Genomic DNA, 144179 nt, shown 5'->3' with positions numbered 1-144179 from the left:
CTGAATGGCTGTTTTAGTTACTTCTTTTAGTGTCCATCTGGAGGTAATCACAGAAAGAAAACACTGAGAAGCAAAAAAGCAGGAAAAGAGTCCTTCTAATTTGATGGCTGGGGTATTCATGGTAAAAAGGAGGCACCTCGATTCCCCTTTCAGTTCAATTCTTAATGTTAATTGTTAAATATAAATAGATTGCAAGGATAGACAGAGAGCACTTTCTATGGATACAAATGTTTATATAAGAGATGGGAGATAGACTAGTCAGCAAGGTTTGAAGACATTTTTCAAGACTAATCATGAGACAGCCTTTTTTAAACTTGCTTGTATTAACTACTCCTACATTCAAATTCAAAGTAATAATAAAAAAATCTTCCTTATTTCCAAGCTATGGAACTACTCAGAATTTTTAGTAAGTTTACTGTATTTAGTATTTCAATGTTTGCCAAAATCCCTACCGAACTTAAGCCATTTCACTAGGAGGGGAAAAAAAAAAAAAAAAAAAAAAAAAGGAATCTTGCCACTGTGAATTGATTTGTAATATTTGTTTTTCTTTCTCTGTACTTGGACACTTGGATGCTACTAAGTTTATTTTTTCTTTCTCTAAATGTTTATTATTGTATGAGTAAGCATTAACCTTAATCCTGTTGTGGTTAAATTAGGAAATTTAGAAATTTCATTCCAGGCTTTCATCTTTAACAGCTCTTACCCATGCATATCTGTTTCTTGCTCTGTTCAATCTATCCAGAAGAAATCTGGTAAATGCCACCAAGAGTTAGGAGCATGCGATTTTAGGGCTGACATCAAAAAGGTCTGCTGTAATTTTGCATCTCCTTGGATATGGTTAAGGAAGAGGAATATTTGTCATCCTAGATTATCATAGAATAAAGTCAAAATAGGATGCAGCCATGAAAAAAGGCAAATATTCCATTGCAGAATTACAGGAATGTCAAGAAGTTCAATGGCTCCAGGCCTCGAGAAGTCATTGGCAAGCGTGACAGCTCTGCTCACACATGTGCAAGAAAATAACTGCATCTAGTTCACTCCAATGCAGAAAAGGCTACGAGGGTGACGGAAGGAATGGGGAACCTGACTAATGAGAGAAGGGTGGAAGGGTGTGACGTGTTTAACTTTGCAAAAGGAAGGCTAAGAGGGGATAAGATTGCTCTCCTCGGGGATAAACATCACAAGGGAACAGAACTGTTTAAGTTAAAGAACAATGTTGGCACAAGAACAAATAGATATAAGTTGACCCTGAATAATCTTGCACTGGATATTAAAAGAAAATTGTTAATTGCTAAAAGTGTTATCCAAAGACAACCAGTGTACACCTGAAGTAAAGGGGTTGCATCTCTGAGTGAGGATAGAAACCCCAAAAGCAGAAGGCTTACCCACATTTGGGTACTTCTCTAGCCCCAGTTTTCTCATGATAAATATGATTTATGGAATGAGTGCCATACTATGTTGCCTGCATTAGCAGGTTGAGGTATAATGACTTTCTTCCAACCACATATTCCCTTTAAGTTCTTAAATTTTAACTGGCTGAATTCTTCCATCCTGATAACATTACAGGATTCATTTTTAAGTTGTATTTTCCACTGATCTGCCTGCACATTAAGTTATACTACATTATCTCAACAATTTCAACAAGTCTTAAAACACATTAATTTGTAGTGATCTGACCTTAAGTTCACTGGAATTCATGGGAATCTTCTCATGTCTTCATTGGTATTTATAGAAAATGAGCCCATTTTTAAAGAGAGAAAGTTATTTTTGCCAGCAGGGATTCTGTGAGGTGTCAGTTATAAAAGGAGCTATCAAGCACTGTTATGACATTTACGAAGACAAAATAAAGAAGCTTTGAAAATTACATCACTTACAATAGTTTATTTACTTTTGGCTGTCACTAATGAAGGATTTAGAGCTCTGTCCAAGTTACACTGCAGAAGAACATTAGGGGTTATGAAGTTTAAAGCACCTCTTTTTTATGTAGAAGCCTAATGTTAGACTCACCTGTGTTTTAGTGTTGTCCTTGTAGGTCAAGCCTCTGTTTACTGAGAAAAAATAAGTCTGGTTATTGAAGAATTGTTTGTAAGATGCTTTTGCAGGAAACTGAGACGTAGGGGTAGATATGCACTTGGCATATAAAATTACTGAGATATAGTCTATGGAGAAAAGTACAATTAGATAAAACTTTATTTTTCCTCCCTGAATTAATATACAGTAAAACCTCAGGATTTTTTTTTTTTTTTTTTTTTTTTTTTTTGTAACTCAGAGGTGAATAGCAGTCTACCAAAATTAAATTGTGTCCTTGCCCTTTATGATTTACAGTTTAGCAGACATTATGCTGGACATAAAAAAGCAGTTGAAGACACAAAGTAAATTTACTTTCTTGCCAGGATCAACATATTTTTTTAAGAGCATCAGCAAGTAATAATGCTTGATTTGTTCAGCACAAATGGACTACTTTCAAAAAGCTCATTTTCACACACACAAAAAGTACTAGATATTTTTACCGTCTTCTGAAAATATTACGGTTTCTTTAACCAAATAGATTCATGTCACAGGGACTAGTCTGTATTTTTAGAGATCAGGGCCTCACAGTTGTTTTCCTTTGGTTTCTGAAAATGACCGAACTTTTTCTATGACAGGAGTATTTTCTGAAATCTTTTTTCCCATATTAGCGTTTAATAATGTGTGAACTGACTCTACATCTTTTTCTCAAAATCTGAAAATGTGTATTGTCTCTATTTTCTCTCTGGCCGTTTATTTTCATGGAAACCATCTACATCCTTCTACCAGATTTGTTTAAAATCTGTTAAACTGTTCAAGAATTATTTTGGGAAAACCTGACAGCCAGACAAAAACATACCAACACCACAGTCATGTAAGTCCTGTTTCCATGGAACTTCATATTAAAAACTGTAAGAAATATGTTGTCCAGCTTACTTCTGGCAATTCATCAGTCATGTTGATAGCAGTTTTGATAGTCTTCTATAAATATTTTTAAAATGGAAAAGTAAACTGAACACCGAAAGAGAAGATAGCTGAAAATTTTTGAAAAGAAAAACCTTAGGACTTGAAACATACTTGTTTTGAGTTTATCAAACCTGACCAAATTGGGTTCTCACAGAGAGAAACTGAGAACTAAAATGGGAGAATTAAAAAAAAAAAAGATAAATAAAAGGAAAGGCAAAGATGGAAGGTGAAAATCCACGCCAATTGCTCAGTCCTCCTTGCATAAGCAATCGCTGAGAGATAAATTGGAAGAAGAATGTTTACCTTCTGAGGGGATCTCAAATAACTATAGCACATAGGCACAGATGTGAATTTACTGAGGGGAAGGAAGTCCTGAAGTTGTCATTTCTGCTGCTGCAGGTGTGATCACCTGGTGTGATCTCGGTTCTACATTGTGGCTTTCCTCTGATCCTTGGCCCTTCGTGAGGACAAAGGGAGCAAATATGGGATGTTGCACTTCATGTAAGTCATGTTTCTCTTTGCTGCAGACAGGCTAACATCAGGTGACATAAACCAAGCAACGCTCTGTTACCCTCCTCACTCTTCACTTTAGGGGGAAGTATTTGCAATTCAAGCTGCTTTAAAGTTACTTGTAGTGCTGTGCTTTTTAAAATTCTAATAGTTTTTAACAGAGATGCATGCCTAGAGGTGGCTTCAATTTGCTGCAGTACATTCAGCCCTAACCAGGCATCAAGAATGCATGGGAAAGTTTACTGCCTCAATGGTTTAAAGCCAAACTTGACCTTAAAGCACAACAGAGTACTCTGTGCAGAAAAGAAATCAAGTGGAACCTGAGGAAGCGGAGCCTAGAGCAGGAGGATGGAGGATCTGCTTCTGTTGGGCAGCCTTGGCTGAGCAGCTCTTCTTCCCTCACTGGCCGTTGATGAAGCAGCCAGCACATTTTGTGGTACCTGCTGGCTTACCATGACTGTGTCGTGGAGTGTGAACCGATTTCCTAGTAACTATTGTGGGGTCTCAGGAAGATTTTTTAGGTTGCATGTTGGTGATGCCTCTTGGGGAAGGCTCCTCCTGTGCCCCCACGGGTCAGTTAACGGCCATTAACGGCAGCTGCACGTGGCCGAGGCCCTGCAGGGAGCTCCTGTTGGGCAGAAGTCGTTGGGCTGGAGGGGGCTAATGGCGGTTGCCGCAGATGGAGAGGGAGCAGGGTTTGATCCCCACAGCGTTTGGGGGCTATATCTCCATTTTTCCCTCCTTGCTCTTCCCTAAGAAATGAATTAAGAGCCAATATTGTTATGGTGGAGTGTGTGGCTTTTACCGCCCCCACCCAGCATACTGTAGCTGTGACTCAGGCCCGCGTTCATCCCCGGTGCCAAAGCCACCGGCCTGATTTTGCAGGGATAACAATAAATGGCCATTCCTCTCCCAGGTGGGTAGCATGGCATAGCCGTAAGCATTTCCTTTGAAAGGAAAATTATATATATATATATATATATATATACACACAGACACACACACACACGTATCCGTAAATCCTCATCTTCCCATCAACATGCCTGATTTTAGCTCCAGATATGGGGCAAACCTGTTCTCATTTGCAATAGTTTAAGCCTGGAACATTTCCACTGGCTTCAGTAAGGAGATTACAGATTTGCACCTCTTCAAGTACAATTTGGTTTAAGATCTTATGTTTTTTTTTTTTAAAAAAATAGTGCTTACACGATTCTTACTTTTAAAATCAAAGTGGTGCAATATATTTTGAAGCAAAAGTTTGAAAAAATCTTTTTTTATTTGTAAAATACCCACTACAAGTGTCTAAAGTACTATGTAAATATTTGCAGAATAAAGTTTCATTTATCTTTAGATCTCAAAAATCTTTGTAATCAGATTTATTTATAAACTGGGAAACTGTGACTTGCCTATCAAGTAATGCCAACAGGTCACAACATTTTCTGCCTCAAGAACCCACCCAAGAGATCCTTTTAATACCCGTTTAACACATGATACAATTTGAAATGTTCTAAAGGTCAGATCTTACGTGCATTTAAGCACATACTTAAATAGATGAGCAGTTTGTATTCATTTCAAAGAAACTGCTCTTGTAGAAAATTATTTGTAGACATTTGAGCATATATTACTTATCACATGGCTTCATTACCCTATTATTTGTAGTTGTGGTGTCTCTATTATGCCTTTTTTTTATACATATATGTTGATCTGTAGTTAATCTAGCTGTATGCATAATGATGACGATGGAGATATAGAAGTATGCTCTAAGTATTTAGCAATATATATACAGTAAGGCATGAATTAATATAGAGTAAAAATATTTCTCTTCAGGGAGACAAACTTACTGGAGAATATTTTGGCATGCAGTATGAATATCAAAAAAAATGTGAAAGAGTAAGAGAAAGCTATAAACAATAACAGAATTGCTTGAAGTTAATTAATAGCAATAATATCTGTGTTTTCAGGTGTTTCCTAAAGGTGTTACTGTTTTACCTAGATACAGATATACATGTAAATATTCTCCAACCTAGCGAAATAGGCAAAGCTATATGTAATGTATTTGGAGTTAAAGTTGACTTTAAGTATACATACTCTCCTGATACATTGTAAGTAATTTACTAGGTATTTGAATGACTATAGGCCTTCCAAGAAAGATGACACAAAATTAGCAAGGACCAAGAAAATTACCAAGAAAATAGATCTTGCTTTCTGCTTACCATTTGCTGTGAACTCAAGGTTATGGAATTGACACCAGCTAAACAGAAAAACAACTAGCACACTTCATGTTAATGATCTAAAGTTACAGTTACAGACAATGTAACCTATCAAAACCATCTTTAACTTTGATTCTTTATAAGTCTTTAGAAGAAAAACATTATTCTCATACGACATAAGCAAGCTATCTCAATGTATGCCTTATTTATGGGAGAATCTATAACTAAAATGTCTGATTTCTTTTTCTTATTTTTGTAGGAAAGAAGACTCATTTGTTGTGCCCCCTTTCAGTCATGTGAAGTCAAAAAAAACCAAATAGTCTATCTTAATTTCTGTTTAGACCAGAGAAAGTGAGCAAGTGTTATATCAATGATTATGCTTATAGTTTTGGCTCTAACCAGAATGAGTAGAATCCTGGCTTGTGGTCTCTACTGCAGTTAATATGTTTTATCTGAATATTATTTATTGTAAAATATTATTTTTGTTTTCAACAAAAATGTCTTTGCTTCAGGTGCAGCGAATCGTCAATTATTTCTTCTCGGTGGAAATTTGAACCACATGAGGTATGGAGAGTTCCCTCACTTCAAAACCCCATGGGAAGATAGGTGATGTAGGTTTGTAACCCATTAGACTGAGAAAAACATAAATCACATGGGAGGGAGCTGTGGCTCTAAAGGAGGGCACCACTGTGATAGCTGTGGTTTTGCATTAAAGTAGACACAGACTGTATGTGTTATGATCTTGACAGTCTTTTAGACCCATAGATGATTCTATAATCTATGATAAGCTCTAAGCACATAGAGCTTCAGAGTGATCCCTTTCTAATGCTTTTAGCTTTCATGTAGCAGTTGATATCGTACAGATACAGGGCTGAAATGAGACTTTTCTGAGGGAGAAAAAGCAGAAAATAGAGCGTTCACATTTCAAGTGTGATATTGGGACAATTCCAATTCATACTTGCACACGAAACATGCAGCCAACAACAACCAAGATATTTGCACATGAATTGCACATTGCACATGAACTACCAAAGCTAAAGACTAAATGAGGGATAACTGTTTAAAGTGTTTCTGTTAATCACCTCACACCATAGGCCACACTAGCTTTCCTGAGCATACTTTATGGAGTCTCACTCAAGCTAGCATGGAGTTCGGTAATGGTACTTGTAAAGCACAGACCTCCGTTTCACTTCAGTGGTTAAAAACACACTGATATCTCATGCTATGATGTATTCAAAGAGTGTCACTGAAGAGGAAATATAGATGAATAAATATTATATCCTTTTATATCCTTAGTGCCTGTGAATAATATATGGAAGAGAAATAAAGCAATATGAAGGACAGTAAAATAATGGGGTCATTATTTTAAATAGCTAACATCTTTCCCACATATAATTATATAAATACAATGCAAAATTATTCTTTTAATTTGTTTTTATTTAGATGATATATTTTATTATATTTATTTGACATTTGCATCTCTCATCAGCCTTCTTAAAAACAATTCAAAAGCCTTGTTAATTCTTTAAAATAGATATACCAAGTCTCTTATGCTGAAATAGAACAATTTTGTTTGGTCTAAGACAGTGATGACAACATGAAAAAAATCAAAACACAGAATAAATATTAGTCCTCTACTTTGTCTCTTTAGATTACAGAAAGAAAATAATCTGAATTCCTATTTTAGGCATGGAAGAAGATTTATCATTGCTCTTTTTGGATTGGTATTATTTTTGTTTATTAAATAAGATCTATGTAAATGAAAAATCCAGCCAGTTATACAATTTTATCTAAGATGGAAAAATTCAACCTGTTTTAGAGAGATGGACTCGGGTAAAAAGAACTATTGCATTAAGTACTGAAGTTACAAATAATCTTTCGATGCTAGTATCCTCAAAAAGTAAAAAATTAAAGGAATAAAGTTAAAACGTCTTCTCAATTTGCTGTATAGTATTACAGGACCAATTATGATGCAGTTATGTGAAGTTCATATTGTATCAAATAAAAAGTTTTTTATTTTCAGAAAATAAGACCCAAGGCCCTGCAAACAGTGCAAATGTAGTTCAAGGGCCCATAATACATTAAATGTTCATCTTATTTACACTAACGTGCTTACACTGTTAGAGGTAATTGTAACGTGAAGGCACCAGAAATTTGTCAGTTCTCTGATGTCTGAGTGAATGGTAATCTTGTACAGGAACAGCTCCTGATGGTGATGCCAGTTTAGATCTTGGTCTTGAACCGACATTCCTGCCTTGCTGTTCACCTACATCTGCTCCTACTTGAGCTACTTTTCCTGACAGTGGCTTGTACAGATATTCTAGCCTTGCAGATGCTGAGCCAATCTCTATGTCATGTGAGAGACCTCTCCCAAATGGGAGTTTTCTGATGATTATACATGACTAATTTAAAGAGATAGAATCACAATGCATTCCCTCTGCCATTTGCCATTAAAAATATCTCAGTCAAATAATGTCCTCATCATCGAGCTTGAGCCATACTTCTGACAACCTGCTGATTATACCTGCATACGTTAGGGATTGCTAACACATAACACATTGGAGCCCTGTCTTTATCACAGGTTCAGTCTGGGTGTGAGCCTGAAATTGTCATGCTGGTCTTGATAATGTGTGACATAATCATCTAATTTCCACCGTTTGGCTGCTTCTTTTGACGTAGTACTTCGTTATACCTGTAGACATAGAGAACTGAATCAGAGTCGTGTGCATCGAGTCATTCTTCATGTCCTGCTCATGAGTAAGAGCTCAGGAAAGAAAGAAATGCTTCCCAGTGATGCACTCAGCTGTAGGAGACTTTGTGTTGTGCAGATACCCCAAAAAGACTGACTGACTTTAGCATCTTAGCAGTATTTTGGGAATTACTATTGCCCAGATCTAGAATGAGTTTGTTTCACTTCCCATGACAGCACATATTTATCCATTTAAAATTAAGTTACAGCTGTTTAGCAACTCATAGGGATCCCTGCATTGCCTTTTATATAAATTGTTCAAATTAACAGTGATAGCAAGTACTGACTTGTTTAACAGAAAATGGACTTACAGAAATGTGGAGTAGCTTTCCAAGTGTCAACTAAATATTGATCTTCAAAAAAAATTTGGTTTCAATGAGAGCTCACAATGTCTCTGATGTCTTGTAGTAAAGAAATTACTAATTTATCTTCACACGCCCAGCTGCATGATGACCAGGCCAGTGAGAGGCCAGTGAGATTACTCTATAAGTACAGAGCACATGATAAGAAAGTCAGACAATAGGAGAGATAAAGCTGTGTGTTCTGCGTTTCCTGGACAGAAAGCACTGCAGCGACTTTTGGAGTAGTGGCACAAAACAGAGCACGATTTGTAGTTGCTGCAGTGCTCCATCATGTTTCTGTGACCACTGCCAAGTTATCCTGTTACTCAACTTTTGTCTCAGTAGGGAAGTTTTCTCTTGGGTGCCCTCTGTGGTTAGCCTAATTACTCCCAGGATCCTTTGTAGAAATTTTTGTACAATAAAATCTTCATGTTTCCTGTCATCCAGCTATATTCCCTTTGTATTTGCCTCCCTTTAGCCTTCACTTTAATCAAATTAATATTGTCTGCTTGGATTTTTGCCTTCCCTTTCTTCTGTTTCTGATCATGTCCCACCTTGATTGACATTGTAATTACCATGTCCCCCTCTATTAGGTGAATGCCTGTAATAACTCCATATGTTTCATTGTTGCTTTGTTGAAACACTTTCCTAGTGGCTTTTATTCCAAAAGTTAGATATTATCTCTTTTCATAGGTGCCTCAGGAGTTCCATACTCTGCATGTCTGCTCATTTGAAAAGATTTGCCAATATTGGCTTTTTTTTTTTTTTTTCTAGAAGATGAAATCCATTTTTACAAAGAGGTCTGTACTGAACAGCTGTTAGTGGCTGAATGGAATAATGCTTAGAAATAGGTTTGCTACAATGTCAGTGATTAAAATGAGTTCCAATTTTTTAGCTAGGACTAAAAGCTTTGTGGAAATGTAAGTTTTGACTGTGATCTTCCCTTAGCAGATGCCTGGGTACAATTTGGAGTCTGTTTCTCCTGCAAAGAGATTATTTTTCTGGGCATATGTGTTAAGAGTGATTGACGGATAGATGTACTGGGCTGGGATATGTTGAGGCTGGCAAGGGCTTTTGGTAATCACACAGCCAAATTTTCTTTTGTGCTGGCTGCCTTAATACACACAAGTATTAAGCATATTGGATTTGAAGGAATTGCAGTTTCTTAATCTAATACAGTTGCTGACAAAGGGATGAGAAAGAGCAGGTGATTTGATCTTAAACAGTGTTAAAGTGACTTAGCTTGGAATTTTCATCTGTTTTAAGTGTAGCAGTGGATTAGATGGGACATGGCATCTGATTTAAAAGCTGAACTGAGAAAAACTTAACTTCAGGTCCAGTTTCAATTCTGAATATAAACAGCAGGAAAACCAAGATTTGCTTTGGCTGTTGAGCACCTTTTTCTACTCTGCACTCCTCTATTTTCAGTGCACGTTCAGTCAGATTCAAATTCATCCCCACATTCGGATATTTATCTTTTGGGTAAACTTTGTATATGCATTTCCATATGTATCTGCTCTGCAAATGTGATAGAAATGTGATTATTTCACTTTATATTTTTGCAGCATGTTTCTCTAAGGATGAGCAAACTCATCCCATTAAGCTGTAGGACACATGCACTGTTCTGCACGTGAGCTCTCGGCAGTTTTGCTCTTCTACCTTAGTAAGTAGTGTGTCCCACTGGGAAGAGACACGATGAGACAGATGTTGTGGCATGGCTTTTGCCTGAGTAATGATGAATGATTTTAGACTGGAAAAGAGATGACTGGATAGACACATGATACAGCTTTACAAATTATAAATTTCTTGGAAAGGTTGAGGAGGGGTGTTTCACATTTTTGTGTCTTACTGCAAAGAACTAGGTGCTATGAATGAAGCCTGTGTGAATCGAGCTCAAAACAATCAAAAGGAGGTGGTTCTTCATGCAGTGATCTAGCACAGCTGCGAAAGTTTTTGCTGAAGGGTGTTGTATGTGCAATATTTTAACACACACTCAGGTAGACAACTGAAGAAGTACTTAGAAATGAGGTCCAAGAACTCGAGAGAGGTTATTAAATAGACAAACTACATCAAGTTCAGGAAATCCCCTAAAGTGAAAGAAGTTGAGGCCAGGAAAATATTGAGAGAAATATAATCTGTTTTTGCACTGTACTTGTCTTTCTCTTGGCCCTTCCTTTGTGTTTTGGGATTAGAATGTTGGCACTGCTCTGAACCCTTGTTCTTATAGTATTTTGTACTTTAGTTTTGGGCTGTTCTTTACTTACATTATTTGCTTGTTATTTATTTATATTTACTCTTACTTATAAAATTGGTGACTTCATTAGTACATTTCAGTAGTCACTTACTTAAAAATCATTCATTTACTCTGGAAATTTTAACATATTTATCCATAGCTGTTTTTCTATTACAACCAGGTTCTCAACTTCTATGATTATAAGATTAACAAGTAGAAAAGGTCAAAGAAAGTTATTTGTGTGATTAATACTACATAGGAGTGGAAATAAAGAGTATTCTCTACACATATGCTGGACATTAGCAGATAAACTTTGCCATGGAACTAAGTTAATGAAACTTACACACAAAACATCCATTTAATAGTTATTGCTTATCATTTCATGTGTGTAGTTGCTTCTTTTTGGTCAGAACAAAGCTAAAGATATGAACTGGGGGAATGTTTGTTATCTGTAAGCAAAGAGAAATTAGCTTGGTTCCATGTCAGATGCTTGGAAGGGAAAAGGCAACTGATTAGTATTTAGTAAACAGTAGAGTTTCAGACTACTGATAGGAACCAGACAGGGCAGCAGATTCATGCTATTACCAGTACCACACAACACCGCTCCCCAAGACATAATTACGAATATCTTAGGCTGGCTTTTGTTATGAAGACAAGTAAGCTAATACCTCCAGGTAATTGCTACAAACAGTATGCATGCAGTGGCAAGGAACTTTAGTTTAGTAAATAAACACAAAGAAAAAGGAGATAAACCAAAGGCATAGCGCTGACCTAGCCTGTTTTACCTAAAGGCAAAACTGAGGAGTCTTGCATTTACTGAACTCAGCATCAGTCTGCAACACTAGGTGCAAAAATAAAACAAACCAAAACCACCACCATCAACAAAAATAATCTGCCAAACCACCATTTTCTAAAGTAGTAAAACAAGAAATTATCTTTACAAAAATAAATAAATAATAAATAAATAAGGGATTCTAGGAACATTGCATGTGTATGCTTCCTTTGGAAACGTGGATAAGTCACCTGAACCCTAGTATAGATTAGGTTACTGCAGTAATATAAAGTGGCAGATTCATTGCCAGGAAACATTACTTTATTTAAAAAAAAAACAACAGCAACAAACCCCTACACAATTCAGTCTAATTTGCAAAGTTTGTAAAGAATGGGCAAATACAAAGGACCAATATTTGGGAGGGACCTCCTGACCCCCCCCAGGGCCCTTGCCAGTGATTTGCATATTAACAGTTTGACATAGATCCCTCTTTTTGTAACACTTTTGTAACACGATAAAGATCACCAGACTATTCTTAATGTGATCATTAGTAGCCTTCTTTGTTTTCGGGTGAGACCTAATTTAGACTTCAAGTAAGTAGATGAGCTATCTCACACATCTTGCTTTCACAGAAGAATCAAGGTGTTCCCTGTTCAGTTTAGCTAACACATGATGGCTGAGATTACCAGAAGGAGGTAAAGCCCTCAGGAAGAGAAATCAAATTTCAGTTGGAATTTGGAGATCACTTGCTCCTGTGTCAAACTGCTAATGTGTGACAGCTGCAAATGGCCTGGCTTCATTAGGACCTTATTAGGCATTTGTTACCACCCAGGTGAAGATGTGCCCAACTTCCTTGTGAAGACACATCCCCCATAAAAATGGTTTCCGGGGGGGGGGGCGGGGTGTAGAGGCTTTACCTAGCTACACATGGATAATAAAGCAAGCAGAATCAGGCACGCAGAGTCTGCAGTCCCTTGGACATCTTGCCTGCTTTAAGCAACTGCTTAACTTAAAGTAAAGCCTTCTCTCTTAAAACCTGAGATTTGCCTTCTCCCTGCACCATCTGCTTAACAGTCAAGTCTTTTAGAAGAAGGTGCTATAAAGCTCTGTTAAATTTTTGCTCACAAAATGGTATAAGATATGTTTTTGCTTAAGGTGGCTCCTGGTTTCTTGTTTAGTGAGGGGTTGCTTGGTTTGCTTGCCCTAGGAGGGTTTTGTTTTGTTTTTGGGATAAGTACATGTTGGTGGGAAAGTTTGCAGAGCCTAAAGAGCAAATATTAATAATGCCACAGGGGAGATAAAGAACACAGCTAGCACAGTTAAGAGAAGTGATAGGAGCCAGTATCTAAGCTCAAGCTAGTGGGTTTTGTCCTTGTTTTCAAGAATGCTAACTGAAAACAAACTTAGCAGAGGGCAAGATGCCAAGTGCTGTAGCTAGAACATGTCATAATTAATCTTATAATATTTTCTGATGCGTGACAGATAAGGACTCATTTTGCAATAGCAGTTTAATAGAGCAAATAGTTTTTCTCCATTTTTTTTTTTTTTTTTTTTAATGCAAGACTGAAAACAAACCGTGTAGGGGAAACACCATTTCACTGTGAAAAGGCAGGAGAAGGATCCTACAGTTTGGGCAGGAAGAAAGGCAGGTGCCCATGGCAGAAACTGTTGCCCAAACTGCGTTTTTTTTTCTATGTCTGTTGTGTGGTGGCAACGTGGCCGTCACAACCTGTATGTTTCCCCTCAATAGGAGTAATATTTGTGATTTCTAACAAAGGTTCCCTTTAGCAAATATATGTTGTACTCTTTACATGCATGTATAAAATATATACATACCTATATATAAACAAAGTTCAAAAGATGAAACAAATATATATACCTATATATAAACAAAGATCAAAAGATATTCAAAAATATTTAGGTGATATTTAGCTATTTTTTTTTTTCACCTTCTGAATATCAATCATTCAACATTAATGCCATATATTGAAAAAGGGTGATTTAAAAAAAAGGTTCAGAATTAAGCCTTTAAGTGAATTTAACACTTAGCAATTGTTAGTTTATTTCGCATTCACTATAAGAATATTTTATAGTCTTGAGGTTGAATGAATTGATTTCTTTTATTCTCTACTCTTGCAGGCAGAGTGTTCTGAATCAGTGGCTGCATGGCAGCAGGTCAGTCTTAATTACGCATAAAATTTCATTTTATTTAGTACTCTAACCATTATATGATATTGTACTAGTACTAGTTTTGATGTTTCTATCATGAAAAATGTCTCAAATTATTGGATTATGAATCCTAGGGAATATAAGACACAATATGCTTCTCCAAGAGTCAAACCTATTTATCTTGTATTTAATTTACCTTGCTGCTAGGGCATATTTGAGTTATTTTGATTTTGTGAGTATGAGAGGGCTTTTAACTCTAAGAACAAAGACAAGAAATGCGGAATACATGGAACACTTCAAGATATCTAGCTACAGCTATAAAACATATATTTTATAAATCCAGATTGTTGTTGTCACAAGGGTTATTTATGTAAAAGTAGCAGTAATTTTCATAAGAAAGAAATAAAAATTTTGATACCACTGAGGGTGCTGTAGAAACTGAAGTGGAGGTTTCCATGTGCGCTTGAGCTATGGAGCTTCTATGCTTCACCAGGGAGAGAAGTGTGCTAAGACAGGGCTGTGAAGTTCATTTCATTCTGGTGATAATGAGATGTGGTCTAAGACCAGCTACATAACCTGCTTGAACTTGATGTATAGGATGAAACAAGTAGTTAGATCTCTACCATATCTCAGTTAATGTATCAGTGAAATCTGGGTAATATCAACCCTTCTGCTTCCCATTAGCTCTGGGAGGAGGATGCTTGTAAAACAAAGTAGGTGAACAGAATCTGATTCTTTTTTTTTTTTTTTTTTTTTGTTCACACTGCTGTTTGTTATATGGGTAAAGGGGATTATTCAAAACCTACACTGGGTTTACAAGGAGCAGAATCAAGTAGTATAATGTGTCTTGTACTGTTTAATCAAGAACTAGTTCTGAAACTATGACTTTAATTTGGGAACTGCTTCCTTCCCCCTCCCCACTACTGTGGAAATGCCAATTAAAATTCCAGTTAATATCGCTAAGGAATAAATCATTCTTAACGCCCTTTCTTATCTAAGTGTTCTTCCTACCAGGCCTAATCAAAGGCAGAGGAGAGATTTGTGAATGAAAGCTCCAGCACCGTGTGCAAGTTAGCTGCAGTGTTGCTCCAGTAAGTGCACTATGGAATATTGTGACACAGGTCCCTCGGAGGCAGATGATGGGTACATCTAGGATTGTAGTTGTGTAAATTGATCTAATGTTATCCAGTATTAATCCAGTCCAAATATTTTTACTGTGCTACACCCCTTGCTTTCATGCATGTTGTTTGATCACAAAATGTGAGCTCTGTCTATTTAAATATGAGGTTGGGTCTTTATGTGTGTTCTGTTTTTATTTTTTAAATCTGGTAACGAAACAAAGCTGTCTGTCTGAAAACTGCCCATATAAACTAATCAGTAGAGATGCCACTTAAGGAAAAAATGAAGTTAAGCTAGAACAGAACAGTTTTAAGCTATGTATTCCCATTTAGAACTGGAACATTTTAGTATTAATTTTAGTTTAGATGCTGTATTATCATGTTGATAAGGTCTAGATCATTTCTTGTAGATGAAATGAGGATATTCATGTTTCATTTTGGATTTGCCTTTCTGTGTAAAAGGTTTTATATTACAGTGGTTTCTCCTTGACTTCTTTGAAGATGTAGCACTACCAGCATTTTATACAGAAAAAAATGATAGGATTTATCTAGAATACCGAGTTCTTCCACAGTTCCTGATTAAACTTATTTTGAAATATGTCTGAACGCCTTATCTTGCATGGTTGCACTGCCTGATAAGCAGGCCTCTGCTGTGTAGGAAGCAATGTTTACGTTCACATAGTCATCCCAGGTTGAAAAATGCGGAGTAACTATCTGCCTAAGGGAGATATGTCATGTCAGTAGCAGAGCCAGTGCTATAAACTAAAACTCTTTACCCAGTCTTCACAATTCTAGCTTGTGTGATGCCTAGTGATTTAGTTTGTATATTGGCTAAATGCTAATATGAGTCTGAATTGCTGGGGAATCTCCGGAAGGAGAGAGAAGGGAATAGAAAAATAAATAACATACGGGGGGGAGCTTTGCAATCTGCCCAGTAAGTTAGATGATGACAATTTGTGTGGGGTCAGATACATTTGTAACTCTGGGCTTTTGCTTGCTAGATGAACTGTACATACTGCTGTTTGTTTTTAATGAAAGACTTGGAGAAAATTCTTGCTTTTAATGATATCTGGAATTTCAGCAAGGACCCATGAGGCTTGTTTGGCAGTTTTGTAACTGTATAAACAAACTCAAGGAGAAAAAAGTATGTGATGCTGACTTATCCATGCTCTGGAACCAGTATCTAAGACCTTATGTGACTTTCACAGATTTCTTCAGTAGCAATAACACTGTTCTGTGAAACACTGAAGAGAGGGGAGAAGATGTATGTTTTGGCAGTTTTATGGATGATAAAGTTAGAATCTGGAGCATGTCTTGTAAATTCAGATAATTGTCATCTTAGTGTCAATGGGAAGGGGCATTTTTTGGTTGTGTTCTTAAATGATTTTAATCTATATACACAGATAGGCCATATGTTTTTGTTTGAGAGGCTAACACTGGAAACCAGCCACAAAAAGCAAGAATGGAGTGTTATTAGAAACAAGTAATTTTTTTTCTTTTTTTTGCTTCCAATATTTTACTTTATTCTGCCTTATGAAACAGAGCTGCCCTTATGGACTACTGCAGTGTTGCAGCAGTCAAAGAAAAAAGGCCTATGGAAGATGTGTAAAACACTTGGAGGCAGAAAAAAGCAACATCTTCCTTAAGGGATGGAAGAACCTCTCATGTACAAAAGCAGTTTGTAATCCCAGCACCATGGTGCTGTGCAGGTACTATTTCAATTTAGCCTAACAGTAATGGTGTGCACTGAAGACATTAAAAACAGAATGCAGCAATATCAAACTTACACATGTTGGCCATCGAAATAAATGCACAGAATTCCTGCAGAATTTGTATCTTTATTACTGTATCAATCCAAAGATGATGCTGTATGTCTTTGCAGTTTTGTCCAGATTTGTCCAGTCTTGTATCCAGAACTGGTACAGGCAAATAGAAGTGAGACAATCTTCCTAAAAGTCTGATTTTTATTTTGTAGTAACTTTAATATTCTTGACTTGCAAATGTTTTTAATAAGTGACCTGACAATATTACAGAATGTTTGTTACTGTAGTTTAGTACTTTATATCTGTGAATGTTCGGCAAGAAAATAAACACCAAACACATGTTTTATCATGAAAACAATCCGTTCTAAGAAATTCTTGGTCTTACAATCAGTCATAACCCCTGAATCCTAAACAAAAGCTTTGTAATGCATAGTTAAGCCATGAGACTCCCATTACCCTAGATACTAATTTTTATCTGATCCAAGGGAAGCTTGGAAAAGCTCACAGGATAAAGCTCTAGTAAGACTTTGTAAATATATGGAAATCGCCTAAAGCTTGGAGATTTTTTTCAGACAATTGGACATCAAGAATACTCTCAAAATGTATGGAAGATGTTCTTTCCGTTCCTGCACTTTTAGTGAGCACCTGCTATGGCCCCTATCACAGACTGACCTGTGGAACACATGCCCCATCTATATCCTCCTCTGTTTTAAAAATATTTAATCTGCATTTACTAATTAATATCAACTTAATATCCAAATTGATTGGATATTATCGAATTAATATCCAAAAGCAAATACAATTTCACCTTCATACCAGAAGAGTTTTTTTAGAAACTTAACAAGTATAAGAAGTGTAGACCTGATTTCCCATCATTTTCCATGAGTTTTCTCTGTGGTTTCCAGTGAAACCTCAGAGGCAGACTTTGTACCACTTGTGTTATGCAGAAAAAAAATTTATGCAAAAGGATTATTGTGCATAGAGCTATGGGTAGCATGAAGAGCAGAATTGTTGCATACTGCCATACACAGCCATTTTCTCATGTTCATTCTTATTAGAAAAATATTCTTATTGAAAAATAATTTTTAAAATGTATATAAAAAAATCTTTCAACATGGCCTTTCTAGATCTGGGCCAGAAAGGTTTATCTATTCTCAGAGACAAATTTCAGCTTCTAAGTTTAACTTAGTGAAATTTTTTTCTGTTTCTTTAGCAGGAGAGAACTTGTCTATAGGTTTGTCTTTCATGAATATTTCTTATAGTCTTTGGTAGTGCAACTGACTGATTTTGATCAATTATTATGCTATGCCCATATTAAATTGATGAATTTATAAAATAGAAATGAAGGGTAGCAATAATACAGATTAGTTGTTATAGCTGTTATTTCAGGCTTTCTCAATCCCCGTTGAATTACAGTGTGCCGAAAGATGTCTTTAGTATGGATAAGCTCTCTGTTATGTCATTCTCTTGAGAACCTAATGCAGTTTTCATTTGTTTTACATCTCCTTGATTGCTTCTATCTATTGTGATGATGTTGCTTTTTTTTTTAAGTAGTCACGAATGAGATGTAACAGTTCGGGGAAAACTTCTCATTAATATTTTTTTCTGAAGGAAAGCAAAAGTAGGCAAACATTCTAATATCCTGCTTGTCAAGGCAATAGCTTGACAGATTTCCAAGTAAATTGGAGGAACTCTTGGCCAATTTTAGTATAAACTTAATATGCACCAATGAATTGACTACACTTTTTTCTTCATACCATAAAAAACAATATATACAACATTGTGAATCTGCAAAATCTTGTGTCTATATATGTAAGTTTATATATATAATATTCTTCCTTCATTAGTTGAATTTTCAAGGAGAGAGTGGTCCCCATCTTCTTAGACAATATGAAATGCTGGACTTGTTGGAGATGGGTGACTCTTTAGACACACCAAGAACTGCCTCTGGGGTGGTTTTGAGATCACAGGATCCATCGCTTCTCTGACAGGAAATGACAAGTAGCTCAATTGAGGAGGATCTGATTAAGGGCATAAACCAGGAGGAAAGAGTTCAGGAGAATAATGATCTGTATCTTAATAGTACTAGCCATATTCTGTTTATTTCAGTACAAACTTGAAGTGATGAAGTGGCATTCCTGTGCTCCAACAAGACACTTCTAGGCAATCTGGCAAATACCAATTCTGCACTCAGTGAGAAGGGAGCTCGCTGAGGGTTTCTTGGGGTAAAATTAATGAGTAAATAAAGCAAATAATTAAAAAGAAAACAGCAGGTCAGTAAAAGCTGCTGCTTTCTGCAAGAACATGTCCTTTTCTAGGAAATAAGTTGGAGAATTCTGAATTACCCAAAGAAGAGTTTATTTCAAAATTCAAAAAATTCTAATGATACAGGGTATTTGATCTATATGGTTGGTCTCCTTGTTTACCTTCCCCGCCCCTTACACAGTGACTGTTAGAGGTTTCCTAGAGTGCAGCAGTGGAAGCAGTCTCCTTGTCAGCACTGCATATCCTGAAGGAAAAGGACCAAATGTGTGAGAAAGCAAGGTTTAAAACACTGAAGATTGAAGGCTGTTTTCCAACCCTGCATGAGTTCTTTACTCGGACATCTTGAGAAAAGAGTCTTTCTCCTTTTTTTTTTTGTCATAAGACTCCCAAACATTTCCACTTCATCAAGATGTGAAAAAGAATGCCGTTGAAATAATAAAAATGAGATAAATTCACATTTGGGTGTTGTAGTTAGAGGAGACAGCAGCAAGCTCAGAATACAGCTAAAGGTGGGAGAGCAAGAAGTTGCCAGCTTTCCCTGTGTTGGTAGGGATGTTGAAGATACCACTTCTAAAAGTCACACATAGCTGGAAAGTTCATCACTGGCTACATATTGAAGAAGAACCAAAATGAAGCAGCTATTTTGACTGCAGATATAAAATTTACTCAAACTTGTGTTTTTCTGTGTATTTTTCTATGTCTTTTTTAAGATAAAAGATTATAGTTTTGAAGTTTAGTGTGGTTCAGTGAAGGGAGGAAGGGAATGTTTTCCATTTGTAAAGGGATGATGGAAGAATTCAGGCCACGTGTTATGAAGCCTATAAAAGGAGATATATCTGCATTTTCCATGATTTTCCGCCAGCATTCTTATGAACAAGTCATCAGTTCTGACTCCTTCCACTTCAACTCACATGAAAACACCACCCTGTTTCCTCTGTGCGCATTGAGGCTGCGTGCTTTTTACCCCATTCCTTTCGCAATGGGAAACATCTCAACAAAATAACTAGGAATTTGATGCTAGAGAACTTAGAGGAAAAGGAAATGTATGTATGGTACTCAGAAAGGTTTGATTGCAATCTATTTGCAGTCTCAAGTACAAGCAGTGACATTAAAAGGGAGGGCTAGAATGGAAAACTGATGAGCTTACCTTTGAGTAAAGGCATACAGAGGCTATATATCATTCCTGTTGTGGGAGGAATTGTTTTATCAGGAAAATGGGGAAAAAATGCAGATAAATCAAGTTTATCTTCGAATTCATTCGGATTTGATGTGTAGACAACTTCTTAAATGGCTTTTAAAGCAGCATGTTATTTTTTTCCATTTGGGAGGTTGATAAATCTCTTATGAAATGGAAATGAAAACGTGTTAGGTAGAAGAAATTTATGAAGGATTTCCAAAAGCTACTTTATAGAATGAAACATGATCTGTTGCTGGGATTGGTGCGACCTGCTAATGTCCAACTAAGACTCTGGTCCAAACTTCATTGACACTCTAGCTTACAGTGAAGAAATTTATGAAGGCTTGGGGTTGTCAAGATCTTTTAAACTATTGTCAAAACACATTTTCTCCAGAAGGTTTTTATTTTGGGTGTTTTTTGGTTTGGCTTATTTAAACAACAGTTCCTGCTTCAGCTTCTGACCGAAAATGTTGTTTTAAAAGCCAGTGTTACGCAGTGCAAGGTAACTCTCGAGCGAATCATTAGGAGGGCAATGAGAGGTTGTTTATAACTTACTGAGTTTGTTGCTGAATGTTCTGTTGGAAGTGTCCAAAAGGAAGCTGTTCTGGCTGATACCAATGAGCATTAAAAAAAACTGATGAAAGAAACTAGATAAGTTTACATGAAATCAACATTTCTTGTGTTATTCTTGCATCGCTTAACATTTAGGATAGAGCTTGATGCTGTTGTTGACTCTATATAGGATCTTGTGCTTAATCATCTTTAGTGTGTGTTTTTAGTTTTAAAATAGCTTCTGTTGGTATTTATTGATGAATTATGCATTCCTTAAACTCAACTTCTGTCACAAAGGTACTGTAACATACATGTGAAAATGTTCAATAATATCATAAGTACTGTAGAAGAGATCATGCAACCTAATAAAATACAATTAAAAATGCAGACTAGCGTGCAGAGTTGTTTAAACCCTTAGTGGTGATGGCCAGTAATTTCTCTTGTTCCTTCTTGTTGATACAGTCTCAGACTACTGAAGCACTTTTATCCAAGGCTACAACATGGATAACTTTTTATCCAAGGCTACAAATGATGTTGTAGCTTTGTCTTCTCTACTCTTGGCTTTGGATTGTTAGAATTGACTCTACCTTTCCTGCTTTTTTGATAAGACAAAGTTTTCATCTTAACTAAATCTGCTAATGGAGCAGAGGGGCCATGGAACTGATATGGTGGTGAGGGCAGGACTATGTGTCCGGGGACCTGGGGAGCAGAGTGGAAGGAAAGAGACCACACACCTCTGACAAATCAATTTAATCTGAACATGGTGCACAGGATAGTAAGCAAGCCAGTACTCATTTCAGCAATTCTGTCAACACTGTGCCTGAACTAATAATAGTGAAAGCAGTTTCTACTTGGCTTTCTTATGACTATATGACAAAGCAGGAATTTAACATACTCTCAAAAAAAGGTGCCCTAATGAGTCACCTCTGAATTACATACCAATTTTCAGGTATACTAAGGTATGCTATGTTCTAGTTAGTTCCTAGTAAAATATATTTATTCTTGCTTTGCTATTGTATTTATCTAAAATAAAAAACTTTGCATAGCAGCTTAAATCAATAAAAATACTGACTCAGGGCTCTACACCTGAAGTATATATCTTGTCCTGCAGTAGGAAGAGGTTATGATGTGAATGCCAATCTTTCACATATCTATGCTTACTGTTTACATGAATGCAGCCAGATTAAATGCAAAATGTCATAGGCAAAAATACCATATACAGTAGCAGGTATTCTCTGTATGTTAGAAGCCTCAGCTGCATATACAGGTGTGTTTGCACAACAGCAGAAACTAAGGACTTCAATGAAGTTACTTGGTCATCAAGTAAAATTCCATTCTGTTGGAGGTGTTTGCATCAGAGTCTGGTATTTCTCTTAAGGAACAATTTGTGAAGGCTTTTGTCCCCATTTGCATTCACTGAAAGTCCATTCTAACACTTCAGTGATTTTCAAGTTGGAGCTGCCTTCTATTTTTGTAGCTTGTCTTTCTTCACTTAAAGTGTTCTTTCTTTTGTTCTTGGAGTTCATTGAACTGCAAGATGCACTTCACAGAATCACAGACTGTTCAAGGTTGGAGGGGACCTCTAGAGATCATCTAGTCCAACCCCCCTGCTCCAGCAGGGACACCTAGAGCATGAGGCGGCATCCAGGTGGGTTTTGAAGACCTCTAGAGAAGGAGCCTCCACAATCCCCACTGGACAACCTGGTCCAGGGCTCTATCACCCTCACAATAAAGAAGTTCCTCCTCACATGGAGATGGCACTGCCTGTGTTGCAGCTTGCACCCATTACCCCTTGTCCTGTCACTGGCCACCACTGAGAGCATTTCTTCACCAAGATTATGAGGATGTGTTCAGTTTACAGGTATCAGTGACAAACGCTTTGCAGCCTCTGTTACCAGATTTAAAAAAAGAAAATACTTTTCATTTGAAAGAATGCTTTCCTATTCTTCCTTCAGTCTCAATAATAGTCCTCCTGTGAATCTGTGTTTTTTTTTTTTTTTCCCCTCCAACATGTTTAAAGGTGTTCTGGGGCTGTTGAATGAGACCTCCTAAAAAGTAATAAAACTGTTGCTGCTTTGTAGCATTGCATTTACCTTTTTCTCATTTGTAACACCCAGCAGTTTACCAGCATCTTATAATCAGTTTAGGTCAATTTTTTTTGGTGTTTGCAGCTGACCAACTCCCAGTTTATGACTTAGTTACTTTTCTTTCCATTTTGTACCAGTGAGTTTCTTTGCCCTTCCACTTCCTGAGTACCAAATGTGATTTGCTTTTGTCATCATTGCAAGCCAGTAGTTCTACAGGTTACTGCTTTTACTGCCATCATTAAGAAGTATCCATATGACTTTTATGTGCAGTTTCTTCTGGCAGCTCTTTTATCCTTAGTGAATGGAATTATCCTTGCCTCCCACTTCAGGTGGAAGTATATGTGATTACTTGAGTTTACTTCCAATAATTGCAATATAAAAAAAAAATCGAGATTTTTTAAAGTAGAACTCCCTTAAAATAGCTTTCACTTCTATGTCTGTATTCCTGTTATGTCTTTCCTTTCTCTTCACCATCTATTACATCAGCCCTACTGAAAACTGAGGCTAGATGGTTTTCAATTTTGGAATTTTCTGGTTCTTAATCTGTAATCTGTAGTTTGTATGTATTTATCACATGTAGAGATATATAGATATCTATATATGCATATACATAAATATACATCTGAAGAAACTTGCTGTGTCTGTAGCAAAGCATACAGCAGCTTGGTTTAGAGGAACTTCATCCTTCTTCTGAGACATGGCTTTCATGCATTCATCTCGTTTCCATTACAACTTTGTTCTCTTTGTGTTCCAGTTAAGTTTGTCCCACGTTTATTGTGGAGAGGTTTATAGAAGCTACTTTATGTATTTCCAAATAGCTGCGTCTAAAAGTTGTGAAATGAAATTTCAAGCTGCACACTAATGGAGAGAGCTGCAGAAACCGCTGTGATGTTCACTCAGCAATGCTCTGGCGCTCTGCCTTGTGCCTTTAGAAGCTGAAAGATTGACTGGGCCTCTGCAGTAAAGTGAAATTTAATCGACTGTGTCTCCTTTGAGTTTTTGTTACTAGCGTTATATATGTGTGTGATATGATAACTATAGCATCAAATGGAGCCTAAAAGAGCTTGGGGAATTTCCATGTTCAGAGTAATAGTTTTCAGATTTCACCCTTGCGTGAAAATTCAACTAGTTATGTCTCTCTAGTCTGCTGCCTTTTATTTATAGTTACTAAAAAAGAAAATGGCAAAAGGTTGCTGTGAAGTTGCAACTTGCTTTCCAGGCCTCTGAGAGGCTTGCTTAAAGCAAGATCCTCAGGTGTTTGGCTAAATGGTATATGCCAGACTAGTCCCCAGGCACAACCTGCCCTTCTCTGATAGCTTGTATGTGAGTAGTCCTTTATACAAAGCATACAGAGCAAAATTGTAGCTTCTTGGACTAGGTATGAGTAAATACATGGGTGGTATGGGTAAGATAAAAGATAAAAAAAAAAAAAAAAAAATTAAAAAAAAAGATAAAAAAAAAAAAAAGATAGTCATGGATGCTAGAATGTGTGTGTGTGGGAGACCCAGGAAGGGGAATGCTTTCTATCATTCTTTATAATGTATTTTATCTGCATTCCTTTCCCAAAGGAACAAGGTGTTTTTCTGTGCTGTAGATATAGTATTGCTCATTTCCCATAGCATCACCCAACCTGTCTCATAACTCAATATTATCTAGAAAACTTTGATAAAGCACTAAGCATAAATCACAGTATGTGCAGAAAGAGCTGTAGTTTTTTCTACAACTGATCATAAAAAGTCTTGTTAGGAAAATAAATTCAGGTGAAAAGAACCAGGGAGTTTTCTTAAGACTTCCAAATTCTGAATGTGCTGTTCATGGGCAATTACTGTGCTTCCCAGAGGATGCACAACGTGATACATAGATGCAATTTGTATGGAACGGGGAGATAAGAGGATGATTTGTCTTCAGCAGTTAATATTTGATGTCTTTTCTTTGGAAAATATTTCAGAAATACTCTGCTCCCCCAACCTGGTTCAGTGAAACTGAGGGAGCCACTGCTAAACCAGCCTCCAGCTGACACCAAACAGCTTGCACTTGGTAGATTAAACATTTAACTGCCCTACTTTTTAATTCTAAAATTAGTGTCTTATGACTTGCATGGTTTATACAACGAATAACTAAATTATACGAAGTAAGAATCAAGCCTAAAATCTTACATCTTTAATGCTGAAAGAGGACCCTTAGCACTGGGTTAATAACACTTCTCAGATGTTGGAAATTGTATCAAAGGAGGCGCCTGGATCTGCCGAGCATTTCATGGATTTTGGAAGGCTGTCTAGATTCTTCCATGTGTTGTCTGAACTAACTGTAATAATTCTTGACACGCAAAATAGTTTGGCAAGTCCAGGGAAGAATATCCTTTAAAAATAAGTATTGATTCTGGTCATGTTTTCCTTGGTAACATAAAGGAGGGAAGAAAGTGGGGGAAGGGCCTTTAGAAGTATTGTAAGTCCATCTGTAAGGATAATAAATTTTGTGCTATATTTAGTGCATTTTAGCTTACTGTAGTTATTAAACCTCGATACTTTATATTCTTCAATGTAGTGAAAGATAACTTGAGCTGTCTGTGGCCTACTGGAAGCTTCCTGAATCCAGTCTCTGTAAAGGCTTCTCTGCTCAATATGTCCAGATGAGTTTTCATAAACGTTGCTAAGTAGCGTCAAGCTAAAGCTCAGGATTCATGTCAGGAATCCTGGAAAAGTATTATACTTTCTTCTTTCATATGGACTAATGGCTGGTTTTCATTTGGAGGAAATAAGAGAGGCTGCAACAGGATGAGGTAATATTTCCCTGTCTTAGAGCAATTCTATGCACGTGGGTCTCTGACACTTTTTAAAAGGCATGGGAGGCTTGAGTATTAATTCCCCGCCTTCCCCAAGCCAAATTACCCTGGAGCACATTAATGAAAGGGTGGTGAGATGGATGCTGGGCAGTATAGGCTGAAAGACTGGTTTATATTCTGGTCATCAACCTCCCCAAAGGAATGAAAGCCATCCCAAAAATTCCTGATACGTTCACTGCCAGGTTGTGGTAGGTCTTGCGATGTAAATCAGCTTGGTTCACTTGTAGTTAATTCTCCTGTAGGTTATCAAAATACTTGCATGAAAATGAGCTAGCACATTGCTTTTTTTTTGTTAGAAATTAGTATGTTCTGTTCTTTCTGTTGAGATATGATGATATCCATATTGTCTTTATCATGTTTCTTAGCCTCCTGAAGTACTAATATTACATTTATCTCGTCACATGTTATACCATTTTGTTGCCATTTCATTAAGCCTTTTATTGCAGTAGTAAACTCTCTTGTTAGATATTTTAAGGTAGTTTTTAACCTGCTAGATGAATTGCTGACTAAGTAGACTCTGTAAGAGAACAAACTTCATTGAATTTTATAACTGCAGACTCAGAAATTCATACAATATACTTCAGAAAGTCTACATATTTTCAAGGAAAAAGCTGATATAATGATAGCTTGTACTATGGAGGGAATCCCTACCATACTAGATCAGGAAACTAGCCTTCATCAGAAGTTATCCTAATGCTGGCTATACTAATACAGGAAACTAATATATACTTGTGTCTCATTGGATCTTTGAAGATGCTCTTCAGGAATTGTTTTTTATTAATTTAGGGATGAAAAGCCAAAAGCTTTGCTGTTCAGCTAGAGAAAATTCAAAGAATATATTCAGAGAAAGGTGTGTATTCTTTTGAGCAATACATTACTCACAGTTTTTACGTAGTGTTATTTGCAAAGGTGTTGTTTCCATGAGACTAATAGATTCTGCTTTGACCCTGAGGTGCCCTTCCTGAGAAATGATGCAAGAGATTTAGCAGCAACATAGAAACTACCCAATTATTCCATAGAAATCACTGCTCCTATTAATGTTCTTGTTTCCTTACTCAGGATTCCTCATGTATTCCCTAAAAGTAATTAGCCACAAAAAACCCCCAACAACAACAGCAAAAAGATGGTTCATTTCAAACAAACCTGTAACTTTAATTTATTTGAAATTTGAATCCAACTCCTTTCAGATTAATGGAATAGGTAGTAATTTGTTTTAGTAGACTCTAATGTTATAGTTTGGTGAATCTCTGCAGCCTCTGAGATCATTCTCTGTGGTCTGCATACCTCAATCAAAATCAATATTATTACATGAGCTTCTATTGGCAGTGTTTTAAGCATTTATTACAGGTATCTTCCTTTGCTTCAAAGTGGTGATGCAGCTGAAAGGGTAGCTGAAATACTTTGGCAGCATTTTGTTTAAAATGTTCCTCCAACTTTTATCACAATGTTTTTCCTTTCAACGACAAAGTCCTCTTCTCCAGGTGCCAATGATATGCTGAAAGGTAACTTAGTAAGACAGACACCTAGAATACTGCATGCTATGTGGTAAATTAACTTGTGCTTGCAAATACACATGTATGAAAAGGGAAGGGTGGAAAAAACTTTCTGAAAGCAGAAACATGTCAAGTTAATATTTACTAGAAACGTTTGTGTTTTCTTTCTTAAAAGGACTATTATTACAACTTTAGAGTGACAGGGACAGTTCATTATTATTGAATGATGGGAACAGCTCTACTGACATTGACAATCTCAAAATACTTTGTGAAGCTGGGGAAGAAATTTTAAGCGCTCTTATTCCTGGGAGCAGATTCAAATGGCTTTGTTTTTATGTCACCTCACACTGCAAGCGAGCACAACATTTTGTTCAAGTGAGTAAAATAACAGACTAACTTGTATTTGCGCAGAAAAGGGGATCTGTGCATTAATATGGCTCACGTGCTAAACATGAATCCACAGAGGTATGCAGTTGTGAAAGGCAAATTTATAAACAGAGCTTGAATATTACAAACACGTGGAATAATTGCTTTGCCCTGCTCGGCAATAGCAGTGCTTCAGCTAGAATGCTTTGTCCAGCCCTGGGTTTTGCTCTCCAAGATATGATGGGCACTGGCTAAACGGCATGTAGAAGCAGCTAAGAGTAACATCACTCTGAAGTCTGGAAGCTGTGAGAAAAGAATAAGCAAACTGGATTTTTTTTTTTTTTTTTTAGTCATAAAGAAAAGGCTGAAGAAATAAGGCATGGTTAAAGGCATTTGGTACTTTACCTATCGCAAAGAGGGCAGGAGTTTTGTGTTTTCCTTGTTTGTTGTGGATAAATTGAAAAGTAATAGCCTGAAATTGCAACAAGATGGTGTTGTATTATGTATCTAGAAACTTCTTAGAATAATGAAACTGTGGAATAAAGCCTTGGGGTGCTGTAGAGTTGAAATCATTCAAGTTCTTTAAAAACAGGTTTAACAAGTGTCTGTCCAGACATACATAGTTGGTTCAGTCTTAAAGCAGGAGTCCCTATTTCCCCTGTGATTTTATTTTTACTTACAATGCAAATTTTAGGCATGGTGAATGAACATATAAATTTGGTTCTGGATCAGTTGAATGGTATTTCCTGCATATATATTTAGATATTGTAAGCTGACTTTTTAGAGTTTCATTCTGTTTGTTTAAAAGAATTATATTATTTGAAACAATTACTTCTGTTTCCAGTGAAACAGTTTACTTGAAAAGCAAAATCCAACCAGTAGGTACATTTTCCAAATTTTGATTTGTATAGTGATAAGGAAAAAAATTACTTGAATGGATCTATTTCATATCAAATATTACATCTCTGAATATTCCTTAGTAAACCAGATTACCAGGCCTGTTAGTGCCTCTGTGTCTGTGTGTTAAGAGCAGAATACATTTTGTAAAGTGTAAAAATGTATTTTAAGGGAATATAGGATTTGGGAGAGGGAAATGAAGGGAATTCTTTGCAGTTATCTGTAGGTGAATTGAAGGAGGAGGAATGTCTGACTATTTATTTATTTCTCATTCTTCATGAGGCACTCTGACATTTTAGCTGCGGGGATAATGAATCATTACCAGCTTTGTGCAGGAGGAATCATCAGTTTGCTAATATCATGCAAATATTCCAGTTCTTAATGTACAACAGACCAATGCCACAATTATTCACCTACAACAGTGTCACAGTATTGCTGCATGTGCTACTGCAGCAATAAAGGCAGCAGAAAAGCAGCACTGGCTCCTGCCTTTCTTTGTGTAGCCCAGTCTGGCTCATTGCAGCCCTGCTGTTTGTTGTTCCTCCCTCTATGTCTGCTTCCTCCTGCTGGTTCTTTTTCTGGGCGGTTGGGTACTGCTTTTGTGCATGGTCAGTTTGTTCCTGCAGTTGTCAAAAGAACCCTCCCTAGAAATGGAGCACTTTGGGTGGAAGAAATAAGATATGGGACAAGTGCTAGCCTCACTGAGGAGTGTGGGAAAGGAGGGTTGCTCTGAGAAAGACTCTTACCTTCAGCCTTCCCAGATAACTCCATCCTTTTTTGCCTCGAAATAGTTGTAGTTCTTGACATTGTGACATTTCTGATATGTGATATGAGTCCTGTGGAAGATTCAGTACTTCGCTCTCGCTACCATGCAACTAAAATATGTAAGGCATGTGGCTGTGGAGGGTGAACAAAAGTTGAAGCCCCATGATGTATTTGTTAGTGATCACATTGGATATGTCCCCAAGTCTGGCAAATAACAATAGAATTATTTTTGAAATCAGAAATGGCCTTAAGTTATCCTTGCTCACTCTTCTAGAATTCTAGTTATATCACAGGAGTAATCTCAAACAGGAAAGAGAATTTAGTCCATCTTTTGTGTGGGTATGTGTATGTATATAGTATGTAAAAGACTAAGTATTCATAGAGTATGAATACTTCTCAATTCTTTCCAAAGAGACTCTGATCATTGCTTTCTTACAGCTCTGTAAGTCACACTAACCTTTGCATCTTTGATTAATCTCTACATCAGATATGACTTTCATTACATAATTTCAGAATGGAGCAAAGTTCTCACTGAAAAAAACACTTCTTTTTGCTTTGATTCTGCTGCTTTCAAAACCATGGAGCCTTGCTAGCTGGGTTAGGATTCAAATTAACCATTGAAGTCTAATTACTTTCTGTGACTTGTATGGACAAAAGGATAGGAAGTGCACCTGCACATTGTTCTTCTGCCTGCTTTTTCTTCTGGATTAACAGGAGAAGCATAGCAGGAGTCTGCCTTATTTCCACTGTGTATAGGCTGCAAAACCTGCCAAATTCCTCAGTCTAAATAGATGATCTTAGGACCATCACTTTAATGCAGCCATTGCCTACAGGTCTCATATATCAGTTGGAAACAGCATGTAGAAAAACCAAGTCAAAAACAAGGTCTCAAAGATTTTGCACTTCTCCAGAAATGTGCAAGATCAGCCAAGACTGCTTTATCACTTGTGTAAGTTTATTCCTGTTTGCTGTCACAAGCTCTTTAGGGAGATGTTTTTGGACTCATTTGGACTCAACAGTAACAGTTTGCTCTCTTGCTTGGTATGTCTGTTTGTAGAAGAAATCTAGAGTCTAAAGGTGTCTTCTTCCTCTTCCCTCTCTAAAGATTTTATTAAAGATTACTATTAAGAGATAACTTTCTAGAGTTCTTTTCTTTCTGGCCTCCATAGAAAGGTATGAGCTGCTGTTCTGTGCTTGATTTAAAATGTTGATGGAGAAAATTTCAGTCTAGACCAGAAAGTAGGAAGGGAACAGAAGACGCAAGCTATTTGAAATAGCTATTTAACCTCTTTGTAGGAGAATGACTTTTTTTTTCCAGACCATTTGTGCACTCAAGACATGTAAGGCTAGAATATGCAAGTTCTGCTTTCCTTGTTCCAACTTGTATGTTAACTCTTTATTTTCTGTCCAGAAATGGCACAAACAAAAGGACAGTCCTGTTCCATGGGGTTTTATCCTCAGAGTCTTGGAAAAGCTTGGGAGATAAGTTCAGTTTAGATACTGCTGCTATGAAAGGAATTTATTTTAATATCTAATTAATTTGCAGCATGCAGCAATTAAACCCTGGAAAGGAATCATAGTCTACTTAACTCTTCGAGTTCAGAATGTTTGCTTAAAATCTGAAGCAAATAGAAATTTCATAAAATTTCTGTGACAAAGGTAGTGATTCAAATACCCTTAAAGTAATAAAATTCTATCTGCAATAAGGTGTATAACAACCTTTTATTCGAGCTAGGTGAACCTGATCCAAGGGCTTTGGACATTCTTCCATTGACTTCAGATGCATACATAGAACAAGACTGCTGGGAACAACCCAGGCAGGCTTGACAGCAAATTCTTGTTCAAACCAGATTCACAGAAACTGCAGTCACTAAAACTGTATCGGGGATATTAACTTCTGAAAGTTGCAACATCAGAACGAGCTCTGTCATTCACAGATCTGAAACTCTTGTCTAGATGATTTGGAAAACTGAGAATATCTTTTCTTCATGAGAAGTTTATATAGGTATGTGATATGTAGTGTGTAACATGCATAAAAATTTAATAACTGATTTTAATAACTGTTATTTTCCTATTGAAAGATGAGATTAGGATGGTTTACTCCCCAAAAGAGTTCTCTGAATTCTCAATTTTATCATATGCAGTGAAACTCCCAGGGCTAGAAAGCAATAATATTCAGAGTAAGAATAAGCCAAGTAAGGCCTACTGTGTTGTCCCAGACTTCCTTATCAAAAAACTGACAGAATTCAAATTATAGCAAATTATCCCTTTCTGCTCTAGTGGATTAAGCCTTAGTTAGTCTTTTTAACGCTTTTTATAGTAAGGGCTAGCAGTAAGCCTAGTAGAATTTTCAAGTGCTTAATTAAAAAACTTTGATCATATTTGTTTGAAGAGTAAATGGAAAACTTTGGACACAATTACTTTACATTCTACATGCCCTTCTGTGAGTGTGTTTTGTGAGTGGACAAGTCTGTTGGAAACGTATCCCTTTGTGGTGCAGTATCCTTCCAGGAACCTGGAGTATCAAATGAACGTCCTTTGGAGGGAGTGGGAAAAAGAGACGTTTACAGGATTTCAGTAAGGATGGTGTCTTGCAATGCATGTTTCAAAGTTTGTCGTCATTCTTATAACAAGCTGTGTTAGCTCTTGACCCTCTGCGTGGGTACATCCAAGGCACCAACACAGGTCATAAGTTGCGGATAAAGCTCTGGAGAAGAATTCCCCAGGATCATTTTTTCCTGTGGCTGAGTAAGTGTTCTCAGTGCCTTTCATAAAAGATGATAGATCATGTTTTGACAAGACAGTCTAACATAAAAATCTGTGGCAATATAATCTTTTTTCTTCCCATTTAATGTGAACATTTAAAAACAGCTTGTTTCTATATTCATTTTGTTTTGTGGGCAAAAATAGCTCTATCTGGACTTTCAAAACTGATGCATAAGTAAATTGCTACTGAAGCATCTAAAATATTTTAGAGACAAAGAGCGAGTTGCGCTTGCATGCTTACGAGGGAATGACTATTTTGGAGGCTTATATTTGGCTCTGGATTAGAAGATTTATACATGCAACAAAAACATACATACTTTCTATCATATTGGGAAAAATACTTTAAATGGTTCTGCACATGTCAGAAGACTTGTATGGGTCATGTTGCTATGGTTGTTACAAGAAAAAACATTCCATTTAAATTGGTTAAATAACCTTGTAGAAGTTCATTGTTAGCAAACTCTGTGCCTTGAAATTATTCTGTAGCCATCTTCTAAGCATTACCAAGTGTGATATGGGCTGCATGACAGCAAGCAGAAGTCCAATAGAGGTAATGAGTGGGCAGGAACAAACAATGTTCTAAGAATTTCTGTGCTTACAGAGCCTTCTGCACAGCCTTCTGACATCCAAAAGGAGCTATGCTCCTCCAGGGAAGCAAGCAGAGGAATAAATACATTTTGTGAAGTCAGGTACACTCTCAGATATACGCTTTATCCCTGGAAACTGTGACATGAAGGTGCTTATTACTGAAAGACTTTCAGGCACAGTGGAAATGCCAATATTAAAATCACTTTGAGCTTTTTCCAGGATTAGGTGCTGCAGGAAGGAGAGGAATGAGGAAGAGATTTAAATGCCTAAATTTCTGTGTAGCTGTAATCCAAAGTGATTGCTTGGGATCTCAGAGAAGAAGGTAGATGTGCATCTAAACCAAGGGGCCTGCTTTCTCTTTTCGGGATAGCCAGAGTGAGAGCCCAAGCATTAATATTATAAATAAAAGTAATATATGGGGGAATCTGTCTGAAATGCAATTTAACTGCACTACAAGCTAAGAAACTCTGAAAAGTTGATGCTAATCTCCCAAAGTTGTACACACAATTCTGTTTTGGGAATGGTGCAGTGTCCCGAATCAAAGAAGCAGTCCCAAGATGCCAGAGAGAAACAAGAACTTTATTAAAAGATACCAGTAAGGATAGGGCAGATAAGGAGCAGTCAAGAGAAGATCTGATGCCATCAAGACCTTGTCAGAACATTGAATTTTCTTTGCCACAGTAACCCTGGTGAGAGTGGAATTGTTAGTCTTTTAAGAAGGTCTCATACTACCAGATAGTCAGATTTGCTGTGAGGTGCAATGTTAGTGGAAACAAAAGATAGAAATGGAGGGAGAAGAGAGACCTGTTACCCTTTTTCAGCTCCCTCATCTAGCATTTGCTTTGCTATTACCTTGAAACTCTTCACAAACCAAGTTGGGGCTTAAGCCCAACTTGTCTTGTCTTTAAGCAAGTGTGGGATTAGTGAAAAAGGGCTACAACACCTTTGACAATGTTAAAAGGTGACTTTTTAGTTATGACCCATTTTGTCCACGCAATTCTGAAATAAAATACCTCTGTGATGTTGCTTCCTCAAAAATGTGTGGTAATACAAAATTTATATACAGTACTTCTGACTACACTTGTGTACAAATGAAAGGTTTTCCTCTTGAACTGAGATCCACTTCTTGTTTTGTTGTCGAGTTTTTATTGGCAATGCAATTAAATATGAAGAAGTTGGCTGCTATACCCTAAAAACTCAGCTGAGTCATCATTTGGGAAAGCAAGCCTGGGGAGAATATAGCAAGCACAACATGGATTGCTTTATTTAAATTGTAAAAACTGTTATGAACCTTGAGTATGAAATTCTTTATCACTTGGCAGGTAATCTATTAACAAATTTTATGTTCAAAGTTAGTAATCTTCATGATCTTAGATTAAATCAAGAGAAAAGCTAACTATCTGTTGTACTATCACAAGCAATTAGGGCTAAACAATAAATGGACATTAATGGTAGACTATATCTTCATAGGATCATGTCAAAGTTCAGTGTAATCTTAGAGCTGTTTCCGTATTTGTTCGGTGCATACACTGAAGGGTAAAGTCTGCAAGGACAGGGAGAGGGTGGTGACACAGGCAGCTATCACAAAGTAAATGCAGTTACAGACTTACATAATTTGCCAATAATTAAGTATACTTGATTACATCATCTTAGATATGATATGAGATAATATTTTTCAGTGAAAGAAAAGCTGTATGTTTTTTCTTTGCATTTGTTATAGTTTTACTAGATACACTTTGATATAAGAATTAGTTCACCTTTGACTTTAGGAGCAGAGTCTCCTTTTCTGCTTAAGAAATTCATAACTGTAGCATTATTTGACAATCAGCTGATCTTTTAAAGTAAATGATTTTTGTTTTTAAAATGGCATTTTTACTTAATAAAATGCCCAGATACACCAATCTTGACAACTTCACATATGTATTTTGTCATAATTCCCACGACTGAGATCACAATTTAAGAACTCAACTAATTTTTTTCTGATAATTGTGTCCCTTTGAAGTGTTTACATCACTTTCAAAAATGAGATATTATTCTTAGCATGAGTAGTACTTATCTATATATTTCTGACATTTATAGTGAATGTCAGTGCTTGGAGTTCGTACATGAAAAGTGCCTTTTGCTGAAGTTTATCTCAAATAAAATGCAAACATTTGCAACAACCTCCAATTCAGATGAGAGGGAGCCCTCTTGTGGTTCCATTGGCAGTTTCTTGAGAAAAGCAGATATTGGCATAATAAAGCAAAGAGCTCTGTGTCAGAGGAACATAACAAAATTCCTGTTTCAAATATAGTACTATTAAGTATGATATGGACGAATTTTCAAAATTCTTCTTCTTAAATAAGTTCAGCCTAATTCTAATACCATGCGGACTTATTCTGTAATAATATGCCTTCATGGGGTTTGCGTGCGAGGGCAAACATGTTAAAGTATCATGTGCTTTCAAAAACAGATATTTGAATGTCTATACCTACTGATTATGCTGGTTTTCAAAACAAGTCAGGTGCTATTTGACTTGAGAGAAATAAAAACATTCTATGTAAACATTGGCAAAAAGTTTAACATGACATATAGATGCTTGTTAAGGGTCTGTAAGTATTTTATTTTGAATGTTTCGGAAAACTTTAATTTACTTCCAGATTGATCTTTTTTCTCTCAGCTTCTAGTTTTGCTACTCTGGTAGATTGTTTCCCAGGGTTTTAAATTAACTGGATAGTGCTTCATTCGTGGAAAGTGGTAGCTAGTGAACATAATTCTCACCTTGCTCTTGTATAGGGAGTAGGATATGAGAAATTAAATTCATTGTATGGATGAAATGTTTATTATGAAATATGTGGAATTAAATGTTTATTACTTTTGTAATGCAATTAGGTAACTATATGCAAACGATATCCTTTTTCACAAAATGGTTGATTTTGGAAGGGGTCTTTGGAGATCTAGTCCAAGTCATATCCATGTTTTTACCTTAACATAAGCTTACTGTTTGACAAAATATCTGTATTTTTCCAGCATATTGTGTTGAAAGGGTGGCATAGTTTATGGAGCCCAGTCACGTATTGATCCATTTAAGATGTGGTGTTTTTTCCTTCTGTGGCTCTGGGGTTGCCCCACCTGGCAATTGCCACTGTGTTTAGTTGCTTATTGCCTATCTTCAAAGGGCACCTTTGTAGTTTTCATGTTCTGGGAACAATACCCCTTAGGCACGAAAACATTGCTATTGTAGTGTTATGCTTTTGTTGCTTGTGGATTTATACAACCAAGGCCAAAGGTACCAAGTTTTATTTCTTCTTGAGAAGGAACAATGACAAACACCTGATAGAGGAGCAACAACTGTCCAAAGTAGCAGGGGGCTGAGCCTGCAGTTACGTGGCAGGTGAGGACTTGGTCACAAGCCTGTGAGCATCTGCCCGCGTGCTGCTTGCTTTTGGCTGTTTGCCTAAGTTACTGCCACCTCCTAGGCTCCACCAATACGTTGTTGAAGGGAATTGCTTGTAGCTGACAGTGGAAGCCCTGCTTCTTGAAAGTGCCACGGTTCTTGTTTTTGAATCCTGTCCACTTAAAAAGCAAGTGGAAAAGGGGGGACCTGATACCTCTTTGTCACATGCAGGGGGTTGTGGAGACTTCCAGAAGCCTAAGTGACATCAGTGGTTTAGTGTGTGTGGTTTTTTCTTCCCTTTATAAAGCTAGCAGGACTATTTAGGGACACCTGTACCTCATTTACATGGGCACTTATCTGAATAAAGAGTCAGTCTTTTGCCTAGAAATGTCCTCTGTAGAGGCCTCTTTGTCTACTAACAGTAAAAGATGCCCTGGGAAACCAAACTTCTACTTGAGAGTCTACCCTTGTCCAGCAATCTCCCCTAAAACACTTCGTTGCATATTTTAATTCAGAGTATTTTGAAGCTTATTCTGATTAATGTAACAAATTAAAGCTCTCAGTTCCTTCTTTTTCAGATTTTCAATGTTGAAATATTTAAATGCCAGTATACCTTAACTATTTCCAAGGGTTTCATTCATTCTTCCCATGGGGTTGATAGTCCCTCTTCTGATTTTAAATGCACAGCACAAAATGTCATATACTGCATAGTTTCTGAAAAAAAGTTAACTTTATTTTTGAATAAAATATCTAGTTACATGACTGACACCATAAACTGCACATATTTTAACATTTCTTTTGCAGAGAATGTCAGTTTAAGTGTGATATACTGTAATACAAGAAAAAAAATCAAATCCATGCACAACACAGAATTTTACTAAAAAGTACTCTGAGATGAAATTGCCATCATATGTTGTCTAGAAGGAATTTGCAGGAGAATATGTTTAAAAATCACAGACAAGTCATTGGTACACTATCATGTGATTAGTTCTTGCTGCAGCCTTTAAACTGGGCTCACTAGCACACAAGCTACTGTACATTATGTTAAAACTTTGTCAAAAGCTTATGGCACAATTTCTTTTTATACAGTCCACAATTACACATTCATGGAACATCAGTAGTTTAGTCCACTTCATCCATTAATATCACTCTCATACAGTAAGATACAAACAGAAGAAATGTTTCTTGCATATTTCACAAGGATGAAAGTGAAGAAGTGCAGTAATGTTCAAGAATGTCAAGAATACAGGATGAGCCAACATCTTTTTCTGGCGTTTAACCCACTGTGCTAGCAATCTAACCTGCTTCCACAAGCCTTCTGAACTGATAATATTTCTGTAACTACTGTAGGTGACGTGTGTTGCCTGAAGGCACCTTTTCCACAACCACTGCAAAAGAGAACGCCCATTTTATTATTAACAAGTAGTTGAATTTGTCCTTTAGTTTTTTTCTTGATCTCAAAAAGAAAAGAAAGCCAAGATGATCTGCTATCGTTCTGCTTGGAATAACTGTATGTTTGTATAGTAAGGTGTGGATCAAATTAGTTGACTACCTTACAGGGCTCCTGTAGGAATTACTGGCTCGCTTGGCAGTTTCACAGTTTAAGGCCAAATTCTGCTCTGTTAGATTGAATTCATTTCCCTAATAGCTCAGGTGAGCAGAAGTGTGCAGAAGTTGCACCTAAGTATATATATCACCTTTTACAACCACCCACCTCAATTTGGGCTGGGTACTGTAAAAATAAACGCATTTCCATCTAATATAAAATTATTGCTTAAAAAAGAATACATTTTAATTTCTTAAATATTAAGGAAGACTTCTTGATCTTTCCCTATTCTTATAAATATAAAGTGTCTACACAGTTTATCTTCACTCTATTTTTATCTACATTACCAACCTACAGTTCTGTAATTGGTTATAGTGCAAAGTGGAAGCATTTCCTTATTCCTCAAATGTAAAGTGCACATCTGAATCACCTAAACATAAGTCTTTCTAGTGATTAAACAAATTCTATTTCACGCTTCAGAAAGGATTACTTATAAATAAACCTATAAAAAAAGAGTTAGTAAAGACATTTGTTAGAATATATTCTTTGAATTATATGTTACTGTACTAAAAATGTGAAATTCAACATTGCTCCTGCATTCCAGTAGCCTGCTTTAGTAGTAGTGAGTTTCTTCGATCAAAATTCTTTTAACCCAAAGTGGGGTCAGCAAAGAGTTACTTTTAACTTTATTTCAACAATAAGTTAATTCTAGACAGTGAAACAATTCTTCACTTCCTCCTTGTTTCACTCAAGTCTTCTCTAGTTCATTAATGTTGTAGGGAGAGAAGGCCATTTCTGACTTGACAAGGTATCTTGGTATTTGGAGATGGTTTTTAAAAGATGTATGTTATTATGTTGACTTCAGGAGTTGGTTTCTAGAGGATGTCTGTGGTAGCTAAGTGTAACTGGTGTACCTGTGAAGCACCTTTCTCATCCTGTCTGCACCTGGAGAGTACTGGCCTTGTACGGGGTGATGTGGTTTGGAGCACGCACCTGTCCTCAGCAGAGGAAGAGCAGCTGTGTGCAGGGCTGCAGGCACTGCTCAGCATCATTGCTCTCTCTGGCCCCGGCTCTTCCACCTCTCCCTGTGTCCCACTCGTTTTCCCATGCGGAAAGCAGCAGGTGTGGAAAGGGAGTCACTGCTGTGCCTTCCCTGCCACAAGCTACTGCCCTGAGGGGAGCATGCCTGGCCGCAGCTCTCTTGGGTAAAGCAGTGGCAGTTCCCATGTCTGTTGATCCCGCCTGTGCCCGGGGGGCTGGGCTGGGCTGGGCTGGCCTCGAGCTTCTGGCTTTCTCCTTGGAGGTAACCAGAAATCTGGCACCCTTTGGTACTGCTGGGGAAATCCCCCAGATTCTAGAGCCCTTGCCTCTCGTCTCACATGACTCTTCAGACATAACTCTTTTTATTCTTTGAAGCTAAAGGGCTACTCTATGGCAACCATGAAAACAAGACCTCACTAGCGCAGATCTTGCGCCTGCAGTGAATAGTCACTGAGGGCCGGACTGGGATGGCTGTTGCCTTTCCCGCAGGGATTGTGCGCACAAGAAGCTTCCATCTAGTGTGGCTTTGAGGACCTGTGCTGGAGCAGCAAGGCCAGGCCAGCCGAGGCCACTGCAGCCTAGCGAGCGGCATCGCTTCTCCGATGGTGTCATTCCCGCCTGTGCAGCGCTGTGGTGGAGGTGCCGCGGTGAAGGATGCTGCAGAGTACCCCTCTTTGACACTTCCCAATCCCATTCCCTGCTGCTTCGTTTTACAGTTATAGAAGCATCTGCTCCCACACGAACCTTCCTAGCTGCTGACAGGAGCTGTTGGTCCTGGCTTTGTGCAGAGGGCAGAAAGGTCTTTGGGCATCTGGGGGCCTTTTCCATAAATGGCTAGTGGACAGCTGGTATTGGGGCCTGGAGGTCTTCTGCATCTTAACTGTCATCTGTCTTTGACATGTGACTTTGTATAAAGTTGCATGGAACTATAAAGGCTTCTGTTAAAATGGTAAATATTATGGTTATAGTAAAAGATAAAGAAACAGGAGGTCAAGGGTTCTTTCATTCCATGGCATCAGAATAAAAAAAACTACCTTCAGGACAGCACAGTGCCATGCCAAATGCTCCGAACATTGGAAAGTATCGTCATGGAGCTATTTTTGCTTTTTCCTCTCACTGGAAATGTTTTTATTCTTAATAGAATTACTTAATACATACAAAAATACTTTAACTGTAGAGTTTTCATAATCTTTTAAATATATTTAATTATGTTAATCAATGTCCTGTTAGAGGACTGAATATTATATTTTCAGTGTAGAAGTAGGATGTGCTTACTCTCCCTGTGTGATGGTCTATACGTAACAATCTGCTAGGATTATTAGAATTTTATGCTTTTTGTGTGTGTATGGTATACTGTAGTTTTTATTCTAGATTATCACTCCATATTCTCACTCATGGAGATAGTAGATTCATACAGGTATGAAGAATATTGTCCTTGTTCAACAACTCTAGTTCCTCCTGATGCCCTATTACATTTGCTAGCCCGGTAATCCAGGTTCTCTCATCACTTTCAGGACTTCACCTGAGTACATAGATCGACTCTCACTTAAGTTGTAAGGAATGAAATTAGGGATAATTGTTTAGCTTCTTTTACTTGGATTTGTTAATGTTTTTCAAACAATATTTGACTATTGAATGATGGGGAAAGAGGCAGTGTGAACCAGGCAGTCAAATGAAGTGTTATAGAATAATGCATAATTACGTATCTGCCCAGAATTATTTTTGTGATGATCCCTTCAATGAAGAATTCCTTGCTGAGGGAAACCAGCTATCTTAAATAGCTGAGGGATAAAGGATAAACTTGAAAGTTCACGTGGTGTTTTATGGACTCCAAATAGTCCTTAACTTTAATACTTTTAATTTTAGTGAGTTAACAGCAAGTTAACAACCCTTTTTATAAAATATGGTTCATGACAAATCTGAAGGAGATAAATGTAACCCAGTTAAAATGTTAGGCATTAATTTGTAATACCTGCTCACACAAATAAGCACATGCATCCTTTAGTAATAAGGATTTTTTTTGGAACATATGTATAAAGAATCAATTAAACTATACCATATGAGCAAATGATTGCTTAAAATACATTTCACCTGGTAAATGAAGCAAAGCTGTAAAATAATACTGCTTTAAAATAAGGAAGGATTATACAGCTTTCTGAATTCAACAAAATCAGAGAACTGCTATTTTAAAAACTCTCTAACTAATCCTTGGAGGAAAACAACCATCCCAACCAAACCCAAGGTTGCTATGTTAAAATCCTCAGTGCAGGGTAATGTTGCTTCTGTGGCTTCATATGCAACATGCCTTTGGTAGTGCACCAGATGTTTGCCTCCAGCTGTATTTTGCTTTTATATACACATTCTGAGCAATAACACATCAAAAATTTAAAACATGGTCAAAATAAAAATATTTAGCAGTGAGAAGCAGCCTGAGCTTCTGGACACAAAAGTATCAAGTATTTTTTAAATGTCAGATTTCCATATCTTGGCATGTTTCTCTTTCAATCAAATAGAGTAGCAGGAATGTTTGTAGACTATACAATAAATATGATCGACTGTGTTATAATTCAAAATTACCACTTATGCCATTTTAAATGGGAAAAAAAAATCTGGACTGTTTTAATAGACATTTCCCTATTTATTACTCTGAAGTACAATTAAAATAGATTACTTAAATATTTTTTAGCAGTAAGTCACGTCAAACTTCAAAGAATGAGAACTCCGTAAACTTGTATGTTAAATTTTGATTTATGTAACATATATGAGATGTATGTAAGTACAGTTATTCTTGCCCACCCAATATTTCAGCAGAGAAGATGGCTGTTTTTAGCTTTGTGACTGAATTAAAAATGGAACATTGCAAAATTTTAATGAAGTTTGTCCATCTCCAGAGCTGTAAGAATTCTTAACAATTGGGGGAAGGGGAAAGATTTAAGAGCTTTTAAGTTTAAATTTATCAAAGTGTAACTCTAGGTCATTAAAAGAAAAAAAAAAACTTATTTTCAGGAAGCAGTACATGACAAATTTTAACATATTTTCCAAGTGATATTCAGACTATTTGGCAGCAGTACCTTGTGCTGTCTCTGAGTTTATATCAACACACATTTTCCAGTGGAACCATAATATGGAGCACTTTGAAAGCATAATATAACTTAAATGCACCATATGTGCTCATTGCCAAACCACATATATTGTTTGTAAGACAAGAAAAAGTCCTTAAATTCTAAAATGCAAATCAAATTTGTCATTATCTTGTAAAACTGAAATAAGTGTTACAAATGCTAAGTATTTTCTAATACTATAGGATTTATCTAGAGAATTCAGGACCCATTTTATAATTAAAAATACACCAGAATTAAAAAAACTTTAAGGAATATTTTTAAGTACTGTACAGTTATACCACTATGTCACATTATGTATAAACACTTGGCAGTAAAGCTTCAGTAGAGAGTGATTTACTGTGGAAAAAGTTGTTGCTGCTGAGTTTGATGTAGAAACTGCAATAGCAGATGTCTCTTCTCTGGGTGTCCTTCTTCCATTCCACTGTGACTTGGGAAAGCAAGTCATACAGGATTCTTCTTTGCTCCCCTTAATGTCTGTACTTCTCCTGGTGATTCCTGGGCATATTTCTAACAGAAAGCCTCCTGGTGATCCTGCCAGCCAGAACTGTATGTGCTAAAAGCTTTAATCTTGTTATTGGTGAATGTCCTCATGCCTAATGATTTTGTAAATTACCCAATAAAAAATGTTGAAGATGAGAAAGGCTAATGGGAAGCAAGCTCTGGAAATTGTGTCTATTTTCTTGGCCCGGTCAATAAATACCTTTCGCATCTCATCGGGGGTTTTTGGTGCAGCTTGAACAGGGTTAGGGTTGTTTGGCCCCATCTGTGTCACTCCATCTTTTGCTTGCAGACATGGCCCTACTCCGTATGCTGTAAAACTAAATCGACTTTCTCTTACATCATCATCCTGTGGCAAAAAAAAAAAAAAGAAAGAAAGGGAAGATTTTAATAGAAATCTTATTGGCTGCTATGTACCAAGTACTGCATGTCAGGGACATCTTGGGTCTGCAGTCTAACTTGTTGAAATCTGGCCCTATCAATGTCTCTGCCCAAACTACTGCAGCCACTTTGATGGCTTTATCTACTTGTTTATAGAATCTGTAATCTATTTAGAGACAAAAAGAAATCTTTGCAATGTGGTAGCACTTAGGAATGCAATTACTGATTAGTTTTGATTTCCCCCATTTACAGCTTATACCTGCAATCTTCAACAGGGCAAATTCCACACAAGTCCTGTGGACAACAGCCATTAACTTGGTGGGTGCGTTAGTAGACAAAGTGGTTTCCTGGCCCTGAGACACAACCTTTGTGCTAGTAGTAACAATGGTCACACTTAATAAACAGGCAGTGTTTAAACAGGCAGAATTCTCACTAGTATACTTAATCAGTTTTATGCCTTATTGCTACTTTTCCCAGTGCCTGCCTTAAAGGAAATAATATTTAGAGTATCAATTAAAGTGAATGAAAGCTAAGGGACAGATTTTTTTTCCTTGTTCCTCTGGTCTAGGTAAAAACTGGTAACAATGCTCTGAATTCAGGAAGCTCTAAAAAAACAATCTGGTTTTAAAATATACTGCACAAAACCAAAAATATTTGGAAGATGTACATATTCTCAAAGGATTTCAAGAATGTGGCTTGTACAAGAAGAGGGATTTTTATACTTCTCTCTGCCTGGTTAGAGATATTTTTAAGTAGTGAAAGAGGTAGAAATGCACTTGTATAAATATTATGTAGACTGAGAAGTCAGGCCCCGATCAGATTTGAATATGCTCTAGAATATTCCTGCATTATATATGCTACCCAAACATACTGCTATGATTTTGATGGCATTCACATTTTTCTAGCTAAGTTTAAATTCAAAATTTCCTTTTCTTTCATGTCTAACTTAAAGCAGTTTATTTAGTATTTTAGGCTTTTTAAGTATTATATATGCTATTTCTTAAGTATTTTGGAAAATTTTCATATATATGAGAAATTTGAAAGTAGCATGAATCAATTCTAATTATATGAAAAACTTCTATTTTAAAATTCTTCCTAGAGTCAATCAAAATCAAAGATTTTTTTTAAAATTAGTAGGGACTGTTTAAATATTAACTTCCAAATTCTTTATTTTGAAAATACTAGTGATATTCAGAAAATCTGAAAGTTTTGGATGGTTAATGAAATGGATGGTTAATTTTAAGTGAAAATTACTAGGGAAAAAGAGTATCAATTTTTATTTTTAATTCAAGAATTGAATATCAATTGAATTGGCTATCTACAAGAAAATGCAAATAAGTTTGTATTTGAACTTAACAAATTGGCAAACAGCAGGAGCATTCTGCAGTGTTTTTAAACATAATTTTTTAAATACGTAAGGTGAATAAACTTCTAGACTGAGTTGATTGAAAGCACTATACTTCAATCCTACATTAGAATAATTCTATCAAATTGAAAGTAATGGAAAATTAACATGAAAGCGAAAGAGGAAGAAAAAGTACTGACTTAAATGTGGAGATGAATAACAGAAATACAAAATGATAGCATGTATTTTTGATGACGTGATAAATCAAAGGACTAATTACTACAGTACTCTGCTTCTGTCATTTTTTAAAAAAGGGAAATAATACCTTTGGAAAGTTTCCAGTTAATAGAAGTTACACATCCATAGGTTATGATGATTATTCAGTGTTTAAACTCGTTGATATGGGCCAAGACCTGTGAACCGTGTTTTATGTGTTGCCACGTTTCTGCAGGTGGTGGTAGTGCTGGTAGCGTGGCTGGTGCAGAACCGGCTGCGTGCCAAGTGGCCTGGATAACAGCTCTTGGTTGGAGGAGCTTTCAGGGTGAGACACCACAGTGCTGTGGCTTTACTGGCCCTCTGCAGGGCTTGTCTCACTTGAGCAGGCCCATAGTGTGACGTTCAGGCCCAGCTCTGCCTGGGCAGCCATAAGCAGGATAACTTAGGATGGGACTTGCAGCCATCCTCGCTCTAGTTTGGGAGGGGGCTGCTTGAGAATCTGGAGCTTGTGAGGCAGCGATGGGAATGTTCTTCCCAGGGCCTGGCTTTTCTGCCCTGTGTCTGTGGGATGCCACGCTGGATGCCCAGGCAGGATGGTTGGCAACTGCCAAGTCCAGCCCAAGTGGCGAAGCAGAGACAGGCTCTGCCAAGAGAGGGGCAACCTGGTGGGTACTGCCCTGCCTTCCAGCTGAGCTGCCGGCTGGAGCATCCACGAGGTAATTCTGCAAGTGTTCCAGCAGAGCAGCAAGGCAGAAAAATCATCGAATTGGGCCTCAGGTTTATATTGCGCAGCTACTAGTGCTGATGAAATTAACTTCTGAGCGTGTGTTCAAAGCTGTTTATAAAGTGAGAGTGATGCCTCATTTATTTTCCTAAGATGACCTAGCTAGAGTCCTGCTTTCTGGCTAGAAATGTGTCTCAAAATACAGGTGCCTGAAATCACAGCTGTTTAGATTAGCTAATGGAAGGATCCTGTGTTTCCTGAGACTGGGTCTGCACAGCTGGATGTCTGCCTCAGAAAAGGTTATTGCGTTTGGGGTGAATTTTTTCTTTTTCTTTTCTTATTTTTTTCTATTCTTAATTTTTCTTTTCTTTTGAATACATCTTTAGTGCATCCTCACTAAGGAAAAGCAAATGTATGACATCATATCTATAACTGATAAAGATTTTAATGAAGATTTATATGAATGTAGTTTTCATATATGCTGTGTAGCAGCTAACAGTATTAATTCTATTGTAGATATAATAAAGCTTATTAATACTTTAACAAATTTCATTTAGAGAATTAGAAGTTTTTGGTAGCTTGAAGGAAATAATTTCACCTAGTTTATTTTTCATGTCAAGATATACCATAAAATATTAAGCCAAAAAAATGAGAGATTTCAATTTCTGTGGGCTTGTGAATATGCTGTTTTCTACATGTGTGCTAAATGTACACTTAATAAATAATTTATCTACAGAAATAATATGTGTAATTGCTGAAAATATCTTTTGTAGCCTTTTGACTGTAGGTTATTGAAAATGTAATTGAAGTCCTAGCATTAGCTGTTTGAATGCTAATTTTGAAGAAAAGCATTATTGAATCGTTTTGTGCTACAGATAATTTTAAATATTTATCTGGTACCAGTTGATTTCTCCTTGAAATGATGTCAGTGTTCCTTTGAGGTTGCACATGGTATCATTTTAATTTTATGTTTTAATCTAATCTTTAATGATGAATAGGGATTAAAAAGTTAAGGAGGTTTCCTTTATTAACATTTCACGTCATCACATACAAGTAGTAATGAAGGTTTATGGAGTCTACACGGGAAAACATTAGTTCAGACAAAAGGACAGGGCCTCTGTTAATGACTGGGTATCACACTATGACAATGGGACATCTTCTACGTAATTTACCCTTAAATTTGTACTGTAGATTTGAGGCAAAGTCCCGTCTATACGTCCTGCACATCTCAAGCCATTGCTATGCTGCAATGATGCATTCATTTCATTTCCATCCAGATCTCCCTCAAAATACTTTCATCAAAATGGATGGGTTGACCAAAAAGAAAACAAAAGAAAAGACGTGTGATTACCATTAAATCAATCTAGTTTGCGTGTCTATTTTCCTCACTAAAGATGCTTTGATCTTTAGATTTTTGAAAATAGAATTCTAAGATTGACTGTTCCTGAAAAGTAAATAAGTTACTCTAATGGGTAATGCAGAATCAAAGTGGTTTTGGGTATATGTGTACAATTAATGTTTCTCTTGTACGGAGGCAATGCATCCAAGAAAAACGATGTCCATAAATGTCTATATGTTTCAGTATCTCTGTAGGACTTCTACCATTTTTCTTTTCCAAGAGCCTAAGAGAATGTAAATTTAAGAAGTTGATGAGGTCTTGGGCCACATTTCTTCCCCAAGTAAAGCAAAGATTTATGGATCATCTAATGATCCATAAATATAGTTGCATTATTAAACTCTAGTATTAAAGTGGAATTTAAAAATTTGGACAAATATTCTGGGGAAAAAAAACAGGATGTTAGTCAAAAGATGCAAAAATGAGGTACTAAAGTGGGAATAATTGATTTCCCAAACAGGAGATGAAAAGCAACTGGTTCCACAGTAGTTCTGGAAAAGGACCTGGCAATTAAGGAAGATTACAAGCTTGATATGGATGAACACTATGCTGTTAAAAAAATCAAACATCCCATGGATTTAGGTAAACAGATGTTTTGCTTGTATGATATGTAATACCTCTGCTGCTCTCAGGTGTTACTAGTTAGTTAAGTTCAACCATTTGACTGTTGAAATAGTTGGTATAGGTGAAATATCTCCTGCAACAAGTATGCCTTTTCAGTTACAGGAAAAAATAAAGACTATGGGAATTCTTCAGTTGCCCTGTTGCAGCAAAAATATGTCATAACAATATACATATTATACATATATCATATACATCCTAGTAAAATATCTGAAGATGATAATCATGGGATGAAAAAGTCTACTAGTTTATTGTAACTTTATGCCCAGGTAGCATTGAAAAGTAAGTACTGGATAGGATGATAATTTTCAGTTTGAAAAGAAAGGATGTGTTGTTCAAAGAAACTCTTCAAAGTTGTTTTAAGCCCCGTCTTTCTAGCCGACTTCTTTTCATGCTTTCTACTTTTGAGATTAAATGAGTTTAATGATGTAACTTTAGAAGTTGAATAAAATCTAGTTCCTAAAAACTGGTAGCTCTTCGCAGTATTTTAGTGTGATTTGGGGACTACTTATGGATCACAAAAGCATGCTAAACTTCATAATTGTGAGCTGCAATAGCTGATTGAGAATGACAAAATGCTGCATAAATATCTTGATTTACCAACAAATATTTTCGTGTTTGAAATTGTGGTGAGCAAATAGTAACATTTGTGGTAAAGAAGGCTACCTATTAACTGCTTGCTTTGATCTATAAGACAACAGTTATTTGGTTTAGGGTTTAGGATGTGATCCAAACTTTTTGAAGAGATAAAATCACTTCAAACTGTAGTGTTTCTAGTGTCTTTGCTGGGCAGACAATGTTTTAATAAAACATAGAGGGGGGCAAAAAGGGAAACAATTAGTGGAGCTGTCTCTGGAGCCCAAGATGTAGATTCTCAAAGATTACTTCTGGTCAGGAGCTCCCTCTTTACGCAGAGCTGGAGTCAAAATTAACCCTTTTCTTAAACTTGTTTTGTCAGAAAAATGGCTATTTGTCAAGATAATAACCTGGCACAGGAACCAAACATTTTTAGGTAAACTTATGCTGTGAAAACTGTCTCATAATGAAACAGGGAGACAAGGAACTAAAAAAACCATGTATTCAGAACGCTTTCCTGGACGGTAGGAAGCTTGTGTTCATGCCATGGGTTGATTGCCTTAATTACGAAGCTATTTGCTACTGGGTGGTGAAGTGGGCTCTCACTTTCTACACAGTGTTTGGAAAACAATGTTTCCAAAACACTGGTTTCCTCCTAAGGCAGAATTGTTCCTTCAGGAAAAAGGAAAAGTAGAAAAAGAATGGAAAATTAAATAAGTTTGGGAAGTAATTTTCCATAAAGTTCTCTAAATTTTTTTCTTTTTGTAGTCTAGTCTTTTCTGGTTTTAAACTAAAGATTTCTCTAGCTCTGTAGATGCAAAGATGTAAAAAAAAAAAAAAAAAAAAAGTGAGGATGCAATAAAAAAGGATGGCAAATGATGACAAAAAGTAGGAAGAGAAAAGTTATTTGCTGAAAGTTCGTTCTTGAAAATAAACATTAATTCCATAACAAATGTTATTTGCAAAAGCAATAAATGAGAAATCTGCTCCAAGTAAATCTCTCAGAATAGAAATAAAAAAGTAAAAAAGGTAAAACTGTGACAGATCCGCTGTCTTTAAGGTAGCTGGCATTGTTGTTTTTCTCACTGTGTGCCTTGAGAAAATGAAAGCAAGTAAATAAATTCAGTTATTAATTCCAGAGATCTCAATGCAAAGAACAAGAAAAATGTAGACTAACTTTTGTGATTAGCTAATCAACAAATGGTGTCATTGTCTTGATTTCTCTATAGCTGCTATATTATATTTCTTTTTGCTCAAGCACTAAAGTGAGGTATATCTCCAGGACTGGAAGACAGCTGACCTGAGCCATGTGTCATTCCTTGCTACAGTTATACCTTGCTTCGTAGCTACATTCTAGATAGTAACCGAAGGCCAGTGAAAGGTTCTGCAGGATGTCAGTCATGGGTGCCAGGAAAAATATCTTTTCTTGGAAGAATCTGAAGTAGGAGTCATGCACAAAACCTTTCCTCAATGCTTACTTTAGCTGACTTCAGAATTTAAATTTGCAGCATCAAGTTTTGATGACTTTGTACAATATTTGCACTGTCTTATACTACCAGTAGTCTAGATGCTTTCAACTATAAGTGTTAATAACTATTCCTCTATTGAAATATCTTACTAAATGTGCAGCAATCTAGACTAAAATGAATTAACATGACAGAAAGAAAACCTTCTGTCAGCCTTCATCAGCTCTCCCTTTAAAGTAAAATATTTGCTCTTCCACCAATAAAATAATTGAAAAAGTGATTTTTACATTAAAATATTTGCATGAAACAGCTATTAAGGGTTTGAACTGAATTCTAGAAGTTAGGAAATATTATTTGTTGAATCGCAGTGCAGTACAAGATGCTGTATGTACCAGTAACATTCATGCTCTAAAGAATAATCTGACTCTTCTAACAGAGTGAAATTCATGCCTATGCAGATGGCTCCCACGTGGCCCATGCCTCATTTAAATCCCTTTTAATCCCTCTTTGGAGAATTCAGGTTGGATTTATGCAGCGCATAGTCCTTGTAGTGACCCTCTGCATAGAGTGGATTTGATTTTGTGCTGCCACGTTATTTAAATAGCCACTTTAAGCAGCACTATGTTTACCAAGGAAAGCTGATATCGTGGCATAAATCAGTTCTTCTGACTCTCTTTCAAAGCTGCTAATGCTGATGGCTTTACCTTGTTCTTCTTCCTCTTGCGGCGGAATCGCAGCAGTTCTTTGTGCTGCCTCGACACAAAGTTTACGGCTGCATATTCCAGAAGTGCAGAGAATACAAAGAGCAGACACACAGCCATCCAGATGTCAATCGCTTTGACATATGACACCTGTGGAGAAAATAGAGTAGAAGACTGAAAATGTAAAAAACACAGATGTGAAGTTTAGTGTTAAAGTGAGGAGGAAGTGCATTAACATCTCTGGATTCTAAGACTATGCTGATCAAACACTTAACTTGAAATCTAAGTAGCAAGAGGGCCTGTAGTATTCCTTTTTTTTTTTTTTTTAAGTGAGTCACAAATATTTACTTCTATCTCATTTATTTCTTAGGAATATACTGTAGATCATAAACCAAGTAATCAACAAGAAACCTATACCGTTTCTCCATTTCTCTCAATATAATATGTAAATAATGCTAGAGAACTGGAGAATGGGACCAGTGTTAATTTTACTGTTCTTCGAAGGGTGAGATTTAAAGTTCCTGACAGAGAAATTAGCTTGAAGAGGGAAGATAGAGAACTTTGATATGTTTATTCTTTGTTAGTATATGTATGACCAGTCAAATATATGGGTTCAAACTAGTCTTATGACACAGCAGAAGTACAGGAAATCATTTACTGACTAGAGGATCTAGGCCAGGACCCTGATAGTGCTGCCCTGCATTGCTGTGAGGCTGAAGAGCGGTACAAAATCCTGAGTGGGAATGTAGGACCTCTTCCCTCTCAGTGTGCAAGAACCACATGCATTACAAGGTGAAGCAACAGCTTATCATTTAATGCTACATGGCTGACATCAAGCCTTTAAATTAGGACAAAAACATTTCTAGATGCCTTTGGTAACTTGTTGATGAGTGCATGCTTTTCTAAGCTTCTATAGTGTCCTATTTTCTCATCTGCTCGTGGGATGACTTAGATGTTAACGGATCAATATGCTTGACCTGTATCTCTTTTACTTGGAAAAAAATGCTACTCTACTCCTACCTAAAAATACAGAGTTAAAGATCATATAGAAGTGGAACTTAGGTAATTTTTATCATATATATTTTATTCCCATTAAGTGCAATGATATACGAAGATGGTAAAAGAATAACCCTTAAAGTACGAAAGAAAATGTTTAAAGCAATGACAGGTAGGGGTCTCAGATATAATCATGGAAATATACCATTCTTTATACACTTGTTTAGAACCTATTTAGCTTCACCTTTCTTCTCTTTAACATGTTGATAAAGTAAAACTCTCCTTCTTGTGGTGCTAAGTTTCCTGTTGAGAGGGAGTTTATCTCACTAAGTTGAGGTGCTTGGTCACTCCAGCTGGTCTACTGCATTCTCTGCCGAGGGAGGTGACATGATTCAGCATTATATAATGGCCAACTCTGATCATTTCCACAGCTGTGATAGCAATTTGTTCATCTGAAAAATGTGTTTTTACGTATTTTAGGATTATACAGGTCTTTTGTTCCTTTGTTCTTATCAAGTGTATGTGCTATATTGTGAGCAAGTAAAATTGAGAAAATAGTCAAAATAATAGATGCAACAGTTGTTGCCTTGGAACAGCTGGCTGGATGCAAACACCTGTTCTTGAAAATAAAGCAAATTTATTTTGAGAATTAAGGGGAGAAATTACTATATTTGTAACTTAGACATTGATTACTGTGGAGAAATTCAAACTGTAGGCACTGTCTGGGCAAGGAAGACGACTGAGAATAGTCAAAATCTATGACCTTTAGAAATTCAGACATCGTATTTGCTAGCGCATTGTCAGATACCGAGATCTGTGAATGAATAAGCTAGTCAAAGCTTAATAAGTAGCATTTTTATAGTATTGAGTAACCTGAAGTTTTCATCCCATGTTGAGTTTTATGGAATTTTATAAGACCAGACATCCTATATATAGGGAGAATAAATTGCTGAGTCAAGAGAAAAACTGTGTATTTTTGATTGGTGGCTCAAATCTAAATATTTCAAAGTGATTTATCTTTAAAAAAAAAAAAAAAAAAAAAGTGTCCTAATAATCAGAGTGGCTGATGGCAGCTGTTGAGAAGGTGAGAAGTGTTTTTGTGAAATAGCATTATCCACCGTACTACCGCAGAGGAAATTCTGCCCACCTTTGGGAGCGATGCTCGTGACCCTGAGCTTTGTGTTGTCATGGTCAGCACAGTTGTTATGCCCAAAGCCACTCTGGCTGGAGCTGCATCCATGTTGATCCAAAATGACACCCAGGAGAGAATGACGATCAAGAGACTTGGTATGTACATCTGGATGAGATAGTAACCCATTTGCCTCTCCAGGTGGAATCGGACTTCGATGCACGTAAACTTTCCTTGTTATAACAAAGAAGAAAATATGCATAGAAAGAGGATGTTCATCATCTTCATTACTGTCAACACCTTGTGCACAATCTAAAGTTTACACAATTTCAGATATATTTGTTCTCTAATGAATGATGAATGTTTTATGGTTTGCAATATATATATGCTCTCTGCTACAATGAGAGTATTAATTGAAAAGGGAACTGAAAAAATGGAAATGTAATAATTTGGCCATCTCAAGAACCCTTCTTGTTATTAAACCAAATAGAACTGAAACACAAGTCACCAAGATACAGAAGAGTTACTCTGTGGGATCATTTTTATTATCCTGCTCACTGTTTAGAAATGCTACTGTCTGCAAAGAAAAGGTTTACTCTCCCCTGGTATAAAATCTTTATCTCTTGATTCACTTTTAAGCTTCAATTTATTTTTACAGTGCAGTAATTTGGGGGAAAATGTCCTAAGACCAGTTGTAGGTATTAGGTCTAATATCAATGTATATTTGTAATAGAAGATTTTTCTAAATATTTTCCTTTATCCCCATTTCAATTGTCCCAACTTAAAAACACCATAATCAAGGTTCAAACAGAGAGTTTGTGGAATTAGGCTAATTCAGGGTACTGATGGAGTGGCCTAATTCTTCCAAGAACTGAATGTCTTGCAACTTCCACTGTTTTAACTGTAACAGAACAGAAAAATCTGTTACTTGCTCTTTGAAGTGCCACAACTCCCCAGAACAATATTTTCTCTTGACTAGACTGTTCTTTTACCCTATAAGAATAGACTATTTCATAGATCTTGGTCTATATCCATTATTTTTTTTTTCTTCTCGGTGTTATTCAGATGCAAATGGTGCTGAATGCAGTGCTGCTTGTGACAGAATAGTGTGTATGTGAAACAGCTTCTCATAGTGAAAAAAAAAATACCAGATTTCTGTACTTGTTTGAAAGTATTTTAAATTTAACATGGAAAACAAGGTAGTAATTTCTTAATTGGTTTGAGGTTCCCCCAAAACTCTGTATTTTCCAGTTATTCTTAATACATATTTTTTCTAATATAACTTTATATGGTTGAATGCCATTTTATGAAAGAATTATCCACATTAACAGTGCTTTCATTTTTATTATATTAGTAATGAGTTTCAGATTGATAATATTTTTAATGGAGGTGCATAAGTTCTTGGAAATATTTTTCTTTATTTTCTTAATAACGGGGCATGTGAAGCCATTTTTCCTGTGGATTCATAGCAATTGCCATGGCATGAAATTGTTATTTTATGAGTAACTCAAAAATATTAGAAAGACAGCAGTTGTGAAATCCAGTTAAGTGCACATGTCTGAGTTTAAAACTATGTGCATTAATTAAGGAGTTCTATGCACTAGCTCAATTATTAATTTTCCTCCCTATCTCCTTGTTCGGTTTAACAAAGCGAATGGGAATTTTGCTGTTTACTTCAGAAAGGGCCAGGATTCCCCCCTCCTCCTTAACTTCCTCTCTTGAAAATGCTATGTGTTACATTATTTAGCAGTTTGCTGCTTCCCAGATAAGCATTTGATGTTCTGCGCTCTCTGCCCTTTGTCAAAATAATATTCCTGTGTTAAGCTAGTCCTTGCCATGAAGATTTCTTTTTTTTATCTCTGTGTGTGACATTTATTCTGTCAGTTCAAAGGTCTCGGAGAGTGAAGAGACCTGTTCTGTCAGTAACTTATTAACTTTTCTCATCCTGTATTCTTCACCTAGCATAAAGAACAAGAACCTTTTCCCCATGTGTCCAGTACTGTCTGCATTAACGCCCCCTTTGACTTTTTTTCTCCTCCTCACAACCTGTTCCTTGGACATAAGAAGGAGCTTCAAAGAAAATTAACCTGTTTTGTGTGTCATATTAGCAGCCATAACTCAGAGCTGTCATTCCTGTGTGTGTAATACTTGAATTAGATGATAATTGGCTGTAGCTCTACTGGAACTGGGTTGTAAAATACTTTGTTCCTTATCTACTTAAGGAGTGAAACTTCATAACCATTTCTGTAAAAGAGAAGAGAGGCTCTTTCTTTTAAAATTGTGGTTTTGTGTTTATGCAGGTGCTGGTAATTTCTAAGCCAGTCAGAAGTGTGTGAAACACTAAAGATGGGAAAGCCAGATTAAGGCAGGTGCTGTACATGACAGTAGGCTATAGGGGTAAGGAGTGACAGGAATGCATTAACCAAATTTAAGTCTCTTGCAACCTATTTTAATATGGCTTCATGTCAGCAAAGGTTAAAATTCATCATGCAATGTTTTTCTCACTTTTCCTTTCTAGAATAAATAAGGAGGAAAAAACAAGGAGCCTCGAAATGGATAATATATGTCTGTATGGGATGTCAATAATTATAGCCTATTACTTGTACATTCCATACACTCCATAGCAAGGTGGTAAGACACCCAGGTCTCTGAGTGGGCTCAGTCCAGTGGACTTGAGTTATCACAGAGGTCTTGACACAGAAAAAACTCTGGTCCTAAGTCACCAAAATAAATAATACATTAACACTGTTGTGGCTTATTTTTATGTGAAAGCAGATTTACATGACCTGAGAAGGGACGGATGAGTTGGTGTGGAGAACAGGGAACATAATCCTAACAAATAAAAGAGATTCTGCAAATGGAAAATACAGTAACTAAGGAAAAAGATAGAAAAGAGGGATGGGGGTTATAAAAAGACCAGAATGATTAAGGGAATGGAACATCTCTCGTATGAAGAGAGGCTGAGTGAGCTGGGCCTGTTTTCTCTGGAGAAGAGACGGCTCAGAGGGGATATGATTAATATGTATAAGTTCAGGAAGGGAGAAGGCAGGGAGGAAGGGGACAGGCTGTTTTCACTGGTGGCCAGCGACAGGACGAGGGGTAATGGCCACAAGCTGAAGCACAAGAAGTTCCATCTCCAGGTGAGGAGCAACTTCTTTACTGTGAGGGTGACAGAGCAGTGGAACAGGCTGCCCAGGGAGGTTGTGGAGTCTCCTACTCTGGAGGTCTTCAAAACCCGCCTGGATGCCACCCTGTGCCACATGCTGTAGGTGTGCCTGCTTGAGCAGGAAGGCTGGACTAGATGATCTGTAGAGTTCCCTTCCAACCTTAAATATTCTGTGAATCTGTGAACTCTATTAAATGTCCTGCCTTGGGCTTACATACAGTGAGCTAATGGACGTACCAGTCCTGTGTTCACATTAGGAACTCGTGCCATCAACCTTGGATCAAGTAAAGTATTGCTCCAATAGTTCATTTTTAGTATATAAAAAGTAAGTTGTCATGGAGAGTGTCATGGAATGTCATGGAGAGTGGCTAGGAAAACTGTAAGAAACCTTTGAGGTCAAATGGTTTTGCCTAGGCTGAGCAACAAAATAAGGCATGATGCTTGTTTCAGTCAGGCTAGAGATAAATACTGACATGCACAATTTGTAAAACTTCTGTAACACCAAAAAAAAAAAAAAAAAATCCACAAAAATCCCGTTAGAGAAAGGTTTCTTAAAAGAAGATTTTTTTCCCTCTAAAGTAGAGGTAAATTGACTAAGTGGGGGTTCAAGGGTGCTAAAGCCGCACCTTCTTGAGCCCTGTACCCGTGCATGCAAAGTGGACATGTATGAATGGAGGTAGCCGTGCAATTTCCGCCCCCATGTGCTTTGGTGATGGTGTCAAGATGTGTAGTATTGTGGCCTGCCATGGCTTCCATGTGTCTGCCAAAGTCCGCTTGCACTGGACTGCAAGTCCAGTGTGTTGGACTTTTCTTTCTCCTGGGAAGCTGGGGTGGTTTTTCCTGGGAGCCGGTCAGTGTGCAGGACACTTGTCCCTTCTGCTGCTGCCACAGTGATGTGAGGTGACAAGTCCGTGGAAAGAGCCACTTCCCAGCCCTGGGCACCCTGGCTCAGCACATGCAGCTCAGCGGCTGAGCAGGCGGCAGGTTAGAGGGGACTGCCAGGAGTGCAGGACGTGCATGGGAAATCAAGCACAAGTAGCAGCTGACGGACCCTAAAGGATCCTCCCGTTCAAAGGTCTCATCTACCTGAAATTGCTCCAGAAAGAGTAGCTGGTAGAACTTAAATGTATTTGTCTTGCTTGCTGGCATCCCTTAAGATATCCCTTGGAGGGGACTCTTTGTACTCCACTCATACAATGTCATGGTAGTAATTAATATGAAGGCTGAGCAGCTGTTTCTGAAGTTAAATGGAATGTTTTCATAATGGAGAATCAGCATAGGAAAGTGAACTAAGGAGATACCGTGCCTGAGAAATAATTAACAAAGGTAAGATTAATAACAATGAATAAATTACTATTAAATTCTTAAAAATTAATAATGCAAAATTTAAAATGGATTAGTAAGAACAAGTAAGGAACTAAGTATGCAGAGATTCAACTGTAACCCATGCAGATGGAGGCAGATCTACTGAGGGGGGTCTGCTTTTTGATATCACTCGCTTTAGATAGTAACTGGTAGTTTTTTCTTATTTGAAAAGCCATTTCAATGTTTAAAGCAGAATGGTTATATGGATAATGCTAATATCTGTTCAGCTCTGAGATGTGTTAAGTATCGCTGTGGTTGTACTCGTAGCTTATGTGGAGAAATATCACTAAATGGAAGTACATTTCTAATGCCTTGTAATGATGCTCCATCAGGAGCATCAGAGAACGTCATTGAATAACTGGAATTCTTGCAGTCCTGTCTGATTCAGCAATCACAGTTTGTGTGAACAGGTACAAAGTGCCCACACTTCCATAGTTTTCTAATGATTGATACCTGGGAGTCCCAAATTCTGTGTCAATAGCTGTTGTGGCAATGTTTTGAATATTCTTGCCTATCCACTGTAGAGGATTTCTTTTCCTATAGAGGAAAAGAAAGGAAATAACTAGTATGTATTCAAGATAGATGTGTATACTAGGACATCCATGCTGAAAAGACTTGGTGGAAGGCACTTACATTGCTGCTCAGCTGCAACCAAATGTAATCTAACTGATGGCCGTCACAGTCCTTGTCTCAGTGATATCTTTCCAACTCTTTAAGGTTAATTCTGGCATTTACCTGGTCCCATATGTATGGACCATAGTGTTTTAAGTTACTGTATATACAGGATGAAATCATCATTGTATTGACTTTAATGAAAGGGAGGGGTTTTCATCAGAGGTCATCAGAGAAAGTGCATTAATGAAAATCAAAAAATGCTGAATGGGATACATTCTACTTATAAAGATATACAATGCTGATACTTCTTTCAGAGAACAATATTATGGTCTAGTTTAAAGAACTGATTGACTGAAGAGAGAAGTATTTTTCAGTGTGATACATTGTGCTGCTATAAAAGAGATGATGTACAGCGCACCAGCAGTTCCCCTTCCCCTTTGTGAAGCTGAAGTTTCAGGTTGGTCTGCGTCTACTAAAATAAGACCATCATTAACCTCATGTTAGGTATCCCACTATGTAGCTGCCAGGATTTCAAACAAATAGCATGAAAAAGGAACATGAAATACACACACTAACTTTCCTGTAAGGCAACACTGCAGAATTCTAGAATTAAAATTTTGTCAGCTCAATTTTTGAATTTTTTTGGAGGCAAAAGTAGTTTTCAGAGGAAAGTAGTTACTATTTGTCTATTTGTGAAAAATATGATCATTATCAAGTTCAAAATTCTGTTGAAATTTACTTTAAGGGAAATCTTTTCATTTTTCTAACTAATTATCAAATCATGTTGGATTTTGCATTAGTCTAAAAATGAGCAATTTCTCAGTGTATTTATATAACAGGGTAAAAGAAAATGTTCTTTCTTCATTTATCAAGCGGCGATAAAGTCTGTCTTTTTTCTCTTTTGGATTTTTTTTTTGTTTTGTTTTTTAAAGTTAGTTGCTAGAAACTTTTCAAAATTTCTAATAAACTTTTTTTTTTAGCATAGCTAGCATTCTAATAGAATGGCACATGGCTTGCACTGCAGATGGATAGCCAGTGGGACAGGTACAGCCATGCTCAGTTGACAGATGTGTTTGATTGTTTGTGTCTGTTCTCTAGCAGGTAGCAATCAGGGTGGTAGCTTTTTGTCTTTTGTAATCCAAGGAAGGAATGAAATTAGACAGAGGACATGAAAAGACGATCATTACTCTTATATTGATGAAGAAAGATCAGTGCTCAAGCCACAGGTGCTGCTTTTACTTTCTCTCCTGTTTGAGTCATTATCAGATAACATTAGGCAAGAGGTCTGGCTGTGCTTATTAATGTTCAGTACAAAGATTTTTATTTCTCCTAATGTTATGCAGTCATTTGATATGCACTCTGTTTTGCTTGTTACTGAAATATTGCTAAATATTTTCTCCCCTTATGCTTGCTCTTTGTGGAATTTCTTAAACAAGCAATATATTCCCTGAAGCATGTATGCGTGGTATGTGTGGCTAAGCTGTTTTTTTGAAGAGACTTTATCTAGAAAATGAATTATATATAAATAAAGTTGAAATATTTTTTCATATCTCTCTAGGTATAAAAGTAACAAAAGACACTTAGTAAGTGCAGTGCCCAGAAAACCTTTGCAATTTATGGGGGAATATAAATTGCAATTTTAGTATATCTTGCTGTTAAAAACTGCTTGGAAAATACTTGGCTTTTCCTCATCATAAAACATTCAGACTGAGACTTTGATCATGCAGCCTGGCTAGAAATGATGATTTTTTGAATGTTGGGGATGCAGAACCAGCCAAATTCTGAAATATATGGCTGCTGTCTGTGTATCTAAAGCCAAGATCCACAAAAAGAGTGAAAGAGTTTAGGAATGTCTTTTTTTTTTTTTTTTCTTCCTTTCAAGACAATGGCTATGAAAAAAGAGGGCTACAGGGCTGTCCATTTACAGGATACATAAGTTCCTTGGAAAGAAAGGTAGCTTAGAAGTAAATTCCGGTGCAGGTAAAAGCTGACTGTTGGCATAAGACTGATAATTAATGAAAACACTAAGAGAAGAATGAAAAGTATTTGGAAATGATCATGTACTCCTTTTTCTGCTGCAGAAATTCACTCTTAAAATGACTGCCTCTGAAGGCCAAACAACTGCCCAGAGGGGCCTCCACAGACTGGAGGAACAAACCAGCATCCTCCTTGACCTTCAGCAAAGACAAATCCCAGTCTTGCACCATGGACAGGGTGATGTGAGGCAGGCTGGGGATGGACTGGATGGGTAGCAGTGCTACAGGAAAGGACTTGGAAGCCTGGGAGATACTGTGTTGAACACAAGTCCCTGGCACATCCTTGTGAGGTGGGAAGCTTGTCACGTGCTGTGCTGCATTAGGGAGAAGCAGCGGCTAAGGAGACTCTAGTAGCAATCTAGCTAGCAAGGACAGCGAGATGTAAGGCCTTTACTTCCAGACAGCTGATGATATTTTATTCAGTAGAGGTTAAAATTACAGAATCTCAGTCTGCTCTTCATTAGAAGAAGCCCTGTGGGAATCGAGCAGATTTACCTTCCTAAAGATACAGAGGTATGAAAAATAGCCCTAAACAGAACCAAGTCACACCAGTCAGTATTCAGGCTATTCCAAGTACTTCAACTGGTGTTTGCTAGCTTTTTATTTATTTTTTATTTTTTTTTTTTTTGCTAGTTAATGCTATGTACAAGTTCACACCATTGTTATGTTGGGCTTTCTGCAGCCACTGGTACCTGTGATTGAAATTAAAGCAGGGTGTTGCTCCCCAAACCAGCAATCCTTGCAATGTCAATGGGACTTTTTATTTTCCTGGCTATTGTGATTACAGTTCACTTCCCAAATCTGTCATTGAAGAGAGGCTTGTGAATACAGACAGCTGAAGGGATCAGAAATGTTGCATCACTTTGGAACTTAAGACTTGATGAGCCATTCTGCTGCAAACTATTTTGTCCCTATATTTGGAATCTGTTTTCCAAGCTACGGTTAGACATGCACTGTCAGTTGGGCATGAAGCACTGATAAAACATGTGCTGATGAGTTTCCACATACTGTGCTGAAGCATCATGCTGATTTGTTTCACAGGGACTTTTGCTGTTTTCCATTTTACACAATGTCTCAGAAAAGCTTTCTGTCCTGTACTGGGACTAAATTTGTAATGAAAATGGTTAGTTGATCACTGAGTGCACCAGCTGCAGTTGCTCAGCATCCTTTTTAGGAATCCCATTTAATGTCATCTCCTGTGGGCCAGAGAAATAAGTTTATTTTTGCTTTAAAATGATTTTTTTTCTTGGTGATTGTCTTAAAGAAGAGTCAGTCTGCAGCAACTCATGTTGGAAACCTTAGAGAAAGGATATTAGTGACTACACACTAGAATAGTGTGATGGAAGAAAAGAAACACTGACTTCTTGTCTTTTAGTATCATGCTTCGTGTCTTTTAGCCTCACGGAGTAGTTAATACAGGTCCTAACAGAGAAAGCAAAGGCTCTCCCACCTTCCCAAAGCCCAACGAAACCCTCTGACTTGCTGCAGCTCACTTCCTACTGAATAGTAATAATAATAATAAAAAAGACCCAACTCCCCAGAACCTCGGAGTGCAACAGCAGTGTTATCTTGTAGAGGGGGATGTCCCAGCAACTGCAATCCCAGGGCACTAACAGGAGCTTTCTGTTCAGTGCAGCCCTGCCAGCGTCCCCCTGCACCGAGGCTGGTGGGACCCTAGCAGAGTGTCCGAGCCCACCTTCCCCGCAAAGCTTATGACTGTAAAGGCCTTCTTCTGCCTAAATCTGACAGTAGTTCACAGGGATGAGCACCTGTGCTTGCCCAGAGGCACAGGCTAAAGGTCCTGAGCCCCCGTATGCTCTCGCTAACATCTGCTCTTGCCCCTTCCCTTTGCATTTTAGGGCCATCATGGCCAACATGTGAGCCAGGGTGAATCCAAGGGGTCTAGTGTGTTAGGCTGTGGTCTGGTATGTTCACCTGCTTCTGCTTAAAGCAAAACTAATTCCACCTTAAACAGATCTGAAACGTATTAATAATAAAAGGTATTGACTTAAAACTACCTTTTGAGTGAAGTCTCGGTCAACATCAAAATGTTTAAAATACAATAGCAAAAGGTATGAGAAAACTGCCAAAGTATATTTAACACGCCCTTGTTATAGTAAAGGGGAGCTACTTAAATGGAGAGAGAGTCTGATTTTGACCATATTAAAATATTTTAATGTATTGTTACATGTTAATATTTGGTAACGGTTGTGTTATATTCTTACGGTGATCACATTTGTTAGAGATTATCAACATTTTTTATCTTACTGCTATGAAACAGTTCAGGATTATGAAAATGAAACTTTTAAATGAAAGGAGAAACATTTTGGATTTTTCACAGGGAATTTCAAAGTGATGCCTTCATAAACCTTTAACAAAACCAAACTTTTTTTTTTCTAGAGAAGTGTTTGGATGCCACTGGAAATTCTGACACTTTAATACACGTTTCCATTCAGCACTAGGTAAAGTCTCACAGTAATGCTTTTAATTCCTAATTGAGAGATTTTTGATACACTACACTGCAAATTAAGAGAATACTTTCTACAGCAAATATTCTTCTAAATGCAACTAGCACAGCCTATAGAAGTACAGTTATAGGGCACACGGAGCAGGAGAGCCCTAAACATGAAGCCAAGATTGCCTGCTTTATTAGAAAGAGACAGAGGAAAATCGTTAAAATAAGTCTTGTCCTCTTGTTTCTTGCACAGATTTTGGTAAAATAGTAAAATAATGTTAATTTCAGTATTCTCATTAACAAAGTGATGTCTGAGTGAATCTTCCTATAGGACACATATGTCCATTTTTGGAAGCTTTTTGAGGATTACCCAGATACTGGTATTTGTACAGTAAAGGTGTGCCTGTCAGATATGTCTGGTTTCCTTTGGGGAAAGCTTCAATATGTCAGTGTTAATACCTCCTTGCTCCAAGTAGAGTTCAGGGATCATTTTCCTCCCCTAGGGTATCATGGCAGCTGTGATAAACTCAGCGCTGAAAAGTGCTCTGAGTGGCAAGAGGACAGTCTTTATGAATGACCCGCTGAGTCTCTCCCCAGTCCTGCATGTTCTTTGCTCGAGCTATTTTATATATTTTGCACCCTGCAAAACACAGGTTATGTCTTCATGCTAGTTCAGTGAGAATACTTTTTTTAAAAAGAGACCTCTCCAAAGCAGTAGGAAATGTCTTTCTAGTTTCAATCATCAAAATGCTCTCCTACCTGTGTTGTAATGTTTGGTGCAGTAGCATAAATCCTTTTCTTCTTTCAACAGAAACTGTGGCAGGGTGAGCCCTTCTGCTACTTGGACAGCTCCCTTTTCTTGCCATTCGAAAATGAGATCATTCATTGTGTATCCAACTAAAAAAAGGGGGGGGAAAAAAAGAAGAACGAGGAAAAGATTTAAAAAGCAAGTAAACTTGAAGTCAGCTGCAAGTTACTAAAGCAGGGGCCTTCCAAATAGCAATGATTTCAATGAATGTCATAAAATTAGAGAATATAGCAGGTCTCCTTGTAAAAGTTAACGAAATCTTCCAGTGTATTGTCTACATCTACTTCCGGACATCTTCTGATGAAATCCCCCCCAGTTATGACCAGTCAAAAGAGTCTCCTGTTCTCATTCAACATTTCTTAAAACCTTGCTCTGAATCTAACAGATCTGGACAACAATTAGATTTTAAAACTGGAATCAGCAGCTAAATAGCTTCTGTTGTTGTAACAGCTAGAACCGCAAGGTTACACCCAAACCACAGATAATAGCTTGAAGCCCAAGGATGAGACTGGAATCATTTTTACATCTCTAGTATATAGCTAGATATACTTAGATATAACCCTTGGATTCTACTGCTTTGCTACACCTCTCACACCAAGCTCGGTTCTGAGACACACTCCATCCTTTCTCCATCTCTAATGAGGAGATCTGCCATTTAGGAATGAGTGATTATAAATGTAAAACTCTTTCCAACCTCTGTCTGTGCTTCTCGATTCTTTATATATCTTTTGGAGAGTATCCTATGCAATGTATTGGTAAGACAGGATGACTGCCAGTTACACACCTCTCAATTTTGCTAGCGCTGGATGAAAATGCTCAAAACAAGACCTTGTCCCTTTAAGTATTCTTTGATGGCTAAGTTTTATAAAATTTATATATACATACATTAAATGTACGGAAAAACTTACTATCTTCTCCTATGCAATATTGTAAAATAATAATTTTAAAATTTGCTATTGAATGCCATAAATGATGAAAACTCAAATGTATAGCTCTTATCAAACTTTGCATGCATTCAGACATAAAGCAGTTGTGTGTAAAGCAGATTATCATCTGAAGCATGCAGATTATGGCCGGAAGTGATATCCCCTGAGTAAATTTAATTGAACTGACAAGAAACAACTGCTGCGTCAAAATGTATTTCACTAAATCATATTCACTTATCTGTCTTTTTAATTGTAATTTTTGACCCTAATCACTAATTCTAACCTGATAAATGCTATTAAAAATAACAGCAGTGTATGCAAAATGCTGATATAATTTATTTTTCTTGTGTTTGCCTTTTAAGTATCCAAATACCGATTTAGCATTCAACATAGTAGTTTGTTTCGTAAGTTCTTACTTATGCAGTAAATTGTATTAAAATATAAAAGAGCTAATGGAGATGACCATTTTTGTTCCACCCAAGAAAAAAAATAAAAAATAATATTTTCTATGTGTAAGTATGTTAAATTAACTTTATTAAATTTGTGACCCTTCATTACAGGTAAAACCCCTGGCCCAACCACATACCTGTTGAGTTAAGGAAAGGTAAAATCCTATAACACTCATTTAATGAGGGAAGTAGGAAACTTAAGTTATATTAATACCTGAAACTATTTGATAATTCTAAGTTGCCTTTTGGGGTAGTAAGCAGTGTCAGCCATGGTAAGTATCCTAGATTTTCTAAATGAAAATATATCCTTATTTGGAGCAGTTCCAAAAAACTCTTCCTTTTTTTTTTTTTTTTTCTTTTTCTTTTTACTCTCCAAGAATTTCTCCTCTTCCATATAGCTCTCTCTTGCTGGCATGGAGAAAAGTAGGAAATGTGGGAGATATCTTTTCACTTCCAGATACAAGGCAGAACCAGAGAATTGGTAAGAATTACATCAGTCATTCTAGAACAAACTGAAATACACGTTCTAGGCCTATCTGAGATAATTCTTTGCATCAAGGGTTTAAAACTGCCTTACTCTTCTGGATTAGAAAATTTACAGGATAAATATCAACAGTAATACAGCCTGTGTCATCTTAATATATAAGAAAAATATTTTTATTTCTTAATTTTGTGAAGAGCTGCTGAATAACTCAGAAAATGAGTCTAAATGCTAGCTACATCTCTGCGTTCATTATGCATAAGAAAAAAGCCTGTCTCTAGAAATGACCATTAAAAATGTAGCAGTTACCATACATTCTGTATATGCTATTATAAATTCAGTATATGATGCAGTATTTGCAATGGAGCTTAGAATCAGTCCTCCAGCTCCCTAATTTGGGGAGCTCTGTTGATTAACATAACCAGTCTCCAGAAGTGCCTGAGCTCCCCCAGCCTAGGGAAGATACTGTGGTGGCTTCTGAAATCACCTTGAGGCTCCATCGCAAGAACAAAGATAAGCAGAGGCTTATGATCCTGATAGGGATAAGGCACCACAGTGCTCAGTGCCATCAGGATTTGGGTGATTATGCATGCAGCCAGCAGTAGCAGAGCAGCAAGCTTTGCTAAGGAAAATTTTGGAGTCTTAAGGGCAAAATTTTGGAGCTTCAAGGTAGCTGAGTGTTATTCTGCATTTTCAAATCATAAATGCTTATGGTATTAGAATATATGTGAATTACATTAGAATTATGTGAATAACTGAAAAATCCAGGGGCTACTGCCTGTGTTCAGTGAGACTGTATATGGCCTTCATACATATGCATTTACAAAGCGGAAATCTGACTGTTTTTTAAAGTAGGTCTCTACTAAATTACCTTTACCTTACTTATCTAGAGGGAAAAGAAAAGGACACAGTCAGCTCATCACTTCTGAGTGTGTAGAAAGAGATGACCAAAGACAAATCAGAGTCATCTTTTCCTTTTTTTTTTTTTTTCCATCACCTAACTAGAAGTGTAAATGCTCTGTAAGTCTACTTACAGAGCTTATCCTGAAGCAGCTGGAAGTACTTCTCAGCTCTTGAATCCTAAATTCATCTTGGAATAAGACTCGAGTGTAAAATGTTTCCCTCCTCTCCCTCTTGCTCTCATCATATCTGATTCCATGGTAAGAAAACTTGGTGTGAAGGACCAAAGGGAGTCTCAGTCTGTGTGTCTGGAAGAAAAAAACTGTGGATCTATTTCTGAAACACCTGTATACACCTCCGCTACGTAATGGTTATCTTTCATATTTGCAGATTCTTGCTATTCAGTCTTACTGTATTTTGTCTTCTCTTGCTCTTTTTTTTTGTGAACAAAATAGAAATATCTTTCACTTGGATCTCCTAAAGCCCAAAATAATATTCAGTTTCTCAGTCAAAAGGTAGTGATGATTTTTTTTTCTCTTCCCACTGAGAAGGTTTTGATCTCTACAATATCAGATTTTTTTTAATTATTGCTGATTAGGAAATTCAGTGTTGTGGAGGAAGGTCCAAGTGACTATATTCTGTTTATTAAAGACACTTCTTATATATGAGGTTACAACTCCTGGAATGAATAAGGATGCATTCTTGGCAGATGTAAGAAATGCCAGATTTTGTACATTATGAGACTCAAGCTACTGAGAATAACTGAAGATATAAATTCACATTTTCGTTTATCTCATTTTCCTACATATTTTACCTTCAGTTACTGAGCCCACTGTGAAGTTTCCCACCATGGGATTTTGAAACAAGGAAATTGCTTCCTATTTTTTGTTTCTGATGTGACAAGGAAAACAGGATTTGGGTGCATTCTTTGTACAGAGATACAAAAACAAGGAAAATATCTGCTCTGGAGCAAATTTTTCTCCTTGTATTGGAAAGAACCATGCAAGAGCCCTGAGGGAAGCAACATCCTGTGTGTCTATGCTCCCTGTAGTATCCTCATCCAAACAGGATTGCTTTGTATTGTAACTTTCACAGATTAAACGCTGGTGTTATGAATTTTTCATATTTTTTCTAATTAACGCTACATTTAAAAAATTAATATGATTTACATTTTCTGTTTCAGATAGCAATCACATTTACATAATAGCAAATTACTTCCACAAGAGGGCTAGTTAAAGCCTTCCAGGACCTATGCACTGGCAGTAGGTTTAGCTGAAGTCAGTATATGTTAATACATCAAAAAGTCTGACAAGGTATATGGGAATTCAGTGGCTTACTGAGGAAAGCTTAGAGTTTTTTGCTGCAAGAAAACATAGAAAATTCTTGTATGTAGAAAATTATACTATATAATGTATATGTATAGTATATACTATACAGTATAGTATGTAATGTTGTTGCGTATTGTGGCATGCAAAATTAGATAGTAAATTGCTGGAAATAATCTGGCAAGGCTAGTGTTGCAGAAGAGGAACAAAGGACAGAGTGAGGACTATGTCCTCATAGCACTATGCCTCTCTGTGAATAACTTGTATCATAAAGAAACAGCTCTGATGAGGAGCCCGAAATTATTCTTGCTAATCAGCTCAAGAGGCATTTCCTGGCACATGGAGACTTCCAGCTGAGAAGAAGGTAAGGCCCATCCCTTACATTGAGTCATGACTGTCAATATTTGTATCTGGAATAGTTGGTGGAAGAGACAGTCTACCTAAATAACCTAATAACTCATAATATAATAATAATATAATAACTCTAATAACCTAAATAACTCTACCTAGGACTATACAATACTTTCAGGCAGAAAGTGAAAAAAGCAGCAATACTGACTCTAGAAACTTCTGTCCATTTGCGGCTTTGGAAAGCATTAAGTATTGTTTAGCTAGAGCTGCTGGAGCTAGAATGCATTTTCAGGATGCCTTGCAGGTTGTATGAGAGATCGAAGGGGAAAGATGATTTGATCTACAGAACTGTTTCAAAATAGCAAGAAAATGTAAGCAGGAAAACTTCTTGTGTTTCAAGCAGTTCAGCACTGAAAAGAGTCTGGCCCTATCCACTTATACCCTCCCTTTAGATTGGATATTTAAAGGTATTAGTAAGATCCAGCCCTTCAGCCTTCTCTTTTCCAGGTGAAATAGTCCCATCTCTCTCAGTCTTTCCTCATGAGAGATATTCTAATCCTTTAATAATTTTAGCTTTGTCAGGACAGTCTTGTTCATCCACGCAGGTCTCTTGCCTGCTTTGCTTTCTTGCCCACTGGGACACCTCTGTTGAGCCTGAAAGAGGTGATCCTTGAATATTAACCAGCTTCCTTGGAGCTCTCTTCCATCTAGGATCCTCTCCCATGGGATTCTTCCAAGCAGGGCAAATTGTGCTCTTTTATTTTCTCAAGAAAACTCTGATGCTTTCTTTTCAAAAATGGTATTGGCAAGTTATTACCAATAATTTATTATAAGAAATCCTTGAAAGAAAAAGGTAAATTATATTTGTTTTGTTTTCAGTACTATTATTAATCTTATTAATATATGTAACTATTTTGTTTATTCAGTTTGGAAGCATAAGAACAAAACCTACCCTAAAAAATAAGGTGTCTGTTCAATCTACATCAATCCATGTAGTTCTTCAGATTATATTGAAACCAAGCTATTTATCTCAATTTAACGTACACATACTGAGAGCATGAGGGTTTTGTTTTAGCAAATCAATTTCCACTTCAGGCTTTAAATCCCCTAGTCTTACATCAAAGACAGCGGGAATCCAACAAATTTGCCTTTAAGAATTACTGAAGAGTCCTAATGAAAAAAATAAGGTTAGTTATTCAACATAAGCAATTTCTCTGATTTTCAGAGTCTCCATACTTTTGAATCAGAATTGTCTTCCAGTTTCAAGATTTTTTTTTTCTCACTTGGGTTGTAACCACCATTGTAGTGTCATTAAAAGCCATGACAAATTAAAATTTTAGCAAACTTGAGAGCCAGTTGGGTACCAATTCACCCTGAAATTTTCTACTCAATCTGTTTTATTCCAGAAAACTTATTTTCTTCTTGTTTCTTATTGTACTAGATAAATGCATGTTAAAACATAACTCTTTTTCTCTGTTCAACTAACAACCACATAAATGGCATGAAAAAAATGGATATCTAGCATTTTTGTAAAAGAGAATTCGACTACACATTTTTTATAGTTCTTTTAATGATTTATCTAAATTCCATTCTCATGTTTCTATATTTACAATCTAAGGTACAGATCCAAGACTGACACTGGATTTATTCAGCCAACTGAGCAGCTCCTCAGGTACCCAGCTGAGGCAAGGGCTACAGCCACGCTGGCTGGAGTAATTTGACCACTTTGCTGTCAGGCAGCCCAGCAGAGTGTCTCCAGGACAGGCTCCCAGCAGATTAGTAGGCCCAAAACCATGGCAGAGGTTTGGATTGTGCCCTAAATTCCAAATAACGTAGCATGGGGAGGACGTCATTGATCTACCATACTCAACTACAGCCTAGGGGATGGAATAAATTGTTCTAATACATGTTAGCCATTAAAAATATTAGCCTGAGAAATCCCTTGTGCTGCGTTTCAGGGCTAAGTCTGTGCTGGAGCTCCAAGAAAGCAGGGTTTAATTTGATGCACTTTTGAGCTGCTTTGTAAAAGGTCAGCCCTTTGCATTGCCCTCTAAGTGGTTCTGACAGGATCTCTCCCTTGGGAGTTATGGGTTTATCCTTAGCCCTTCAGATAAGAATAACATTTCAGGCTCAGTTCTCTTCCATTTCTCTCAAACAGAGTATTCCTGGAACCTATAGGTTTTCAACTATCACTTGAATATCAGCTTGCATGAGGTCAGCAGCAGCTTTAGAGTTACTCCTGCCCTTTCTTCCTTTTCATAATGGTAAAGCCCAAATATCTAGCTGTTTTTAGCTGTGTGTGACGTCTCATTTCAGATATACAGTGGGCTGAGTCACCCTTCGACAGAGTGGAGTGCACAAGGAGAGGAGCTGGCAGTTTTTGTACCGCTGAAATGGAAGGCAGAGAAGGCCACAAACACTTGGGCAGCAGCAGGTATTGACCTAGGGTGCCCACATTGACTCTCCCTCAGGTCGACACCCTGATGACCTCCCTGCCAGGGAAGAAATACTGTTCAGTTCTGCTATCTGTGCTGTTGTGGGAATCCCCCAGAAATCAAACAAGGAAAAAAAAAACCATCCTTTTTAGAAGTTAAAAGATCTATAATTATCAATATAAAATTAAGTATTTTGTTGGGTAAGGAGGTGCATAGCATATTCCTTCTTTCATAACTGATTTAATATTTTTATGGTACTATTGTTTGAAAATCCATGAGTATTGCACAGATAAGTACAACTGTAATATATAGGTAAGGGAATGCATTGAGATAAAAGTGATTTTCAAAAAGATTCAACAAGCTGTAACATATAAAGGAAAAACATTTTTTTCCATTGGAGATAGATCTTAGAAATAAATATGTATTTAGCTGCCATTCCATGTATTTTATTCAAGCAGAGTAAAACTGAAATTATCTCACATGCCTGTAGACTACTCTAGCATGAAACGCAAAAGGACATGAAAAGGTTTGTTTTAGTTTCTAAGAAATTATTTAAGTTAAAAAAAAATCACTTAAAAATGGAAGATATTTTAACTTTGATATTTTCCAGACACTATGTTATATAAATGTCCAGGGGGAAATCTAACTGCTTAGAGTGACCTTGTAATAACCATTGCAAGAGCTGGTTAAAAATGAAAATTCCATTAAGGGAGAAAAGCTATAGATGAATTTTTCACTAAGAACTTTCCATGCTGGAAAAACAGTATCTGTATTGGTGAGGAGAATGTATTACTAAACAAGATTATTTTATAGCAGGGATAAAACACATAGGCTGATCTTTCAAAATAACGGTGAGCCTGTTCTAGAATGGTGGTGAAATGATTAAGATGAGTAATTTTTAAGTAACAAGCTCATTTACTTAGTGTCACGTGCAGAAACAAGCCTTGCAAGAGCAGAGACAATTTAAAGAAAAGGAAATAAATAAGTAGTGGAATTTCATAGTTTGCAGGGCAAAAGACAGTGGTGATTGTCACTTTAGAGAGAAACATCTGAAAGCACCAATGTTGCTATTTTGCTCCTGCCACCAGTTTTCTATTTATAAAATATCCTGATGATTAGATGATTTGCCCAGCTATCTGTTTTGAAACCCATCTCTGTCCCTTCTCTGGCCAGTGCAAGGTATCAGAAGGGTATTTTCTTCACTCCCCCTAGTTAAGCTGTCTCACTGCACCAGAGAATATGAGGCAGGCTCACATGAGAGTGTGACACTGTAGCCTAGAAACTGAAATAACCCGAAGAGCCTGCATCCATCCAAGAATCTTTCATGGATGGATTCGGGCTCTTTGGGTTATTTCAGTTCTTACCGCAGGAGATTTGATGTGAAGTGGATAAGCATGAGAAATAATAAATGTACTCATCTTTTTTTTTTTTTTTTTTTTTTTTNTTTTTTTTTTTTTTTTTTTTTTTTTTCCCCTTTCCTTCCTCTGTACTGCCTGTTTTTATCTGGTGACTGTGGATCTTGAATGGTTGCCTATGTGTCTTTAAAAGTTCTGGAAAGTTGTCAGTGTGCATTTTAAGCATTTCCTAACCTGCCTGGCATGTATCCATTGTTATAACTCTTCTGAAGTATCTTGTTTTCTTTCATGTACTCACTGTATAGAAAAGCTGCTTTTGGACAGATGACTTGAGGCTCTAGAAGACCAGTGCACTCAGAAATTGTGTTATTGGGCTTCTCTTCCTTTGGTCCATCCCAAAATTGTTTCTCTCTTTCCAGGAATTGCAGTCAAATTCTTGCAAACCTACCTGGTTATTCTGCTAGCAGATAGGTACATACTAGCCAGAGCTCCTCCATGCAAAATTTTCTGACTGATAATTTAAAGCTAATTTGGCTATAGCCTCTTTTTTTCAGTAACAGGAATTATACTAAAAGCATAGTCAGACAGGGGTTTAAGGAGAAGGTTTTGTTGCTTCTAACTTCTCTGTGAAATCAAATATGATCCTTCTGTGTAAATCTAATATTAAGACATCTTAAACTGAAACAAACATTTCTATTTTGCTAAGCTCTTCTGTGAACATTGCCCCTCTGTTCCACGGGAATGTGCAGCAGGAAATTTGCTCCTACTGAACTGGATGATTAAAATGTGCAGTGCAAAATGTTCGGCTGAAAAGTACAGTAGACCATCTACAGTGCTATTCAACTAACAACTACTGCTGTCCTATGGTGCAGTTTGTGGGAATTTGTGAGCTCCTGCAAGGTTTCTGTAAAGCAAAACAGATGCTTCTTTTTTTCAAGAATGCTCAATTGTTGTATGACCTGTTCTTAAAATGCTTGAACGAAAGGAAAAATGCAGCAGAGTTTTATGAAGTTGTTAAAGTAACTCTTTCATAACTTTCTAAATATAATTTTAGAAAATTATATCTTGTTCGATCAAATATTATGTCCATTCTGTTTGAAACATAATGATATAGTTTACCTGCCATGTGTATGTACTTTGTTACTTTTTCTTTAGTCAGATTAATTATATATGTGCCTTTGGTTGCTAGTGGAGTTCTCTCCTTAGATTAGATGTGCACTTTTAGTTAAATGATGATGTACAACATGCTCCTGAATTCCTTGACATTGGAACAAATGTCGCTCAGTTTTTGTCAAGAAAATCTCTGCTGTCAGGTTGAGCCATTGACCTCATATTAAAAGCCTGCGCAGTAATATTACCGTATGTCCATCGTAATGAAAAATAGATCTGGCTTTCATGAACACCCTGTAATTTTTTTGTAAAAGTATATACTTTTACAAAGTATATACTTTTTGTAAAAGTATATACTATTATCCATACACCAAACAGTTCTGACATACTGACTGATATCCAATCGCCTCCCGTTTCTCTCTACTCCTACTTTGCTCCATTAAAAAAAAAAGAGAAGAAATATTTTAATCACATTATGTATGGGATATTGCTATTCTGTAATATATTTCAAACAATCAGTTACATTCATTTTATGAGCAGAAACTTTTTCTGAGCTATTTTATGTATTTATCCTAAAACTGTGAACATATATCTCTTGTTAAGATGGGTACTTGTTAATTACTTGATTGTTTTTCCTATCATTAACTTTGACAAAATTGACAAAATCATTCAGAGAATGCTTTTTATCATTATTTCTTTTTTTTTCACACCATTAGGAGGATCTCTCTGCTAAGAATCAATCTCATGTTAAAGTGAAAAGGCAATTCACAAAACAGGGCAGATGAGAATTTAAAGCATGTTGTGTCTTCCTCCTCACACATACTGTGCTAGCTCAGGTCCTGGCATCTGACAGAATCTTTACCTTTCTCTTTGTGTGCCTTGAAATGCCGTAGCTTCTCTATCCTTGTCACCCTCTTTTCTGTTTCAAAGGACACCTCAAGGTAGATGGTAAGTGCAATGTATGGTGGGTTGGGTTAGCAAATGATAGCTTTTTTTCTAAGATGTTGCTCTTAAAGAAAATTCTGTAAAGCTTCGCCTCTCTAATCTGTTTTTACCATCCCCTCTGCTGTGCTTAGGATATTTGTATTTGCAAATAGGACCTTAGATAAGACCTTATTATAGATTACAGTCCTATAGAATAGGACCTTAGGTCATATAAAAAGCACAGATAAGCAGCTATAACACAGAGGCACTTTTGTGTGTTACTGGCCCTTGATCACATTCAGATGTGAACGTGTGAAGGCAGGGAAGGATTTATAGTGAATCCCTCTATGCATAAATTTTGCATAAAGATAAGCTTTGAGTTTAAGTACTTACGTTTAATAATAGCTTTATATTTACCTGAAACTGTTGATTGTCAGTGCAAGTAAGGTTAAAAGTATCTCTGTGCTTCACAGATTCTTTTGATAAATTCAGTGGCTACTTTAAAAAGGTTAGCTCTCCTCTCACCACTGGGTGTCTTTCTATCTGTCCCCTGGGTGACTGTTGAAATCTCTACCAAAGTATTTATAAGAGAATACATTACTCAAACTTACAGCTTTCCAGCTGCATTATACATGTTTGCACATCCATTGGAAAATTTTTGAGATCCATTGGACAGGACAGTATTAAAGTCAATCTGAAAGAATACAAAACATATATTAAAAGTATACCACAAAAATAGCATAGGAAGAGCGCATCAGAACACATGGAATCATTAGAAACTGAAGGAAACACGATTTTTTCCACTAAAGAACTCTGAAAAGGGCTAGGTGTTAGATGAACCTATTTTATTTCCATAACCTGTGATGACAAAAGCTGTGGAAAGAAGCAGAGAGCCAACTTAATACAGACTTTCCGAAAAATATATATTTTTCAAGAGGGTTGCATAACTTTCTGGAATGTCTGAAGGAATGCAACAACAGCATGCATTTTTTGTGATAGAGCAGAAGTATTTTACAGTATTTTAAATCCTTGGCATAAAAGACACCCAGATTTACAAGAATTTCACAAAACATGTCAGCTGCAAATCATCCTGGCAAAGTAATTTATGTGTTATTGTTCTAAAATAAGGTGCTTATATTGTCAACACAAAGGTTTAAGATAGCTTCTTAGGGTATTGGTGGTAGACTGAAATATGCCTGCAGTTTTGAACGGCAGCTGTGCTTTGTGCTGGCCATGATATTTCTTGCCGAATGCTTTGCAGGCTGTACGGAAAGAAGGTATTTTTACATTTTGTGACAGTACACTAATTCATCCTCTGAGTGATACATCTTGGAAAAATAAGAAAGAAGAATATGTGAGGTAAAGGCATATGAGCTCCTTAATAAGAACTGATAGGTGCTTATTTATCATTCAGGGTCATGCACCTTTCGACTTGCTAGAAAATACCAGGCATGGGCATTTCCCCGAAAAGTCATCTATTAGTTCAGTTGCTACAGTGTCTTCCAAATATATGAGAAGCTTAAAATTAATTCTTTGTATATGTGGCCTTTTTAAGAATGGCAGTGCTCTTGCTCCCTTCTCTTAATTCCATTCGCCTGTGTTTGGCACTGGGGGCAGGTGCTGTGAGCAAGAGCAAGCAAGCACGAGGAGGTGTCTCTCTTTTTACCTCCCCTCTGCCCTCTCCAAGGATTTTTTTTGTTGCTATAACTTCTGTGTAACTTGCCAGTCACTGAACTAAAGGGGGAGAGCCAGAGGAGGAAGCTAGTTTCTTCCTATTGGAATAGTCCCAAATTCCAAAGGGCAGGTGTTAGGTGCCCGTAATGGGTTTCTCTATGATAGTGATAAGGCAAGTCATCTGAAAGAAGAGACACCTGGGTTCTGCTTTGTGCTTCAATAAATATTTTAGTATTTTATATTAAGTTTTTATAGCAGGAGGAATTGAACCTTCTCATTTGTTTTTTTTTTCTGAATATTTTGTTCAGATGCAATTAAGGGGAGGAGAAGAGGTTAGGAAATAAAAAAGAAAAAACATTTTAGGCATTTCCAATGTTCTTCCTTTTTTTTTTTTTAAATGTTTGCTCATTAGCAATTTGTCTACCCTGATCAAAAGCTAAACTGAAATTCACAAATCAACTGTGTGCCAATTATATGATTTTAAATCTTTCAGAAATTGATCCTCTTGGTAATATTTCTTAATATAATCATGGCAAAATAAACATTCTGGCTTTGTAAAAAAAAAAAAAAAAAGCAAATGCTTAGTTTTATAAATTTAGTAATGTTTTGAGTGTTTTTATAAGTATATGATTAACACGCTCAAAATTATACTGAAGTTGCTATCCAACCTTTCATCAGAGTGGTTGTGTGTGCCTTGTGTATTTGGAGGGAGTAGAGCGAGGAGAAGGAATTATTTCATCATGTGGACCAAAGTGCTAGGAACTACTGGTGCATCTTGGGGTGACTCGCATGATCTCGGGAAAAGTGGCTTAGTGTTCTGCTTTTTACTTTCTTCCAGAGAAGGAGTCCTTTTTGCTTGTTCTCTACCACTTTCTAGTGCCAGAATGCATGTGATGATGCTGAGGAATGTTTATTTCCCCGGTAGACTGGGGCAGACTAACCTCCTTTTGAGTGTGAAGTGCTCCTAGGAAGTTTAGGCAGACCCTTGTGTAAGCTTGACAAGATGTTGCCACTTGCACTGGAAAATGGGAGGAAGACGACTCCCATGCCATGGCTACATCCATGAAAGGGTTTTTTTTTGTTTTTTTTCTTTTTTTTCCCTTAGTGTACAAACTGATTTGCAGCCTTCTGATGTCTCTTCAAAAGAGCCAAATTATCTGTTACTGCAGTGTCATAAAAACTTGCAAAACAAAGTATTAAGTAGAAAATGTTTATTATGAGATGTATTTATTTTGAAAAGTGCAACATTTTGCACAAGCAGTTCACTGTATTGAAAGCAAACCTAAATTCTGTTTAAAAATACTATGCCTTTAACAAATGCATCTGTCATTAGATCAGGTTGTTCAAGGTGGTGGTAAGAATACCTACTGATTTCTGTATTAGCATCAGGAAACTGGGGAGCAGAGGAGAGAAAAGAGGCAGAATGATTTTATCGGTACACATATATATATTTGCTGCTAACAGCTTCTTAAAACTTTTTAAAAATTTACTTTCCACTCCTTCTGCCCCCAGCGATGTGAGCTGTTTTTAAATCTCATGCTTCCTCAGCCAGGTGTCATTTCCCTATTGAAGAGCAAGTGCAGTATGCAAAATGGCCAGAGAAATAACAGCAGACTGTCGTGCTATTGGAAGGGAGTGAAAGAAAGAACTTGAACTCATACACAGGCCTACTGAGATTATAATACTTCAAGAGTATTTGCTCTGTGTATGTCTCCTAGCTTGAATGGGTTTCTAAGTTTCTTTCTTTCTTTAAATGGAGGCGATACCTTTCTTATTATTTTTACTATGCATATAGCTAATTAGGGGTCGTTTTCTGTTGTATTAACAGTGAACAGTAATTATGAAAAATTCACTATTGAAAACTCAGTTACTTTAGCAACAGTTCTGCATGACTAGCAACTGAAGATAACTAATAACAGTTCTTTCAGCTTATTGACAGTAGGCACACTTTTAAGCTTCATATCAAAAAAGAAAAACCAATAATAATAATAAAAAAAAGACCGGAGACTCACCTGATGGAATAAAGCACATTTCCATTTTTGAAAATTCGCAGTAACTTATTGTCTGTTGTAACTTCATGAAAGTTGGCACCTTTCTCATTAGCAAAGAACAGATCAGGTTTCCAAATTGAGTCCAACATGGATGGATCTAGGTCTAAAGAGTCATCTGGATATTCACTGTATGCAAGACGTGGATCGTTCCAGTTCTGACGGAGAAAGATGTTCACTCGGTAATCCTGAAATGAAAGAGAAAAGAAGCAAAGCTTTGTCAAGCAGGGGGATTTAGCTTTTATTTCATTTCTTAGCCGCGTAATCCTCTGTCCATCTGTGGATGACAAAAGAATTACTTTGCCGAATGCCAGCATGATACCTATGTGTATTAGTAGAGACACAATGGATAAGCATAAAGATGCATTTCAGAGCAATTGAAAAAATCATAAGGAAATCCAAGCTCTATGTACACTTCATGTAATGCCATATAACTCTACTCCTTCAGCAGCTCTGTCTGGAGATAAAAATGACAGAAGCATAAAGTGAGTTTCATAGTATTACCTTCTGCTCGACTACTGTCCCACTGTCTTCTCATAGGGGATGAGATCCTGTCCCACTAAAAGGAGACCCTGAATCTTTTTTTTTTTCTCCAATCCTTGTGTGATTTTAGACACACTACTTAGTTTTCCTGTGCCTTAGCTCACAACTGCAAAATTGTGTTAGCAGAGCTTTGGCATGCAGCTGTATGAGGAAGACAAAAACTGTTCATATATCATGAGGATCATGGGTTGATTAGCTTATGTACAAGTGGAGTCGCCTTAGTTTCCACAGACAGTTCTGTCTTAATGAAGGGTGTTTTTATAGAGAAGATGGATGCAGTGATTCACACTTCTGGCAGTCATCTCTATCAGAGACAATATTGTGAAATTATGGCTGGACACATTACTGAAGGTTTACCACTTTGGAAGAGGAAAATATTTGTCCTTAACTATTTAGCAGATAGCATCATGAGATGCTATCGTGAACTGAGGCACTCAAGAGCCAATGTGTAAGACCATAGACCTTATACTTTAGTTGGTCACAGTATGATTTTCTTCATTATTTGCACTACTAGATTGATGTCAGAAGTTAAAAATAAAATGGAAACAAAGACCGTGTTGATACATGTGAAGGGGAAATGGAACAGGGTATCGGACGCTCTCCAGACATTTACTTGACACTGCTAACTATCATTTAAAAAAAAAAAATCACTATTTTAATGCCAAAATGTAATGAATGTTAACTTTAGAAAGGGATTTTTTTTTTAAACAGAATGAGAAAGGAAAAAATATTCAGTGCTTTGCAATAGAATTTTGGCAATAACTATGAGTACTAACTATTAATAATTAGAATAACTAGTTGAATCTCTACTGCTCTAGAAACTATAGGTATCACTGAAATTCTAGTAGAAGTATCATTATTTTACAGGTATTTCATCTGTGAAACTTGCAATAAGTAGCTATGCAATTATGAGGATAATGATAACAGTATTGTTATGTATCTATAACCATATGCAATATTTCCTTATGAGAAACAATTATTTATATCTTGAGTATTCTGCTGTTGAGGTCAGTTTAATTAATCAGCTTGCATAAAGGTAGCCAAGTATGCTGAAAACATATTTATCAAGCACTTTGTTGCTTGATAATCAGAAAATATGGTGTATATCATATAGAGGCAGTCTGCACGTATAGAAGATTTTATATGTGTACATATTGTATCGTAAATGTATAGATAAATCTGGTAAATGAAAAACTAAACCTGAAACATGACATTCATTCAGAATGTTGTTTTGGGCGCATGTTGAAAAGGCTCTATGGCCAAGTGGAACTTTGTAATATTAAATGAAGTGTTGAAGAAGCATAAGATTTGTTAATCTTCATCCACTAAAATGCTAGTTGAGGATGGCTGTTAGGGAAAGGAATGAAGGGACTGAGCAAAATTTCCTTCCTTAACTTGGCTGGTGACAGCCTCAAGAACCATGAAGGATCCCTGACAGAAACTGAAGGTCTCACGTGTGAAGAGAGAACATGTGAGAAATGCATAGCAGAAGGTTGCAATGAGAATGGCACACATAGGAGGAGAAATGCAGGGATCTCTCTCAGTCTACATTAAGCTATTTTGTATATAGTTTTTTTCACAAAAGTGTTAAACTGAAAACTTTTCTGGTTTAAATACATTTCAGCCTTTACAGTGAAAAAGAAAGTCCTCTAGTTAAATTGTACTGAAGCAGTTTTTCTTTATTTACTACCCTTAGAAGACTAACTTAAATTGACTTTCACTGTTCATTACAAAAAAATCATAATCTGTCAAAAAGAGAGATATATTTGGCTACTTTTGCATGAAGGATAAGTGTTCATTGTCTCAGCTCATGATTATATGGTGTGAACATAAAGCCTTAACTGCTTTAACCCAGTAGCTTTGTTTTGTGCAAACACAGAAAACAGAATTAAACTGCTAGCGTTGGTTTGTCCTCCTATAAGAGGATTACTGTTCTTGTGTGCTACTTGCTTGCCCAGAGGGGTGACTCCTAACTCTGGTTCTAGTGCCCAGAGTGATGACTTGCTCTGGTTCTGCAAATGAAAATAATCTATGTGCCTGCCCTTAGTCCATCTATCTTTTCCCTTGGCCAGAGATTGAACTTTCTTAAGGGGGTCAGGATACCTGCTACGCAGAGCTCAATAAAGCTAAGAAACAGCAGATCAAGAATTACTCTGCTCTTCAGGCTGAGGCTAAGACCACCATGGATCTCTTTACTAATATTTTTATTATCTGCAGGACACCATGAAGCCTAAAATATTTATGGTACATGTAGACTTCTTCATTGTACTGGTGTGGATAGAGCTATATTCCCATAGTATGCTATACAAAATATAGTTGGACATTCTACTTGAAACTTGGATATGAATCCTCAAAATATTAGGTGCCTGAGTCTCACTGAAATAGACTTCTGGATTATGACTGTCATAACTCAAAGAATTCACCAGTGCAGACAAGGTACTGTTGTCTCTCCCTATTACTCCTCAAAGAAGCATTGGATGGCACCAGTTATATCACTTGCACTTGATTCCTATTTCATCCCTTACTCTTGTTCCTATATTGGCTCTTATGTTTTGACATAGTAGACAACTTTTCAAGACTTCTGTCATTTGCTTTCAGAAAGAATGGAACAGAAAAAATATAACTGACCTTGTGTTAACAGTTAATGTAATAAAGGACTGAAATAATGTAAATGCTTTTTAAACAGACATTTTACTCCACTTGAGAATTTCCCATAATTAAATTATAATTAAAATGACAATCAAGAAGTTCAGCATGAGGGATATTTTTCCTAGCTTAGTGAGTGCCATAAATACAGATATTAATATAGCAGACTGTTTTTAACTAGTCCCCTTTACTTTCTTCTCTCTTTTGAACCCCAGATGAGTTGATGCTGTTCAAACAAGTGGCACCTCTGCCATTTTCCTCCCATACTTCAACCAGAAAAGTAAGTGTTTCCTCAGACTACGCAGACACCACTTCCGTAGTTTTGAAAGGCTAACGCTGTATTTTGCACTTTTTTTCACTCCTAACTAGAGGCAACAAGTAAAGTTTCTAGAAGCAATAAGCAAATAACTTGAGAGTCACATTTATACCTAATGTAACATAGCCCAGGTATGAACCCTTGCGTGTTATTGTCATTCTTTGTGTGTGACTAGGAATTTTACAGAGCAACCCCCACCCGCCCGCTTTTTTTTCTGTTGTAATAAACCAGCCTCTTCTCTGCCCGTCCCATGAATTGCCATATCTGCCATTCTGGACTGGAAGAATAAGTACTAGTACAATAATTTGGTCTGCTGTTTCATCTGGGGAGATGATCAGGCAATGTAATGAAAGGTTTTAGCATTAGACTCCCTCATCAGCTAAGCTGAGTTAAAAACCTGTCTTGATTGGGCTTAGATTGTGTGTACAGCTCAAACTGTATATGTAATATCTGAGTAAGCATCAAAGCATCTCTGAAGTGAAAATGTTTCGTTGGTCTTCCATTTGCTATTTCAGATTTTAACATTTCTGTATTTTAAATACTGAATATCTACAGCACTGAGGCAACCACAGCATCATTTGGGAATTTAATGGATACAGATTGTCTTAATTTCCATCTGTCATAAATTTCCTTTCTCTTTCTGTACGTGAAAAGCTAGCATGTTACACAGCACATTAATAGATTTAAGTACTGATGAGATTGGTTTTATTGCTGTTGTGTTACTTGTGTACAGTTACTGCTGAGATAGGTTGCTGTTTTGGCCTCTGAAAAATGTGAAACTTGATGCTGCTTTGATTAGTATAATTAGACAGAAAGCCCTGTGGCTGATTAGGGCTTTGTGCTAATAGCATCTTTCCATTTTAAATTTGTTCACTGGCCTAAGAACTAAGGCTCACTTTAGGTAACCTAATTACTTCGAGTAAATTGATGGAATTTCCCTGTTTTTCTCTGTGTTTGAAAAATTCAGACTGGATCCCAAGCTTATTCAGCTACTGTTTTCAAAATGTCTTTGATGAAATTTCTTAAATATCAGAACTCAAGTATGCAAGCTCAAGCAAGTCCCTCAAATCTACAAGTCATTTTGCATGAAATGGCAAGCTGGTTGCCACTATGATTGCAAAGCTGGAGTAGGAGAAGATCCTTGAGATTCACACTGAGATCTGAGAAATGTAAATGCACATTCTAGAAAATCTGAAAGATTTTCATATACTCCGTTATGCTTAAAGGGTGGAATGCCTCGATTTATGGAGTCATTTATAGTCCAAAAAAAGTGTATGTAGAAGAAGAAGCAGGAAGGGATAAGCAGGACTGGCTACCTAGTTCTTGGAGAAGAGAAAGGTAAAGTCTGATTTTTTAAGCTACTTTAAAATGGAGAAGACATGATTGCTGTCTTTAAATGTATCAGAGGGTAAATACTAAGAGGAGAAAATCTTTTAAGCCAAAGGAAAAGAACATCCTTTATTACAAGTGAATTCAGGCAGATTTAAATTTATGATCTTGTGAGAGCAGTAAATTTCAGAACAGCTTCTGAATGCAAATTAATGAAAGTGAAACTGCTCTCCAGAATAAACAACAGGGAGTACATGTGTTATGTCTGTGAAAGTAGAGTGGTGATGGCTCAGGAGGACACATATGCTGATTTATCTAATTAATTAATGTTCTTTGCCGCTTGGGAGCAAATTGTGTTGAACAGAAAAGAGGGAGCAATTAAAAGCTCTGTGGTTTTCCAGGCAAATACAACTGAGAGCTATGGAAATGAACAGTATTTTCACCAAACTCTTACACCTTTAGGATGGAGATTTTTATTTCTTCGTCTATCTATTAGACAGAAAGTGTGTACATGCTGAAAACTGCTTGAAGTCTTCTCACGATAAGTCACTTTTGCTTGCTGTGAAACCTAACTATATATGGTTGATAAAATTAAAGGAGAGACTTTTTATATTGAAGTTGTTGATTTGACAGCTGTGTGGTACATTCTGTGTGAATGGGCTATAGCAAGTAAAGAAAGACACTGAACAACTTCTGTCAAGTATTTTTGAATTTCTACTATTCACCGCTGTGTCTGATGAATGTATTTGCCTTAGCTTCCTGGTTATGTAATACTACTAAAATCTTAGATTCAAGTCAAAGGTTGCTCTAATTCTAATTCCAAGCTTTATATACACAGTTTATGTACACATCTGAACTCTGCACATCAGAAGCAGTCTGATGCTTTCTATAGAGTGTATCTACCAGCACATACTTATTGTATTGCTCTTAGCATTCAAAATTCCATTTATTTTAATAAGGTCCAATGAGGAAAAAAGCAAAGCAGGACAGACTGAAGCCCAGATAGTTTATTCACTGAAGAGAATAAACACTTCTCTTATGAATGTGTTTAGTCAATTAATAAGAATGAACATGTTACTAAAAATCTTGAGTACATTGTAAGCAGAATGTATCTCTTTTAGTGAAGCTATCATACGAAAAATATTTTGCTAATGATTTGTTTTTTTAGTATACGTTAGTCCATTCTAAATGCTCAGTAGAAATATTTCCAGTAGCAATGAATAACACCATTTTAGGAATGGAAATTCGATCACACAAATACATTTTCTTCACAAAAGCTGTTTCTTTAGCCTGGTACGTAACTTGAGACATCTTGCTGTTTATTCCAGCATATCTCTAAAACACCAGAAGATGGAAACTATGGCTCTAGATTATTCTCCTCTTCGAAAGATCTCTCTCTCTCTCTCTAAGCGAATATCTCTTCCTGAAGTTTAGCAGATCATTCATTGCTCAGATTCTACTACAGAAAAAAAAAAGTGCATCTTTGCTGATGCTACAGCTTTCAGTGCAGAAATTTTACTGCTGTCTTTCTAAGTTGTGCAGAAGATTCAGATATCCAGATGTTGATGGATACTTTGATTCTGGAGAACAGCTCTTAAAGGAACAAAATGTTGGATAAATAGGCTCCAAAAAGTAGGCTGTTGGATGGCTATTGATTGAGTCTTTTGTTTCTTGTGCTAATAAGCACTGGTGATCTTTTCTGGGACAAGACTTACTATTGCAAAAAACTCCAAAGAATGGAGCTGTCCTCTATTATAATATCTTCACATTATTACAGATCCCAAGTGTAGCAAGGCTAATAGTAATCTATGGCTGTAGGGCAGTTCAATTAATGAGTGAAAAAAAATTGCCATGGACTCCATGCTGTGCCGTTAACTGTAATTTGTTAATCTTTCAGAGATCTAGCATAACAGCTAAAGAGAAATTATCTGTGATTTAAACTGATTGGTTAATACTTAACTTTAATTGACATGCCAAATCTGTTACAGTAACAAGATTTGACCAAAGCCAAAAATCCCTAAGAATACGCTTTTCTGTGCCGAATATCTGTGGGGCACTCGTTATGTGGAGCGATGTAGATGTGCTGTTGCTCGTGGTAAAGAGTTTCTCTGACTCATTGAATCCTTTTTGTTGCTCTCTCCTGGAGTAATTCCACAGGTGGAAACTCTTGTTCCACAGTTAAGTTTGGCAGTGGTTAAAATTGAGAGTAACCTAATTTCTCCCATTCTTGAATTAGGCATTCTAAATAGAGTGTCTGGGAGTAGCTATGCTACTTCACCATTCTCTAATAAGAAACCAATTTTAAATTTTCCAGAACCCCAGGGTTTCGTTCAAAAAGAAATGCCCTTTTTCTTTTTAAACCTGTGACCTTTACAATCCTGCCGTGTAAGGGCAGACCCTTACAACCATAGATGGAGAACTTTCCTTCCCTGTTCTGCCTTAAGTTAGGCTGCTAAGCTCTTGCTTGGCAACTGGGCTCTGTAGATTTGGGCCCTTGCAAGCTGAGGATGTGCTGCAACACTTGTCATTTCTGGCATGAATGCTGAAACCTTACATTAGTTTGAAAACAGTGAATGCTTCTATCTCCATTAGGTGGTTCTTAAGTAGGACAGCTCAGATGATTTGGGCATCAGGGTGAGGGAAGCTTTAAGAAAGGAGACAAGAAATTATTTGAGCTATTTGAAAAAGATTGCAGCGTTTGTGAATAAAGATCTCTCTCTAACCACAGGTGTATACGAGCAGATTTTAAGATATTTTTATTAATATCTTTAATCTTTTCATGTTGATTGTTGGATTTGGTTTTGTTAAACTTATGTATTTGGAACTACTAAGTGTCTAAGTGGGTTCTTTGTAAAAAAGTTTTGTTAAAGCTATGTTTTAAGCTTTTTTAATTCATTAGCAAAGCTTGGCTATTTTTTTAACAGAAATCACTTAATGATGCTTGTGTTGAAGTCAAAAGAACTGAAATTTACTTGGAGAAGAACTAGCTCAATGTCTAGGACTTTGAGATTATTACATGTGACATCAGAAGTCTCAACTTCCAAAATTAAAATAGAAAGTTCACTGAATAAGAATACAGATTCTTTGTGCGCAAAGCACTTTTAGTTAGGTTTTTCACCTGCTTTCAGGACCTTGGAATCTAAAGGGATACAGCTGGTGATTCTGCTTGAGATAGATGAGCATATATATTTTTTTTCTGACGAATTAAATAATTTCACATCTACCATTACTGTTAATGCTTTGGAAAATGGGAACTTTGTTTGTCATTATTCCAATTAAGTGTGTTCATGACCTACTAGAAATATGGGTCATTTCAGGATGCTTATTAGTACTCTCAGTCTTTGTCATTTAACCCACAGCTAAAAGAAACCATCATTGAAAGAAGAAGATTATAGGCAATATTTCTGTGAGGAATTCCTGTTTTTTTTTTAGTTTTTAACTCTCTTATTTTTAAAGCATTCAAAATCTGTTTATTTGAAGTTTGCTGCAAAATCTACTATCTTCCCTAGCTTCTAAGATGAAAACATATCAAAATGGACTGATTTATTTATTTATTTTTAATCTATGGATCAGTAGCAATGACCATATTTGAGCTTCTATGCTCAAAGAAAAATAATTGTATGAAGGCCAAATTACCTAGTTAACATCTAGGATATTTAAGAAATTAAACAATATTGATTATACACATACTGTATAATAAGCTTTGCCACTGCTCTCATAAGTTGGTTATTAGGTACAGACTGAGCAAAATTGTTAATGGAACTTGAATGTTCTTAGCTCTTTTGCACTACACAAAAATCACATTTTGCAACTTGTTCAGATTAACATAAAGCTTTTTTTTTTTTGCTTAGGGGCTTTCACTTTCAAGAAATAATATGAGGGTTTAGATGAAAATGTTCATGAGCATTACATGAACAAACATCATGCATTTAATCTATCTTTGTTGATCTTTGCCATTTTCTCAGTTAACAAAAAAATCTATTTTTTTTTTTTGGCAGATAAGTAATTGCTCCCTGAAGATGTCTTTGCTCTAACACGAAAAGGTATTTCTGGCCAAAGTGAAAAATTGATTTTTTTTCTGGAATGCTTCTTTTGTTCAGACGATGATACCTATTCCATGGCCTTTAAAAGTTGTTGGTAAATTTTATATGCTAGCACTTAGAATTTTGTTTTGGCGTCAGTGAGGGATTGAATAAAATACTAGTAGAAATCTCTATTAAAAATATGCTGTTTATATTTGAAATCATCCACTCTTTCATCTCCTAGTTAGATCAAAGAACTTACAAGTTCAATACTAACTTTCCCTGCAGGCTTCATTCTGTTGGAAGTTAAATACTTGCATGGTCTGCAATAGGAAAAAAAAAAAAAGAAAGGAAAGCTGAACTAACTTAAGCTCGGAAAGCTGAACTAACTTAAGCTCAGGAACAGCACCTGCTAACTTGAGAATTTTACCTCTTGCTAAAATGGATCATAATCTTATTTTCATAGATCTCAAATATCCTAGTTTGTAATGCAACAGCCGTACAAGAATGGTAGTCACAGGGAGTATTCAAAATAAAATAAAGATGAGAGCAGAACTAAATTTGCCCAATAATTCAAACTGTGCAAAGTAAGACTCTTAAAGATAATGCTTAGCATACAGTGTATGTACTGGAGAGTTTTTTCAGTGTACATGTACTAAAATCAAGAACATAAATGGGGAAAAAAATGACAATCTGAAAATCCTTTATTTCACTAGTTCAGGTTCATTTCTGCATTTTTTTTTAAAGTTGCTGTAGCTCTTGTTTCTGTAAATAGAATTTTAGTAAATTGCAGTAAATTCAAAAATGAAGGCCCAAGGCTATGTTCTTATATTGATAGATGGGGATTTATGGACATTAGTGTTAATGGGAATTAAGGCAAAATCCCAATGTATCATGGAGAGATTAATTTCCATTAGCTAAATACATATCCTGAGGCAGAAAATGGTTTTCCTTTGGCTTAATCTATTTCTATATAGATAGATAGATAGATAGAGCCATATATAGAGAGATTTTTTTTACTATTTTATTTTTATTAGTTTATTTTTTATTATTTTATTTTATTATAGTTAACCTTTTTATTTTATTATACTTAACCTTTACATTGGTATATGTGTTCTTATGAGTTAAAGAAAAATCTGGAGCGTCATACAGTGTTAATACCTGTGCAATTAGCCTTCCTTTATATTACAACAAAATATAAAACTAATGTTTTATATAAAAATATAAAAAATATAAAATAAAATATAAAAATATAAACAGCATACCTCATAAAATGTGATCAGACCTTTGTAGTAATACCACAGAGATCTAAATAACAATGTTGAGCAACTCAAGCACTGATTAATAATCCAGGAATTAGATAATGGTCTTATTTTCACAAATCCTGGTATTGCAGTGACTGAATGAATCCCAACTTGCAAATTAGTTACCTTCACAGTCCTGTGTGGGAAATTCTGTAATTGTTATACATATGGTATGGGTTTTATCAGCAGCTGACTTGCTAGGTGCTATACAGACACAGTGAAAAGACTGTTCCTAATATAAAGGAGAAGATGCTAGTGGGAATGCAGTAATGCCATTGGCTGTCATAGTACACTGCTGTATATGATAAGGTCTTTTATTTAAGCCAGAAAGAGCAGTCAGAGAAAGAAGAAGAAAAGGAAGTAAATGTAGATAAAAGGTGATAGGAGGTATGAACTTTCCTCTAGCATTTTCTAGAACAAGATGGAATGGAAGAAGGTAAAAGCAGGATGTAAAAATTAGGCTAAAGGATTAGTCAATTCTCAATTGGAAAAGGGATCTCCTTTTTTTATCTCCAGATAAAGGTTCTGGAATAACTTCTTTTGAGAGTTGGGATTTGAAGAAACCATTTGGGTTTAAAAGGGCCTTGAACAGGTGATGAATGAAACAATATATAAAGCAAAATTGTCTGTGGAAGTAAGGGCTTGCATTGATGATCCAGGAGTTCTATCTACAGGCTATCTACAGTCTGTTTAACCAAATCTGCTTTTCAAATAATAAAATAACACTCCACTAACCGAGGAAGGAACACTATGTTCTGTGTGAACACTGCTCCCTAATAACACGCTGGAGAATTGCTTCTGAAAACAGTTTAGAAACCACTGGTTTGCAGGACCAAGGGTAGAAACATCTCTTGAAAATGAGGAGCTATGAGCCCTACAAAGGCCGTCAGCTCCACTGAAGGCCAAACTCCTAGAGACCATTTTCTCTAATCAGTGCCTTTGACTTTTCTGCTAGTCAGGGAGAGATTACAAACATAAATTTAACAGTCAAAGATGTTTTCTTCAACACAAATCTTATTTGCTGCTGGAATTCCTGAAACTTACTTCTGGAATGATCCCACCCAAGTTTTATCTAATATAATTGAAATTATTATTCTTATTATATTATCATTATATCTGGAATTATTTCCTGATTTCCTGAGCACGAACTCCAGTATAGGTGTCAGGAAAGAATACAAGGGTATTCTCATCATATAGTATAGCAAGAAAATGGCAGGAAAAGCTATGAACTATTGCTTGCATCATGTTTGAGGTCATCTAAATGCTTCATTTAAGAAAAATACATGGTGAACCTCTTGAGCTTAATGCTTTGCAATACACAGAGGTGAGTACTCTTCAAGCGCTCTATTTTAAGACAACCTAGAATAATAGAACGTAAATAGAAAAGCTCATCTGAAGACACATTAAGGTAATAAAATTCAAGAATTGTGAGTCATTGAGGGAAAATAACTATGATGGCTTAAAAATGGGTTAGTATGTGTTAAAAGACCATTTTATTTTTAAATGTAAGATAATCTCATTATTGCTGGGAGCTCAGAATGATATGTCACCTGCTTCCTAACAATATTCAGCAGAACACAACTCTGCAGGCTGAGTCAAGAAATACCTATCAACAGAAATGTGACAGGACTAAATAATATATATACACTTTTTAATGTGTATATATTTTTAATTGGTTGCATTGATGTTATTTGCCATTGGATCTCTTCATGTTCCTTTGACTGCACTTTCAGCACATGCATTATGCTAAGCATGTTAATACTCACTTAGCAAATACTGTTGTAATTCTTTATTAGGATTAAAATGATGCAGCTGACCTCTAAAATTCAGAAAACCAGCTCTGTTGGATTGAGGTGAGAGACGGGAAGACTGACAGACAGGGACAGAAGAATTGCTACATTCACCTCAAACTTGCAACCAGTTTTGCACTAACTGCATGTTGTGCGAATGAACAAACATCAACTAACTAGCATGTAGTTACATGCAGTTGTAGATGTGGAGCATATTTTCAGTAAAAGATAACTTATTCTGTTACTGGTCAACGTGTACAAATACCTGAGGAGAGGATGTAAAGATGATGGAGCCAAACTCTTCTTAGTGGGGCCCAGCAATAAGGACAGGAAGTAATGGATACAAATTGAAACACAGGAAGTTTAATCTATATATGAGGAAGAATTTACTGTTAGAATGACAGAGAACTGGACCAAGCTGCCCAGAAAGGTTGTGGAGTCTCCTTCTTTGGAGATACTGAAAATGGTGTAGGAAGACTGGACTTGAAGTGATGCTGTATATAAAAGTTACAAAACTGATGAAAAACTTAAAAGTTTAACATTAAAGTTTTGTTTTAAGAGAGTTTAGCTGATATGATTTTCTTCTTTCTACTTCCTCAGAGCATATATATCATAAATTAGGATCCTTATATGATTGCTTAAAATTGCTTGGATTCAATAGAATCATAACTTCTTAACAAGAGGTAACTTGTCATTTTTCCCCGTTATCCACCATCTGATTTGTCTTTTGGGAGAAATAAAATAAATATGAAATGACTATACGCTGTCTTCTAAAGAAGTTTTTTTTTTTTTTTAAAAAAAAGGCAAAAGAAAACACAAAAAGAACTAATTTAAACAGGTAACAAGGTTTAAGTCAAATTAAACTACTTAACAGTTTGGCTGTACTTCCTGACAACTTAGACTCCACACCAGCAAATGGATGTAAATGAGGAGAGAAGAATCCATTTGACAGAGGGCTGAGTGCTGCTGTGCCCTGTGAGTTCCCTTTGCTCAGTGCCACACTTCTGGTGACACTTCTGGTCTTCCTGACTGATATCAGTACAGTTCAGTAATGCAAATTTAGTAGCTATTGCTTTTTGGCAGCGAATGTTGGTGGGTTTTTTACTTGTCCAGTGTCCTCTGTGTTATGCATAACTGAGGCAGCAGGGGGAGCCCAAAGATTTTGCTCATCAAAGAGACAGAATGACAGTGACAATAACATTTGCAATGACAATGCAAGATATAGGTTCTGTAAAGACTTCTTTAAAACTAATGTATCATATGCATAGCCCTTTATTATTTAGCTGGTAATTTTAAATCCCAGATTTTTTCAAGGCTAATGGCTAGATTTAGTTTTGCTTGCTTAAAATCTTCGGTGTCAAGTTGGAGAAAAATTATCAATATAAAATCTCTTTTTTTTTTGAATTAAATGAGTTATTAAAATAAGTTTTTGAATGTATAATGATTTAGAACACATACCAGGATATAGGTGCCTGAATTGTAAGGATTACAGTACATAATGGTAAAATATTGAAGAGCAGTACATTGACTTTGTCTCAACAACACAAATTCAGTCGTAGCACAGCACAAAATTGTTTTCCATTGTAATTTTAAGGTGAAAAGATTTGCATCCCTTTTCAAACACCATTTTTCAGTGCTGGGGACCAGTAAAACAAATAAATACACAATAGAAAGTCCTACCTATGCATCAGTATTTGTTGTTTTAAAAAGCCAAATTTATTTCTTTGAGAATTCAACTGCTGTTGATCATAAGAAAAAATTTGTTTTGCACTGTCAGTGAATGTTATAAACAGAATATCAGTATCATGAAACCAGCATTTGTCCTAACATCAAGGTTATGCTCAATTGTCCAGACTTGAAATGCATGTAATAATATTACCAGTCCCAAAATTTGGCCACGTTTTGATATTTTTTCTATAATAACTTTTATGTATCAGGTCAAATTTGTGTCTTTAATGGCATCCATTTTATATAAAAGCCCCTTTAACTTTATTGTATTTTCTTTCCTACTGAAAGATTTTTCTTCTTTTTTTTTTTTCTTTTTTCCTAGAAATCCAGTCAAGGTTACATAGTTCCTAGTACATTTAATGTTTTTATTGACCTGTTTTCTAGGCAACATAGACCAAAATATAATTTCATTATAAATGGGTAACTATGTAATGTAAAATAACCTCAAGGTAAGGCTAAAATGGAAATAATGAAACTAAATCAAGGAACACATAGCTTGTGTACATTTCTTTTAGGGCCAAATTCCTGTTCTTCAGAGGCAGCAGCTACAGAGGGAAGGTGATTTTCCTGAGCTCGGTAGTGTTGTGTATTCCACAGTAATAAAAGATATGAGTTATGATCCGATTCACCCAGGGGTGAGCTATTTTACGTAAAGGAAGGAATTTGTTTAATTACCCTGAATTGCTCGGAATTTTCTAGCCAGCTGTTATCTGGTATAAACACCCACCTCTGCCATAAATGCCACTAATGCCAGTGCCAGAAGCTATGGTTTTGCTCACATCTGGATACACTCTCTTTGGAGAGCTGTGTTCCCTGAGCACTTAACTAGTTTGCCTCATCCTGCATTCCGGTTTCAAGCCACTATGTAGGAGGTTCATATATGGCACTAAAACCCACTCAAAAAATTGCTCTTGTTCAGCCTGAAGATCTCAGGCAGCTTTGTTTGCACCCTGCTAGCAGCTGGGCAGAGTTTTCAGACAGGTTTTACAATTACCAAATTATGTTGTTAAGTTATTAAATAAGCATTCTACTTGTGCAGATGTCAGAAGTGGCTTGCCAAGGCCAGGTGCAGTTTGGCAGCTCAGATTAGAACTCATAGTTTTTAGCTTGCAGGCCTGCGTTTTTAGAAGAAAATCATTTAGCTCTCCAGATTGAAAGTACTATTGAGCACTAAGTACTTAAGATGAGCAATATGCTGAAGGATACAAATATTCTACAAATATTTGCTTAAGTCTATCATTCTTTTGTCATACTAAGTATAAATACAAAAAAGATGTGCTGTCTGGATTTATAAAGTGATTACTAAATGGTACTGGAAGGACCTGTTTACACTTCTAATTTCTTTTCCACTTTGGATGTGAACTTGAACACTTTATTTCCAAATCTACGGCAATTCTTATGTAGGAGCAACTTAAATTTGCCAAAAATCTTTTTTATACTGATTTAATTGTTGTATCTTTCTGCTTTACTGACCCTGTGGTCTCTCTTCTGCTTTGCTCTAGATCCATCCATTCAGCCGTTAAAGAGTAGCTGCTGTAGAGCTCTATTCTAATTCTGCGGATATTGCTTAATCCTCTGATCAAACCTGAATAAATCTCCTTGAATGCTATGTCAATCTGTTTGGGATTTGCAATCTGGCAAGGCACCCAAGCTGAAATCTAAATTAAATCAATTTTCTACCTGGAAAGAATTGTATGCCTGTCATAGTAGCCTCTACCACAGTGTTTCAAGGTTTGTAAAGATCGAGCAGCTATGAATATCACTTTGGTGATAAAGGTACTAAATATGACTTTTTGAATTATTTATTTCCTAACTTGGCATTCCTAACTATGACTTTGGCCACACTGAAAGGTTTCATTTTGCTCTTACTAAATAATAATTCATAAGGATGGCTTTTGCTCAGTATTATTCCTTTATCTTCTCTTTTGGCTACACCAATCATTTTTAGTTCATCTGTGTTCTGTCATTTCAACTGTATATCCTGATCTCTGAAATTGTTGGGATTTTTAAGCATTTACTATATTTGGAACTTTCAGACTCCAACAGCTTCTTTTCTTCATCTCTCTATGTTAACCCCATTTGTCATCAAATTACTGTATAACTGCTTTCAAGCATGTTTGGTTTCCTTGACTCTTGCACCTTTGGAGCCTAATCACTTGCAGTAATCATTCTAACATTAAAATTTGTGCAGAGAAAAGGGAGGCACTTGCATAGATGCCTATATCTCCACTGTTATCAAGCTGTATCAAGGGTACTCATTGCTCCAAGGTACTGAGGTTCCTACTATCTTTTGATGTGGACCTCTCTTTCTCTTTATTTCTTTAAAATAGCCAGTCTTCATATACTGCAGCTTCTGACTTTCCCTTTTAATAGTCAAATTATAGATTTATCTAAAAAAACTTCCAATACACTTAAATTTACCCCAATTGGAGAATTCATAGTGAAATTTTATATACCACCACTCCATCTTAGTTATAATATTGTCTGTATGCATTAGCTCTTCAGAGAAAGGATTTTTTTTTTCATCCCAATCTGCACTATATACATTTAAATTATAAATACTGTATACCAAGTGACATAAGTTGACATTTTTGTGTTTGGAGAGCTGAAATTCCATAGAAGACTAATAACTTTCTAATTGAAAATAATGAATTCAATACACCAATCAAATAAAACTTATAAATAAAAAAAATTGCCTTTATATTTTACTGATATATTTGTTAGTATGGCAATGTATTTTATGTTAGAGAAATAAATTGCCAAATTAAATGTTTTCACTCTTATCTGTGCCAGGGAAGGTTTTAAGCATTTCCTTCTCTGTTTTGTTCCAAGTGAAGAGAAGCCCTAACTTGCTTTTAAGCTCATTGAATTTTCTTTAACTTGAACTTTAAATTTTGTTTGAGGTAAAATATCTTACCATGGTTGTCTCTGCAATGGATCCAAAGCTGTTTATAAATATGTTGCATGTGACATTAACTGGAGGGCCTGCAAAAGAAAAAAACACCAGTCCCTGTTCCAGAATCATTGCTTATTGAGTGACTGTAAAAATATATTTACCCAGTAAGATGTTATGAAACGAAGAATCATTGACTTAGGTAGAAATAACGCTATATTCAGGACTCATTTAATAGGAAATTGAATGATTTCTAGTAATTAATAGATTTTTCCTCTTTATTTTTCTTAAAGGTACACTACTAACTGGCCAGTTTTAGGACTAATAAAAGCAGTTCACTTGCACAAGGCGTTGCTATGCAAAAACAAACATATTTTTTGAAGTATATAGCTAAAAGTATTGTTACAAACTAAAAGTATTGTTACAGGAGTTTTAGGGCCAGAATCGCTTCTCACGACAATTAGGGGGAAAAAAAGTGACCTTTTTCACTCAAGACAGCTTCTATTTTTAATGTTATCTGTCATCAGTGGTAACAGAAATACATTATTGCTGCCCTTATCTCTACCATGCTGACAAGAACAAATGTGGATAAGAAAGAATGACTTGGAATTCCATTATCATTTATTTTACATCCACAAAATGGTTAAGAATCCATTTAGGCTGAGTTTTCTGTTACCAGAAGTCTTAAGCTAGCTGTTGTTCTGTCTGATTCTGCATTTGTGAAGCATTAGGAATGGCAGAGTAGTCACGATGACGGCTGAACAATGAATCAGGTCTTCATGGGCGAGATCTTAAATTACTTTTTATCTGAAAGTCTCTGTAAAAATGGTGTTGCAGTATTGCATGATAATTTCTTCATTACTTCTTATCAAATTCAGTCAATATACACTGGAAACAAGTTTTTTTTTTCTGTCAAAAGTCTTTCTGTCACCCTCCTGCACCTTGATATTTCTACATTGTTAATGCAGCTCAATATTGGAAATGCTGATTTCATTTTGAGCAGTCACTAGTAATGAAAGTTCTGTATTAGGAGTTTGAGGACTGGACTTGCAAACATTTATGTAATATTTATTTTATAATGTCACTGAAATAATAAGCCACTATATCAATGCTGATGCTTCACAATCAGCAAACTTGAAGAATCAGGATGTTCATTAACAATCTGGCTAACAAGACACAATTTGCAATATCTAACTTCCTTTCCTTAAGGTGACATTTGTTTTGATGTACAGCTATTGTAGCAAAAAAAAATTACGATGTGTACTTTTATCTTTTTTAGTACACAAAACTACACACGTGAAGCGAAGTTATCAGGTAAGAAAGTAACACTTTGCAGTCACTTTGACATTGTCATGATACTTGTTTATTTATTTAGAGCTGCTGACCATATTCAATATTTCTTAGAAGTGAGTAAAATTGGGATGGAATTGCTGAAAAGGGTCAAGAGAAAAAGAAAAAGCAGAGGAGATAAAGGCAGAGGTCTCTGACAGACAGAGAATTGTTCTCAATGACTGTTAGGTGATTTGTTTGCAGGCTAATTTCCCTTTCTGTGACCTTTACTCTAAGAACTTTAGTAGTACTTACTTCAAAATCAGGATGGTATTATCATGTTTAAAATAATATTTTGTTTTAAAATGATATAACACCATATTTTTTTTATATAAAAAAGCCCTAAATCTTTGCAACTCTGTTGCTTAATTTCAAAAGCAGCATTACAAAGAGATAGTTAATAGCTAGTTAAAAAGAAGGGACTAGGAGAAGCTAAAAGCAGCTTGCAAACAGCTGATGAATTGGCTCAAAATAAAAATGAACTCCTCCAAACCATGGTCAAGTAGAAGCATAAGTGAGGCTGTTTAAACTGGAAGTCTTTTTCAATATCATGAAATCAGGCAAGTAAAAGTAAATTTATAATAAGGTAGGCCAAAATTAAAAAATAAAGCTGAAACTCACTGAGGACAGACAATTTAGCAATCATAGCTGTCTACAAGGCATTAAAAAGAGGAATCCTGCCAAAAGTTGGAAGATGAAGTCAGAAGCAGATGATTAAGACATAAAACTATTCATGAAAGTAAAAAAGATCAGAGGAAAAAGCCTGAAGGAATTCTTTGTATTGGCGTTTGTCCCCAGGGGCTGCCAGGGTCAGAAACCAGAGCTGCTCATGGGAGATTTGTGTGAAGACTGTAGCAGGTGTTTCAGACCAAGAGAGCACAAGCAAATTGTCATGAGGTAACGTCAAGACAGAGATTATAAAAATCTTAGTGAAACTGTGAAAATATTAATCACTGTGAGTCAGCTGCCACCTGTGCCAGTTTTGGTATCCATGGAAAGGAATGTGTGTTGTGTCTGACAGCTATCAAATCAATTAAAAATGAAAAATGGTTACAGGGCTGATGTTGGGAGCTGTTTTCTTCTTAGTCTAACCTCTGCACTAACCACTTAATTTGATAGAGATTATGAAAAGTAATACATTTAGGAAATATGGATGAATATGATACTTTTGTATTGTCAGTAACAACTGAAAAAAAAGGAGGAATGCAAATAGATTTAAAAAAAAAAAAAAAAAGTAGTACTATACATATAGTAGTACTATACATATCATGAACTTGAATACTTCAAAAGTTCTCCTCACAAGACCTTTAAAGGATGTATTAGAGGAAAAAAGAGAGATGTCAAGAAGGCAGTCAAGGATGACAAGCTCTTTGAAATGCTGCCATACATAGATATATGCATTCATAGATAGAAAAAGGCTCTTCAAGTCAGAAATGTGGTGATAGAGGGGCAGATATAAGTATCTACAAAGCTGTAAAGATGTATAGGATCCATTTTTTCTCCATTTCTCAAAATGACAAATATCAATAAAACAAATGACAGTAAGATGGTCAGTCACTAGATTGAAAACAAACAGAAAAAGGATTCTTTGAACAATTCTAGAACATGAAGAATTTATTGTCATAAAATATTGTAGAGTCTAAGGTATAAACAATTTTCAAAAGTGATTAAAAGAATGTACTTGTTTAAATCGCTGGTCTGTATACAGGTCCTGACTTAAGAAATTCTAAAACTAATGATTGCTAAATGCTGTTTACAAATACCAAAGCAAGAAACATTTTATACTTTCATATATAAAATATTTGTATATAAAATGATAAAATGATATACAAAAGCTTATTTGATTTTCACTAGAGGTTACATTCTGTACTGTATAGATTTAAAAAATAAACATCTCTTCTATGTCATATATTGAGCTTGATAATGAAGTGAGTCAATTCTTTAACCATAATATCAGATCAATAGATATTTCAATAGAAAATATTAGATGAATTATGAATATATCAGTAGAAAAAAAAAACAAAACCAAGAAGAAAGTCTAGTAGGATTTACTAGTAATTCAATGTAAATAGAAAGTGTTATTTCTATTAAAAGTGAGAAAAGAAAATATGTCCAACCAATTTGTGATGTTCCCATATTTTATTTAAGCACTGGGAAAGCAAGCATTCTTCATTTCTGCAGAAAAACAACCTCAGCAAATTTGTAGCAGAAAATAAATGGTGTTTAAAAATTCAAAGAAAGTGAAAGAAGTCCCAAGTATTTCTTCGTAGTTCCATAAGGATTTTTTTTGGCCAGGTAGGCAAAACATTGTACACTTCTGGATTATGCTAGGTGCTTTGGAAATCACATGTATAAAAATCATCTACATTTCTGAAGACTAAAAATGAGACTTTTTAATTAAATTTACTTTTGAATAAACAGTAAAATGAGGAGCTTCTCTGGGGAAAGTGACAAATTGTCAGGTTTAATCCTCTCTAAATAGAACAAGTCAAGTCCTAGAACAGAAGCTGTGGAAAAGAGAAGGATCTGTCACTACTTTAGTCTCAGATTGATAGGCCTGTTGCAGCTGCCTGGGTTGAAGAGAGCTGCTGTCCACCCTCACTCCGGAAGGAATGATTGTGCAGCAAGAGAAGTTGTAGCGTAAAAGTTCCCTGGGGGCCCTAGGTACGTGCTCTGGATGCTCGCACAACATGTAGCCTGCATTGCTGCATCTTTGTGATTTGGAGGCTAATGTGGGTCTTTTTTTTTTCTTACATGAGCACTCTGTAGAGTTAGAGAAAACAGTTAATTTTACTGGAAAAGTGAGAAGTTGCTCATGCTGTCTTTCTGACTTTTTCTGTATATCTCAGTGTTGCTAGGCACATTTGTCTCTGTTTTTCCTATAACAGTAGGAGACTTATGAGGGATTACCCTTTGTGTGGCAGTATGATTAACAGAGCCACAGTGGGAAGTGAAGAATTCATCAATGACAAACTGGGACAGAGTCCTCGAAACCTGAATATCTCAGGGGCATCAGTACCAGTGGCTTCATTTCATATGGCATGTTCAACTAATGGATTTAACAGATTTGAAAAGTAGTAAAGCATGATTATCCGTATTGAGATCACAGTAAATGTAATTATATGAGTCAAAATTAATAGCATACAGTTTGTCATGTTTTCAAAGAGCCCTCTACCGAGTGTCAAGGAGCAAATGACAATGTTTTCTAAGCATCATGGAGAAGTATTTATTGCGTAATGTGAGGCTGACATTTTCTCTTTCAAACTATATGCAGGAATTCAGTATTTAGTTTTATTTGAATTATGACACCATATTGACTGCATTGTACTACTAGAAATTTTCCCAAGATGTCAGCAATAAAACTGAGCTTCTCTGAAAGAGCTGCAACACAGCCTTCACCGTTTTGTTTTGTACAAAGCTGTTCTTTAGCCTGTTCTTAGGAGTCTGAGTCAATGACAGTTTTTACATAAAGACTTCACAGTTTGGTCTAAATATGAAAAATACTGAAGTATTCCCCATATTTTAAGGCGAAAAAGTACTCTAGAATGTGTACTATCTAAGTAGTAGAAGCATCCTGATACAGTTTTGACTTGCAAGAAATAAAATGTGAACAAAATTTTTACAGGAGTTCTTCATTTGTGTTTCCCTCCATAGCTAAATAAATATTACTACTCTTTAGTCTGTTCTTTCTATTGGGTGAACATAAGCAAGCTATATCTGTTATCCAAAATGAGAGCATTCAGGCAAAATATATGATTCTGTGTTACCTATCAAGATTAAATATGACAGAAAGAAGTTAAAATTGTTGGCTACATAGGAATTCTAGGAAAGTGACAAGTAAAATGGGTTGGGGGCAGGCTGATGAGCTGAGACCTCTTAGTAGTACTTGTTCTGTTTCTTTAAAACCCTTGATAACTTAAAAATTCAAGAAGGCATAAAGTTCCAGCACTTGTACTAGGAATAATAAAATTAGCCAGAAAGTGGTAAAGTCACTTAAGGAGAGACTTATTCTTTGTGATAGATCTGAATCATTTTAGGCAGATTTGCTCAAACTGCATAGCTGTCTAGAAGATTTAGAATGTGCACTTTTTGATAAAGAACAATGTCAAATTAGGTTTTTGTCTCTTTAAATTTCAACGGTTACAAAACAAGGCCCTTGAATTGAGGCGAGTCTTTTGAATTATACATTCAAGAAGCACTATGTTGAATCCACTAATCTCTAAACCATCTGGCTGATCTTCAGTGTAACCCCATCAGAAGACTGTGATTGCATGGTGTCTATGACAAGCTCCAAAATCCAATCCCCAAATGAACTGCTAAGATGCAAGTGCCTTGTTTTTAAACACTTGTTTGTAGCACTTCAGGAGACTCGCAGAAGAAAAACTACAGTGCTCAGACTTCGCCTGAGGTCTTTTGCCCAGCACAGCTTTACCTTAGGTTGAACTTGCAGTTTACATTCTAAGGAATATAGTGTGGGAACAAGTCAAGATAACTTTAAAAAGAAGCAAAAATATTTTCAGAGATGCCATACATATAAAAAGTCATTTTAGAAGTAGTGTATTGCATTAGTGTGCCAATATTGTTTAATACACCAGTTTTTCCCTGCCTTTCAAGAAACCTACCACAAGACTATTCTTCAGAGTGCTTCTGGGAAATACTTTCCAAGGGAATTATTCTGTATAGATATGGTGAGTGTTAATTAACAGTCTAAGTCTTTTTGGTGATATGCTTCCAGTTCATGTTTTTTTTCTTTTTGAGAAATATCAGCACTGCTAACTTAGTAAAATCTATGCATTTCCAGCTGCAGTAAATTTTAGATATTAAGTTTATATATATAGCACTGACTTTTAAAGGCATACTGATGAGGAAGTAATTTTCCCAACTGCTTGTTTTATCCTTGTGAGTCAGACAAATTTTGGCCAAAAAAGAAAAAAGAGGAACAACAAATAACAATGGCTGTAGAAGCATAACTATGTATGTTTTTGTGACCCAGTGGCATAAAAAGACTATAAAGCTCAGTGCTAAGCAAGAATTAAGATGGAAAATTTAAGATGTAAAAAGTGAGAATTCACATCCATTGAAAATTTCAGAAAAAAATAGAAAAAGAACTAATCTGTTGATAAGTTAAACTGTCCAAAGACTACATTTGGCCACTGTGAAAGCGACAGGAATAGAGTATGTTGCTACTGAAGTTAAAGACTATAGCAAAGATAGGGCAAGGGAGGTAACATTTTTTCAAAGAGATTATATTTGTTTTTTTGCTTATTTTGTTTTCTTTTTACAATTGTTCCAGAAATTACATTTATATGAAAGGAATACTGAATTATGTGACAGGTTAGGTTTGAAATTACCTTTGAAATTTGGTCTGATCCTTGCATCGTATCCTGACATGCGACCCATTAGCTTATCCAGGAAATCAGATGGTGACATTGGCATACTACGAGATCTTGCGCTGTCTGTTTCCTTTGTGGCTACCAAACTAACAACAAGGAAAAAAAAGAACAAAAAAATTCATTAACTTAGATTTTTTTTGAATAGAATTTTATTTTTTTTCATATTTAATCACCTAATAGTGTATGAACAAGAAAACAGCAAAGCTGAAACTGACTGTTTAACTAGCTTGTACTTAAAAAATAATAGCAAAGAATTAATTTCCTTTATATGGAAATAGTAAATTCTTTTTTTTTTACCTATTTTTTATCTTTTTCTTTTTTTTTCTTGAAGTTCAAACTGATAGAATAGTATTAATGCTTCTGGACATTAATATACTTTCAGTCATTAGTAACTGATACTTTATACAGAACTGCAGAAATAAAAATTACATTAGCCATACAAATAGCATGTAGAAGATAGCAATTTGGAATCAGCTCTAAGACCAATCTGTTTAACTGGGTGTGATTTGGTAGCAGCCTATGCCAGAAAGTAGTAGTCAAATTGTTTATAGAATAGTGCTTCCACTACCATTTTTTATTCAATGAATGTTTTAGATAATATGATCATTGATATCATATGTTTATGCATATAATATCAAATAATTTCTCGGTAGATTGTATTCTTTAACATCATCTTTGAGGTTCATTTTCCACTAAAACAAAAATGACTGCTGTGGTGGAAAAAAAACTTACTGGAGGAACTATCTTAGGGCAAAATTTTCATCTCAGAGCCACATGGCAAATGTCATCTCAGATAGCCTCCTCGCCACACATATGCAGAACTCCCACTGACATTCTAAAGTGTGTTCTGCACACATCAAGAGAGAAGAATATCAGCACTGAGATCAGCCGTGTGGATCCTCCAAAAACAAGGTCTTTAGTTGTAGAAAAAGCCTGTTTTGTAGAAGTCTTACTTGAGTGCTAACCAATATGTTGAAAAATGAACATAGTTAATAACAATATGTATTTAAAGTGCAAGTAATATCATCTTACAACATGCGACTGAAACCATAAATGGTTTTAAGAGCCTGAAGGAAGATACAAAACTCATTGTTACGCTGATGTTTACTCAAAATCTACTACCAATGAAAATACCTCTCACCCAGTTTTAAGACAATTGTTTCCTACTAGTGCCAGTTAATTCTTCTAAAAGTGCTTAAATATACCTTTATTTTGAGTTACATACAAGAAAGAATACAAATTCCAGTTTTCTAACACAAAATTCACTGTAGTTTTCTAACTCATTGAAATGTTGAATTTTACTTGTTAGCAATACATAATATTCAGAAAAAAAATCAATATTTTCTTTTCTCAGTGCAATTTAAAGTTATTGAGACACATTTTATTCCTGCTGGCCTCTGCCTTTTTTTTTTCAGCATTGAACCCTCTGAGCGGGTCTGGTTCTTTGCAGTCCTGCAACTCAGAGTCATTTTTATTTCTGTCAGAGGTTGTACATGGTTATAAAGTGAAAAGAAAAGAAAAGAAAAGAAAAGAAAAGAAAAGAAAAGAAAAGAAAAGAAAAGAAAAGAAAAGAAAAGAAAAGAAAAGAAAAGAAAAGANGAAAAGAAAAGAAAAGAAAAGAAAAGAAAAGAAAAGAAAAGAAAAGAAAAGAAAAGAAAAGAAAAGAAAAGAAAAGAAAAGAAAAGAAAAGAAAAAAAGTTGCATCTACTTCACTGCACTGTATCTATTTGCAAGGCCACAGAGAACCAAATTCCTGTCCATATACTGACATATAAATATATATGTATACATATAGATATGTATAGGTATATTAGATAGATATGTTTAGACTTATTTATGCTATTAGGCCTGCTGTAAGCTTCAACATTGATGGCTTTCTCTGAATGGGGTATTTACTTTTCACATCTCTGAAATTCTTCTAGAATCCTTCTGTTGTGGCATTTATTGCTGTTGTTTTTAAAGGCTTTTGTGGGATAAAGTACTTTAAGGTCATTACACATTAGTATTAGCTAATGCTGAGTATGAAAAAATAATTGTTGGGACTGCGGATTTTCCAAATATAGTTTTCGCTTTTTTTGTGATATCATGGCATTGCCAATTGATATTTAATTATAATTAGTCAGTTTAACCGTAAGAATGCCTTGAATACTTTTATTGCCTGCTTCTGAAAACAATGTATTCAAGGTACTGCTTGCTTTTTCATAAGCAAGTTTTATTTTAGCAATCTCAGCTGTAATTTGTAATTAAAACTTTCTTCAAGGAAAGTTTTTCTTTGCTCTCAGTTTAATGTATTCCTAAGTAAAAGTTGGCTGTGCATTGCAGATTTCTGCATTACAAATTCCCTTTAATGGAAAAGATGTATCTGAAGAAACTTTTGAGCAAATATTTCTTGATCTATCTTAGCTAACTTGTGGAATACTCTTCTAATTAAAAGGACCAAGACTTGATAGTTTAGTCAAGATCAATATGGCAGAGGATTTTAGGAAATTCAACCTGGTAAAATATTGGTCTTTTGTATACAGATAATCACCAAAATTGGTTGTACATGGTAAAGAGCTTTCAGTTTTGTTATACATTATCTCTGAAAGAGATGAGCTTGTGCATGGTGTACTAAAAGTTACACCTGAGCCAGGAACTGTTGACTCAGGACATTTACAGTGGAATGTCTTAGAAATTAAGAAAACACCTTGCATAGCCAAGATGGAGACTTCTGTACCCACGTTTTACAATCTAACCAAAAACCTGGTGTAGAGAGCTGTAGTAAAATGATATTCAGCAGTTTTGTCTGCTATCTAGGAATAAAATATAAAGTTATTGTTTGTTCAAGCTTAAGAATTATATATATAAAAAAGATGAGGGCAAGGAAATAAGTGAAGCCAATTTAAGCAAAACACTTTAAAACAGAGAGAGAGTACTCAAAGACACATGAATTGGGAATTTGGGCCACAACTACAGAGTTAGAGACTGTACCTAGGAAAGTAGTGAGTCTGAAGAAAGATTTAGAATTCAGTCTAAACATCTCAACATTGTGTGGTAAAGTTTTCACTGTATTATGTGTTATGCAAGGGTATACAAGTGACCATGAAGGTCACTTTATTATTTTATGTGCTATTAATGAGACAGGCTCTGGGATATTGAATCAAATTCTGTGTCCAAGCTTTAAAAAGGACATTAAAGCATTAGAAAAGGTATTGAACAAAGCTACTAAACCATGATCTGAGAGACAGAGGGATTTCATTACAGTAAGATACAGTCAGTGCTCGATTTGCTAAGCTATCAAAAAAAAAAAAAAAAAAAAAAAAAGAAGATAGAAAAGTAACATGATTCAAGTATATAAATACCTCAAAGTGAAAAGTACTGGGCGTTTACTCTCAAGAAGAAAGGCAGAAGAATAGTCAATCAGATACAGATAAATTCAAACGGAATTTAAGGAAAGAATTTTAATAATAATGTGGAACATAACTGAACCACTGAAGACAACATGACTTTCTGGAACTAACAATTTAATAAAGTACAAAGTATAGTGTTTCATATATAGGTAGCTTGGTGAAAAGTACTGACCAATAAAAACCAGGCTAAATTAGGAGCTGATATTACAGACCTCATGCCAAAATCTTCAGACTGCCAAGAGCCAAAAGACACCTTCTGGACTTGCAGAGCTTAAGGAAGAGAAGTAATGGGAATATTTGAAAAGTGAGAAATGGTGTCTTCCCAGTGCTGTTCTTCCCTGGGGCTGGGTAGCATACTTGCAGGAACCATTAACCCAAAACAGTAACCTGTAATTATACGTGATAACGTGCATTATACATGATAATGTCGGTCCATTTCGCTCAATTCCTCTCACTGTTGGGTGTTTGGGTTGCCCAGCAGCTTCTCTCCCGACATAGCATGGAATTAAACCCCAGAATGGAAACTGCATTTGGGCTGCTGATAAACTACAGCCAGTACAAACATAAGAGATTGACCAGTGTTGTGAAGGAATGAGCTAATGTGCTATCTGTGACATCCACCTGCAAAGAAGAAAGAAATTTAAGGTAATGATAACCTTGGCATGAAAACAAATGGATGGAAAGTGGCCAAGAATAAATTTAGATTGTAAATTAAAAGGTTTTCAAGCACGGAAATACTTCAGGAATAGTCTTGCACTGGGAGAAGAGATATAAAAGCCTGTTTCAAGGTGAGAATTGATAAGGACATTTGGATGTTGTGAGAGGTATGACTGCTATTGCAGGAAATAGATTCAGTTTCTTTCAATCTCTCTTTAAAACAGTACAATTTCTGAACTAGAAAAAAAGAAAACAAAACAAATATATAGCCAGGATAACTATATAGCAAGAACATCCATCACCTACAGAATTTAAATGAGAGAACTCAACTAACAGTATCGGTAATTCATTTTGCAAGAAAAGGCATAAGTCATTAAATTTGAATTTCTGAAGTAGGCATATTTTTAAAAGAAAACCTAACTTTCTCTTTCCTTCTCTTAAAGAAAATTATTGAAGAATTCTTCAAATGGAATTTCACAATCTCCCCAAACAATCAAAAAATGTTATATGTTATATATGCATTTTTAAAGTCGTATTTTGGAAAGCTATTTAAATGATATTCTTTTTGAGACTTTCTTGTCACTGGTGTGTTACTGAAAGTACTGATTTTCACTGATTTCTCGCATCAGATAATAGTATAGATCCAAAACTTTTTGAACTATTCATCTTCAAGGTGTTTTTCTTTAATCATTTTGAAACACAATGTGTTGTTTCAGCCCTTAAAAGTGTAATTAGTTATTTAAAAATATCAAAGAAAAGAAGTAGTGGGGTACTGAGAATATTAATATGAGAAAATTTATAACTCTCCAGAAAAGGCTAAGTAGGAATATTCTAAAAAAGAAGTGCAGGAAGAAATTCTGTCTCACTGACTCTTCCAAATTTTTTCCTGGTACAGTAGAATGCCAGAAATGAAAAAGGAATATGGTGTGATGATCCCTTATGCTAGACACTTACCAGGAAAATGCTACGAACATGTACAAGTTAGAGCATTGCCATAGTTTATCCAACTTATTCCGAGCATTAACTGCAGAGTCTCACTAATATTGAAAATATTTGTCAGAAATTACCTTTTGCTTAGATAATATGTTCGCTTCCTTCCTTCCATGGCTAGACTGTGTATTTTATTTTGAAAACCTTACGTTAATACCATTGTTGAAAGTCAAGTTGAAAGTCAATCTTTGCTTTGTGAATTTTCTCATGTAATAATAATTCTTCCTTTCCATTAGCACCTCAAATACAGACCATTCAAAAGTTAGAAATTTTGTATTTTATCTTAAAATGGATGCTACAGAGCTGTTTTATGATGCTTTTCATGCATTGCAATGGTCCAGTACCTTCTTCATTTTATTATTTAGTTTATTCTCTGAGACAGCAAGTGTGGCCAAACCCCTGGAGCAATCAGATCTTGTGTTTGTGGTCCGTTCTATCCAGCTGATCTTTGAATACTTTTAATGCACTTTACATTAAAAAACTTTACAGAGCAGCTCAAGGAAATTAATTACACACTCACAAGGAAAGCATAAACTGTAGCCAGCCATTATGTGCTCTGCTGCCTCTCACAAACAGTAATACACAAAAGCATTTCAGCAAATTGATCTGAGTTGGTACTTATCCACTGGTTCACCTCAGGGGTACGATAATGGTTAGGTGATTTAATCTCGAGACCACTTCTCTTGATTCTATAGCTGTAAGTAATACAATGGTGATAGAATGTGTAATTTTTAAAACAAAAATTATTCAGTATGACTACTTAATTAAAAAGTCTTTTAAAAGCCTTTTAAAATAGAATCATCTTTAAGTAGCTGATTCTTGATCATCTGACGATACTCTAATACTGTGTTTTGAAAATTATAGCGGTGAGATTCTGTGATATTTTAGACCCACTAATAGAAAGTATCTGGTAAACTTAATGTGAAAAGTAAACATCACGTTTTAGGAGATCAAAAGATTTCTAAAGGGAATTAAGCTAATTATCTAATATAAAGCTTTAAAAATATTCATTTGCTTGACATTTTTGGACAATACTGTTTCCCAGTATTTTTTCAAGTTTTTCAACAGTTTGTCATTAAAATACATTTACTTAGTTAAGTAGTGTGACACAAATGGTCTTCTGAGGTGTAATACTTCTAAACTGGCTACCTGAAATAGTTGTCAGAAGAGAAATGCATTTCACTGTTTTTGATCAGAAAAAACAAGGTTAATTTTTGAAAGATTTTCTGATGATGTAAATATCATGGAATGGGAGCTCAAAAGAGGCACAAATACATTTAAAGCAAATATTTTAAACTGCAATTAAATTCTCAAGGGGCTTTTTAAAGGAAATTCTACTGAAAATTAAAAGTCCTCAGAGTAAATGAAAGGCAAATGCCTTATTGGAAGCTGTTCATCAGCAATATTGATTCATAAAAAACCCAAGCCAATTTGGAAAGCTAGAAGCTGTGCCAGGAAATTACAGTTACACTGATCCTGTCCTGGAAGTGACTCCCAGACTCTTCTGTCCTTGTCCTGTCATTGTAGCTCACACGGAAAGGGTTACTCCTAAGGATAACCAAAGGGTAAGTTAAGACTCAAAATTAGGCTCTTTCTGTGAAGCAACTTTGGATCAATCGCTCTGTCTTCGTTAGCTACATTATGAACTAAACTCCTAACTGAAACACATGGATTAGGTAACCTGACCTTGTTATTTAGTTCAAGGTTCATGCTAGGAGAAGAGAGATTCGTTCCTCCCAACTCTTTTCTATTCTAGTACGAAAATAATTCTACTTGAGCTTTCTTGGTGAATGAATTAATTTCAGCCTCGGGTACCAAAAAAAGAGAAGTGAGTTTACACTGGTGAAAGAATAAATAAAGGAAGAGGGCAAAATGTACTGAACCCCAGCAATGCCAAATGAAGGAGAAAGATTAAATTTGCAGTGACACAAAAATGACTGAGATTCCAGCTGTCTTTCCTACAGTTTCTGTTAAAAATGACAGTAACGTACTGCTTGCTAATTAAAGAGGAAATTTCTTTTGTTTGTACTTGTTCACAAAGTCACCAGTTCCTAATGCAATGAAAACTCAGATTTTCATACCTTGCAATGTTTTGGATCATTGTGATTTCATTAGTTCAGAAACAAACCCAGAATTCTTAACTAATTTTTGCCAGGGAAAAGACTATCAGTTCAACAACAGAAGCAGAAGCATTTTACTGTCAATAAGAGGTTAGTTTTTTTCACTGATTCCTCTTTTATTTTATTACTATTATTTTTCTAGTGGCCCTCTTCTTATTTTTAGGAAATTCAATAGGTCAGACTAGTTTTTGGTAAGAGTCATTTTGGACAAAATGATCGCTCTTTATGCAGCAAACAGTAAATTGGCAGTTTAAGATAAATAGTTATACATTCTTTATTATTTTAGTAGTTAGAAAGAAGAACTGTATGAAAAAATATGGGATTACATTTCAGTGCACCTAACAAAAGTGGCTTCAGGTTTGGAATTCTTTCCATTTTTCTGTTTCAGTGACTGAGGCAATACAACATTTTAGTGCTCTTTATAGGTTAGACAATGGATGAATTATCTTCATTTTGTTATGATGTTCCTAATATCTTTGTAGCAAAATATTCTTTTCTCTTTTGTCAATACAGTTGAAAGTTGCTCCAGCCCTACAGATTTCCTCCAGATCTATTTGTAATGAAAATAAATTGATGTAATCTCTAGCATATTTATGTACTGTAACTTCAAAAATTCAGTATCACTGTGGTATGTTTCAAATCTTTCTAATAGAGACAAAGACTAGTGAGTAATGGGTTTTAAAGTATTTTTAAGTCACTTTGATCTGATGCTCGTTCTACAGATCAAAGGAATATATATTCCAAATCAGTCTTAAATATATACATTCTTGTTGTTTGTGACTATGTATGTATATATATGCACAATGTTTTCTTTTTTTCCCCTTTAGAAAACCACTTACACTTAGGATAAAGAAAACTGAATGTCAGCATTTTTCATAAATATACAGATATGGCTTTCCGTCTTAACTAGGTCTGGATTCATAAAATTATAGATTGTTTCTTTAATTTAATTTTCATGCTTATGATAAATTTATTGTCTTAGTGTTTTAAAGCTTCATAATTTTTCTCTACCTGCATTTTTGAGAAGAAGCTGTCCCACACAGGTAGAAAAGGAGCAGAGGAATGTTTCAAATATTCAAACTGAAAGATTGTATAATTTTCAACATTTATCCTCAGTAATGAGCAAAACCTTATTGTTTTGTTAACTCAAGACTCTTCTGGAGACTGACTACATGGGTTAAATTTCTTTTGATTTTGAATCAAAGGTAGCCAGATTTTCCCAAAATTCAATTAACTTTTTTTTTTTCTTTAAAGACAGATAAAACTCAACTGAAGTGAATGGAATTTTTTAAAAAAATAGAAATTACAACTCCCTACTTTGTAGTAGTTTGAATTTGCATTGCTATCTCACTATAAAGATAAATTCACCTATTGACTAAATAATGGAGAAAAGTTGTGGGAGTAATGGATAGTTTCAGAAACCTCCAAGTAAAATAATTTTACAATATTATCTTTTGTACCACTAGATATGCTACTATGGATGCTTGTCAGAGCTGAACAATTAAATTTGTTTTTGTGATTAATGAACAATTTCCCTAACTGATTGAATATGTTCAGGAACTGACTGGTGTCTTTCACCACTGTAATGAAGATTAATTCAGCTGATATCAATAATATGACACTAATATGAAAGGAGAATTAATAAAAATGAGAATTTTGTCTGGGTAGGACTGCAAATCATTTTTTTAACAAGGCAAACTCCTTCCAAATCCAAGAAAAAATATTAAGAACAGAATTTTAAAGGTTACAACTATTTGGATGATCCTCTATTTGGATTGTTTCTCAAACTGTCCTTTAAATAATGCAGATGAAAATAGCTAGCTTTGCGAGTTTTAATTTACATGCTTAGATTTTTAACTGTGGCTGTGCTACTGCCCAATAAGTTTATTTTGCATTTACTCGATTCTGTACTGTCATTTAATATTGTTAGGTACAGTGCCATTTGAGGTGTGTATTGCAGAAATAACCAGAATAATGACCATTAATCATCAGTAATGACCATTCATAATTCCATAAGCACACTGTTCCTCCCTTTGCTTTGCTTTAAAAGTCCACCTTTATGAGTTGAAAATCGTAAATGAAATTGAATACATCTGGGAATTTTCTTTTCTTTTCTTTTCTTTTTTTTTTTTTTTTTTTGGTGTTTGTTTTCTTTCTCAAACAACTCTTTTTCCTGTTCACAAGAAAGTTTATAGAAAATCTAGAATTCAAAGACAGGGCTTTAACAAGCTTGATAAAAATTCAGTTCTGAATTAATTCTGTAGGACCAGTGAAGACTGAAGCATAATTCAACTAAACACTATTCAATTTGCCTTAGGGAAATTCTGCTTGTATTGGTACAACAATGTTGTCTTGTATCTTCAGTGAGCATGTCAGATAGCTGTTTAGAAGATGGCACTTTTTTTCCAATTGGATATAAAGTTAAATGTAAAACTACAGGGAAGCTGAATAGAGCTTGGAGACTCACTCACCTTAAGATAAAATATTTCAACAGCAGCTGCAGCCCAGATAAATCAACACTTATCAGTAAATTGAACTTAGGATATATGGAGTTCTTTCCCAAAGTGCTGCTCATGAAATTGTTTATTTTGGTTAGTTGGCTAACTATTAAGTGAATGCTGTGTTCTTACTATTGTTTAAAAATTTTCAAGTGACACAAAATATTTCTAGTTGGAGAAATATTGATTTGTTTAAACACTGTTTTATGGAAATACATGTGTTTCAATGTCGTTTCAATGAAATGTAGACATGCTCGTGTAGGATCTTGCCTCATGTCCTTTCTATTCAATCAGCATCAATCAGTTTTCTAGTGCTGTTGTGGAACTGCACGTGAAGAATCTCTAAGAGTGCCAAGGGTGGGGTCCCAGGTGCCAGTCTTGAAAAACTTCCTAAACATCTCCCCCAGAGCATTGGCAGTTTCTTCCTGCTTTTAACAGCTTAAAATTCCTGCTCTTAGCTAAAAAAGCAACAAAACCCTTTCAGAATTTTGGATTTCTTTTGTGAAAAATTAATGTTAATGTTCAATCAGCCATGTTGATTTATGGTCACGACATGAATGAAGTCTTTTTTTTATTCTTTATTAGTTATATGCTAATCAGCACCACAGTCCTCCTGTATGTGCTGTTGTTTAAGGCAACAATAAAGTTGATCTTAAGGGTGATGATCAGAGTGGCAGGATTCATGCCACATAATGACAGAGCCCAGTGTTTCTAATGCATGCACTGGAGCATAGTCCTTACTGAATAAGTCATAAAAAATAACATGAAGGTTAAAAAACAGTGCTGCCAGCCTTTCATATTTCCACCAAAATTATCTTGGTCCACTACACATACACCGACAGTGGTGGCTCTTTCGCACACAGAAGGTGGTGTTTAAAATTCCTGTCAGATACACATTGGCTATACATTTGCTATCTTAGTCTTGCCTGTGCTCTGTGTCCCATGCCCTCTTGATTGTCATCTCAGTCTTCTTAGCTTGGTATAAACAAATCGAAATAGGCTGGGGAAGGAAAGTTATATATGTAGTGAGTGTAGTCTGTTTTTTTATTATCTGCAAAACACGTCATCACCTGAAGGAGTAATTGTTGTTTAAAAAAAAAAAATGGAAAAAGCCATTCTGTTAACTATTGAGCAGTTTTCCTGTAGGAAATCTGAAAAAGTGCAGTTGTCTTCACACTTTGATTTCAGGTAAAATTGCAATACTCCACTATCTAGAGATGTTCAGACTTCTTTTGTACAATTTTAGAATATTTGGGATAAATTTAGGAGATTAGTTTTGCCCTATAATTAAGGAGAACCTGAATGCAAATATTTCCAATTTATTTCCAGTTCTCCACCTCACTGTACTCAAGTGGGTGCAATTTACAATCTTTTTGGGTAAAAATATATTACAATATTATGTTCAAAAATAGCTGAGAATCAGATCTTGAGTGTGCAAAAAAAAAAAAGAAAGAAAACAGATAGAAGTTTCTTTGTTTTACTCTAACCCTTGCAAGTGTTTTTTTCACAACTGGCATCTGATAAATCTGCATCTTTCTGTTTGCAGAAAAGAAGTGATTGTGTAAAGCAGTTTTTTATCCAGATGCATCATGAAAAACAAATGCCCTAGTTTTTTGAAAATTATTTTATGGGATCTAGGTCCAGATGTGATGCTGAAATCTGACCACTTTGGTTTTAGTTCCATTACTAATGGCATCAGCGGTAATGGATCTGACCTGGTGGCAATGGGGAAAGCATCTCTGAGAAACACATGCTTTCATGGAGGCATTATATAGAGGCTTAGACACAAAATTAAAATTTAACTTGCAGTACTGCATTTACTCATATTTTCGCCATGTGAAATCAAGGCTTTACATAAAGTATATAACTAGAGGGATGGTTTGGTATCTGTGCACCACTTATTAATTCCATGATCTTGCACTGGTTGTGCACGGGCTACCTCCTCGGCATGCTGCTGTCCTGGCCCAACACTTCCAGGTTGGGCTAATAGGGTCACCAAAGAGCCATGAAACTTGGGAGGAGCTTCAGTGTCCTCAGTCACTGACCCTACTTTCGTTGCCAGTGATCAGGAGGATGGCACAAAGCTTTTAAGTCGGTTCTGTGGCTTTGCTTGGTGCCTCCTTCCCCAGGGCAATTCTCTTTCTGTTACAGGCAGATTTGCATGGGGGTTGCTATAGCCAAGATGTCCATGGTCTGAAGTTATACTAAGGTAATAAAGATTTGAGTGATTTGCTTTGTGCAAGTATGTAGCCCTTCATATTCTTCATATATACCTCATATATTTCTCTAGAAAGTAAGAAATCTTACATATATGTGTGTATAAATAATATGTATTCTATAAAAAGTGTATGTATGTATAAAAATAATATAAATGTATATAAAGTATAGATAACAAGTGTGTATAACATAAAAAAGAAAGTGTATCTTTACCAGTCTTTTGTACTAAATAACCTCACAAGACATGTAAGCCAACTCTTTCTGGAAAAAGTCTCTAGGCTCTGCATTCACCCTCTAAGATGGACTTAAAGTAGTAATAATTAAATATAATCATCTTCTGAAGTATGCTGGTATAACTGTATTTATTAGATGTTTCTGCTGAGTGGTTAATTGTGAAAAAGCGAATGTCGGATACAACACCGTGGCAGTTGTGAATCCTCAAAGAGGATGCAACTTATATTAATTTGGTTTTATAATTTATTTTTCAAGATTCTGAAAAAGAAGAAAAATGGATTTTTACAAGAAATTGGAAGTAAGTTCTACACATGATGTTGTGTCCTGCAAACTGTACGTAGGATGTGAAGTCTTGGGCAATAGTGAGGTGAGTAGTATGTACCAATGCATCTTTTAAAATGTTTAATTACTTGTGATGTTCTAAATCATGAGAGTAGCACAAGTAACAAGAGGCAGTGTTTGCAGTTGAATAAGTTTCTCTATCAAAGGCAATGAAACATGGAAGGTAATAGAAGAAAACTTAAGACAGTAGGGTATGTAGTCATAATTGCAGCTTGATTTTTTCTCAGGGAGGGTGAAAAATAGTTTGCTTTTGTAAATGTAACAGCTGTATTGATTTTGCTGGTGATATCCTTCCTATTTTAGTTTTAGCTGTAATAGTTACATATGGATTAATAGCAACAAGCTCACCCTCACAGTGTAAGATGATTTACTACTCATGTAATGGCTCACTACTTACTTCGAGATTTCAGTGAGTTAATTTTCCAGTGTATCCAAGTGTCTGAGATCTATTTCAATTTGTCTGCATTTTCTGCCCCTGCCTTTGGCAACTACATTCTGCCCATGTTTTATGACCCCAAATGAAAGCTTCCTTAATGACAATATAGATAAGGACTAATATTTTTTAGGGGAGTTAATACTTGGTAATAGCTCTGACTTTCTTTTTCTTTACTCAAGTCTTGTACATCCATGCTAGCGGGTAGGGGAATACTAGGATACCATGTGGTGCAGAATAATTATATAAGAAGTATTCAGTACTTAGAAACTTCATTGCAGTGTGGAGCAATTAATTAGAGAGCTGACTGGAAAAATAACAATACTTTCCTTTAACAAATTCTTTTGCTCTTTTATAATGTCATGCTGTCTCCTTTTGCACTCTTTTCTCTTTTTTTTTTTTTTTNTTTTTGGTTATTACTTAGCATTTACATTAGCACAGAATCTGGAGTCATCAATTAGGTAGGATCCTGTTGCCTCAGAACACACAAAAAAAATGCACTGTAGTCTCTGCTGGAAAAAAAAAAGTAGTAGTCTCAAAGATTGTCCCTTTCTTTTTCCCTCTACGTTGCTGGGTAGACTGTTCTTCATCCTGATACCCTTCTCATTTTTCTGCTTTGATCCTGTGTGCTTGTTACATGTCTTCTGTCTGTATCTTTTCCAGTTCTCTGAGAGGTTACTTTTCTACTGGTAACTGATAGTCTTCCTTAAAAATATGTCTTATTCTATCTGTTTACAATACTTATATTTCAGTGACAGTAAAATGACTTCTTTCTTGTTTCTATCTACTTTTATTGATTCCTCCAATAAATAACATGAAGGCTAGATTAAAAAAAAAAAAAAAAAGTAGAAGTTGTGACAGCTTGTAGAGGAACTTTTCAAGTCCCTGTAGATGATTTTTAGGAATCAATTCATAAGAGTGTCATTATATAATACTCAGCAAGGTGACTTGAAGTTTGTATTCTGTATACATTAAAACGAGAGAGTCTGATCTTACACTAATTTTCATTTTCTTGAATTATCATGAATCCTAGAATATCTGGACAAGACTAATCTGAGAGAGGAGCTATTACGTTTTTCATCATGCAGCAGCTCAGCATTCATCTCAAAATATTACTTGCTTTCAGTTGTTGTTAGCATCATTTCACTCGCGATGAATTAGCAGAGGTTGAAAAGAAAATGTCACTACACAGTAAGAACTGAAAGATTTATGTTCTTGATTGAAATTGCTTTGCAATTTAATTTTATTTTCTTACAGCTTATAGCATTATAAGCTCAAAATTCTGCACTTTTCGTTCCTCAAACTTGTGAAATGGTGGTCACTTAGGAAATTATCTTTTCTTTAGTAGAAAGAAGGGATGACTAGTAACAGTGCTGATCAAATTCATACTGGTAACAAAACTCTTGGTGCAAAGGGATTTTCATTTTTTTCACTGGCACATTTGAAATACAAGAGAATGCGAATTTACATGTTGTCATTTAGGAGAAATCTTTGCCTGAGTTTTGGGATTTCAACGCCTGCCTGTGGGCACATCCTGCAAGGGAACCCCGATGCGCCTCCTGACATTTTGTAAGAGCCCTGAGCGTATTCCCCTCGTCCCGGGGCTGGGCTGCCTGGGCTCTGTGCCAGCTCTGCCAGTGCAGCTCTCCTGCTCTGAATCAAAGAGCTGTTTGATAAAAAGCTGTGAGAAGCCTCGTCAGGGCATCCCCTCTCCCATTGCCACAGCGGTGGGTTTTTCTTTCCCCTTTTCTCAGTATTTTTCCGAGGGATGCCGGGGGCTCGCTCTTGGTCTGCTGAAGCGACAGGGCAGGTGCAGATGTACCTGGTCTGCCCCCTTGCTGATCCTGAGCCTGACTCTGAGCTGCTGACTCGGCATTTAGGCTTGACCTCAGGCCTCCCTCATGACTGCAGACTTGCCTGGCAATCTGAACTTGTGCTTGACCAGGATCTGCTCTGCTCTCGTGCAGGTGCTTGTTGGTGCAGACGCTGCTCCTGTCTGCTCCCTGTGACTCCCAGCTCAGTCACCTTCCCTTGCTGAGCGTGAGTAGCCTGCCCTTGCAGCAACCTGACACTGCTATCAAGGCTTTTTCATTAGGATCTGGAGTCTGTTTGCTGATTTATTCCATATAACCTCTTTTTTGGAAAGGGCGCTGGGCTTAAGTGTAAAGGTAATCTTGCTCAGGACCTTTATCTTGACATTACCACTCTTTTCCTTTTTTTTTTTTTTTTTTTNCTTTTTTTTTTTTTTTTTTTCTTTTTTTTTTCACACACTATTCTTAAGTGCAGTGCAGTTAGCTCTCATTGTAATATTGTTTCCTTCAGTATGGGCTAGTGAACAGGCTGAGTAAAGAGGTGATAAATCTAACTGTAGCATGAATCTTAGTGTAAGTAATGCTAATAGGGCTACCTAAGAAATATACAGAGAGAATTTATTTTGCATTTCCACAGTGCCACCTACCTTTCCACCTGTCTTTCCCCATACACACATATCTCCACATATAAAATGAAAGCAGAAAGCAACATTCCTGTAAAGTCCCTAATGGGGTAGTTTGACTAGAGCTAAACTGGAACACATGCAAGTTTGAGAGTTGTATTCAAACTGTCCTAAAACTCACAAATACAACTTGTGTCTTAGAATCTTGCACTCATTGTGATCTCTTGGAAGCCAGGAAAACCTGGAAAAACTTATGCTAATGATATTACTTTAACAAAAGCTTAGTGTTTTAGCATTCAGTGTTAGAGTAATTACCATTTCACATTCCAAGTGTTTGTTGTCCTTGTATAACAATTAATTACAGTTGCATTCAGGCTCTATGAAAATCCTTTTCCTAGCCCTTATCTTCATTTGTGCACCTCTGTCTACTTCTTAATATCACACTGGGCTGACAATCATTGTTGAACGATGAAGTTTCACACCATTTCTTTTGGATCTGATACTAGCCTTTCTCCCATTCCTCAAGTATGTTACTGAAACACATAATAGAGTGTTATCTACTTAAACTCTTGTTTTCTTTATCTAAGATATATTAACCTACTCCTGTATTATTAATCTAAGATATAGTACTACAAGTTTGTATAATATCATGAAATGCAATAGAGGATATTTTCTCTACAATGTTTTCAGATATCAAAATAACAATTACATACAACATACAAAATACACATTATTTTAATCAATTAAATTTGAAGAATTTTCCAAGATGATATTTTTTTCCCAAAAATGTTTGAGCAGATGAGAAACCTGCTCAGATTTAGGTTAGAAACTTGTTAATCAGGTCTGACCATTCCTAGGAATTCCTCAACTCCTGCCTTTTCACTGAGAGTGCTATGTAGGTTCTCAGAGAGAAGACTCTTCTCAGAGGGAAGTCTGTGTCTTGCAGAGTGGAAGTAGCATCCAACCATTTCCTGTTCCCCTTGCTCTAATGTAAATGGTTAAACAAGGCTTAAATCTGGATAAATGAACTCCAAAAACCTAGGATATTTACAAGTTTAAAAATATGTTTTAGACACTTCTTCAAGCTGTGTTGGACATGGAGACTTTTGTGGCTCTGACTGAATATCACTGACTCTGCCTTCAGGTTTCTCAGTTTGTATTGCTAGACCTAAAGTCACAAGCAGACTTTACGTTGAGATGCATATCAAAGATGCAAAGATGTGGACTCTGATCAGCTTCCCAAATGCTTTCTCTAACACTTCTGCAATCTTCGAGCAAAATAATTGTGGTCTTTGTGCAAAGGTGATAAGATTGCTGAGATTGTTGTAAGACAACAGCTGTTTGAGCACTGAACAAAATAATTTGAGTCTATACAAAATAAAATGCTAGGACACATTCTGAATTAAATGTTAGTCAACAATTTGCCCTTATTTTTCCACTTATTTTTTCCCTTGGGATAGACTATGTATCTTTGTATTATTAAAATCAAAAGCTAATCATTCAACATTTAAATAATATGATATGGAAAAACAGCTTCTGTAAGTACATTATGAGAAAATAATAATAGGGCAGTACTGAGTGTACTGCCTACGTTCTACAGGGGTTTGATCTTCTACTTGAACATTAAATATTCAGTGCAAATAGAAAATTTTAACTGTAATATATGTGCATTTACTCTGTCCTCCCAATGCCAATTAATCTGATACTATATGGCCCAGTTCCTTAAAAATCTCTTTTGCAACAATTACAGTAAAATTACATGAGAAGCTCTTTACATTAAGTGTGTTGATCCAAACCAGATCATTGCCTTTGCAGCGAAGCTTCTCTTTGAAGCTCTGCTCGGCCATGAGGGCTGCTGTCGGTGTGAGGCGACACACGCTGCTCTTTCAGCTTCCATAGATGCCGTACATGAATAATCCCCAATCCATGAATAATCCCCAATACACAGCTCGAACTGTTGATAACAAGCATGCTCAGCTGCATCAGCAGTAATGCCTCTGAAGTCTATGTTCTGCATGTCTGGTTTTATTTTTATTTTTTTCAAGGTTTCTCTGCACCTCTGGAATGATCTGAGTTCTTCAGCAAGTTTATTGCAGCCTGTATCACCACACTTGCCGAACTGTGTATTAAAAGAATACTCACATTGGGATCATAACATTAGTTTAGCTGGAAAAAGCCTTCTGGGCAGAAAGAAGAAAAAGGCTTATGAAGCTTAGTCTTCTCCAACGGCTGTAATTTATGGATATACTGTTGTGTTTCCGAATATAAATCCCGGGTGCCCAGTATTCCCTTGTAGTTAAACCTCCTGAGAGAAACGCTGCAGACCATTTCCTCTGTCCACACAGCTCTTTCCTTCTGTTTCTGCCTTAGTGTTCTCTGACCCAACGTGATCCCTGCCTTTCCTTTCACCGACCCGAGCCGGAGGTAACAGCCCAAGTCGGTATCTTTCCCCACTGAGCTGCTACCCGGTCACAAAGCAGCACGCGGCTGCTTCGCGCCGGAGCCCCTGCGAGGGTCGCCGGTGTCGCCTTCCCTGTGCAGACGCAGGTAGCACGCCGCGATGGAGCGGGACCCGCCGGCAGCCGCCGCGGTGCCCGGGCGCGCAGGGCGGCCGCGGGCGCGCGCCGAGCCGCGCTCACTCACCTGAGCAGCACGGCCGCTTCCCACAGGCAGAAGCCGGAGACGGCGGCGCGGAGGCAGCGCGCGCGGGCCATGCTGCGGCATCGGCCGCCTCCGCGCAGCGCAGCACCCTGGAGAGCTCCGGCCGCTGCGCGCCCGCCTAGCGGCCCGCGCCGCCGGGCGCCCCCGCGCCGCCCCGCATGGCTCGCGCGGGCGCGCGGAGGGAGGGAGGGAGGGAAAGAGGGAAGGAGGGAAGCAGGGAGGGAAGGAGGGCGCCGAGCGGCGCGGGGACCGCCCCCCGCCCGGCTCCTGCCCCGGGCGCCGGAGCCTCCCCCGGGAGCGCCCGGCCCGCGCGCCGCGGAGCCCGGCAAGGGAAGGGGAGCGGGCGCGGGGCGCGGGGCGCGGGGCGCGGGGCGCGGGGCGGGCGCGGGGTGGTCCCGCCCGGGGCCCTGCTCGGCCCGCCGGGAGCCGAGAGCCCCCCTTGCTGCCGGCTGCGCGGCCACACGCGGTGCCGAGACCACCCCCCCGCCGTGCTCTGCTGAATTTTGGTACCCAAGTTAGTGGGGTCGCGATGCCTGGCAGGGACTCGAGCGCTGGAACTGATTTTCAGAGACAGGATCATGAAGTTTTGAGGAACGAGGGGGCTCCTCTTGTCTCCCCCTCGCCTTGGGCTGGTGACATGTGTTGTCTTAAAGAGCAGGTTCTTGGGGAACACTGCGTGTTTAACTCGTGTTGGAAAGTACAGCCCCCATGGGCGCAGGGGAAGTGCATCTTCTATCTCTTGAGGGAAGGTCTAGTGCCATTGGACTGAATGACAGGGAAAGTGTGAACAAGGAGCACCTGAAAGCTTGGCCAGAGGAGACCCAAAGGGATGTCCTTGAAGGGATCCTGGAAAGGGCTGAGGGAAAGAATATTGTAAGAAAGGTACAGGATATTTATTCCTTGCGAGACAGGGAAAGGTATGATGAATTTACAAGCACTGGTGACCATAGGGAAGTGATGTGATTGTGGTTCCTGATAGTGAGCAAAGAAACCTGAAAAGAAATCTGATGCAAGCCAGGAGTTGTTTTCATTAAAAAAAAAAAAGGGCAAGGATTTATCAGTTTACACTGAGAAATGCTGTTTGAGAAAATCATGTGGGAATCTGCATGGCTTGTGCATGAGGGAAGGTGAAAGGTGTGTGAGCAAGGGCTGTATCTGAGGGGAGGAAAAGAAAGGAGGAAAAAAAAGTAGATGTGGGGACAAGGCAAAGGTTCAGCAGGATAAGTAAAAAAGCTGAAATAAAGTGGCCGTTATAGAAGATGGAAGAGTGAATAAAACATAGAACAACTTTTACCCGTAATGCAAAATAGATGAGACCATTGATGAAAGGAGATGAAGTAAAGAAGAAATGTGGATTTTATACAGTGCTACAGATAGCAGATGTGTTAGAGATTATTTCGTTATAAATCTTTGGATGCAATGACATGCTCCACCTCCAGGTCTTTTCTGTTTCCAAACAGAAAAAAAATATTCCCGCATGTGGCATTCACCTCAGTTCTTTGGCTACGTTTTCTATTTTTCCCATTTCCCCATTTTTCCAACTGTTTTTAGGAGGTTGTTCTGCCAAGCATAGTAACTAAATAACCATTACTATCTTATCTTTAGATCCAGTTTGGCTTGCTTTGTAAGGCATCAAGTATATACAGGAGAATATACTAGAATGTCACTAACTTCCTTTGCTTCTCAAGCTTTGTTTTTAGACAGTGTGATTTGTAAAAGGGAAGAACAACTCAGGGACGCTTTCTATTCAGTACTCTAAGGTTTTTGGTCACTTTGCAAGAAATCTACCTTTTCATTCTTGTCCTTCTCTCCCTCCCCACTCTTTGCCCTGGTGCTAACAATGGCAAGAATCAGTTTAAGCCTTCTATTAAAAACATAAAAATAATAATAAAAAAGAAGAATCCTTCTATTTGCTCAAGGTCAATTTGGCAGTGAAGGTGCTTCCTTTGTGTAGACAGAACAGTTGATTCTCATCTTTTCCCTTAAAATAAGCATTTAGTGAGACAGCTTCTCAAGGCAGAGCCTTATCTTTGTGCATTGTGTATTTCAACATTGAATTGGTCTTACATTTCCCCAGGGCACTGAGGCAAGTGTATTTTTCTTGTGATGCCATTAATCAATATTACCGGCATGAGTTCTCCAGTTCTCCAATATGAACAGTTCTATTAATTATAAATATGAGCTCTACTTCAGATATGCAGAGTTCAAACTTTTGAAATCTGTTTGAGGAAAACATACACTTGCTTGTGCTTTAAGTAGTAATTTCTCTGTTACATCACTTTCTTCCACTAGTTACAAAGGCTGTCTTCAATTTTTAATTATTTGTAAGAAATATTGTGCTTTGGAAAGTTATCACATAAGTAGCGTTGAATATTAAAATATTTTCTTGTAAGCAGATTCAAACAGCCCTGCATGAGTATGAAAAGTTCCAGTTCAAAAAGCACTCAAACCCATACTGTTGTCTTCAGTGAGATTAAAAGCATAGGGGCACACTTAGCATTTAATTGAAAGCTTTGATAAAATATTCCCAGTTTTAAGAGCTTTAATTCACTATTGTTTTAATTATAGCATTTTTATTCTTTCCATATCACTTGAGGAAAACCTACCATATACAAGGCTGAACACGCAGCAATGTCCACCCTTTAGGAGAACTTTATGGTATACTTCTATTAAAGTTTGTGAATCAAAAGGTGAGATTTGTTTGAACAACAACTTTAAAATTGAAATCCATAGAATTTGACCATGACCTTATCTCCAATGTTAATGTTGTTGGTTTACATATATCTCACATCGTAAAATATCACTCCTTGAAACATGACAAGTGGTGTGTATACATGAAAGCTAGTACTGGAAGTCAGAAAATATTTAAATATTTGCAATTAATTGAAGTACAAAATTGAAAACATAGCTATGTTTAAATGAAGTTTTCACCAAAATGTGTTAGTTTGTGTCAGTATCCACTTTTCCTATACAGAATACCTAGTCAATCAACACAGTATAATTGATAGGTCAAAATATGGGCCTGCTTAAACAGTATGCAAGCACCTCACTTATAGTCTTTCTTCATTCTTCATACAAAAAGTATAATAAAGTTATCTGTATCCTTGCTAAATGCCATAATCAGCGTGTTGTATAGCTAGTTTTTCTCTGGTACAATTCATATTTGGGTATACTTGCAAAGTAAAACACTTGTACATATGAGAATGAGAGATGTTCACTGAGAGTAGCTATTTTAAAAATTAGCTCTAGGGTTGTTGAAGGTTTCTTTCAAATTCCCTCAAAATCCTCATAAATCCTAGATATGTGCTCTGGCAATTTTATTATTGGCCATTTTGTATCTGAGAGTGAAAATGAATGTCCAATTTTTCACTGGAATAAAACATTGATAGAATTTCACCATCATCCTAGTGGATTTTTTTTGGCCCCAAAATGCAGAAACTTGAAAAACTTAGAATATTTGGCCTCAGTAAAAGATTATCATAGGTTAATTACCTAGAGTAGCTCAGTTTAACAACATTCAATTTATATAACTGAATACAAGATTGTGCAGCCAGTCAACAGCAGTAATATGAAGAAGTCAATGTGCAGAGAGAGGGTGAGAGATTGCTGAATCTAGCTTTTGGTGTGACCAGACAGAGTCCTTGTGGACTATTAAGACAAACCAATTACAGCAATAATGAGAGGTGTTATTATCACTTTAATGTGCACAATCCTGGAACACATTTTCAACTTTCACTAAGTTTAATTATGTTAAAAAGGTGTTTCTTGAAGGGCTACAAGAACATTGCAGTTTAGGATACCTTTCTCACATAGATTAAAGCAATTTCATCTCTTCAAGGCAGAATGGTTTAGAGGTGTCTTTATATATCTATATGGGAGAAAAGATGTGAAGATAATTCTTCAAATAACTACGTGTAGCATGGCTGGATTATGACAAAAGATGAATTCAGAATAGAGAAAATCCTACTTAAAAACTATTAAACTGTTAAAACATAAGGAACGAGTAGAACCAATTGCTCTTTAAAGTCTTTAAAGTCTTTAAATCTAGGTCAACCATAAGTCCTGGGTCCTGATTCAGAAGCCACTGGTAAAATTTGTTGGGCCTTTCTATTCACAAGTTCACATTAAATGATAGTTCCAGTGTTAAAATATGTGAATCTTTAAAACCATTTTTTTTTTACCATGATATAGTGAATTACACAATTAACAGTACTTGCTTACAAAAATTAAAAAATGACTTTATAAACATCAGATTGCCTTCCCATCTGTCAGAGTTGAAAACCACATATATGACAATAGTAAGAAATAAAGATCTCATATATGTATTTTTTTCCATACACACTGTACCACTTATGGATATTCCAGAATTTTAAGAGGATGCTGTGATGAAATATGACATCACTGTAGTTTTAGATCCTAGTTTTACTGAGACATGTTTGATTATGTTAATTAATCTGACTTTCTCCGTAAACAGGATTCCCCAGGATGTAACTCACTCAAGTGTGAAACCCCAGAGGCTTTGACCTATTATTAAACACAAGGCTACAAATAGAATAGATTTTTTATGGTAAGAACAACCCACAAATAGAAGAGCCAATGTTCAAATATGGGAGTAGCCATCACTGGAAAGAAAAATAGTTGTTCAATATAGCTCAAAAAGCAACAGCAGGCTTACTAATGTATTTCAGTCTGTATTGCAAGAGCTTTTACCAGTTTTCTCTGGAAGAAATACAGGTGCTGATCATAAGGTCATAACATAATATTCCTTAAAATGTATTCACAAGACAGACTTGAGGTGACTAAAAGAAGAAGATTTTTGCTTAACTATTGGCTGTTGCATTTAATTTCTGGGTGAATAAAAACTAATTGTTTTTACTTCATGGATAATTAAATTACCTGTATCTTAACAAGCTGAGGTATGACTGACATATTGCTCACATTTTTTTATTGAGTTTTTTTTCTTCTCAAGCATAGGGAGGATTTTTAATTCTCAAATATAGATGGAATCCCCCAATTCCAGTGGTAACTGATGATACAAGCATCATGTTCTTTAGACCTGTGCTAAGCTATATGAGAATTTAATTCCTGGGGAGAATTACTGCAGCTAAAAGAAATTAAAATGCAGATAAATGGTCTCTACTTTGCTCTGTCACTGCTAGAGCTGATTCATTATTAATAATAGTGGTATATTTTAGGATAATAATATATCACATAAAATATACATACAGCATGATTTTGAAAATATAACAACAGAAGGAAAACAGATTAAAAACTGCAAGCAAAATATAGTCGCATAAATAAGAGGTAGATACATAAAAATGTCACTGCTAAATTGTCAAATCTCTAAAAAGAGAATTTCTATTACATATCAGTCATGGTGTTTACAAAATGTATGATTGTGTATTCATTTTATATGAAGACACTAAGCAACGATATAAATAGAATGTAAATTTATGTTCCATAAGTAGGTACTGCTGGAGAGAAATGCTGAGGTGGAGCTGAAAGGTTTGTATTTACCGTAGAGTCTTGAGTGCCTTGAAGCAAAATCTCATCTTTTGTGCTCTTAATGTAGAATTTGATGATGAGATTCAACAGAATTTTAGTATTTTCTGCCTTTGTTTTCCAAAGACAAGAACAATGATCTAAAAGAGGGGCAAGATTGCCAGTGAGCTACTGTGCATGGAGGTTATCAAAATCAAAAAGATTTTTATACAAATTTCATGCTTTGTTATTAGCTCCATTTATTAATCAAAGCTTCAATCCATTAAACACTGTGTTTAGCTTAAAGCAAGTGAGCTGTTCTACTGGAATCAGTGGCCTTATTAATATTTTGCTGGCTCAAGCCCCAAGGGAGACAGTTCCTGTTAGGTAGTGAGCATTTGCCTTTTTTATTTAATTACTCCTTGTAATCATTGCAGAGTAGTGCTTAAACATCCAAATGGGCATGCTGTCTTCCCAGTGTGAACTCTATTTTTGGGGTACTAGAGTTTTTGCCTGTGAGACAGGCTTGAATATAGAATTAATTAATAGAATAAAATTAATAATATAAAAACTAATTGCATACAAAATTAACTTGGAGAAATTGCACTTATATCAATTAACTCATGGATTTTGATGCAAGAAATGTGATTGCATTTGTAAAATGTAGTGGCTTGGGATAGTTTTAATAATACAACTGAAAACATGTGTGGATCTTGTAAAGATCTACAAGTCATTATGAGGGCACCATAATATTTTGTAACTGAGGTTGTATTGATATTTGCACCTGAGGCAGGGATTAGATAACGATGTTTTAAAATACTTCTGGTGTTGGACTAACTTTGTTTCTCTGGGAGTTTTTAAAATTCAAAAACAAACAAATGCTCAAATAAGAATCTCTCAGTGTCTACAAAGAGATTCAGCATATAAAAGGAAAGAATCAAGCCTGGCTGCCCTACGTTACTTCAGGTTTCATAGCCCAACTTAACAGCAGTTTTCTCATCAGTTCAGGAGAGCATGCAGATTTTCAAAACTCCAAGTACTGATATAGTCCAGACACATAGGAATAAAAAGGATTTTCTGACATATACTTTGAATACACATCTGGTTGTCCAGTAGTTTTTCACATAAATCTGTTATGTAGTTTAGGAGCTGTATAAGCTGTCAATAATCCTTTGAACTCCTGTATAGCTTGAATAATTGACAGAGTATCTTTTGTAGAAACCGGGGACTAGATTCCAAAAATAGAAAACCTGAACTAGCTCTTAGTTTGATAACAGGCTGTTACTTTATAAACACCATTATTCAAAACTGTTTTTCAGAGATGTGAGAGAAAAACAAACTATTTTTATCTGCCTTTTTCATTAGCTCTGCTCAAATACTTATATTTTGACATCTGCTGACCAAATGTTTTTTCAGGTGGTTATTTTGCTGAAAAATGATTTTTTACGGTGATAATTCATTACATAAAATTGTTTTTTATGTATATTACTTCTATGTGGAATGAGTGGCTCACTTAATTTGACATGTTTGTAAGGGATTGGGCCACTGGATCATTTACATTTAGATGCAAAATTTCTCTGGTCCTCCCTTTCATCAGCCTACTCAACTATCCTGCACTAGAAACCTCTTTCAAGAACTGTAACATGAACCTTATACCCAAAACTAAACAACAGAACTAAATTCTCTCTTCCTATTCTCTGCAGTGACTGAACTATAAGCCATTTCCATTTTGGGCAGAATAATTTGCAGAATGGACTTGGTATGCAAAGTGAAATTTTATGCAGAGAATATATTGCAATAACACACATGAATCTACAATCTTTCTACAGCAAATGATGTCTTAATATAGAGGAACCATAATTGGTTGTGCATAATGTGTTCATGTGAGTGATCCTGCTGAAGCAAATTATGCACTCTCCTTTAAAAGTACTGATGTATTTTCACAAAGGACTTCAGAGTACCAGTGAGAACCTTCTCAAAGGCATGTGAGTTTCTTGTCCCTCGGACTCGCTCCAATACAAATTAACAGAAAATAAATGAGTAACAGTTTAGGCTTGGGCTTAAAACCCAATTTCAGCTTTAACGGTACTCAAGACAGTTTATAATCTCATAGTTCAGCAAATGCTCATCAGCCATAGAATACTTCGTAGTCCTCAAGATTTTCAATATATTCATATTCTAAATCTGAGACAAGTTATAGTTTACTCAACCTTGCTTATATCTCTGTTTTCTTTTCAGTAAAGTAAACCATCACCTGGACATTAATATAAAGTTAGTAACATTCCTTATTGTAGAAAGATTCATGTTTCCAATGCTATTCAATGACATAAAATCATTGAGATGTACTCTGCCTTTCTGATTCATAATGAATAGTGCTTTACAGTATGCATAATTCCAGCTAGTTCGTGGAATGATTCAGAGACTAAGTTGCAACTCAACAAAATTAGTATCAATGATCATTACATTCACCAGAATCAAGTTTCTGTAAAATGCAATAGTTATTATTGATCTGAAACCACATTTTTTTCAGAGAGAAAAAAGTCAATGGTGCATGATATTTTGAAATTTTGTATATAATAGTCAAGAACACATATATTTTCATCATTGGTCTCACATCTGGAGGATAAAGGATTGCAGCACTGTTCATAAAAGATAGGAATATTTCATTCCAAAGTAAATGTTCTACAGTTAATAAATTTCCTTTTAGCAGTGATTTTAGTACTGTCCTATAATTAGACAATTTGCCAATTTATTTTATTATAATTGCTTATTATTTATTATTAATTATTTAAGGTTATGACCTTTAATAATTAATAATTGACCTTAGTCAATGCCTTAAAATCTGCAAGTGTAGCAGAGCATTCAAATACCAGTGATTAGTCATGGTTATGGTAATCGTACATTATTTTAGCATAGCTTAGTTTGTCTTAGTTTATGCTATGGTTATTTTAGCTTAATCATTCACTTAACCATTCACACAGAATGCTACCAATAGTGTTGAATATGAATGCAAACCACTTCTCGGGACACAGAGAATTGCCCTATAGAGTTTGCAGGGTTTTTTTTTTTTTTTTTTTCAATATTAAAACTGATTACAAAGTTAGTGTCAATCCAACCTCTTTATTGAATTTGTGGCCTCATTTGGGCAGGGAAAGTTCTGGTGTCTGTTCTTTCCCTGCAATTATGCCTGGCTGATGGGCTACACAGAACCAGACAACATACTCTTCTTTTACTTTAGCCTCTACTTGCTGTTTTGCTCTACTCAAAATATTAGATCTAGAATGAGTAGACATACTGATGCTATTACAGTTTCGCAAGGTGGACAGAGTTGCACTTCTTTTGCTGCATGTTCCAGACTTAAGTTAAGAATTTTTTTCATAAGTTCTTGTGGAACTTTTGGTGCTTCAGTTTGGGGCCGTTTCCTCTAGTCCTATCAGTGGCCACAACCAAAAAGAGGCCAACCCCCTCCTCCTCACTGCCTCCCTTGAGGTATTTATAGACACTGATCAGGTCCCCCCTCAGCCTTCTCTTCTTCAGGCTGAGCAGGCCCAGCTCCCTCAGCCTTTGCTCATAGAGCAGATGTTCCAGGCCCCTGATCATCTTTGTAGCCCCACACTGAACTCTCTCCAGCAGCTCCACATTCCTCTTGTACTGGGTTACTCAGAGCTCACTTCAGCTCACTTTAATCTATTGATGTAGTTCAAAATCCAGTGAGAGTTATGCAAGGAGTATAATTTCAGACTCCTCAATGCACACCTCAGGTGGTGCATTCCTACATATTTATGTCAGGGCCCTGAGGACATAGTTGGTCTTAATGACCCTAGCCTAGAACCTCTGCTGACTTAGGCATCTTAATGGCCTCACTTGATGGGCCTCACCTGGGACCTCCCATACACCCTCTGCCCAGCACCCTATTTCAGCTAAGCCTCAGGGCTATCACTCTCTGTGGAGGGGGGGGGTGGTACAGAATGATTGCTCTGTTCCTGCAGCTTCTTGTTGGTCTTTGAACCTGTGTAGTAGCCTCATTTCCAGCTCCATCTCCTGCTGTTCCTAGGTAGGCTCCAGGCCTGTTTCTTTGCTTGTTGTTTTGGGAGCCGTAGATGGCCTCTGTTGCTGCTCAGGTGCAGCAGAATGGCAGCCACAGGCTGGGGTTGCCCTCAGCTCTGGCTTTCCTGCCCTGAGGAAGCTGTGAGCTCTTGCTGCTCCCTGATAACTGGCTGCATATGCCAGAACTCCCTCAGCTTGAGGAAAACTGAGGTGCCTGTCCATGAGAGTGGTTTCAGAAGTGGGTACAGAAAGCTTCTGTTCTCGTATGGTAATACCTTACACCTCCTTTGAGGCAACAAGTGCCTGGGCTTTGAAGGCTTAGTACCACTGTACGCAGCTTATCATACCCATGTCTATGCAGGCTGGAGACAGAAAATAGTCTTTATTGTCTCTTTCTACTCCAGTGGTAAGGAATTATGTCTTGTTCAAAGAAAACCCAAATTATTAAGCAGTTTGATATATCTGGTTGAATTTATTTTTTTTGATATTAATATATAATTATTACAGTTCAAGTATGTATTGTGCAAAAATGTGAGTTTATGAACACTATCATTCTACTTCAAATGCTCATAGGCTCTTCATAAGAAGATAGGCATCTATAGTCTGATGGTGGATACTACTTCAAAAAGAAATCAAGTCAAAATACAAGCAAAGCATAAGATGCTTATACAAAACATGTTTAAAATTCATTAACTTACTAAAGCAAAAACTTGTTCATCTCCTACAATGCAAGAGTTTGAGAAATGCACCAGATAATAAAATGTCTGCAAAATAATTCACATTTTCTGGGAATTAAGGGAGAGTTAGTCTTTCTAGGTAGACTCTCCTCAAACACAGCCCCCTGCCACTCTGCTGTAATTTGTGTGCCAGGTGGAGGCTGGTGCAACTGCAAGCAGCACTGGACATTCAGCAGGTGAATTAAATTACTCAATTAAGCTAAACAAGATAGCTAATAAAAACTGGATTCAGGTGCTGCTGTTCTTTTCCTTACTTCAGGGATAGGACTGCCCAGCCTTTCTGGAGAAGTACTGTTACTGAAGACCAAAAGGTACTTAATTGGAAAACTTTGTTCATATTTTTTGCTCTTTTTATTTATAAGTTTTTTTTTTAATATTACATTCATTTTTTAATGAAGGCTGTGTGGGGTGGCTTGTTGTTTCCTTTTGAAGACTGCTCTTTGAAGTTACCTTGGGGGGAGATAACTTTCTTTATGTGTTCGTTGTGTTAAATTTTTTAGTTAATAATTAAAATTAAGTAGCTTCTTAGGTGCAGGGGATCCTCTGCATGTAGTAGCGGTTCTGAGGTCAGGGAGTCTGATGATGTTAACTTTTTATGCTTTCTTAATAATGTCTTTCTCTGGCAAATTCTAAGGATGCATTGAAATCTTTAAAAAATCGTTTTGAAGGCTTTCAGATTTCCTTTTTTAGCTTCATCTTTGTTTCTCTTGATTATTATTGCCCCCTGGAAGTGCTTGGAGAAAGTCTGTGCTTTCATGTAGTGTTTTATTTCTCTTGACGTCTCCAGTGTGGAGCCTGCTGAGCAGAGACTGGGTGGGAATGCAGATATGGGAGGCTGAACTGCTGAGAGTTTGCCAGCCCTTAGCACGCAAAAGGCACCAGTGGTATTTGGACTTTCCCCTCTGCTTCTGTTTTCCTGCTTGTGCTTTACATTGCATTAATTCTCATATCATTCCCACCACTGGCTTTTACTGACTTGTACTTAAGTTCTTATTTTCTGTACCCCCGAACCATGTTTGAGATGTGTATAGTTATCTGATCTTTCCTGAAGCTTGAGTTGATGTTTGTGTATGGATTTTTTTTTTCTCTTCCCCATATGTAATGGCTACTACTTAAGTGTTCCCATTACAAGTGCTTTTGAGAAGAGCCACATTCTGAAATGGGTTTGTGAGCAGCTGTAACACTTCCTAAGTTGGTATTGGTTTTATTCTTATATGACACCTTGATGGTCCCAGTCCAGAAGTGTTTATAATACTGATAGGAGGCTATGTTCTATATACAAAAGTGATATTGTAGAGTGATTCACACTTTCAATTTGGAGATGTGAATGTGCAGAGCTCAATTAGTCTCTGCTGGGTGAATAATGCTTGGTGGATTTTTGTGAACTATTTCTAGAAATAAGAGAAATTGAATGAAAAAGTGCAGTCAGAAAGTGTGAATAGCCTTGCATTACAAATGTAGCATGTCAGTTCCCCAGGTAGGATTTCGAGCAGCGTAAGGCCTATTAGTAGGTAATGGCAAGAGTGCATTAAGCTATGCCTCAGCAGAGTTAGAACAGACTCCAAGAATATGAATTAAAGCTGATACTATCACTGTTTTTTTTTTTTTCCCTTGCCTTCATATCTGCCACAGTTTCATGTTCTCTTAGGGAAAGAGAATGAAGTACATTAGTCAACAAAGACTTGAATGCTGTTCTCAGAAGAAATTCTATGTTTTGTGGAATGTGTTATATATAAAAAATTAAAATGTTTGATATAGCTGTTTGCCTGTTGTAAATATCACCTGAACAGTATTTTAGCAAGAGATGGCGGAATAGGATGCATACTGAAATCTAGGTGAAGCTGTCTAACAGGGAAAGTCTGTATAACTATTTACAAATCTGTTATAATACATTTTTTCGCACCAAAGCCTAAACTGGAGAAATTTTTTTTCTTTCTCCTTTTAATCTGCTAATTGATGTAGCTTAATGATTGAGTATAGATATAAAACCGGTCTAGCTTGTTGAATACACTTTTAGTGAGGGATATAAAGAGATTACATTTGTAAGACATTATTTATGAGATTTTCAGCTAGACTTGACAAGCTGGAAGCATTATCCAGTTTACTTGAATGCCAAGATACTTCTATTAGAGGAATATCTAAAGTATTGTTGATATATGAAAAAGTCAGCAAAAATAACTCATTCAGCAATAGCTTTTAAAGGATTCTTTGGATGTCTTTTCAATAGATAGGGAAGCAATATGTATTTAGAGAAAAAGCTGTTGCCACCACTTAGTCTGAACAACATTCAACAACAGTAGTAGCAGATAAATGTTCGTGTAGGTCAGGAGAGTTTTTTCTACCACTGAAGAAAAATGGTATATAAGCTGCATTTGCAAAGAAGTGCTAATATAAAGGTGCATACAAAATGGATTCAAAATGTCCATGCTGTCTGTCTTTAAAAGATTTCAATTTTAAATTTTCTCAGCAATTAGTAGATTGCTTACCTGTTTTATAATCTGTTTCAGTCTCTCAAAAAAAATGCAGTGGTTAGAATGCATGCTTAAAAAAAAATGTGAGAAGTTTTATATTCAAAAATATTTGAATGAATACACGTCAGGAATATTGACTGCCACTGTGATGGTTATTTTTCTTTCAACATTAAAACATCAGGCAAATTATTTGTGAGCTATGTAATCAGAATTCTGTAATGGGTGCAGAGAAATGAGGAAGGCTTTAGAAATATATTTAGACTTGGCAATTATCCAACAGCAGACAACCTGAGGAGTTACAATTTTACAGTGTGCTTGTTGTTTTTTATTTTTTTATCATTATATTTAACATTCCAAAGAAGAAATATCAAGCAGTGAGCTATGAAAAACCTTCATTTTGACAGAACCAGCATGACCCGTGTGCTTTATAATGCCTTTTATTAATGGTAGTGCATTTTGGCTTACTACAGAGCATGTTTTCTAGCTGTCATGCATTTTTACATATCTGTGGGAGCCTGCTTTGAATAAATGAAGGCCTTAAGGTGAAACCAGTATAAAATAGAATGAGACCTGGGTTATTAAAGTTAATAACAAAGCTACTGGATGGCTGTTGGCTGTAGGTAGTTATAATATTCTTTGTGAAAAGAGTGCAAATGTGAATGGCATTCGTAAGTTAAATACAATACAGACTTCTTGCAAAGTCAAGGGAATCAAAGTGAACAGACTTGAGAGAGTTATTCTTCCTTTGGAAGCCCCGAGACACTTGGAACCTGGCAAGAATTTTTCCTACTAACCTATGGAGATTAGAAACAGGCTTCTTGAACCAGATTCTTCTGGACACAAGACAGACACAAGCCTTTGAAATGTTTCTCTGCAATAAGCTTCTCTGAAGGAGCTTATCTCACCAGGAATGAAGGACCCATCTTTCTGATAGCAATGTCCTGCAGGATTTTTCAGCCTTACATTCAAGGTGGTTATGTTTTGTTTTTAAGGTAGAGCTTTAAATAAGCATACATTACTAATGTATGCATTTCCTAATACTTATTAATATTAATTTACATAATGTAAATTAATATATATAAATACTTGAAGGGTGAATGTAGGGAGGAAGGGGCCAAACTCTTCTCTGTGGTGGCCAGTGATAGGACAAGAGGCAATGGGTATAAGTTGAAACGTAGAAATTTCCATTTGCATGTGAGGAAGAACTTCTTTACTGTGAGGGTGACAGAGCCCTGGAACAGGCTGCCCAGAGAGGTTGTGGAGTCTCCTTCTCTGGTACCCACCTGGATGCTGCCCTGTGCCATGTGCTCTGAGTTTCCCTGTTAGAACAGGGGGATTGGAGTAGATGATCTCTAAAGGTCCCTTCCAACCTCAACCATTCTGTGTTTCTGTGAAACGTTTCAAGCTATGTGCTGGTACTTGTTTTTTTGAGTATTTATTGAACGAAGGTAAATGGAGAGCTTTGAAAGAGCTATGAATCCGAACAATTTGTGTTTATTGCTTTGCAGCTTGGGATAGGAATTTTTTCTCCTATTGTTTTAAGAGATAGCTTTGAAATATGATTTTTTTGAAGACTGGCATATTGTCATAGATTAGGATGAACTTTGTCTAGTAGTGATTGAAATACAAGATATCACTTACAAATCCAGATAAAACTTGAAGTTGCCTTTCAAAGAAGCCTATGAAATAAAAATCTATTTAGCAATGAGATCTCAGGACCCATAGTTAAGTCTTCAGATACTACACTACTTCTACCATGAATTCTCATCTGAAACTAAAATGCACAGTCTATTTCCATGAGGATAATTCAGCATCCCCAAAATCTAACTTGAGGGCTTTTATGTCTGCATATATTTTACGAATTTCTAGTAAATGCCATTTGAGTAGTCAGTGGAATTGCTTTACATATATTTAAACTTCTATAGTCTACTGAAAAGTTGTCAGCTGGCTTTGCTATATTAGTTGTGTAAGGAAGCATTATTCACTTATGCAAACATATATGAAGAGGCTTCTGAATTCCTTCTCTTTTAAAAGATGTCCTTAGCATTTTTCTTTCTCTTACATGATAATTGGAGTATTAAAAGTGTTTTTTAAATGATATGAACCTTTTAGGCAGTTTAAATCTTTACTGTAGCATGAACGAAGTTTTCCACTGTGCTCTGTCTACCTTTTTTCTCTGGTGGGGTAAGAATCCTCTCCTTTCTTAAAAGAGAGAACAAGGGCTCCAGACTCATCTGCTTGCCAAGTTAGGTCTCTATCTTGAACTTCATTTAAAATCACAGTAAACTATGGAGGATAAGACAGACTCCTGGAAATCTAAAAACATCTAATTTTTTACAACTGTACAGATGTGAAAGGCTTGATATGAAAAAATTTATTAAGCTTTAAGTGTTAATCAATATTAAAGAAATATAAATAATCAATATTAAAGAAAAACAAAGAAAAAACCCCTTCACCTCTGCCCTCCAAACTACAAGTGGTGACAGATGGTTCTGCCGGGTACTTTGGTCAGGCTTGTTTCATGAAAATTGCTCAGGCCGTGCTCTTCTTGCACTGACTACCAAGAACACTGAATTAGTAACAGGCGAGTGTCTGCGTGCTTGCCAAAGTGAACTGGCCAGGAAAATGACCTGCCTTCTTGGTAATTTTTTCTTTAAAGTGTTATTTTTCTCCAATGGGAAACAGAAGGTAAAGAAATAGCGATCCTTTTTGGCTTTCAGTTCAGACACAAAATTATTACTTCTGTTAAGTGTGGAGGCAGCCTGCTGACAAAGCTTGCAAGTTTCTTTTTTTTAAATGTTTCTGATTCAAACTTTAGAAGGAAAAGACATGAACTGACTGTACATAAAAAGGCTAATTCCTTATTTGATTGAAATTTTTCCACTGAATGCTAGTTTGGGATAGGAGGAGTGTAGCAAAAAGTGGAAAAAGCTACTGAAGACAGAAGTTTAGGAACACTGCTGCCTGTGATGTGCCTTTTGAGAGAGGGTAACGTCAAAAGAGAAGATGTGATCGTGCAAAAAATATCTACTGTCTTCAAAGAGCTTCCTCTCCTGAAGAGAAAACGATGCTCCAAGTGTTCATGACTTGCAAGATCTGTGGAGAGAATTCCCAGTACAATTGCACTAACTTGTCAACTGAGGGATAGAGAGAGGAAATGTTGGAAAGGCACTTTAGGTGTTTATCTGTTATATCCTCAGAATGGGGTCTGTGCATGTGATGTTTGTGAATTTTTGTATCAAAAGAGGCAATGGAAAGGATTCTTCAAAGCCTGTGAAATTTGTGCACACTAGCTCCTTCTGTGCATGAGACCTTGTGCATCTGAGAGACTGTAAGCATTTTTCTGTTGTTGTTTCTAATTCTAACAAACGTGGCATATGGTGTGACACTTGAGATTACTTGCCATCAAGATGCCTATCGTCCAATTTTGTGGTAGTCTAACAGGAAAACTGTTAATGTGCTAAGAATTTGTAAAAATCTTTTTAAATGGATGTGTGTTATCTGAAGTGATTTCTCCAATATGTTCAGCAGGATATCTGGTCAAGGGTGTTGGCTAAATAGCATCTGTACTGTTGAAATAGAAAGGGAAGCTTTGCGGCAATACATGAAGATGAAAGACTTTCCACCAGCAGGCACTTGGACTCCGGTCTGCAAAGTGACTGATTACTAGTGGTAAACCCTAATATAGCACGGCGGTTATTGTATTTCCTTACACCCTTGTAGGATTTTTAACAAAATTCAAGTGGACTCTTAATTGGGTAGCTAAATTCTCTGCCTTCCTGTCTTCAAGATGAGAGACTGGGCTATAGTCAAGGTGGGTAGAACTCAATGAATTTCCAGTGCAGGGAAACGTAATGATTTTGAAATTCTATTTAATTCAATGTGATTCAGAATGATTAGAACCAGCACTTGTAATAACAGACAAAAGTGGTAGTTGCCTGACCACTGCTTCAGGAGTAGGTACTCATGTGCTGGTCACCCAGATGTAGTTGCATTGCAGCCTAAGGTGGGTTGAATGGCTCCTGAGTGGAAAGTTTCTCCTCTTTCTTTTTTTTTCTTCTCTTCTCCTCTTTTAAGGAGGAATAAACTTATAATTGAGTGAAGCATATGCTTTAAGACTTTGATGAATTAGGATTGCAGATCATAGTGTAGAGATAAATGTGTGCATTTAGAAAAATGGAGAAACAGGATGCATCACCCTAGACATTAGTAAGCTACTAGCTAGTATTTTCTGAGGAGATATATAAGCGGCATCATAAAACTTCACATTTTTCAATTTCAATAGATTCTTCATTCACAAAATCAGAAACAAACCCATCTTACAGATTCATATTTTCTGAACTCTTTCCACTGAGGTTGCTGGGCTTGATAGAGTGAAGTGGATCTGTTAGCAGATATATCTGCAGAATCAGAGATGTCTTTGGTGCTAACTGTTTCTTGGGGGTGGATTGACAGGGTAGAGGGAGAAAGATTTTTTCAATTGGCTAGAAAAGCCAAATTCTACCCCTACATAGGATGTTAACAATTTATGAAATTTCACTTTTTAAGGAATTTATTGGTTTCTAACTAAAGACCTGTGATATTAAACCCTAAGGGGAGTGACATGTTCATATGAATATGTATTTAATATATAATCTTTATTTTCTAAAGCAGTGTATAATTTTACAGTAGCTGCAAAAAACACTGTAAAATGGATATGGCAGATTTTTACTTGCATTTGGTTTAGGTTTTGGAAGGAAGTCCATTTGATTATAAACCTCTACAGAGGTTTCTTTTTTGCCACCTTAATGTAGATGTTGTGCTTGGCACTTGTAAAATTTTAAAGAAATTATTAAATGCTTGCATTCTTCTTTGTGAGTCTTTCTTTATGTTTTATTCTTGCCTATTTTTCTTAGCCTTTTTAGTGTGTTGGTGTTTTCTCTACAACCTTCTGTCTACCCTACAGCACTTTTAGTAGCAGATCTGTTTTCATAAATCACTTTGAGAGAAGCCAACACTCATAAGGAAAATATATGTTGATTTCTGCACTGTCCTGACATCCAACTTAAAGTTAAAATAAAGGCCGCAGTAAAATTCCACTGTGCTTCGTACTATATTTGTTTTGTGCTGTATGGCTGTGCAATGTTCCTTTTAGAAGAGAATATCATTCTGATTTTAATGGATTTTTTTTTTGCTTGTGAAATAAGATGGTAATGAGAAGAAACACAACTAGGTTCTAGTCCTGAAATCCTTTCTCACTTTTCTGTGAAGACAGAGCATTCACTGACGTCAGTGACAGTTTTGCCAGAGTCAGAACTGCAGGACTGGGCTGATAGTGTCTGACTTAATGAATTTCAAATAGATTTTGTTTCATGACCAGACAGATCACTTTGGAGCTTCCCTTGCAGCCAGTGGAAATGCTTTCTCTGATCATATTTTGTTTTTCTTTTTGTTTTCATGCTTCTTTTAAGCTTTTTCCTGGGAGATGATGTTCTAACAAATGAACAGTGCATCTTCTTTGAAAGGAATTATGAAAATGTTGCAGACTGTAAGTGTATTTTTCCATGAGTGTTTGAAATGCAAAGCTTTAGTTCTTCCTGATGGTTTTTTTAATAGAACTGGAAAGGATCTGATTGCAATATATTCTTTATAATAATTTCTATGGCTGTTTGGTAGCTATGAGTTAAGATTTATCAGAGGGGTTTCCCATGTGTTTAAGATTGGATCACAGGCTCTGGGAACAACCCAAGAAAGAGGCAGAGAAAGAGGAGAGGAGGGAATTCCCATCTAAGCCAAGTGAGGAACTGGAGAGCTCATATTTGGTGAGCAAAGATCATTTCTCCCTTCCCCGCCCCCCTCTATCTTTTTGTTTTGACGAGGGAGCTTGTATGTGCTCCCTGTTTAGGCTAATATGACTTACCCTGCAACTATTGCTGTTTCTGGAAACAATAAATCCAGCCAGTACTAATTCGAAACTGAGCTTTAACTTGTAGTATGAGACAGGAAAATACTTATTTTTAGTAGAATTAAAATTCATAATTTCTCACAATAGGCCCTTCCCTTCCACCCCCTTCTATAAATACCTGCAGGCTGTCTTTGTATATGAAGCTTTTCCCAAAGCTCTGTAGATGACCTTATACTAAGGCTCCCTCTTGCCGAAGTCGAGCATTTCATTCGCTATAGTTATTCTGCCACTGGCAGTTTCATAGGTTATACTAGCTGCTAGTGTGAAACCGATGACTTGTCATGATATCTGGACTTGGGTTGTAATGAGCAAGCTCTTTCTTGCTCACACATGCAAATGAAGAAAACAAACATGTTGTTTAAATAGGTACAAATGTTATTTTTTCTAAATTTCCCCCCCCCCAAGTGCAGCAATTTAGTATATGTATTTTTAAAGCAGTGTTAGCTGTTCTCCTGGACGTTGCCTTCACAAATATTCAGATGTTTTTGAGAAACTACTGCTAATGTGTAGGAGACATGATGTAGTTTTGCAGAATGCATACAAAAGGAGAGGTTTATAAAAGCAAAACTTTCTGAATTAAACTATGTCTTAATTCTCAGAATTTGTCCCTGACTTTTTGGCTTTAATGATCATTAGTTTAAGTTTGATAAAACTGTTCATATATTCCATGAGAAATACTTCTTTTCTGCTGTTATGGTTATAGGGACACTTATTCTGTGATAACACATTTGATGCTCAATCTGATGCTGCTCAACTAATTTGTAAATTCTGTTCCTGCTTTGTAAAGGGAATCACCTTCATGGTGACACCAGTGGAAGTGCCAGTATTGATACTGTTTTGACTTTTCAGTGGTTAATTTTAGGTAAATTGTTGCTGTTAAGCAATGATGTTTAAGATCTTCCCAACTACCCTACCTACAAATACAAAATTTATAACAGCCTGGATTTCTAGATGGCTTTGCTAGAGTACATGATGAGTGAGTGACAGCATAATAGTTGTTGAATACATTCCTGCAATAGCTTGTGTGTCCTTATAGTGATGAAAAATTTTGTCAAACAAGTCTGATAGGTATAATAGAAAGGTATATATTGGCAAGCAGAGACAGTTTCTTTCTTTTCCCTTGTTGATAATATAGGAATAAAAATCTCATTTTCACTGTCCATATGACACTACCTTGCTAGAATACAAATATTTTAAGGCAGTAAACTTTAGAAAGAGAGAAAATTCTGTACGTTATTTTTCTTAAATTACACCTGCTTTTGAAACAATGATGCAATGTGGATACTTAAGTGTTTGTGTCTAAGTCTCAAAAGTCTCCAAGGTATCAATTCCTCTCTGCTTTGGTGTAAGTGCTACAATGGATATATATCTTATTACTCTGAGTACTTCTGTATATTTTCTTTTTTACAAGGTAATCTTATACAAATTCTTGAACAAAGAAGAGGGAAAAAAATGAAACAGCAGTTGCATCTGTGTATCTGAATATTAGAATTATTTGTTTGAATTAAATAGAATATAGCTGTAAACAAATTAATAAGCAAGCTCGGATACACTTGTTTCTGAAAGTAAAGTCTGTTTTGCAACTGGATTTACACAGCCACTTTGTGATGAAGCCCTTAGTGCGTTTATTGCATGCAACAATCTTGATACAGTACTAACTTTCATGGACCCACTACTCAACCAATATGAAACTTCAGTTGGTAATTAGTTCTCTGAACTGTTTGAGCTGCTCCTAGTTGCTGAAAATCAGTGGTATTTATTGCAATAGTGGTTTTTTGTTTGGGATTTTATTTTCCTGAAAATGTCCACATGTTAACAGTAAGCACTATTTCTTTTCTTCTTTTGTTGACTTGTAGTATAGTAGACCAAATATTTACTAATGAGCCTTTATCTCATCAGAACATTAAGGTATGCTCTTTAAGTAAACGAATGCTATAGAAAGGCCTGGCAGGCTTTTTCCACTCTTGCATGGTTTCAAAATGCCAGTAACTTGCTGCCAGAACAGCTTTCTGACTAGAAGATTTGCTATTGTTCCTTAGAAGCTTTGGAACTAGTAGTGGAATTGGCAAAAGCTGTATTTCAAAATAAAGGGGAGAAATACCAGTATATGTATCTCTATTTGCTCCTATTGATATTGATCAAAATAATCAGTAGTGGTTATTGAAGTTCACTGTAATATGGGTTATTAAATGCAGTGTGTGTGTCAGGCTGACAATGTCATGTTCTGTCTGCATTGTCTGACCTCATTTGCTATAACGAGAGGTCACATCTCTTACTAGGAGACAAGAGGGGGATTTATAACTTGCTTCAGGGCAGATTGGAAATGGAAAGGTCCACGATGTCTTGCGCCAACTAGATGCTCTAGAGCTGCACTAAAGAGGACTGCTTTCCTTTTGAAGTGATGTCTAAGTAGTTATTGAAAGGTGTGCCCCTTGTGACAGCAAAACCTAGGCTGCTTTTTGAGTGCTACCTTATAGTTCATCAGTGTAAATCCTTGCAATCCTGCTGTGTTGTAATGTACAGTATATAGTCCTCCACAATAAGTGAAGAAGACTGTCTGCCATTATAAAAATGACACATGGCTGTCTCCTGGCCTGATGCATAATCTACTAAATCATTCACGCTTTGTAGAAGAACAGATTTTTTTTTTCTTGCTCTGTGATAGTTTGGGAAACCTCATGTAACCTCTAAGCTAAACTGTATCTAGAGAGTTATTGTAAGCTCTTCTTGAGTTTTTATTTTACTCTTGATGAAGTTTCACTGTGATATAATCTCTGCAGAAATGATAAAATTCATCAAAATATTTCTGCTTTTCAGCCCTAAGTCTTCAAGCGCAACTCATTTAAAATTAAAGGTTAGATGTTTTTATGAAGATGCCATCTTGTCTCTTTTCTGAAAGAGGTCTTTGTAGAGATAGGAAGTGTTTTATGTATGAGCAAGGATTAATCTTTTCATCAAGCAATCTGGGTTAGAGTGCTGCTTCTGCATTTCAAATATCACTTTTTTTTTTCCAGTAAATGTGGGACTTGGTGGATATTTATTTGACCAAACTGGTAGCTCTGCATGTTGCACAGAAATGGAGGAATACACAAGGCACAGGAAAAAGTTGCTTTCTGTTTTATCCTTCTAGCCAAGACATAGATTCTAAACACATAGTGTGAACCAGGCACTTGGATTGCTAAGTTGAATAACGTCATCCTAATGTCTTAATAGTAAACTTTTCTGAAATTCCGAAACACTTTCCAATAAAACATAATGCAATGTCTGTAATAGACATTTAATGCCTTTTGTGTTGGGGGAAAAAAATTTCCATCTGATGTTTCAGAAGTCTTTTAGTAACTAGTTAGCCATTTAAGAGGGATATCAATTTGAAGTGTGAGAATCTCATGGCAGATCATTCATGGATGGTCTTTGTATTAGAGAAGAAAATTCCTGAATATAAACTTTGAGTAGGGAGGCTGTTCTCTTCTGGCTAATATTTCTACAATGGAATTGCCAAGCAATTAGGACTTGCTACAGAATAACTCAAAGTTGGAATGAACAGCAAAAGCTATTTGGTAAGAAAGAAAGAAGTTTCAGAGAAAAAAAACACCTAAGCTGCAACTTAGTGTTGATTACAACAACCATAAGAATTTGTGATAAAATTGTTGGGTTAATATTTTGCTTTCTAGATTCCATTGGGAGTTAAAAGTTAGAGCATCTGAGACAATAAAATCAGATGCATTAGCTAACATACCTGACTCTCAGATGTCTCTTCTTTTATGGAAGAAAAGAGATAGCATCTTTTTCTGCAGACAAGATGGTTTCTGACAGACTGCTAAACCCTAGGGAATTGATGAGAAAGGGATAAGATAGAGCAGAGGAGATGCTGTTTCTGGAAGTACTTTGCTAGAATGTTTTCAGGGAGCAGGTGTACTTTTACTAAAAATGTATAGAATCAGATGCATGTAGTGTATTTTACCTCAGACTTGGTATTCTGCTTGTGTTCTTAAAACCTGCTTGTAAATACAATCTTCCTTTTTTTTCATGTAATCTGACCCAATGCTGCAGAAAAGTGCTGAATTGCAAATCTGCAAGGATTAGTAGCACATCTTGACTAGCTTGTAGGTTATAAGCTATTATATCAAAACTACATGCAGTTTATAATTGCACGTAAAATACTAAGTTTTGCCCAGTGTAGATAAGCTAAGCACACAGTTCCTCTGGAGGTCTGAAGTGCAGTAATATATGAAATCTAGAAGGCTTTTGCAACACTTGCAAGAATCTGTATTGTTTAATTGCTGATTTTTCTATAATAATTCAGAATGATTCAGGCTTATTCACTGGTCCTGTGAGTAGTATTTTGGAAGGAATCAAAATGAATGTTATGGTCTGTGTACATGTGAGGTTTTTGTGTATGTTTTTTAACTATTGTGTTTGTAAATGCTTTAAATGATAGTGCTGAAGTGCTTTCATATGAAGTAAGCGTTATGTTCTAAAGTTCCTCTTAGGATCAAATTTGTGACCCGCAGATTTTATCTAGTTCCACTAGCATACCTTTCTAGCACTGGAATTAGAGAGGCATAAAGGCTCCCTTATGCAAATATAGGAATACTTAATTGTTGGTGAGATAAATAGCTCCAGTTCTGCTCTCCTACCTTAGGACTATGCCAAACATACTGACTACTGTTTTTCCTGAAGACACTCGAACTGAAAAGTATTGCTAGAGTAAAGTAGCTCTGCATGAGATATGCAATGACCAGCTTTTGCTGGTTATGAGAGGAGTTTTCCTCAATCAACCTTTTGCCCCAATGGTTAGAAAAGTCGCTTGTGATATAGAGAACTGCTCACTTTTCAAAGTTTGCTTCAAACTTTATTAGCTTTAACTGAATAATTTTATGCAAGACTAACAGAAGTGAGCATGAACAGGACTAAGGTAAACATTGAGTGTTAAAATATACATGAACAGAGAGGCTAGAATTTTTCAATCAGTTCTGCTTATAATTATCCCTCTTGCAGATGTCTGTGGGATAAATGTGAGGATAAAGTCTAGAAATTACCGGTGTTGTGGGGGGGAAAAACACTTTATCCTAATGTTTTCCTTCATCTCCTCTCTTATATAAACTTGCTCAGAAAGTGGTAAAACATGTTGCATTGAGTGATGAAGCAAGATACAACTGGAAAATTTTAATGCCCTTGTATGTGCAAGGTGGGGAAAAAAACTTCCTCCTCTAATAAACACCAGAGCAGAGTCAGGTTAACTCATAGAGATGGGCTAAAACTTTTTCCAGACTAAAGGTATAGTAGTGTATATGATGGGGGAATATACTTTCTAACTAGATAAAATTCTGTGACAGAAGAGATAAAGTGATGTGAAGCCCAAAACTTCCTTTAATTATGCTGCACTGCTCTGTAGCAAGGAGGAGGTTGCTTCATTCAAGCACATCTATTTCTGCCCAGATTTCTTATCAGTCTTACCCACTTTCCCCAATTTTAAATTTCTCTCTCTCTCCTCCCTCTCTCCTCTCCTTGCCCTTCACACTGCTTTCTAATATGAAGCATGGCTTTTATTTACCTAATATGAATACTTTGCTGAATTCTACTGCTGCTTTTTCTTCCACTTATAAGCATTTAGCTCTGATGTGTGGACATTAATTTGGTTAGATTCTTGTTGCTAGGAGTTATTAGTTTGATGTTCTCCTATACACATTGCCCTGGGATAGAGGAAAGTGCTGTTAAACTTTTTAAGGAACAACTGGAAACTGAGGAATTATTTATTCTGAAGAACATGCTTGGTCTTAAATAATACTATGGGAAATTTGCTTAGGCTTGGAACTTTAAAAGTGATTTTTATTGTATTTCTATATATGTGTATGCTAAAATAATAAAAAAAAGTGTTTAGTTTAGCTGGACTCCATTTATTTACTTTTGAAATGTGTGTATCTAGAAACTTGACTGCTGCTTACTGAAGGTCTAAGTCTTGTGATCGGAGGGCAGCCATGCAAGGATACTTGCTATGCTAGCTGAGGTTTTTCCAAAGGGCTTTGGATTGTCTGTCTCTAAGATGACTTTGTACTCTCAAAATTTTTGACTTTGCATAGCATCATGTCTGGTCTGGATATGATATTAGAGCTGAGCAAATAGGTGTAGCCTTTTCAATAGTTTTTAGCTATTTTATATGCATCAAGCAAACTAAACTATTTTACTGTCAAACTTCAGAAGGAGACTAGATAAAAGCTTTGCTACTATGCATGTCAGTTCAGGAAGAGCAGAGCCTACTTCCTTTTTCCTTTTGAGCTTTAAGCCTGTTCATGTTAGTTATTTATTTTCTGGAAGGTTATGGATTTTATTTTACCTTTTCACCTCTTTGAAGCTTCAGTTAGTGTAATCCCTCTAAGAAGAACAAGATAAAAGGCAAAGTATCAGCACAATCTAAAAGCTTTAAACAATTCAATAGTGTGAAATAAAGGGAATATTAATATTACACGCACTTTTCTGACCGAGAAGTGAGGAGTTTCATAGTACATTTTGGGGATTTCTTGGCATATTCTATTGTAGAGGGCTTTTTGGGTGTTTCACTTCTGAACCTTAGTTGCATGAATCCTGCTTAGACATGTCTTAAAACTGTAAGAACATCATTTAAGAGCACCTTGTCTGGAGCAAGGGTCACAGGTAACAGCATCTTTTGCTGTTAGGGATATCTGGGTTCATGGAAAGGAAAAGCAAAACAGATCTTCCTCTGTGTACACTTGTGAAACACTCAGTGATGTGACTTCTGCCTGTTCTGCAGTGTGTGTTGTGGTGTTTAAGCGTGTTTCCAAATCCTTTCACATTTTTGTAAATAGATTTTTCCAGTTTTCTTCTGGAAATTTAAAGCTTTTATATTTGAAATGCTTAGTTTGGAGAGTGGGAGAGAATACTACCAGAGTACTATTCTCTGATAGGAAAAACATGTTGGCATGCTTATTTACAAAGATATGATATTAATCAATGACTTTGTTTTCTGTAGGACTTCTGTTTTGATGTCATGGGTGTATTATCTGTAAATATCAATTTGTGGAGTGCTCAGAAATATTGAGTGTGAGTAGAAAGGGCAGTGTACTCCAGTGAGTTCATGTCATAAAGTCAAAGTTGTATTATGCCCCCGTTACTCCTAAAGATGAAGATGATTATAGATGTGACTTGAATTCATCTAATATGCTTCTTTCATCAGTATTAAATCCTAGCTTCATAAATTATAATCTATGAGCTAACTACTGACAGACTCTTTGCTTATTTTGATTTGTCTTTATTCTGTAACTATTTCTTCAGTGTCACCTTGTAGTTAAATACAAAGAGTACTAGAAGGGAAAGTTGAATAGAGGAATTTCTTTTGATTCCAGCCTTGTACAAAACTGGACTTTTTCTTAGGTATTTCTCTTTGATTAGCAATAATGGGATAAATACTTCATGGACTTCATTGCCCGGTGCAATTGTAACTTTCAGCATAGTAAATGTGTAATTATTCCCAGCTCCTACAGTATTCAAACATGAATTTTAATGTTACCAAATTGAAGTTTAGCAAATGAAAATATTGTCATAGGCAAATATGAAACTTCTTTTGGCCCCACTTTCTGCAAATTACATTACCAGAAGAGCCTCACTTTGTTACTAGTTCACTGTCCTGCCAGAGTCATCAATATTGATTAGTTATGCTCCCAAGGGAAAGAGAACTAGTTTGCATCTAAGATGGTTTGGCTGCAGTCTGTCAAATCTCAAAATCCAAACCTGAAAAACCCAAATAATTGTTCTTTTCTTCTTGGAAAAATGAAGACACAGAGAGCACATATTAGAAATGAAATTGTAGGTTCTGTTAACAAAAAAATGCCCAAGTTCAATAAAAGAGCTCTATTTCTGGAGCATTTTATAGTGGCAGGAGCACAATAACCTAAAAATATTAGGTTATAATTATTACATTACAGTAATCGTACAGTAATTAGTAAAATTCTGTAGTTGTATTGCATGTACATATTACTGAAGAGATAATCTATATGTTAACTGGTGGACTGAAATATTATAC

At 36.3% G+C, this 144179-nt stretch overlaps 1 protein-coding gene across 2 annotated transcripts; it reads right to left on the bottom strand.

Moving 5' to 3' along the window:
* Positions 1 to 40921: 40921 nt before the first annotated feature.
* On the bottom strand, positions 40922 to 117514 carry GLRA3 (glycine receptor alpha 3). Of its 2 annotated transcripts, XM_026046166.1 has the most exons (10): positions 117444 to 117514; positions 99445 to 99572; positions 92789 to 92856; positions 76158 to 76381; positions 73083 to 73165; positions 62167 to 62304; positions 51789 to 52003; positions 49649 to 49795; positions 46058 to 46177; positions 40922 to 42568 (listed from the first exon to the last, which is right to left on the bottom strand). In XM_026046166.1, exons 1-10 carry the CDS (start codon positions 117512 to 117514, stop codon positions 42293 to 42295), a joined length of 1470 nt encoding a protein of 489 aa, XP_025901951.1. In that variant the 3' UTR covers positions 40922 to 42292. The 2 variants fall into 2 exon arrangements, with proteins under 2 accessions (XP_025901951.1, XP_025901950.1); XM_026046165.1 differs by lacking the exon at positions 46058 to 46177 and having other exon boundaries at positions 117444 to 117485.
* Between the last annotated feature and the right edge of the window lie 26665 nt (positions 117515 to 144179).

This window comes from Nothoprocta perdicaria, unplaced genomic scaffold, assembly GCF_003342845.1.
Source record: "Nothoprocta perdicaria isolate Ctin4 unplaced genomic scaffold, notPer1 scaffold_423, whole genome shotgun sequence".
Taxonomy (NCBI): Eukaryota; Metazoa; Chordata; class Aves; order Tinamiformes; family Tinamidae; genus Nothoprocta; species Nothoprocta perdicaria.
Note: the sequence above shows the minus strand (reverse complement) of the source record. Positions and strands in the feature narration are given on the sequence as shown.

Bases quoted from the DNA above. Each gene is read 5' to 3' on its own strand.
- GLRA3 (XM_026046166.1), bottom strand. From the start codon at position 117,514: ATGGCCCGCGCGCGCTGCCTCCGCGCCGCCGTCTCCGGCTTCTGCCTG. The intron at 76,382-92,788 runs GTAAGATATTTT...CTTTCATTTCAG, and splicing joins CCATTGCAGAGACAACCATG to GATTACCGAGTGAACATCTT. The intron at 52,004-62,166 runs GTAGGAGAGCAT...TGTTATAACAAG, and splicing joins CACCAAACATTACAACACAG to GAAAGTTTACGTGCATCGAA.